The 144,179-nt window shown below is 37.3% G+C and overlaps 4 protein-coding genes, 1 long non-coding RNA gene and 1 pseudogene across 6 annotated transcripts; 3 read left to right on the top strand and 3 right to left on the bottom strand.

The window, feature by feature from the left end:
• Positions 1-5,203: 5,203 nt before the first annotated feature.
• On the bottom strand, positions 5,204-20,083 carry LOC149795429 (protein D2-like). Of its 2 annotated transcripts, none has more exons than XM_089965217.1 (4): positions 19,790-20,083; positions 12,602-12,722; positions 10,558-10,695; positions 5,204-6,221 (listed from the first exon to the last, which is right to left on the bottom strand). In XM_089965217.1, the coding sequence occupies exons 1-4, from the start codon at positions 20,003-20,005 to the stop codon at positions 5,995-5,997; spliced, it is 702 nt and encodes a 233-aa protein (XP_089821343.1). In that variant the 5' UTR covers positions 20,006-20,083; the 3' UTR covers positions 5,204-5,994. The 2 variants fall into 2 exon arrangements, with proteins under 2 accessions (XP_089821343.1, XP_089821344.1); XM_089965218.1 differs by lacking the exon at positions 19,790-20,083 and adding an exon at positions 19,459-19,757.
• A 5,068-nt stretch (positions 20,084-25,151) lies between these two features.
• On the bottom strand, positions 25,152-27,462 carry LOC149795428 (uncharacterized; annotated as a pseudogene).
• A 38,709-nt stretch (positions 27,463-66,171) lies between these two features.
• On the bottom strand, positions 66,172-86,971 carry LOC149795427 (uncharacterized). Its single transcript, XR_016422327.1, has 2 exons — positions 86,722-86,971; positions 66,172-66,455 (listed from the first exon to the last, which is right to left on the bottom strand). It is a non-coding gene; the product is annotated as an uncharacterized LOC149795427 (long non-coding RNA).
• A 100-nt stretch (positions 86,972-87,071) lies between these two features.
• Positions 87,072-134,601, top strand: LOC149795426 (uncharacterized). The gene is made up of 10 exons (XM_089963798.1): positions 87,072-87,189; positions 91,357-92,007; positions 93,923-93,982; positions 95,219-95,272; positions 101,889-101,951; positions 103,841-103,894; positions 110,479-110,541; positions 123,169-123,204; positions 124,855-124,902; positions 127,556-134,601. The coding sequence occupies exons 2-10, from the start codon at positions 91,416-91,418 to the stop codon at positions 134,599-134,601; spliced, it is 8,016 nt and encodes a 2,671-aa protein (XP_089819924.1). The 5' UTR covers positions 87,072-87,189; positions 91,357-91,415.
• Positions 134,602-134,661: 60 nt separating this feature from the next.
• On the top strand, positions 134,662-138,129 carry LOC149795425 (transient receptor potential cation channel subfamily A member 1 homolog). The gene has a single exon (XM_089963797.1). The coding sequence runs from the start codon at positions 134,662-134,664 to the stop codon at positions 137,413-137,415; it is 2,754 nt and encodes a 917-aa protein (XP_089819923.1). The 3' UTR covers positions 137,416-138,129.
• On the top strand, positions 137,476-138,138 carry LOC149795424 (transient receptor potential cation channel subfamily A member 1 homolog). The gene has a single exon (XM_089963796.1). The coding sequence runs from the start codon at positions 137,476-137,478 to the stop codon at positions 138,136-138,138; it is 663 nt and encodes a 220-aa protein (XP_089819922.1).
• Positions 138,139-144,179: the final 6,041 nt, after the last annotated feature.

Raw genomic sequence — 144,179 nt, 5'->3', positions numbered from 1 at the left:
GACATATCAATTGATTATTTATTTGATGGAATAAAAACAAATTTAAACATGGCTTATACGGACCAAATGTCAGGCTGATTTGGACCATTGGAAATATTATTAAGCCTTTCTGAGATCTAAATGTGACATTTACAGTGGTTTCAGATGTGTGTGATATTTCCATTATTCCCTGGCATGTTAAGCAGTTCAAAACTGCATTCAAGGAAACGAAAAACCCAATTTTACATGAGAAATGCTTTTTCTGTGTACAAATCAAACAAAATAATGGAAAACCATTAATCTTGCATTGCCAAATTAATACTGAAATATTTTCAAAGCAGCTCTCACCTTTTGTGCAAATTTGAAAGAGTTTACTTTACTGCAAAAATAATACAATTACTATCACTGAACACAAATTGTGGGAAAAAAAGCCCATGCAGTAAAATCTTTCATATATATATATATATATACTGATAATACTTTTGTTAGCTTTATGAAGAATTTATCAACCTTATATAATAAAAATGTCCTGTGAAATTTATGATATAATTCAATATATATCATATGCTGTATTCTACAAATCTTGTTGACCTCATATTAATTACAATAATGAAATGACAATACAACAAATGCACTGGTAGTATCTCCTCAGAAAGATGAAAAATATATTAATAATCTTTGATCAAAGCACCATGTTTTTTGTCTTCTCTCAATTCATTATGTGTCGTTTATTTTATGTAAGTTACTAACACTGAATTGTGAAAATGTTGCCCATGCAGTAAGATATATATATATATATATATATATATATATATATATATATATATATATATATATATATATATATAACTTTCATTCTGTATATTTTACTACATAATAATAGTACTAAATACTAAAATATTAAACTGGTGTTCCGTCAAATCATTAAGTTTACAAATGTCAAACGTGTATATTCTGCTTATCTTACGGAACTCAATTATAATTAAAAAAATTAAACTAACGATAATAGTGGTGTTATCTCTGTCAAAAGATAAAACATTTTACTATGATCATTTTTAACAAGAACCCTATTAATTTTGTTTCCAGAATTCCTAGTGTATCATTTAATTTTATTCTAATTACTAACACTCAATTGGTTCATGCCACTATAGCTAAACCTCAAATTAACACTGTTTAATGTTGTATTAGTATGCCCTTAGTGAATTTAATTGCAAACAATCATAGTGAGATCATCTGACCTCAATTTGCTGTTTGAATACCATTCTGGAATGCAAAATAAAGGTACCCAGCTGGCCAAGTGGTTTAAAGTCCTTGCGTTTACTTATCACTGCCATCTCACCTCTGTCCACGCGAGTTCAAGTCTTGAGCTCAGCAGATGTGGGTATGTGAGAAGGCTTGCCAGTGGTTTCCAGCAGGTAGGTGGTTCTTCCTGGGGGTTTTAAAGGAGACCAGAAACAAAAAGTTTCCTTTTATGTATGTAATTCTCTACAAATTTTAATTGGAATGTGATGTTTATAAATTAAATATCGTAGGTGGGTAGTGATTATATTGCACGGAAGATACCATGATTCTGTAAATTGCCGAGTTTTTCTGAGCTTTGATGAGACGACAGATCACGTGGTCCGGTGATGCAATACTAGCTAGTCCTCAAATACGAACATATATATGAGGAGCGAGACAGACGGGATGAGACCAGATTTGGGTTGCTCATTCAAAAGTTTAATATGCTTCCAAGTTATGCTCATAACTATATATGTTGAATTATGTGTTAACAATGTGTTTAAAACCTGACATCAGAAAAATACAACTGTAAGACGGTGCTCATATTTCATATTTTGGAATTTTAAAAAAAAGCAATGTAATTTTTAAATAAATACTTATACATCGTGTGCTGTGCAAAAATGTGATACGGATTAAATGATGGTGCCCAATGTAAAAATTAAAAATGTATCACAGTGTAATAAATTCATTTAAGAAGGATGAGGTTCAATCGTATCATATGTAAATGACATATTCATTACCTACCCCAAACACACACCACCGAAAGTATGATATCTGGAAAATATACATCCAACACTGAAACGCTGAGAGATAATCCTGAATTATGGGCGAAGAGACTAAAACAGGACCAACTTGTGTGTGAAACAATATCCATTACCTTGGAGGTGTAAAAGGCATTGAGAACGGTTTTCATCGGTCATAGCTTAAACATTAGTTTCACACACACACACAAAACCCCACAAATAAATCTGCAAACAGAAATCATCAGTAATTAATTAAAACATTAAGAAGCTTCCTTCTTATGATTCAATCACAGTGTATTTTACATGCAGGCTACAGTTTGCGTATTAACAAATCTGATAGCATATACATGTCTGGTATAAATAGTTTATGTACTGTACTGGTTGGTCAGTGCTGAAATAAATTTTGTAGGTCCAGGCCCAGGGCTGGTGACTTAAATAAACTCACTAGCCCTGACTGAAATTCCACAAGCCCGGACAGTTCATACCTGTCAACTCTCAAGCCGGGAGTTAAACCTGATTTTGGGGGTATTTCCACGCATACCTCCCGATTTCGTATTATCTCCCGAGTTTTCGCAGAGAACTCCCTATTATTACATTATGTCTGCCAATTTTCATTTCTCAGAAGAAAAAACAAAAACTCATACATAAACAGATGAAACGTATACAATCCACAGATGCCATATTATATTTTATCGCTTGTGAATATTGTAGTGACGATATAATAAAAATATTTTTCTTCAGTAAATAGAATGTTAAAATTAAACATTATTCACGTAAATTTCAGATTTTGTAAAACACTACAACAGAATTGTAGTAATAAAAATATTAAAAAAACAAAATTGTCATCAATTATCTTAAATCCCACGAATGATCACTGTCAATGTTGCCTACTTTTCTCTACAGATAAAATCAATCTCCACTTCCACCAAAGAAATTCGGCCAGTTAACACCTGACATTCCTCTACCGTATATATAAAGTTTAATTTAATTACCATGAATAAATGAAAAGAAGGAATAAAAGAAAATATGCCATGCAGTATATGTGCCCCCAAGGAACTAATTCAGAATAACTATTTTATTCAGTATACAGTGTTACATGCCTTAAGACTTAAACCTAAGGAAATAAGGTGGGATTTAATTGTGGGAAAAACAGATTTTAACTGTTAAAATGAAGTTCTAGGCATTGTAAGTTACAATAAAATAGGGCATCGTTTATTTGCCAATCAATGCTGATGTTTACATATACATATTGTAGAACATGGTTTCTTTGAAGTATGTCCAAAGGGCAGTCCTTTTCACAAGATAAATGAACTGACGAGGATTAACTGTTAATAAGTTACACTGGCCTTATGCTTGTGTACTCAAGTCTAACCTTTAGCAGCTAAGCCACAGCTGACCAGAATATGAAAAAAGGGTCTTGTCCTGTGGGATAATAAGGCTTATCACAGGGAGAAATGGCACGTCCCATGGGCACTTGCACATTGGGGCAAGGGGTGGGGTCAATAGTAGCCTCCCCCCAATTTATATTGTCAGCCAGTTAAATTGAAACTTAGATTTTATAGCTGACCTCTTTTCTTTTAGTCGCTGCTATTTAAACATCCCAAGGGATAGTTTTATATAGGTTCCAATCATTACAGATTATTGTTTGTACAAACTACATGTAACAGGCATAGACTGAAAGTTTTTTTTAAATTTTTAATTTTTGTTTAAGATTACTGAAACGTGAATTTTCTCGAAACATGACTGTGTTAGGGGTTTAGAATCTTATTTTTAGCAAAGCTTCCATTTGATTAAAATCAGATCTCAATTTCACCTAGGACAGAGGTGATTTGATTTCGATTGTGCCGTGTTATGGTATGTATGTCAACATATTGCAAATACATTTACTCATTTCATCAGCGCGATCAAAGTTTCCTCAGGCAAACAATTTTTTTCTGACAAACCCAACAGGCACCTAACTTTGAATACAGGATGGGCCCAAACTGAAATTAGAGGGGCCCTGGGTGTCGGGCTATCACATTTTAGCACTGCTGGTGTAGATAAAAGATCTGTAAATTGATTGTTGCATTTTGTGGTCTTTACTCGGCTTCTGCCTATTTTCGTAACTCACATATTTAACACTTTTCCCAGGATTTAACATATCCAACAGTATGTCTGGAACAGCGACAACTTTTAGTCTAGGCCTAGCATTTACGTATCCTAGAGCTGTCATTTTTTTCAGGATCCTTCTCGTAACATTCCTTTAGAAATGTAATGATCACAGAGTGCTGTATGGTGTTGCTTTGAAATCGACTCGCTTGTAATAATGTATCCATACTTTCTTTATGCCTTTATCTTTGGAAAAGGAAAAAAAATGTTGTCCACAGGCTTTTCTTAATGTGCTATTACACCGTAAGCAACGCAAAACGGCATTGTCTTTTACTCAGTTGGGATGCTGGAGTAGCTACTATGACGTCACACCCCATAAGTAACCAAATAGGTGCGGAAATTTTGCATACAAGGTCACGGAAATTCAGCTCCTAGTAGATGTACCAATATTTAAATATTGGCATTACTGTCGCAGGTTTTCTTCTATAGTGCTTTTATAATTATTCTGTATTTCCATTGGTTTCTGGTCTCCTTTAAGTCCACAAACAAGTCAAAATTTAATGCTGAATTTAAATAATATAGTTAACAAACAACATAAAATGCTGCGTCTTTTTAAGCAGCTCACTTTTTCTCTCATCCCCATATTCTATTGAGCCCATACAAATTTCATGTATTAAAATAGTTTTGTGTTATAAACTTAACTCCACAAAGCTAATTCTGAAAACAACCATTTGTTGAATTTGTTGTTATTGTCAAACATGTGAAATCACTCTATTTTTATTTACAAATAAATTGTTTTATTTTTATTTACAAATAAATTGTTTTCTTTTTATCTCTGTAAACACCTTAAAATCAAATGCCCATAATTCAAGTTATTAGACAAGAGAGATGTAAACAGTACACAAGTAGATGAGAAATAAATGAAAGGTTAGAATGTAGATATAGTTAGTAAAGACACACACACACACACACACACACACATATATATATGTGTGTGTGTGTACATAAATGGATAGACAGAAAATACATTTTAGAAACAGCTACATTTCTGTGTGAGAGAGTAAGATATTTGAGAAAAAGACCTCAATTTAAAAATTAAATAACTAAGAACAGAACAGTTAGCCAAATTTTATGCACATCTTAATATATGAAAAAATGTAATACAAATAATACACAGCATAACATGATAAAACACCATTTGTTTTTTCCTACATCATCAATCCATAAAAAAAAATTTAATATTATTTTTACCTTAAAATCGTTTCTACATAGTTTTCGAAAATATGCACATTTTTGTATTTAAAGGAAATAATACTTGTGAAAATTACAGGAATATCAACATACAGTATTAAGATTCAGGCATACAACATGATAATTAACACCAAACAATTTAAAACAGCTCTTTCAGGGGAATTTTTTATACAAACATTTTTGTAAATTTTCCGTTACACAAAGGTAAATGTAGATATGGTACAAATGACCCACAGAAAAGCAGACTATTCAAATTTTGTACACAAACCAAAAGGATACAATCATTACAAACTACATAATGAGACAAAAAAATTTAAAAGTGAACCACTGTCATTTTCTAGATTTCACTAACCTGATGGTTTGAAAATGGATTTCATTGTATCACTTCATTCACTGATAACTTTTTTGTCAATTTCATTTGCTGTATCTTTCATTTCCTGAATCTTTCCTATAAACATGCTGTTGCTGCAAGGCAACATAAATTGTCAAATCAGCTAATTCTGTTACTTCATGTATTGCTCTATTATCTGTGCAAACAGTAATGATATCAGTACAAGACTTACACTAATTCTAGAAATGAGACTACAGCCAAGTTAAGCACACTTTCCAGAACAAAATGTATGCATTATTTTGGAGAGTTATTTTCAGTCCTTTATTTTCCTGACAATTGCTCATACAATTTAGGCACATAGTCATCATATTCAGCCTGGTAGAAATTGCCAGCCACCAAATTTCCATCCAACCCATGCTTCTTGGCAAAGTCTTTCACTTTATGATTTGCTCTGCCATCACCACTGCGATTGCTCAGTTTAGGGAGACCAGCAAATGTCATTTTCCCCTTTGGCTGTTTGAAAAGCAGAAAGACATAGCGGTGGAGACCTGAAATAATAAAAATCAATTCACTGACTGAATTCCAGTCCTTTTTGACTGCTGTCTTGAGCACACGAAAAAGAATATGTAAAAAAGAACAAAACAACAAATCTAATTTACAAAAACATGTGTTTCTGATAAAGCAAGACAAAGTGAAAATCCATATAAATTTTACTTTCTATTATTTATCTGACATTAACTTCATGTATATGGAAATATTTTAGTTTTAATTATAAAAAAATGAAGCATATCAAGTGTTTTGCACAGCCATATATCAGTAGCATTTAATGAGGGTAACTAAATCAGTTACATAAAAGTACTAATCTACCCTGAGGCCCTCCAAGATATAACGTACTTAGACACACAGAGTGCCATCAATCACTTTCCAACTAACACATACAAGCTAGATACAATAAGATTTAGTTACAATCCGCATGATTTTAAACAACAATTCAACATAAACTCTAAAGAGCGTTTTTTACCAACAAGACGTAAGAAAAATAAATACATTAAATCAACACAGTTTGCAATACATACCAACACAGGATATTACATAATTACGATGGGACAAAAAAACTCCAGTTTGCAATACATACCAACACAGCATATTACATAATTACTATGGGACAAAAAAACTCCAGTTTGCAATACATACCAATACAGCATATTACATAAATACAATGGGACAAAAAAACTCCAGTTTGCAATACATACCAACACAGCATATTACATAAATACAATGGGACAAAATAAAATCCAGTTTGCAATACATACCAACACAGCATATTACATAAATACAATGAGACAAAAAAAAGTCCAGTTTGTAAGACATACCAACACAGGATATTACATAATTACTATGGGACAAAAAAACTCCAGTTTGCAATACATACCAACACAGCATATTACATAATTACTATGGGACAAAAAAACTCCAGTTTGCAATACATACCAATACAGCATATTACGTAAATACAATGGGACAAAAAAACTCCAGTCTGCAATACATACCAACACAGCATATTACATAAATACAATGGGACAAAAAAAAATCCAGTTTGCAATACATACCAACACAGCATATTACATAAATACAATGAGACAAAAAAAAATCCAGTTTGTAAGACATACCAACACAGGATATTACATAATTACAGTGGGACAAAAAAACTCCAGTTTAGGATCGGAAGGATACTAAAAAGAATGATAAAAAGTCTAGGTAACTGAAATTGTGAGTTACATTTTAAATTAAATGAAATTTAACACAATGTCCCCAAAATACTAGGCATTTAAATATTATTTTTGCCCAAAAAATGATGGTGTCTGAAAACTGTGTCCAAAAGTATGTAGAAATGTCTGCTATGTGCTGCTTAGCTGGAAAAAACGTGTACAAGCCCACAATAACAGAGAAAGTATTGCTAGCAATGCACATAGGCTTCTATGAGGGAGGAAGACCCTTAATATCCCATTCATTGTCAACATTATAGAGTAATCAGTGATAGGTGCACTACAAAGGGCCCTGGTCCCTACTGTAACAATTTCTTCTAGCACCTTACATACAAAGAGGAACTTGTGTTAGGAAACCAAAATTAGGAGAAGACTGACATTCAGAAGCCATGTAAATGATGACACGGAATGCTTGAAATTCAAATCCTTCAAGAAGTTGTCATTACAACTCAAGATATCAAGTTGATAGACAAAGATTGTAACCAGTACTGATGTAAGTATTCAAATAAGAATACTTTGGGGCAAATATATGAATTATAAATTGGTATTCTAATGTTTTTTTGTATCATTTGAACATGAACTTCTCCATTTTACATGTGCCTCTCAAGTTTTTAACATTTTTAATTAGTACAGTATTAACAACCATTTCTAAAAAATAAAGACTGTAATGTTTACTGAATTTTAAGAAGAGTAGATCCAGAAAATGCCTCCAAATCCTGCCCAGCTTTACAAATCATTTCAACCCCGAGTATATATTGGACTAATTTGTATCATCCATCACTTGAAAATTAGCACAGTGGTTAGCATGCTGGTTTTAATCCTGCCACTGGACCATGCCTGGATTAGCTACCATGGTGTGTCTGCTGGAACTAAATAACTGACTTGTCTTGCTGTGCCATATAGTAACAAACCAAACCATACCAAACCAAAACTATTGCAAAGAACCTAGTTCTCAAAACAATTGTCCATGAATTTACTGGCTGCAAAGTTCTATGCAGAATGAAAAAGTTGAGTGGGGATGTTCTGTAAAAGTAGGGTCTGACTTAAACAAGCTATACACTTGTCATCAATTTAGGAAAAAAGTTCTGAAAATATTCCTCAAAACAGTTCTCTCATGAAGTCTCAATTTTTATTAGTTGTCATTACTTATGGACTTACAACAAAAGTGGTTCTGATGGGACTCAATGAGTCTGTATTGAGAAAAAAAATAATCTTTTAGGTCTTGGTTTCAGATGTTATTCAGTCTGTTTTCATCATGGAGGGGTTACGCAGCTAAGTAATTCATCAACCCGTAAGTCTACATATACAAGTCAGATGGGTAACTGTTTACAGAATTTGTTCAAAATTCAGACTTCTTGACTTATATTCAACCCATGTGGATGTTTTAAGGTAAATATTTCCTGATGACATCACAAACAATACGCAAAAATGAGTTGAACAAAGGTTACAGATACTCAAAAAGTACAATTAGTTATTTGTTTCAGTGCTAGTCATCTATGCAGATTACAAGTAATAAATAGATTAAGGCAACTGACAAGGGACATAACTATGTAATAATGGCATTGTTAAGACAAAACACATGAAAGGCACAACTAGGTCTAAGGAAGTGTTGCTAACAAATTCCTTCAGAGTACACTGAATGGTTCTTGAGCTATGTTGACTGCAACTAACAATATTTCCATTTGGAAACAAAAATATGCTTGATAAGAAGCATAACTCCATCCAAAATGCAATTTAGACAATATTAAACCCAAAGGCACCTATTCATTAGTCATGCAAGTTACAAGCAAATATGAAATTAACTTCAAGGGCCATAACTCTATTTAAAATAGTTTGGAGTTTTATGGTACTGCAACACCAACTGGATATTTAGTGCTGAGGAAATAGGAGTATAGTGCCCTGACCAAGGATACACACTGGTTGTCTTCCCAGGAAGACTGGATGGTAGGATCTCGACCTGCAACCTCTTAGTTGCATGCTGGACATGCTGACCACTAGGCCATCATGGCTGCAATTATTCAAAATAGAGTTGGCAAGCTGACACCCCAAAAGGTACATCTAGGTCTATGAGACACTGTTCAAACCAGATAACTTTAGAATACATTGAATGGTTCTTAAACTGTGCTGGTAACAAGCAACATTTAAAAAAAAAAAGCAGAAATGCACAAAAGCTTGTTTTCTATAATGAACAACTTCCATTAAGTTTGAGCTTAAACTAAAAAATACTGATAAACGTCAAGTCCATGATCAATGCCCTGATGTAAATGTGTGGCCTTCACCCCAAGATCAATACAATGAATGAGCATGCCGAAGAATGAATTGACTCTGCTACATAATCATTCATCCAAAATATAAGAAAATCCTTCCATCATCGATGTGTTTAGAAATATAAGCTGATGAAAAACCCTTAACACAAATTTTTTACAACTGTCAATATGACTCCAAATTCAAAGGTTGAGTTAGATTGTTGCAAAATTTTATAGTCTTACCTTCATCATGATTAATACAAATGTAAGAAGATAATCCATCAAGGGGATTAGGAAATATAAGCAAACGAAGAAAGCTTTAGTGAAATTTTTTTAAATACTAAGTGAGTGAACAAGACTTTGAATTATCTTAGTTTAATTTAAAAACATTATCAGGGAGTGAATGAACAAGACACTGAATTATCCTAGTTTAATTAATGTTCATTCTAAATTATGTGAATCAAAGAGTTCAGGAAATATAAACAAATTACATTTTTGAAATAAAAGCTTAATGCAATTATTCTACCACTGTAACCTACCCCATTGTCCAAAAGGGTCAAGTGAGTGTGTCGTAAAATATACTGTCTGGTCTTAATTTCATAAAGATTCATGCCAGATATATAAAAACCAAAACCTTTAACCCAAGACTGTTGATGAGGACAAAGCTGACAGCTTTATAATGACTGCTTTTTCTCACTTTCAACTTCTGTGGACTTGACAAAATTAGTTTCATAATCAGCAGTCACAATTAGTTAATTTGAAAGCACTATTTTCAACAATAAAACTTGTGTTAGGTAAATTTGGCAAACATTATGTTATATAATGACAATTTTTTATATATCTTAACTGAAACAAGTCCTTAGTGTGGCTACCTGTGCCTTTTGGTGGTCCAGAGCCCACATACTGAGAGTTTTCTTCACCCTTGGAGACATCTGCACCAGGAATATTAGTTACTAGCCAATGGTGCCATTCTCCCTTCACAGGGTTCTTTCGAGATGGTGCATCAGGATCTACAAAAGAAAGGCATATGAAAATCCCATTAATTGATTTTCTGATGCAGTCGTGCTGAATGAACAGTTTCAGAAACATCTATCTTCCACCAATCACTGTAAAGACGACTTCCAAGTAAAAGTTCCCTTCACCCACACCCCCAATTTTACCTACTTCCATAATTCTGTTCGAATTACTGAAATTTCAAAATTGAAGGAGACTGAAAGAAAATTTTGCTTGCCGTGAATGAGCTCACTTTTCTTTCGTTGTTGTACAAGATCTTCCCAGTCTGCATTTTTGAAAATAATAAGTTACAACATGCCACCATACTTTTTAAAATGAAGTTTCAGTTATATCATGCTGTCATGGTACACATACTGATTTTAATGACGGTTCAGTTAAATCATACCACCATGGTACACATATAGGTCCAGTGTTGTAGCTAGAAATTTCTTACAGAGTGGAAGGAAAAAGTGACACTTTTACTAAAAGGGACATTTTTGTTGAAGGAAGGGGCATTTGATGAACAATGCACATTGTGAAAAAAGGACCTGATGCTAATGATGGTACAATTTTATCTTTTTTTAAAAAGGAACAGACAAAAGCATATATGTGCTCATCATAAATTAAGTAGAAAACAAGTGAAATAAAAAAAGTTTTAAATAAGTGTTTTGGTGATTTGCAGTGAGCTCTTGAAGGGCAGAGGGAGGGACAAGGGAATTGATGGAGAATATTAAAGGGATGTAGCTGCACCCCTCTATTTCTTTCTACGGCACCTATGAATAGTCAACTACTCTAATGAATTAATTCTGATCATTCCATCTATTCCTTCACAATATATCAGGTCTCAAACTTGGGTCAAAAAGTTAGAAAGAACTAACCCTCCAGGTACAAATGAATACAGTGAACAGCACATTATATGCCCACTTGGTGTTACCGAGTCCTCAATGTAAGCACCAATATTGTATGGTTAACTTGGAGATCACTGGATCTCAATGATCCAAGCCTTTGGTCAAGGTACCAGCATGTTGTTGTATCTCAAGTTACAGAGCAAAATGATTATTTTCTAAACAGACTCACCATTACTATGGCTGAAGAGCTTTAAACCCCAGAATCTAAAAGTTTCTTTCTTACCCTAAGTGAAAGCCATTTACAAAGTTTGGTGCTGGAATTTATTCTAGAACAAAGGTCATTATACAAAACCCATTTTACTTCCAGCCACAATGACCTGGACTTTTGATCTCATGACCCCAAACTCAATAGGCTTCTTTCATACCTTAAAAACAAGTACTCCACAAACTTTTGGCAAGGTACACGGTCTAGAACTAATTTTATTATACAAGAAAATATTGTTCTTCTTTTGGACATGGTAACCTTGACCAGTTATCCAAATGTCAGTAGGCTTCTTTCTTCCCCAATTCAGCAGTCATGTACAAAACTTGGTGAAGGTACATGGTCAAAAATTAAAATTTCTGTGCAGAATCCATTGTTTCTAGCAGTGGCCTTGATGCTGACACCAAAGTCAATGCCTTTTCCTTACCCCATGTACAAACTATTCACAAAGTTTGGTCCAGGTCTGTGATGTAAAACTAATGTTATTGCACAGTATCCATTTTTCTTCTTTTAGTCAAGTGACTGAGTTTTTGCTTTTTTACTCCAAAATCAATAGACTTTTATTATATAACAGCACATAGCAAGTCTGACTTGTTTCATGAATGTTGCAATACTGTGAATCATAATATTTTAGTATCAATGAATATTCATAAGTACAGTTAATATACTATATTGGTAACTAAAGTATATTTTGCAAATAATTGATTAACAAACCTCTATCATGTACTTCATGAAAAATGCTTCAGGAAACAGTCTCATTAAAACTGTGTTATTTACTGAAATGACTGGTATATAAATACAGAAGTGAATTACCATTCATAATCAGTGTGTAGTACGCCCCAGCTTCTGCCTCATACTCCACTTTAGGGCGATCCTTGACCTGGGTCGGGGTCAACACCATGCCAGGCTTTACCTCAATACTACCATAATGCAACTGTCATGATAATTAAATTGTAAATTTAACCATTTTGGAAAACATTTCAGTTTTAAATGCAAATATTATTAAGCTGTATAACCACTTAAATGTTTTACAAAACTTGTCAAAACCAATAATATCTCTGAAAAAATGAAGCCTTAAAGACGGGGTTTTAATCAAACCTGTTTGTTCTGTACAGGTGAGAGTTGAGGCCACTATAAAAAAGAAACAAAGCAGGTAATTGATCAAACAGGTGAATTTTCCGTGCTATTTACTGCCATATCAAGAAAGAAAATGACACATCTCAGTTAATGCTATTACACACAAGCAATCATAACCCTTCACCTCTATTCTCAAGATAAATAAATAAATAAACAAATAAAAATACATCTATTTCAGACTTGTTAGATGGTTTGCATTAGTTATGGCACAGAACCAGACACTGAATGATCATTACTTATTCCTGATTCTGTGCAGTATATTTTGAACTAGAAAAGTAAACATTAATATGCCCTGCAATGTTAGAGCTGAAATGAATACCCAAATAGTCAAATCAGCTGAAATGAATACCCAAATAGTCAAATCAGCTGAAATGAATACCCAAATAGTCAAATCAGCTGAAATGAATACCGAGATAGTCAAATCAGCTGAAATGAATACCCAAACAGTCAAGTCAGCTGAAATGAATACCCAAATAGTCAAATCAGCTGAAATGAATACCCAAATAGTCAAATCAGAATACTTGTTCACAAATATATGTTTGTTTACCTTGTGAGCAGTGACCTCAACCTTAACAGCTAGTCGGTAGTAGTCAACTGTGCTGACCTTGGACTGTTGCAGGGAATGTTTCACACCATTTTAATTTTTGCAAAAGATGTAAACAATGTAAACTGTAAACTTTTAAGCTTTATTTATTTACAACTTACAACTTCAAAACTTGTTAACTTATAATGACCTGAAATTCAAATACCCGCTCACAAGGTACATACAATATCACAATTTTGGATAGTCACAATGCTCACAATTTAATCACTCAAACAGCTGACAACAAGTAGCATGGTGATTTAATAAAGAACAAAGTACAAAACATATCAATGTAAACAAATTATCAATCAACACATCCATATTTAACTATTTTCTGCACAAGATTACTATAAATAAACTTTTTAAAAAAAACAAGCCTAAAACATTTTCAATCACCAGTTATCTCCATTGCTGTTTTAACATTTGTATAAATGGAAATTTTAAAATGAGGAATGAGTAAAGCCGACTTGGATGATGCAAACCTTTATATAGCAAATGAAACCAACAGAACATCCACACCTGAAAATTTTAAAAAGTTAATCCTGTTTTTGCAAAAACAGTAAAGTATCTAAAAGGTTGATTTTCAGCTTGTAAATTTACATACATAGTTCTTATGTGAAGATCAACTGGTCATTCCACCATTTAAATTTCTTTAATGGACAGTGTAACATTATCAAAATGTATCCTGTACAGTTAATTCAGACTACAGTATTTATATAGTGATTGTGATGTAAATCAATACCGACATTTAGTCATTTACTACTTCTAGATCAATATAATTTTTTATTTTATTTTAAAACAGGTTTGGGCATTTATTTGGTATGTTTGTGTGTGTGATTTGGATTTTTTAACATAGCTTTAACAATTTTTCAGTCATTCTGCTATGATGACTGCAATGTGGCAGTTTATAGTGATGTCTAGCACTGAGGCATCATGCCACAGACAAGAAGCATGTCCCATCCAGTCACATTATACTCACACCAGGCCAACCAGTCATAACTCTAACCACTTAATGCTGAGTGCCTAGCAAGGTAGCTGTTAGTACCATTTTTATTCATTTTTGGGATGACTCAGCCTCGGTTTGAACCTGTGACCTTCTGTATCTGAGGCAGATGCTCCAACCACTAGGCCACTGGAGCTGTCAATTTATTTGGTTTATTTTTAATTCAACAACCATTTTAAAATACAGGCACTCATTTTATCATGGCAAAACAAACGAAAAGCTATTGATGACACAAGCTCTTCTTCTCCCGTCACTGATGGGATAAACAAAACATATAGTTCCGTGTGTATATTTTACTGATGTGTACTAAGATGCTCAAGTGTATCAATATTTTTTTAAACTGTTTAAAAACGTTTTTACAATGACATAAAAAATATATATTACTCAATACATATTTGCTGTTTTCTTCCCTGTTTTATTGATGGCTTTTTGGAGAAAAACATGAGGCAATTTCTGAAAATTGAAATAAAACTGAATAACAAAAAGAAAAATATTTTAATCAAATAAAAAGATAAATAAATTCAGTTGGCAAACAAACAATTAAATATGAGTTGAACAACTCTTTTTTTCCTTTGCAAAACCAGAGTACTGTATATAAAGGATCAAGAAGAAGACCCGATTAAAACAGAAAAGCTGTGTCTGATGATAAGATAGAGATAAACATAAATCCAGCACATGGCTTTTTCAACTGTATGACATGAATATTTCTGTCAAATAAGGAATTTTAATTCAGTGACAAGTTTTTGTTTGCATGTATTATTTTGTTTACCCATACAAGAATACACAAAATTTGAACTTTACAGACTTAACATTATATCAATGTATAGAAAATTTTGAGGTACTCTTCCCAGAAAAGAATAAGTAGCCCTCAAAAGGGCTGTTTAGTATCAATGTCTTTATTTCTATGTACCAGAGTAATTTAATGCATTGGATTAATCTAGGTAAAATATATCTGAAATAAAGTTTCTTATCAACATTCTCATATTTTCATCAAATACATTACGTCCAAAAACATACACTGCATATATGATGCAAATTTGGGCACACCAAATAAACACAAATCAGGGCTGATCAAACATTTTTTCTTCACCCATTTGTCCAGAACAGATAATGGTTGCCGCTGTACATTTGGCTACTTAAGGTACAGAGGCCCCGAGCAGCTGAGTGGTCTACAGTGCTCTGTTACAGATCACTGCCAACTCAACTCTCTCTGTGTGGGTTCGAGTCTCGGATTCAGCCAATGTGGGTATGTGAGAAAGCTTACCAGTAGCTTCTCGTGGGTCGGTGGTTCTTCCTCCACCAATACTGGCCACCATGCATTGCCTATCGTGTGCTGAAAAATGACGTTAAACTATATAACAATTGAAATTTGTACTAAAACATTCCAGAAATCATTGAATTCAATCTTAAATACCCAAAAATTCAAAATTCCAGAATGATTTTAAGCCGATTACCTCCAGCCATGCAGTGATGAAAGATTTATCAATTGTGTATCTGATTTTAAGTACTGAATAAGAGTATTCACTTACATATGAACAAATGAATACCAAATATCACAATAACTAATAGTAACTTTTTTTGTCATGTATCCTGCCATGACACAGGATTTATTTTCCCCCCGGTTCACTGATTTCTTCCTTTTTTCCTTTTTATAATTTGGATTCTTATTTCTTCCTTTCTGCCTTTTTTATGTACCAGTATATGCTAAGTTTTGTTCTGGAATTCAACATTATATATACCTTTATTCTTTACTCATGTATATCATATGAATGTTATATTCATTTACTATTTTAAGCCCCATTCCACAATGTTCTAGAAAATCAAGAAGAAATTTATCCACAGTTCCATATTAAAACAATTCTGGAGGTTACAAATAGGTTCTAATTGTAAAATCAATATAAATATTAAATTTTCAAAAATTTCATTTTATTAATAAAGAGAAACATGATAAATTCTGGAATGAGTCATTTTTAGTTACCAGAAATCTGGTAACTATAAATGAAACAAATCTATAATGGTATGGAACACTTCATAATTGTTAAATGAAACTTTAAGCCAAATTTTAAAATGAGTACCACATATTAAGAAATTCAATGTTCAAGTCTACAACACAGCACAAAATGATATGTAAATAATGTAATGCAAGAAAATATTTAAATCATCTTTTTTGTTTCCAGAAAGGAAAAACAATGAACAAATGTAAAAAAAAAAAAAATTTACTTTCAACTATTTTAAAAAAAGTAGCTTCTCATGATCTAAAAATAAAGTCTTTTCTATCACGTTCAAATACACATTTTGAAAAATTCATCTTTACTCGGACTACTATATCACCTTCTGTGACAGAATATTAAAAAAACAGTCAGTACTTTTTTGTCCTTTCTTTCAAGGTATGCTTTCACTTCTGGTTCGAGTGCTGTTCCTTGGCATAATGATTACTGAAAATTTCCTATCTAGTCTTTGATATGAATTTTGAACTTTGCCATTGAGTGTTTTATTCTTCATATTTGCAGCACCAGAATGCATCATGTATTTGGCAGAAATATTCTTTGTTAAGACATTTATTCATAATTTCCAGGGTCATGTGGAGAACATATGTAATCCATTAAGTGCAATTCAATGATGCTAAATTTATTAAAACTGCAGTATATTCCAGCTTCAAGTCAACCAAAATTTTCAACATTGTTGCTGGCCCATTTTGTGTTTTCCTTGTTTTGCCAATTTGGTTCATACACTAATTTTTAACTTCTGGCTTTAGATCATTGACATAATATTGCTAGAAGCTGGTGTGATTTTCTTCTAATAATGTCTCAAGTTCTTCTGACTGGCTCTCAAACTCTGTCATATAAATGTGGTTTAATTTGAATTTCCTTACTTTTAATGTACTAGTACACTTGTATCATTATCTAACATTCAAAAGAGAGAGAATGCTGCCAAACAAACATATTTCATAAGTAATCATACACTTCTCAGACATATGAACATTAACTGTATTTCTATGTGATTTTGACTTTTTTTTTAAATAGAGAGTTATTTCTTTACAGTTCTCCTAGTTTTTGTAAGACCAAAAGATTTCTTTCCCATGGCGATTATTGACAAGGGGATAAAACTCCAGTATGACTAAATTACACAATGTACCAGTACTTTGTTTCCATTGTACCAGTGCTTTATACTGTCAGAAAATTTGGTAATGAAATCATTTCATGAGTGATCATTTCCATTTGCAGAACTGTCTCCACAAGAAACTACAACATATATTCAAACTATACTTCTTAACTTAAAAACATTATTTAATATACTTCAGAGAAGGATCATAAGATAGTTCCATTGTGCATGCAGATTTCCGTTGCGCATTAGGACTGTCACTATCATATAAAACTCATTTTTCAATTAAGTTAATAATATAAAAATAAGACTGCTCCAGTGGCCTAAGTGGTTAAAGCATCCACCTAGGATGTGGGGGTTGCTGGTTTGAACACAGGCCGAGTCATACCAAAGACTTATACAAACAGTACCAACAGATGCCTTGCTAGGTGTTCAGCATTAAGAGGTTAGTGTTAGGACTGGTTGACCTGCATTCAGGATAATAACTGGGTGGGACTTGATGCTAAATGTCTGCTGCATGATGCTCCTGTCCTAGACATCACCATAAACTACATCACTGCAGACACTGTAGTGATATGACTGGAAAATTGTTAAAGCGATGTTAAAAATCAAATCACACACATATAAAAAGAACCAATAAAATATTTATCCATATTTCAAGATAAAGACCACTAAATACAAGTTACCAAATCCTGAAATCTCCATTGTGTATAATGGTTTCCATTGCACAGGTCAGTCTTGGAGTAAATCTGCACTATTATTTTAAATGTGTATTCATTTTTAATATGTTTTCATGTAAGTTTATCAGCAGAAATCATTTTTAGTTCAAACTGTGACGAAACAGTGTTAATATACAATTTGTTGATATTCCATTGCTAGCTATAACCATGAAACTCTACCCATCTTACTCAATAATTAGACAATGCTCACATTTCATTAGCTTTGTATACAAAAACTGAAAATAATCACGTTTTTATTTTATTGCATACATGTATCCTGGTTAGCTGCAGATGTTTTGGGCCAGTCTTTTGTCTTTCAGCAAACCGATCTGAGTACAATTAGGCCTATAAGTATTATATATATATATATATATATATATATATATATATATATATATATATATATATATATTACTCCAATGCTGTATTATCAAGGGCTCTATATTATCGTGGCAAATGGAATTTTCCAATTATTTTTGAACATGTGCCATCTAACAACTGTTTACAGATGTAAAGCTGTAGCCAGTAAGGGCACAAATATCTTATAGCACTATTTCCTCTAAAAATGTCAACATTTTTGTGAAAGTTTACAATGAAACAGAATAAACAAAACTTTTTTGTAAAGTGCTACACCTGCATTTGCTTCGATTACAAAATATATTCAGTGTATCATCTGATGTTTGATGAGTATAGGTCATATACTGACGGTGACATACATGTCCTTACAAAGTTAAGCTTGGAATTTCATTCCATGGTAGCCAATATGGTCCAAAATTGACAAATTGTTGCTCATGATCATACTTCTGGTACGTAAATAAGAATACAAAAATAACAGCACAACTTTATATCGAAATCAGTACTATTTAAAAAATATTTTTTTTAAGTATATATATATATTTATATGCCAATATTGCATTTAAAATTCATATAAAATAATTATTGTTACTTTGTAATGTTAATATTTATGGATTTCTACTTTAATGATATCTGTGTTCGATTTGATCCTTTCGTTTATTGTGGAAATATTCTGCCAGTATAAGCGTGGACATTCCTTGTCATTAAACAGGTTGCAATTTATCTTAATTATAATATATGCGTGCTACCAGTAAGTAAGTTAGGCAAATACCGCGATAATATCGAGTCCTTCCCTCGTGGTACTTGAATCTGGGTCGGCCACCATATGCTGTTTTATTTACATTTACTCGCTTCGATTGACAAAGATTTTGAAAGGAATCGAAAGAGAGAGAAAGTCACTGACACTTTACAAATTAGAAATAAGCAGCAGTAGCAAAACACTTTTAAGAAATGAACATCAAGTACCGCGATTACCGTTCCGGGCTACATTTGAACATCGCAATACATAATAAATAACTATATTTAATATATTTTATCTATCCGAATGAGTGTCGTGATGTATTGAGTAGCGAAACCGATTGACAAAAGTAGCTGTCACACACTTTTAATAGTTTTGGCGGCACTTTATCAATGACATCTGGCACAACTTTATCCTTCGTGAAGGTCTCCATGTTAAATCTGGTTGAAGAAGTAAAGAAGCTTTTGCTTTCGATTGGCTGAAATTCCTGCGGTCTCTTGGGACAAAAATATCTGGGCAAAGTTACAATCTTAATATGTTGCAGTCTCGCTCGTGCTAGCGGTAAAAGTAATCTCGTCATGTATAAAATCACGGAGACTAATAACTGCAGAACCTTCTACATCAACAACTATTTATCAGATGGTCAAGGTCAGCGCCATTAAAAATCAAAGAACTGACAGTACTAAATAGTAGGACACACGGTACTAATGAACCAGTCTGGAAATGGATGTAGATAAAATGGTGTATGATTACAAGGGTTTAGCTGGCCAGGCTTGGTTGATAATGAAAGATAGACTTTAGTAACAAGAATGTTCTGAGAGCTTATACTAGTACAACCCAGAAATATAATATATATATTTTTTTAATGGAATTTCAGTCCTTTAACAGTCCTGAGTCTGGAACAGTCATTACTGAAATAAGAACCCAACTCTTTGGTAAAGAACTAAAAGCACATGAATTAGTACCATGAGTCCTATAGGACTTCAGTAATAATACAGTTCCCATAGTAAAACTATACAAAAACCATGATATTAAAATTCAATAACTTAAAAATTTCTGAGTGCTCATGATCAAACTTTTAGTTATCAGTACAGATACACCCTTAATGACAGCTTCTGTGTAGACAAAACCATATGACCTGCAGCATTTTCTGGATCTACATGTGTTTGAAATAGGTGCTTTCAGTACTGTACCAAAGAATCAGGTGCTGATTTCAGTAATGAGTCTTTCAAACTCAAGACTGTAACGAGGCTAAAATTCTATCAATAAAATAATGTCTGTTTTTTTCTCTTTCAGTTACAACTATGATAATCTCTCTCAGGATTATTTTTCTTAGAATCTTACTTTCATTATCAACCAATCCTGACCAGTCAAACCCATATATATACTCTTTTTTTCAAACCCATATATAATCTATTTTATCCTCACCCATTTCTAGACTGGTTCCCAGTTTTCCATATCATTAGTACAGTGCGACCACTCTGGTGGCCTAGTGGTTAAAGCATCTGCCTTGGATGTGGGAGGTCGTGGGTTCAATCCCTGGCCGAGTCATACCAAAGACTTACAAAAATGGTACTAATAGCTGCCTTGCTTGGTGCTCAGCATTAAAAGGTTAGTGTTAGGACTGGTTGGCCTGGTGTCAGGATAATGTGACTGGTTGGGACATCATGCTACATGTCTGCTGCATGATGTCCCAGTGCTAGACACCACTATAAACTGCCACATTACAGACATCATAGCGATATGACTGAATTTTTTTTACGTTAAAAATCCAAATCACATCATACACACATAGTACAGTGAGTCCTATATGGCACATCAGCACAAAAGTGGCTATACAGTGCCAACTAAAGGTAAAGTTTGACGGATTTAAATATGAATTGCACAAATATTTTGGATTTTAAACTCATCCAAATGAACAAAACATTAAGTATAACAAGATATAACATGCAAACATGTAAAATTAATTTTAAAAAATGACATATAACATCCTATAAATATGATTAAAAGTTGTTGTTTAAACCACATTCCACTACACAATTTCCATTTTTTCTCGAGTAGTACATACTTATGATTTTTAAAATAAGTTTACATCAAAATATTTCTGTCTCCTAAGATGGAAATTGAGACTTGACAAGAATATATTCAACTGTCAGTGATACTTGCAGGGTATGCATTCTGGTTGAAGTTCATCCTTCAGACGGTATGCATGAGTCAGGTATGTGAGTTTCATAAGCTCAATTGCAACTCACCTCTCTCTCAAGGATACTACTCTCCAGTAGTGGGTTCAATGTTTTTAAGTTTAAGTTTTCATTCCACATATTTTGCTGAATATGATGAACATGCTGATTTATTTTATGTCAGTATGGAATCTTCAAGTCTGAAGCAGATGAATGCAGGGCAGCTGATATATCTGTCCATTTATTAAACTTTAATGTTGAGATGGGTACCACAACAATTTTGCACTGCAATATACTGTGGTAATTTTGAACATACTGCATTATGTACCATGGTATACCATAATTATATTAGCAGTCAAAGATTTCATTTTCTGGGACAGGGTCTGAGATACTTTTTGTTAATATCCAGCTCTCAAACAGCTTAACAGAAGTATTACAAGATAACAGATAAATATCTTAAAAATTTGAAAAATATAGATAAAAGATAAAAACCCATAAAAATCCTTAAAATTACATATATCTGGTCAAAATTTTTATAAGAACTGAACTCCTTCAACAAGTCCATGATTTTTCTTGTCGTGCATCATCATAAAGAAATTTAACTGAGTTAATATATAAAACCAAAGACAAAAAAGACAAAACTTTTGTCACACAGGATCAAAGTCAATATACTCTAATAGAAATCTGTTCACTGTCACGGACACTAGAAGATCATGCATTCTGATTATGGTTCACCCTTCAGGAGTCATGCTTGTGTCAGGTGTGTCCTGTATGCAGTTGGCACAATACCATATCATCGGTGCTATTTGTTCTACACGATGGATTCCAATCTCCAGTGATGGGCTTGACGTAATGACACCTGTTTGTGGAGTTTTCAATCCCAATATTTTGCCAAGTAAAGAAAACGTATCAAATATGTTAGGTATATGGAATCTTCCATTTCAAAATGAGTGACAACATGGTTTGGGCTGGTTTTGTTTGCCCTTCATTACACTTAATATATGTGACTAGGTAGCCAAGGTGCTCAATTTAGTACTTTCCAGCCAATCATGCTGCTGTAAGATCTGGGATATGAACTAGTTGTCAACTTTTAACTTTTGCTAGGCTTCAAATGCAAAAGGGGAATCTGAGCAGATGGTGAAAATTTGTTTGACTTGACAAGAAACTTTAAAAATTACATGGTAGGGGACAGGAAAAGTATGTTGCATAGGTTCTAGCCTGGGTTACCTGGCCTACTTTGGCTTTGATATCCATTGCAAAGACAAAAGTCTTGAATGTTTAAAAAAAAAATAGAATGATCTAAGGTTACACTGACTCATTAGATCCCTTACTAAACTCGTTATAGTACAATGTCTTCCCCCCAAAGTCAGTATAGTATATGAAATGGAAAGTTAAGCTATATTGTTTAAGTTCATGACTTGACGAATTTACTTGAACAGGTAAAGTACATGGGAGATGTAAATAATCATCGATCAATCAAGAGAGAGTAAAATATTAGTGTGCACTACTGCCTGATAGGAAGAGAGAAAAATCAGGTATATTGGTATATACTGCAAATCATGTGTGGATAATAGAGCCAGACTCAAAGTTGTGTCAGACTCAAAGGAAGTTATGTCAAACTCAGATGAAGGCATCTCAGACTCAAGAAGTTCTGACACTCAGAAGAAAATGTGTCAGACTCACTTGAAGGTGTGTCAGACTTAGAGGAAGATGAGTTTGATTTAGAGGTCAGACTCACTTGAAGGTGTGTCAGACTAAGAGGAAGATGAGTTTGATTCAGAGGTCAGACTCAGAGGAAGGTGTGTTTGCTCTTAAATCATCTTCTGCCCATCCACCTCCAGACATTTGTTTCATTTGTCAAATACATTAAAACCATATTATCTTCCTCTAAATTACCTTCACAATTTTTAGCTTGAACAAAACCATATTTTAAGAGATCAGGAATTATTTTAAATCATTCCTTTTTCAAACAGATTCTTGTAACATAAAATATTTACAACTTAGGAACACTCATTTTGTAGTGCACTCAAGTCAAGGCAATTAGACATTTACTCCTTAACATACGATTCAAAATTTGTATATTTTATAAAACTTATCAGATTGATGTTAGTAAGATGCTTGAATTCCTTAACTTAAATTTCACTACATCTGCACGAAACTGATTAACAAGAAAATAACCATCAAAACTTCCTGTACATTCCAATTGTTTTGCTTAATCTAATATGAGATGTCTTTCATGTCAAACTGCACTGCAGTTTTGCAAAGTTCTGATGGAGAATAATTTACAATCAAAATAGGGAAAAATGCCCTGCCTACAATGGTATGAGACAATAATATAGTTGCTATGAATGAATCAGATATGATGGTTTATGAAGTATCTCAAGGGAATTGAAAGTTAAAGATCAAAGATTATGGTCACCGTGCTCAATTGTTACAAGTTTTAGAAGAAAATTCTCTAAAATTGTTTCCATATATATTTTATAAAATATTGCAAAGAAATTCCTATGGTTACATGGAGATAATGGATCAAAAGGAAAAAGACCAAGGCTGAACAGTGAACTACTTTTGGGAAAATTCCAAACAGGATTAGGAAAAAGTACCTAAAGCTTCTGTATTTGATTGGTAACAAAATTACTGTCTCGTTAGAAAAGAGCATCACAAAATGGGAGACTTGTCACCATGTTCATCTACCTGCCTCTCAGTCCATCTGCCACACAGCTTATCTTTTTGTAAAAGGAAACTATCTCTTGCTTCCACTAGTCGACAGTCGCCATGTTCCATACTAGTTTGCCAATGGAGAGACATGCTCTCCATAGATTTCAAGGTCACAAGATCAAATTTCAATGTCACTGAGGAAAATTGTTGAAAATATTCAAAATTAATCTTATGTCATGTTCCTCAGATGTTTTTTTTTTTAGATCAGAGTTTGCATACAAGAATTAAATTCCCTATGAAAGGTCAATGGGGGTAGTAGTGAAGTGGGACGATGTAGCATCGAGGGGGTTTTACTGTTTAAATGGGGTATATGCCTTATAGCCTCAATGGAAATTTAACATGGGGCAAATGTTACTTTGTACTATGGCCTCAAGGGAAATTGAACATAGTGGGACTATATAGCCTCAAGGGAAATTTAATATGGTGGGACTATATATAGCAACCCCAGTCAAAATTACAAAGTCTTCATATTTGCATTTTAATGATTGATTCTTATAGAGCTAATTCAGACCTTTTCAGAACAGTTTTAGTTCCTGAAATAGTTTGATTAGTTCAGAAGTTACAACTATTTGAATATTGGCAAAAATTGCCTTTTCAGTGAATGTTTGACTTCTTTAAATGCATGTTTCATTCATTTAAGTCGCGGACCCAACACGTTTAATAAGATAAGTATTTACATCATAACTTTTGATCTAAAAAAGAAATCTCCATGAAACTTGTCAGACTTATTGCATTTTTCCTGTAGAATTCAAATATATACAGTAAATTAAACTACGTCCACTAGATTTCAATGCAGGGAAGAAAATAAGGGGTTAAAATATTTTACTTTGACCAGACAATTCAGATACAGTACAACATATTTCTTAACAAGTCATTTAATTCAGAAGAAAACATTGGCATACATTGTAAACAGTTCATCAAATTTTCTATGATCTGAGAATGCCCACTGACGTCCAGATTTTAGACATTCTGGAATCAGTCCAGTCGCTATGACAAATTCAGGCTTAACTTCCTGAACATCGTCTCTGCTGGGCCATTTAAAAACTCCCACTTTCCTACATGGTGCCATGAATTTAACTATTAAATTTTTACTATTGTTGCACTTTTCCACAATGACTCTTTTTCTGTGGGAGTGATACTCTCATACCACTCTTTCATTCTGATACAGTTTGTCTTGAGTTACGTTGAATGGAGGAGTGGTGGTGCAAGGAGGCATTTGGTCTACGCTTCTGACTGCTATCAAAGTCTCCAAAGTGGTGTTGACAGCCAAGGTTGTCACTTGCACGAACTGTGTCCTCTTCAATGTCTTTGGATCAGCTGCTTCACTGTACTGCTCATCAGGCAAGAAATCAGAGAGTTGTTTTTCAATAGTTACTACCATTGACTTACGATGTACTAGAATATCAGCTGCTTTTTGGAATAAACCATTAAACCTATTGTTGCGATAGTTCCTAACTGTCGACTTGATTCCTGGAATAAAATATTTGTATTTTTAAATAAAACATGAACTGAAGTAAAAAAAAAAATAAAAGATTTAAAAGCAGTTGTACCAATTATTCCCAGCATGTCAATTTTTGATGTTGCATTTACCCAAAAATTGCAAAATATATAATAGTCACCATTCAAACAACTGAATTTAAAGAAAAAAAGTTAAAATGCACTGCAACTCCAAGGTTTTGGTACGTTTAAGCATAATATGGTCACAGAGGACTGTGGATTATAGCTTAAAATGAAAAATTCTCTCCAACTCCAATCTGTAAACAATATACCTTTTTCAATACAGTAGAATTCCCATCGATCATGCAGTCCAAGGTAGTCACCAGCTGGCCCAAAAGTGTCTGATGTCGTACGGACAACTTGCTCAATGATGGTACCCGCCTTGGACCAGAATTTAAAGATAAGTAGGCTGTCTCGTCCTAATGGGCCATACTGGTCTACCAAAGATTTTTCCAGTACTTTAATGTCATTACATATATATCTATGAAAACCCAACAAAACATGGGCCATACAATGAAAGTTTTTAACACTGTTTGTCAATGTCATTCTCACTTTTTAACATTTCATCCCTCCACTCGTTTAAAAGTTTGTCAGCCAGCTTCTCATTACTAGCACAATCACTCATTGTGAATGCAAGCTTAGCAAGGGAATTAACAATAAAATCCTCATTAATTTGACTTCTGAATGATTTGCTTCTTATGTTGGCTATTTCAATGAGGTGATTTTTTGTAACGTCTGTAATGATTTGGCGGTTTCTCTTGAAACGTGGGTAAATCCCAGACTGGCAATCTCACCGTTGTCTAGTGTTACCGCTGTATATAGCATCAAGGGAAATGGAACATTATTTTTATATAAAAGAAAAACATTTAGGCATGAAAAAAAAGTGAATGTCTTTTCGAGACATTGGAGTGGCCCTGAAAAGGGCCTTTGGTTTTATGTTAACATACCATATTGTTAATATAGAAGGCACCGCTTAGGGCTCCTTCTTGTCCTTAACCTCTGTCTTACTTCTGGGCTGTAGATCATCACTCTCTTTAAACAACCTTGTCTTTCTACGTATATTCTTCTTTTCCACACATAGGTATCCGTCCTCTTGACAATAGTCCACGTAGATCGTACGTACATGGGTACATGGGTAAGTCCGTTCTAAACAGCATTGAAGAGACAAGAGTAGAAAATTCCATGTTGATCCACATCTTAGTGACGAGAACAGATGAAGGAATGCAGTGAACTGTGATTATTTATAGGGAGAGGGAGGATTGAGACGGATTGAGTTGATTGACCAATCCAAACACGCGTTAAAAAATTCAGTCACCATTCATCCAATCGGAAAAGAGCAGTCCGCGACGTCACATTCCCTATATAGAGGCACTAGCATTTGTGCGCAGTCAATCCATGTGACACAGTTAGCATAAAAATGGCGCAAACTCAGAATCCATGTGACACAGTGAGCATAAACATGGCGCAAACTCAGATGGTGTTTCGGTCAGACTGAATTGAGAGGTACAGTCTGTTGTTTTATCATCTGAAAATGGCAAGGACAAAGCAAACTTGGATTACATAATAGCAAACAAGAGCAAGACCATAGAGTAAGATAATAGATATAGATTGTAGCCTGTATACTTTCTAATCTTATCTTATTCATTTCTTTTTTTCTTCACTTTTTCTTCTTTGTTTCTTTCTTTCTTCCTTCTTTCTTTTGCATCTCTTCACTTTTCATATTACATTTATTATTTGCATTTCTCGTTTATAGCGGGGAACCCGTGTTTTTTGATGACTTGCTCCTGCATATTTGTGTGACTATTCCAAGTGAACATTGAATTTATCTGTTGTATGGATAAACTCCCATGTGTATAATTGTTCGCAATTCAAAGTTTCTTTTTTCTTATTCCTTACATAAATGTGTGGGGAATTAAGATATTTATATCAACAGTGACAGTGACAATAGAAACTAAACATTTGACCACTTCAGTCTCGACTGAACATTGACTCAATACATACATACTAGTGACACAGTGGTGTGGACCTGTAATGGGAATACAATTCAGACCTAAGGCTTATGATGGCTGCAATAGGAGAAAGATTAGTACAGGAGCTGAGAGGGACCAAACTGAGTACGTATTTTAATATGTATACGCACCAAGGACAATTAGTTGCAGTACATGAAGAGGGATGCCAAATTATAGATTTTGGAAATGCAGATGCGACCCCCAGGCAGGGAGAAATCTTGGCAGTGCTGAATAATATAATTGACATTGGAAAAATAGACGCCCTCCAAAATGCAGGATCAACAGATTCTGCCTATACCCCAGGGATAGGAAAAAGAAGTTGCTAGAAATGGAAACCCTGGAAATCAGGGGAAAATAGCAACGATTGAAGATGCCCCACCTTTCACCAGGTACGTAGAACAGAAGACGACAGAAGTATATATCATGGGGCTACCATTGGAAATAGATACAGAAGAAGTAGTGAAGAAAGCCCAAAACAAATTTAAAATACAAGTTCAAGCCTGCAAAATGGCAACAGTGTGGGGCTTCGGCCCCATAAAGTCTGGGGCCAGGATTCTATTAATACAAAAAGAAGAGGCAAAACAATTCCCCATATACTTCTGTGTTATGGGATTCAGGCGAAAGTCATGGTATTGCGGCTGGGAATATGATAGAATATGTCCAATGTGCAACCAAATGGGACACGCCCCTAAAGACTGTAAAAATGAAAACAATAACAAGCAGAGGGACAGCTATGCAAGCAAGGTTGTACAACCACCAGAAGGGGAAGATAGAGAAAGACAAATAGAAGTCGAACCGGAAACCACCAGAGAGAAAGAGGGAGAGCCCCCCCAAATCTCAGATGTAGCTGCAGATGTAGCTGCCTCAGCAGAAGAGACAAATATAAACTGGAACAAGTATCTGAGCCCATATAAAACGGCACCAAATCAGACGCCTCACAAAAAGGGAAACGAAATAACACTAACAAATAGGTATGGTATTTTAAGAGAGGAAGACGAGGAAGAGAAAGAAAGAGAAGAGACAGATAGTGAAGAAGGGACAGATAGTGAGGGGGAAAGAGGGATGAGTATATCCGGAATGGTCCCCCTAGATTGCTTGACGCCATTACAAAACAAAAAGATTCAATAACGGAAAGCAATGACACCTACCACACCACCAAGTAATGAGGGCCATGATGAACTAAATGATAACACTACAATAGGAAAAATATCAAAAAAGAAAAGGGAAACTCTTAAGGAAAGAGTGGAGGGAGGAGATACAGAGGACGAAAACAATGACAAAGGAACAGAGACAAGGACAGAGGATGAAAAGACAATGGATGAGGAAACGGTAGCAACAAATACGGAGGAACGAACGGACCTAAATACGACTGATGAAATGGATACAGAAAATAGGACGGAGGACACGAATGACACAGAATACATGGCCAAATCACAGACAATGGTAGAGAATGGGGGGGGGGACCCAGTTCCCCCAACATAACCAAAATTATTTAATAAAATTTCTACTTAAACTTCAAAAAAATTTCAATGTAATTAAAATTTCGTCAAATTCTATTATAAAACTAACATATTGATAAACAATAAATTAAACAATAATAGGTAAGTATAACCAGTGACAACCTGGGGTACAGACAGAAAATGGAGGAAAAGAACTTCCAGATTTTGTCTATAAATACAAATGGAATTAATAAAGAAAAAATTAGTACACTTAGTACAATAACCAACTATGATATATTATTTATACAGGAAACACATAATGGATTTAACAAGGAACTAATAAAGCTATGTGAAGAGCAACTAGATGGAATTCTGCTTTTAAATGATTATGCAGGAAACGATGAGAGGGGTGGGGTAGCAATTGTTATAAAAAATAAAAGGGGAATTAAATGGGAGAAAAGAGAGGAAGTAAAATTTTTCAAAGGTAGACTATTGCATATATGTATTGGAGAAATAGAATTAGTAAATATATATGTCCCGGCGAATAAGTATAAAAAACAAGAATTTCTAGACAAATTAAATAAATATATTGAAAACTATAGTATGGAAAAACTAATAATGGGAGGGAATTTTAACTGGGTAGGGGATAAGATCGATAGAAAACAAACATCTTACAATGAATGATACACACTTTAAACCCAAAATAGAATTTTTTTTAAATTTTATGGAACCCATTTTAACAAAAAGATTTATAAAGAAGCAGGAATCAAAAATTTCAAAATTTCAGATCACAAACTTATATATTTGGAAGTGGAATCAATAAACTTAAAAAGATGGGGCAAAGGAAATTGGAAGCTAAACTGTAAAATTTTAGAATCGCAGGATCTCACTGAAGAAATTCAAATTGAAATAAATAATTTTAAAATGAAAGGAAACATTGATATCCTTCAATAGTGGGAAGATCTTAAAAAAAAACTTTTAAAAATATTGCTATTAAACATTCACAAATACGCGCATATAGAAATAAAAAAGAAAAAGAAGCTATTTTAGGAATTTTAAAAACTAATATAACAAAAGAAAGGGAAGAAATTTTAAAACAAAAATATAAAATAAAAGAAGAAGAGACTAGAGGGAAGGAAATTAGGGCCGGGAAATATACACAGGTCTATAAAAAAGCAGAAGGCCTATAAAAGAGAGAGGAATTAAGAAGGGGGGGGGGGGAATTATAGATACTTTTAAAATAGGAAATGAAATTATTACGGAAAAAATGAAATTTTAAACCATATACATAAATACTACAGTGATTTGTACAACTCTCAGGCAATAGAGGAAAAAATTATAGATGAGTATTTGAATGGGATTAAATGCGAAACGATCTCATCAGAACATAAGGCCTTATGTGATGATTTCGTTTCGCAAAGCGAGATTGAGGCAGTGATAAAGGACTTAGCACAAGGGAAAGCACCAGGGAGAGATGGACTCACTGCAGAATTCTATCGTAAATTCTGTAGTGTGTTGTTGCCCATGCTCGAATGGTTATACAATAATATACTTCTAAAAAATGACAAGATGACAGAAAGTATGAGGGAGGGAATGATTACGCTTATATATAAGGGAAAGGGAGACAGGAATGACATAAAAATCTGGAGGCCCATCTCCCTCCTAAATACCGATTATAAAATCTTGAGCAAAATTCTAGCTGAACGAGTAAAAAAAAGATATGGATAAAATAATTAACAAAAATCAAACATGTGGTACCAAAGGGCGTGACATTCAAAATAATATTTTAAATATTAGAACAATTATTGATTATATTAACATTTCTGGACAGAGAGGGGCCATGGTACTTCTCGACCAGGAAAAAGCTTTTGATAGATTAGAACAAAACTATATACAAAAAGTTTTAAAGAAATTCAGTTTTGGAAAAAATTTCCAAATTTGGACTAAAATCCTGTACGATGGGATAACTTTAGTTGTACAGGTCAACGGAACTAATACAGAGGCAACTGAAAGGAAGAAATAACCATGCTACAACACACAGATGATTGTACTAACTTTATAAGGGATGCTAATTCATTCAAACACTTGATGAATGAATTTAACAATTTCGGTAAAGCATCAGGCTGCCAAATAAATCATGACAAAACTGAAATTCAAAAAATAGGAAACTGGAAGGGAAACCACTCTGGTTTACCCCCAACCAAATAAAGGGAACAGTCAAAGCATTAGGAATATACTTTGGCTTAAATGAAGAAAAGGAAAACCTTAAACTCTTAAAAAATAAAATAATAGAAAGCACTGATATCTGGGCCCTAATGCCACTATGTCTTATGGAACGGATTCAGGTTGCAAAAGCATACATGTATGCAAACTTTAATTATATAATGAAATCTATCGATCTAAACAATGACATACTTAAAACATTAGATAACCCCATTATTGACTATATATGGGATTATAAAACACACTACGTAAAGAAACTATATATAAAGCTAGAGAAGGGGGGGGGGTCTTTCTATTACACATCATATTATACTGAAATACACTAATATTATAAATAGATTTAAAATTTTAAAAGTAGTTCCCGATATGGCATAGGAAGCTATATATATATATATATATTGGTTTGGCTTGCTCATGAGACACAGAAAGGATATATATACAAACAATAAATTAAGTAGACTTTTAGAAACACCGCGAAAATGTAGAGAAATTAGGGAAGTTTTAATTAAATATAGAGACAAAGTAGATTTATGGGGTATAGGAAAGGAAAAAAACATATGGGTGGATTAGGGAAAATGCAACAGAAAAAGTAATGAGCCAAGTAGAGTTGGAAAATAGATATGTAAATTGGAAATTAGCATGTGGGAACTGGATTAAGTTAGGATCTTTAAAAATACAGAGCCTCTGCTTTAAATACATGCATAATGTGTGGTTAACAGGAGAGGTTGCAGCGCGGCGGCATATGATCAGAGTATCGCCGAAATGCCCACTGTGTACAAAATATAGCTTCAGTAAGACACATGCAATACTACAGTGTGAACAAAGACAAACTAGAAGACAAAAAGTAATCGACGAGATTAGAAAGACAACTACATATAAGACACAAAATCTGCTATACTTGGACGGGAATTTTGACAAAAAGACTTTATATACAGTGACGGACTACATAGTGGACACAATGAGATCAAGTGGACAAATAATACAAATTGGGAAAGACTAACGGACGCTCCCCTGCCAGAACACTTTTTCCTTTCTATAAAAAAAAAAAAACAAAAAAAAAAAACAATTCCTATATTAATTTTAAATACTTTTCTTCTACCTTGCTTTGCTTCCTTCCACTCTTTCATCAAAAATGTCTCGGAAATTTTGGCTAATAAATAAATACAAGATAACCTGCTCGAGATGAGATATATACACCAAATAAATAAAGTATAGTCCCCAACTTGAGCACAGTTACCTGTCTCTGACATATGAGAGCGGTATTATATAACACACACCCAAACCACTAAGGTTTTAAACTTATAGAGTAACACACCGTATTCTCGACAAAATTCAAAAACAAAACAAAAATCCCATCAAGGGAGAAATAGAACAACTGGGTTATAAAGTTGATTTAGAGCTAAGTCCCAACACGTAAACAAATATAGCAAACAAAACAAATAGCACCAACATATAGCACTCATGGGACATAGGGGACCTGTAGCAAGGATAACTTAAAAAGAACTAAGGGAGGAAATCCAGAAAAGGTGACAGAAACCTTATTCGGACGTACAACCTTAATAGATACACTAGGGCCAATTTTAGAAATACCCCGATCAAAATTTCTAAATTCAAACTTTGATTTTAAATTCCTTTAAAAACAATAACAGATACAACACATCTATGGGGGAAAACACAAACACATAAACAATTTCCTCTTTGGTAGTGGGGGGGGAGCATCTGTCTGGTGCCCCCACAAAAAAAAAAAATTTAAAAAAATCAGAACAACCCTATAGACACACTAGGGAAATTTTGAAATACCCCATTCCAAATTGTTAAATCAAAGGTTCGAAAATATATTTAAAAACAACACACCTTCATGGGTAACAGATACACATAAAACCATTTAAAAGCTTTGGCTAAGTTGGGGGGGGGGGGCATCTGTCTGGTGCTCATACCCCCAAAAAAAGAAAAGATTCAGAAGACAATGAATTGGGGTGCACCAACCATGGAGACTACCCAAGGGAACCCAGACTTACTTCCAGAAGAGGTGAATTGGGATTTTGTGGATTTTCTTTTGCAAGAATTTGTTCCGGAACCAGTACCTTCGTCATTATTCTCCTTCTTTACCACACGAGGAGAATTTTAAACAGAGACAGAAAGAATAATTGGAGAAATTTATACAACAGCAAAAGGAAGCGGAACAAGCTTTTCTCATACAACAAACAGCAGGGAGGGCGAATCCTACAAAATTTATAAGGTTCCAAATGTCGAAATAAACCCTCCAAAAAAAAGGTTTCAACTGGATATAACGTCGACTACGTCTCAAGAGGAATTCTCGGAGGGAGAAACCTCCTTGGGAGGTCCTCTTGAGTTAGTCCAAATATGGTTTCTGGTTGAAAAACCCATTAATGGCGCTTCGATTTACCAAATGAACCAGTTCGTTGTCGTAGCCCTCCCTGCTGCTATGAATTAAAAAATTATGTTATTGATAATGGCAAATACTGGAGAAGCGTATACCACGAGATTAGCTCGAGAGCGATTAGAAGCAATCAAAAAATTTCTTCCTGTGAGAGATTCTGTAAGACAAAAATTACAAGCTCGGCAAGAAGCACAAGTTGAATACGCTACAGGCACGAAACAATTATTTCAACCCGTTACAACAGCTACTGAAAAAGCCGCTGCGGTCACTGAAAGAGCTTTATTGAGAGATATTAAAGATGAGGAGGAGAGAAGAAAGGGTATTCTTTCAATATTAAAACAGACCGCTGAGCAAGTTGGAAAAATAGCAGCTCAACCTCAACCCGGTGAAGAAATACTTGAAGGTATTGGACAAATTCGTACTGAAGTCGCTGGCGTAAAAGTAAAACTCTCGCCTAAATCCAAACCGATAAGAGAAAATGTTGAACTAATTGCAAAATTTAACGAAGATGAGTTTAAGCGACTTAAAACAACGACTGAAGAGAATTTACCCGCCGTAATACTAGAAAATTTAAGTCAGAAAGATGAGGTTTTAAAACCAGCATATGCCAGAGTAGGTAATGAAAAATTTATTAAATGGATGTATCGCGTGTATCACAACAAGCCACAAGTCAAAAATGATGAGTATATTGTAATAAATTGATAAATAACATGAAAGAACTTGCTGATTCTGCATCACGATCGCCACCACCTCCTTATTCATCGTCTGAGCAAACAGAACCCGAATCTCGCCCGGGGGGGCGGGGGGGATACCAGTAGAACCTAGAAGAATGTTTACTTCAGATACAATCTCTACTTTTACGAACCAGGAGGAAGTAATCAGTATTGCACATGATTATAAATCTAGAGGAGCTTATCTAAAACCTCAGTATGTTAAAGATGTAACGCCTCACAATTGGCCTCTTGCAGTATATTTGCTGCTGAAGATTCGCGTATTGATCCAAATAATCCGGATTATATACAATTTAAACAAGATGTCAAAGCACTTAAAAAGTCTCTAAAAAAAACACCCGGCGCTACTGGCAGTGGTTTAGGAAGTGTTTTATTGACTGTCCTAACAATATCATCAATGATGTGTTACGGCTGGAAGTTCTCATAGTAGGAAAGCGAGCTGGAAACAACAAAGCAGAAATAATAAATGAAGCAGCTAATATCTGTAGACGATTATTTCAAGGTGGTATCATGGATATCGATATCTCATCGTAGGTCAGTTATGGTCAGGGTGGTAAATTCACGATTGCCAGTATACAAGATGACTTACGGAGATGGATTTGATGATGTTTTTCAGGGTTTATTTGCTAGGATAGCTCCTAAAGCAATACCGATCGTAAAACAATTATCAATAAAAGCTATTGATGTTGTTCGTGATAAAGCTTCTGGTGCTGTTGGTAGCGCTGCTAGTAAAGCGCTATTGGCAATCAAGGACAGACTAGTACGATTAATACGCAGGCCAAAAGCGGTCCAGCCACTGCCGGTGAAATTACCAAGTACTGAAGTGATGCCTGCAAATGTCAGTAAAGTAATAAATCAAGCCGTAAATCAAAAACTAGCAGAGTTGATAAATCAAGGGGCTGAACAAATAAATACAAGTTTTATATCTGGAAGTGGTCTTCGTTTTAGACGATAATAAATTATAATAAAATGTTTAAACGTCAATCTGACCCAGCATTCAACATGGATGCACCAGTACTCAAGGACGAATCGGTGCATGATTTTCAGTCTTATTCTTATGACGTACAACGTCCAGATAAACGAGGACGAATTGAATTACAGGTTCAAGATACAAGTAGATATTTCTTGCCCGCTGAAGCGTTTATCGAAGTAGAAGGTGAAATTTTAAAAACAGATGATACGGAATATGGCGCGGGTTTTAAAATCGGTTTTGTCAATAATGGAATTATGGTCTTGTTTGAAAGCGCTGGGTATCTCATTGACGGAAAAAAAATTGAGTCAATTGAAAACAGTGTTGATGTGGCTACAACCATAATTGTTTTGGCAATATACTATGATGATTATGCAAAATCAGCTGGTCCATCGATGATGTTTGTTAAGGATAATTCTGATCAACCTAAACCGGATCCTATGACTACGGCTAATGTGAGAAATGCAGCTGGTACTTCGGAGACACTTGCAGTAATAGGACCAAATCTGAATTACAATTTAGGTTTTCATATGCGTAAATTAATGTTGGAAGGGAATGGTAGAAATTTTCTTGTGCCATTCCGCTGTCGCATATATTTGGATTTTGCAGAGATGTCCAAAAGGTAATTTATTGAGTAAAACACATGGTTGTGTTTTTTTTGAAAAAATGATGACAATGATGCCTTATGGCGAGAAGCTGGTGACGCTGGTAAAGTAGAAATAAAAAAACTTTTGTTGTGGATGCCAGTAATGACTCCGGCAATTACTGAAGAACCGCGACTACTTTCTTTTATGGATCAAGGTGGTAAATCGTTGTTATTATGGCTTACAGTAACCACAGATACTGTTCAAAGTACTGTTTACGGTTTATTTACATGGCATGTAGCATCACAGCAGGGGGTTTCTGCACCGTGACATATTTTCATTATTCTTCAAGATATTACACGAATGACCTCACAAGAACGTAGTCATATGATATTTGATCCACTTGGTGTTACTGATGTTTCTTTAAAAATAAACGGGCATCAAGAACCATCTGAAAATATACAATTAAATTTTACGAATAATCATGTTGCACGTGTGCATTACCGCTTGATGAAATATCTATCGTGTGATATAAATATCGATACTGGTTTGCAAATATCACAATTGGATTTTAGGAAATATTATCCCATCTACTACTTCTCACTAGAGCATCTTGATTTAACTAGACAGTCTATCGTTGATGTGTATTTCAGAGCTCAAGTGTTAAAAGGGGCTATAGCTGAGTACAGAGCAATTGCTGTTATACTCAGCAATAGGACAATGTTACTTGAAGGTGTTGGTGGCCGAATGAGAGTCGCTGATGCACCAATAGAAAACATGTAGACAATTAGATCAATCGCGTTTATTATAAAATGTCATACAGTCACGTTAATGTCACTTTGACATCTGGACAGGTAAAGAAATTACAGTTGAAAAACACAAGTGCATGTGGGGCAACGATAACACTAAAACAAGATCAAATTGTTAATGGTGGTTCAAACAAGTTATCGCTGACTAAAACCCAACTAAAACATTTCAATAAAGCAAAGGAGGCAAAAACCGGAGTTCAACATGATTTCGCTCCAAAAGCTATCAAGGATATGGTTAAAACAGGTGGTATATTTCCACTTCTCGCAGCAATACCAGCGCTGATAGCTGCTGCTGCCCCAGCTGTCACAAAAGCAGCTGCTTTAGGAGCTGTTGGAACAGCTGCTGGGATGGCATTAAAGAAAGCAACTGGAAAAGGATACCAAAAAAAAAAGGACGGGGTCTAAGACTTCCAGGAACTCCGCCTTCATGGTACCCAAAACGGTTTTAACACCGATGTCAAATTTTGATTTACTCGATGCTACTAAACAACTTAAAATAAAAAATTTCAAAGGTGTTTTTATGCGAGATCAGTTACCGCAACAACCGAATAATCCAGAAACTGGAATTATTAATCTCGATAACAGCAAACGCCTTGGAACTCACTGGGTTGCTTACGCGGTCGATCCACATGGAACTATCTATTTCGATTCGTATGGGTTAGCACCGCCAGTTGAATTCCTCCAATATGTGCATAGAGTACGAAGTACTCCAACTCCCATTCCAGTCTGGTATTCAACGCTACCAACACAAACACTAACCAATCCGCCAATATGTGGCCGTGAAGTATTAAATGTGCTTGACACGATATCAAAATCAACCAAACCACCTTACAAAATCGTCCACGAGTATACTGCAGGTCTATTTAAACAATCCTTAAGAGAATAATGGTAGATATTTATGGAAGATCTCTCATCGAAGCAAAGATAACAAAACGCGGTGATGTAGATTTATCAAAAGATGCGACCAAAGATGAAATCTACAATCTTTTATCGTTATCCGGGATAGACCCAGATGAAGTTGTTATTTTTTCAGGACCGACATGGCAAGCTAAAAACCAGCAATATCAAATTGAATGACATAGTTCTCAGGGTTCTCGGAGCTACCCCGGATAATATTTCTGTGTTTACTGACAGCGGAAAAATCAGAGACTCAAGTGTATCAGTTGCAAGTTTCAGAGACGAGATGAAAAAAGTTGTGGCAAATCGTTTAAAAAATACTGGTGACATAATGACAGATGAACTCAGCATGAACGGGAACAAAATAGTTGTTTTAAGAGATCCAACATCCGACGAAGATGCTGCAATGAAAAAGTATGTTGACATTAACTATGGCACTGTTGACGATAAATTATTCACGTTGCGGGCCGAGTATGATGTTCACGTAAACGCGTTTTCAAGAGTTCGTAGAAATTTTTAAAACATTAATGAAACCACAGAAGGATTCTTCGGCACTCCGCACACCGTCGACATAAATCTTTCTGATGTCAAAACCAACATTGACATGATCAAACAAACACAGCAAGATATCAAAACCAACATTGACACAATCAAACAAACACAGCAAAATATCATAGGTGGGATTCCTGATATTGTTAACAAAACCAATTTGATCAAAATTCCACCTGGAGTTACCCCCCGGGCATTTTACCAACATAGTGTACACGGTATCATCTGGATTTGCATCATTGTCTAAACAAAATAATACTATCAAATACACTGCAACAGTTACTGGTGTGTATAGACTGTCTGTGTTCAGTGCTGCAAAATTTTAGATTTTCACAACATATCGTAGGAGGTATTCTACTGACAGGTTTTCCGGGGTTGTGACTGTAATAATAAATAGCGGAACCAAAGAAGAGTTTATACTGGAAGCAGACGATAAGACGTTAAATGCAATATCTTACTGGTGGCGTCTGGAATTTGTAACTGAAACATCTCAATTGTTTACTGATTAAGACAATAAATGACCCTGACAGCATCAACGATAGCATTAGATGCGCAACAATATAGATTGTGGTGGCAGCCGCTAATGAGCAGGTACTGGAGAGTGTCCGTGTAAAGAGCAACTGGATTGGAGCAGATACTTTTGGTCAGAAAAACAAAGGTCCTAAGGAAAAGAGTTTCTTGTGGTGGCAGCTGGTCGAGGTACTGCTGAGTGTAAGTTTCCAGTATACACCAATTTCTATATACTCCACGCAGATTAGAAGATTAGATTCACCACAAGAATCAGCAAGGCCAACCAGGCTGAAGCCCATCTGGAGGACAACAAATCTCAGCACCCACACGAAGATCCATATCTTCAAGAGCAACGTGCTGAGCATCCTTTTATACAGGTCAGAGTGTTGGAAGACCATTGCTAACATAGAACGCAAGCTCGAAGTCTTCCAGACCAAGTGCCTGCGACGCATCATGAGGATCTTCTCGCCAAACATGATCTCGAAGGAGGAACTCCAGCACAGAGCGGGTGCAAGCACCATCGCTGAGACCATTGCAACTCGCCAATGGAGATGGCTCGGCCATGTCTGCAGAATGCCCCCTGACTCACTACCAAGGGTGGCACTGAGATGGACTCTACAGGGGAAAAGGAACCGTGGCAGACCCAAAGAGACCTGGCGCCGAACCGTGGAGCGAGAACTCAAGACCAGAGGCCTCACCCTGCAGACCGCCCCTATAACAGCAGCCGACAGACCAAAATGGTGCTCCCTTGCTGTCGCCTCAACCACCAGATGGCGCAGAGAGGACTGATTGATTCTGATTGATTAATGTACTTGTTTGTTTGATAGTTTAAATTTTTTTTATTCCATTACATGCTATTGTAAAGTAACTTTATTTACTGGATTTGACATTTTCCAGAAATTCAGTTCAGTTCTTTTTGACCTGACTGATTTTCGTAAACAAATAATAATAGGAACTTTCTGTCTAATTCTGATTTGGTTCCTGATGTTGATTCAGAACCAGTAAGAGTTCAAGTAAACAACTTTTTTAAAATTTTTTAAAATTCTTTCTCAGAGCAAGATTCATAAAGTGGAATCGAGGCCATACTTGGAGTACGTGATAAATAACATGTATCAATTAGGTTTTTCCAGTGGAATGACCCACATCCGGACATCTGTTTTGCGTTGTAGCTAGATTCATCATTGACATTTTGAGAAAAAATAGTCATTATTTGCCTTAACACTTAAGAAGTCCAGGTGTTTGATGTTGTGACCAGTTTTTATGTGCTAATTATTTTGGTTTCTTCAAATTATTTGGATTCCAAGAGATTATTTTTCCCTGGAAATACTTGTGCTCTAAATTAATTCTTGGACAAGGACAGTTATCAAAAATTAAACAGAATTCAAACACTGGAATATTATTTTCTGCGATTCAACAAATACCTGTTGATACATCAGTACGATGCTGACTACAGCGTACGTCATCGTCTTCCATTTTGGATTTCATAGGGATTCGAACTCAGTTTCATTAGGACCTTTTATTACTCGGACTTATATTTTTTAATTCTTGGAATATTTTTGGATTTGATTCGTAAAATGGTAAGTTCTTTTTCTCATGTTTATCTTGTTTTTGTATAAAATAAATCGGCAGATTGTTGGTTGTTTGACATTATCGGCCTTCCCGGTGTTTCTTTTTTTGTGTGTATTAAGGAGTAAATAAAAGCTCCCTGGTTTAGAGTAAAGAATTAGGAGGCAAGTCAATGTTATGATATCAGTGTACACTGTGTTGCTGTTGTTGTTTTTGTTATAGGGTTTAACGCCATTTTTCAGCACAAGATAGGCTATACATGGTGGCCAGTATACATGGTGGAGGCAGCTGTCCGAAAAACCACGGAAAGAACCATCAGCCCAATTGAAGCTATTGGCAAGCTTTCTCACGTACCCACACTGGCCAAGCCGGAGACTCGAACCCACGCAGACATAGGTGAGACGGCAGTGATTCGTAATGGTGAGAACTTTAGACCACTGTGCATGTCTTTTTAATGACCGACAGGCAATTTCAAGACAGTCAGGTGTTGAGTCGTTCCTAAATTTCTTACAACCTCTCGTCTGAATGTTGCTAGTTCGATTTATTGATACAGTCAGACGTATTCATGACAACAACGCACAACCATTTGTCTGTCGGCTTGTTGTTCCTCGTTTTCAGTAAATGTCTTCCTTGAGAGGTTAAATTATATTTTTATGGCTCTATGTGAATTAAGGTCACGTTGCACGGAGAACTAGAATTTGAGGTGGAATTCACCAGGGAAAACAATCGCACCATGCACGTAATTTCCGGTGCCTGAAATGACTTGAATTATTCAGCATATGTCCAAGAGTAGCAGAAGGGGGGGGGGGGGGGGGGAGCAGACTGTCCAAAAAGTGGCGACTGATATTTTCAGGGTCCCCTCATCAAGGCCCTGTTTTGCAAAATGGGGGCTAAATAAATTCTGTTTTAGCCAAGTAGTGTTGAATTATTAAACTATCCAAAGGCCAATCCGAGGCTTGTATACAGACCGGGTTACTGTCCATGAAGGGGGTCACCCCATTCAAGGCCCCATTGTGAAAATGTTGATATTACCTGCGGTAATGCCGATTTATTAATTTGATGCTAGCAAGAAGGAATGACTGCGACCAGGTTGATTGACGCTGAATATCTGCTGAGTCTTGGGTAATGGGGGGTGGGGGGGCTCTTGTTGCGAGAACACACCGCCTGGCGAATCGCGAAAAAAAATTCTGAGATTCAGAGGGCTGTCCATGTTTATTTTCAATTTTGTTAAGTTTGTAATCAAGCACACACACATACCCTAAGTGAACCTCGGGTGTTATAAAATGAGCACCCTTGTTTGGATTCGGACGGGGCCCAGGGACGTGCACCCGGGTTAAGTTTTTGAGTTCACAATTACCCATCCAAAGATATTTCGTCTTTTTTCGATGCATCACAAGCATCCCCCCTTATAAATAAGTTGTTTTTTTTTCTTTTTAAACGTCAAAAATATGTCGTTTTACTCTCGGGAACACGTGAGGTAAGTTTCCACAGCTTGATGGAACGCCTTAACCAACCCGGCCACTGTCTAAATTTAGAATATACGGCTATAATCATTTACTTGAACTACATGAGCTGGGCTGTTTTCACACTGAATCACAGGTATGTTCGCACTTATGAACCAGACAGATCAAAAAATTAGTGTACAGTGCATTTAGTAAGTGTCTGAATATTCCAGTTCTTTTATCACAACAGGTATTAAATTTTGCCTAAGGTTGGGAAACCCAGCGTGCTATTATCAGCGATTAGTTCATTAGAGGTATTTTTAGCAATTTGACACGTGATAATGGGATGTCTAAATGTGTGTCGAATTGGGAATTTCTGGCAAATTTTCTGCGGTTGAAAAAAAAAAAAAATACGTTACGTTCCCTTGATATATGTGAATTTTATTTTTTTGCTAAACAACTTTGAATAAGCTTAGTCAGTTACACAATTTTTAACAAGCTGTACTGAATTTGGATGAGTATGAAAATAGTTTTCAGCAGCTGACATTGAAATAAGAAAAATCTATTATTTCGCCCGTCTCTAAATTTATTGATTTATCTAACAGGTCACGCATTCTTTTTGTATTGGTCAGTGCCACCTAGTTTGTTATTTTTGCTCGATGTAATAGCCCTTAAATTTCCGAGATGGTTATCTTTTCTGAGTTCACGTGATAACAAGACTGTCATCTCTGACACCATTCAAATACTCATATACGAATCAGTTATAATAACAGTTTTTCTCCCTTTACTCTCTGGAATTTTGATACCAATGATGAGGTGGCCCATGTTGCTGAATTTCAAAGAGGTTTCTTTTTGTTTGTTTTTTTCGACGACAATTACACCGGCTCGGTTAGCTTCGTAGTTATCGCATATCGAATGACTCACAAGTTCATCAAGATCAATAATTTTTTACAGCTTGCTCCATATATAAATTCCAATTTTTTTTAAATATAACATTATTTTTCAGCAGAGGAATATCTCTCGAGATAATCTTTGGCGTCCTTTATTCTTATTCCGCATTCCGACCGCTCCGGTGGCCTAGTGGTTAGAGGGTCCGCCTCGGATGCGCGAGATCGTGGGTTCGATCCCCGGCCGAGTCATACCAGAGACTTAAAAAATGGTACTAACAGCTGCCTCGCTTGGCGTTCAGCATTAAGAGGTTATTGTTAGGACTGGTCGGCCCGGTGTCAGTATAATGTGACTGGTTGGGACATCATGCTACATGTCTGCGGCATGATGCCCCAGTGCTAGACATCACTATAAACTGCCACATTGCAGACATCGTAGCGATATGACTGAAAAATTGTTAAAGTTTTTTAAAAATAAAAATCACATCACATCACATTCCGCATTTCAAACATGGTTTCGGTCCAGTGCTGCCACGGTGATCACTGCCCATGTGATTGCCGCAGTACTCGCCACGACAATTGTTATACAACGTGTGACTGATCCGGTCATGAACCATCGAAACTATTTTTTTCTCCTGCATATTATATTATTTGGAGAAAGTCCAATTGGAGAAATTACTTTCCCAAATTATATAGGCATGACTTATTCTACCGTTGAAAAGCAGCTGATGGAACAGCATTTTAGTCTAACCGGGATAAAACCAGCTTTTCCAATGTCGAAAATTGTACAAAAAAGTTTACAAAAAGAAATAAATGAATTATTAACCGCAAGTGAAATAGTGAGATTATCAAATATGGAACCTACAAAAGCAGAGACAAGTTTTTTGAACGAGAACGAAAATGATTATCGGAGATTGAACCACAACACACCACCTGATGTGATTTTGACAGATTAACAAAAGACAAAAACAACATCCCCTTGAGTTGCAATTATACAATTTTATCAAAATGGCCAAAAATGAGTTTGCGCAAGATGGCGCTGTCCATGTCTGGTGCATGTTCAAGATAAACATCCATGGTATTTTCGCGGACCCTGCAATGGGCGACAAACGAGCAGCTACGATTATTAATAATCTTGCAGACGACAAACGGTATCTGTTCAGAATAAACTTTATAGTCGAACATGTCAGCGAAGTGGCCCCACTTGGATTATCCGTGTTAAGCTCGACCCTGTTAAGGAATCACGGCGACGTTACAAAGTCGCCAGAGTGAACAAAAATTCTAAACTGGGCACGTTTACCGGAATAGACAAACCATATTACAAAAATGCGTATTCAGTGTTCGCGGTACGTTATGCACTATACAGTTTAAACGATCCTGATAATAATGCTCTTGCACGTTAAATTGCACGGCCAAATGCGTCAGATGACATTTTATTAATTCGATACGTGGAAACGGACTTACAGAATCGAGAATTAAAAATGTAACACAATGCAAAGATTCTTTTGTCGACGGATCTAAAATAAATGACGTAGCAGTTCTGGAAAAAAACATTTAAATTTCTGATCATGGTAAAAACAATTACAAACGTGATTTTGTATCATTCTGGCAAATACCGTAAGTAGTAAAGTGGGGCACTAGAGCGACAATGGGAATTAGCATTAAAAACACCCCTGGGCAAATATAGCGACAATGGAAATTTAACATGGAGAAAAATCGTGGGCAAATATAGCGACACGGGAAATTAACATGGGAATAAATCGTGGGTCTGTCTAGCGACAAGGGAAATTAACATGGGGAAAATTGTTGGGTCACTCTAGCGACAAGGGGAATTTAACATGGAACTATAGTGTGGGTCTGTCTAGCGACAAGGGAAATTAACATGAGGAATAGAGTTTGGGTCTGTCTAGGGACAAGGGGAATTGAACATGGGGAATAGAGTTTGGGCTTGTCTAGGGACAATGGGAATTGAACATGGGGAATAGAGTTTGGGCTTGTCTAGGGACAAGGGGAATGGAACAGGGGACTCTAGTGTGGGTCTGTCTAGGGACAATGGGAATTTAACATGGGGAATAGATCGTGGGACTGTCTAGGGACAATGGGAAATTTAACATTACGGAAACCCCTGGGGGATGTAGCCTCAAGGGAATTTAACATATGAAAATTGAACATGGTGGATCTGTATAGCGTCAAGGGGAATTGAACATGGTGGGACTGTCTAGGGACAATGATGGTAGAGGGTCAAACACAACAGAGACAGAAACATACATACACTAGTACAAGCGTGAGATTTATATATAAAGCATTACCAAAACCTGAAATCTTGCTGGGGTGTTAAAAAATTTGCATAATTGTAATGATGCTATAAATAGCTATAATCAAGGAAATGCTCAACGACAAAATGGATGTGACTAAAAGTAACGTTAAAATGACGAAATTGTCCCAAAATTTAAAGGAAAATAAACATATCCCCGAAAATTAAGTTACAATGGTTTAGACTAAAATGGATACAATTAGTAACTACTTACAATATCAACTTGTGCGACGATCGCGGATAAACACCCATGTATCTATTTATAGCTATAATCAGCTGAAATTCCTATGAAATCCCACTATCTATTTATAGCTCCAACTTGTGGGTTATTCCTTTGGAAAATCCCACTATCTTTTTATAGCCTCAGCTTGAGTGACGTTCCTGTTTATGAACTCTAGTACATATGTATAGCTACAACCTGTGGAAATCCCCAAGTCCATATTTATAGTCTCGAAATTTCCAGCGTCAGTGACGTCACTGTACTGAACACTAGGGGATAAATGTCAACAGTGTTGCAAGTGGCTGACCTGAATAAACGCTACTGCAGGTAGGTAGAGTGTATCTGATAGGGATAAAGTGAGTTTTATAGGGACAAACAGAGACCAATACACACACACACACACACACACACACACACAACGTACCCGCGCAGACATACGCACACACATACACACACACACTCACACAGATGGAAGAGGAAAAAACAAACCCCAAATATACTATCAACACAGAATGGAGATAATACAAACCCCAAAAAAACTATCCACACAAACGTACGCGAACGCATACAAACCCCAAATATACTATCCACACAACGTCGCTAACGCATACAAACCCCAAATATACTATCCACACTCGGGAGGAAGAAGAAAAAAACAACCAAATATACGATATACATAACGTACGCGAACAGACACACACACACACACACACACACACACACGCACACCACATAGGGAAGAAGAAGAAAACCATTATACACTATCCACACGGAGTGAAGAAATAACCCTTTATATATACTATCAACAGAGAGTGAAGAAAATAACCCATTATATTCCATCAATACAGAGTGAAGAAGAAAAAGTTTTCTGAAAGCACCTAAGCCCTCACCTGCAATGACCAACTCTACCAAACACCCACACCCCACCCCACCCCACTCCCAACACTACAAAACCCATTTAACCCGTTATTTTATGGCATCAGCGTGTGTGATTTAGGAAACATCAAGACACAAAATTGATGGATGAATAGACTGACTATTGTTAACCGACTTGCATGCCTAAAGAGCGTGCGTGATGGAAAACATCCTTCCATTTCAATTCTAACTAAAACATGATCCAGAGGGATAGAGAGAAGTGAAAGAGCACAATTTCATAAAGTGTGAGTAAAAATAAAACACGCCATCCTTATTATACAATGTCAAGACTAAGAGACACTTACGTTTTCTTTCTGGTCTATTCTCTTTTAGAAGGTAGTATGAAATTTCACATCAGGGCCAACGCATCGGCTCACATTGTCAATTTTTCCATTTCCATGTCTTTACTGGCACAAGTTCTTCATCATCTTCAATTTCTTCTTCTTCTTCTTCTGAATCCCTCTTCTCTGTTTCGTCTTGTTTTTTGTTTCTTCTCTTTTCTCGTAGGGCACTCTGAATTCCAGTGTCCTTTCCCCTGACAACGATATTAGGTATCTTGACTTTTGTCTCTCTTTCTTAGACGAAGCAGGTATTTTGGAGACAAATACCCATTTATCTTTGCAGATATAGCAAACTTCATTAGCACACACTTTCGTATGACTCTCATCAAATCAACGACCAAAAGAGTAAGTTTTGTTGCCACTTTCGCCTGTGAATTATGCTTTCGTATGACTTTTAGCAAATATTTGACCAGCAGGTCGATCTGTGCTGACTCTTCCATCTTCGTGATCGTTTGAGAGCGGAATGAATACTCTGACGCTAAGACACTCTCCTTATATACAGGGACCTGCTGCGTATGAAACCTGGTCAAATGTAATTTTGCAATAAGATGAAACGATTTCATTGAGGAAGTAAAAGGCAATGATGTACCGTATCGCCTCACACAAAACCTGAAGTGTTAGCTCAGATCCGTGTCAACAATTTCGAAGACGACATAACTGAGCTTTAATCAATGCTCTCTATTTATGCCACAAAACCACGAGTCCTGATTCACGCCAAAAGAAATTTCGTTCGGTCCATAAAAAATAGTATCACATCTGAGAAACGCAAAAAACGAACTTCCAGAAAACTGAGAACGACGGCTTACACCTACAACGTAAATGTATGAGTTCAAGTAGTGCGTAAAACTTAGTCAAATTAAATTTTTATAGTCAAGACAAAACGATCTCTTTTCGAACAAGAAAGCAGACACCAAGCGACAATGGCAATCCGTGTCACGCAACACTTTTCAAAATGTATATTATCAGAGGTTTGTTCTAGCGATCTGCACGGTTAAATTAAATGTTGACGTATTTTGCAATAAGACGGACACAATTTCCATGGGATCGCCCATGGTACGATTGTTCGTGCATTAGTTTAATTTTTAAAAATATTTTTTATATAAATCGCCTATAGGATAGACCCAGTAAAGCATGGCCATTCTCGTCACTGTCTGAATAGCTACTCAGGTCAATTCGAAGCGAACGCGGTAAGAAAATAAGTATAGCCAATGAAATGGCTTACAACGGATGATGCATTGTTTTGTTCTAGGACTGTGTGGCATAATAATCCCTATGTTCTTGCGTTGTTACCATTACAGTGCAGACAGACTGAAATGTGAACTTACAAGCCCTCTTTGTGTGTTGTACGATTTCCTCTTACCACATCAAAATACTGAGCATCACAGTATTGGTTCGCGTTTTCAAGCTGACCATTTTTTTATATCTCACTTAAACATTTCAACATAAACACTCACACTCACATCGGTAGAGTCAGAACAGACGTGTTACAGTATTGAGGGGCATGTTATCTTTCTTTTTTTCAAACTAATAAATTTGGGGTTTGTATGAAGTAAAGAACCGAAAGTACAGTGAAACTCAACGATGATGACCCAATCTGTCTGTCTATTGATGCGTGTATTTACTTAAGAAGAAATATGACCTCTAAAACACAAAGAGATACGGCAAGCATGATTAGATTAAACACAACTATGTTTTCCTTCACGCCCGTGTAATTTAGAGTTTCAATCGTCTTTGAAGACAAACTTGGTTTCCTTTTGTAGGGCTTGAAATAATAAAAAAAACTGAAAAATCTTAAGCACTTTGCTATAGATAATTTCATCAACAGACTAAACAACATAAATACCGTTACAACAATAGAAAGCCTTAAATCTTCTATCAAAAAGAAATGCATGAAAAAATTAAAGATTAACGATAACTAACCAATGAAACCGAATTTAACAAAGGCAATGACATGTGAATAAATGCCTCTCACTTTGGAAAGGTAGGCGAATGTACTCTGTCATGCACCATCAACTTGAAAAAAATTATAAACAGAGAGAAACCTGAATTCAAAATTCTGTTGTTTTTTTTCTTCAAAATTATTTCGTTTCTTTTTTTTTTTTTTTTTTGGGAACAAATCTAAGCATTAATACAGAGTGGAAAAGGGAAAATGCACATACAAGCTTTGATATTTCTGAAAAAATGAGGGGATATTCCTAACGTTCATAACCACCTATATATGCTTGGACTGTCTGTGACTTATCCACAAAACAAGATGTACATATTTCTGGTCAAGCTGCAAGTGTGTGCGTGTTTTTGAAAATGGTAAAAATTGGATATACAATTTTCTCGTGACACTTATAATGTGAAGAGTCTGTGCAAGTGTCAAAAGCCAAAGTCATATAAGTTTTGTATTTTGTACGGCTTGTAAAAATTTCCACTTTAGAAAATGTGAAGTATCACAAGTTATTATCACAAACAGAAGTGGAACATAGGGGCTTGCAAGAAAGAAAATAACCCAGACAGTTGGTGTCATCAAGAGTGCTAGAGACGGTACCCGAACTTGCTTGCTTGCTTACTTGAATTAAAGTGTTTTTCGCTCTAATGGAGCATGTATCACTGGTTTAATAACGCACCGCGTGATTTTTAATTACTCTTGGGGAAGGAAAGAGAGCCTCATCCCCCAGGCTTTTATGTACTCACAGACTATTTTTAAATTTAGCCACTCAGGTGTAGGACTAACTAGTCCTTAACAACCTGACTGAAAGGCTTTAAACATGAGTGGGAATTGTCTCACCACACACTCATTTTTCTGTCCGAGCGTGGTAAAGGAGGGAAAAGGTGCTCAGCAAGACAGCCATGGATGTTAAGTACTCACCAAAACGCTAGCCCGTACTTATTTCAAATCAAGTCGTGTCACCAAAAAAGACGCCGTGTACGACATCAAAGGCATTGTCAAACGCAGAAACCGTAAAGTGGGCAAACGACGTGTCAACGAAGTCAAAGTACGTTGGAAAGGATATCCGCCCAGTTTTCATTCTTGGATCGACGCTTCGCACGTCATCGACTATAAAAAGAAGTGACCATCATTCCCTTTCACACAGATTCAGCTACTGCGATAACTCCTTCACCCAATTCTTCTCTGCAAGATTTACAAAAACAACCCTTGTGGGTGTGGTATGGAGAACGTGTGACTAAAACGCAAATCGTCTTTTTCTGCCAAACCTTCGTGGTGTATTGTGTCATCGGTGCAGCCAATACCAATTTGAGTTTGCAACAAGGTGTGAGTGTGTGTGTGTCTGTGTGTGTGTGTGTGTGTGTGTGTGTGTCTGTTCTGGACTCACGGTACTAATTCCACTCCAATGGTAAACATATGGAAACACTATCATATTCAAAATTCAATAACTTAAAATTTATGGGTGCTGATAATAACACCTATAATTTTTCGTGCACATCTAACCTTGGTGCAAGCTTATGTGTGGAGAACACCATATGACCCGCGGCAATTTGTTTACATACATGTGCATGAAACACGTGTTATTGATTCTGCACCAAATGAATCAGGTGCTACTTTCAGTATTGAGTACTCCTGAGTCAAGCCTGTAAAAATGCTAAAGTTGCATCAGTAGAAATTTGTCAATATTTTTTTTACATTACATATAGGATAAGCTCTCAAAAGATATTTTTCCTAAAATTTTAATTTTCATTATTAACCAATTATGGACCACCAAACCTGTAAATACTCTATTATTTCTTCACCCATTTCTAGACGGGTTGACAGTTCTTCCGTATAATTAGTACCGTGTGTCCTTCTCGTACGTTATGTATATCGTATATTTGGTTGTTTATATCTTCTTCCTCCCGAGTGTGGATAGTATATTTGGGGTTTGTATGCGTTAGCGACGTTGTGTGGATAGTATATTTGGGGTTTGTATGCGTTCGCGTACGTTTGTGTGGATAGTTTATTTGGGGTTTGTATTATCTCCCTTCTGTGTTGATAGTATATTTGGGGTTTGTTTTTTCCTCTTCCATCTGTGTGTGTGTGTGTATGTGTATGTGTGTGCGTATGTCTGCGCGGGTATGTTGTGTGTGTGTGTGTGTGTCTGTGTATTGGTCTCTGTTTGTCCCTATAAAACTCACTTTATCCCTATCAGATACACTCTACCTACCTGCAGTAGCGTTTATTCAGGTCAGCCACTTGCAACACTGTTGACATTTATCCCCTAGTGTTCAGTACAGTGACGTCATTGACGCTGGAAATTTCGAGACTATAAATATGGACTTGGGGATTTCCACCGGTTGTAGCTATACATATATACTAGAGTTTATAAACAGGAACGTCACTCAAGCTGAGGCTATAGAAAGATAGTGGGATTTTCCAAAGGAATAACCCACAAGTTGTAGTATAAATAGATAGTGAGATTTCATAGGAATTTCAGCTGATTATAGCTATAAATAGATACATGGGTGTTTATCCACGATCGTCACACAAGTTGATTTTGTAAGTAGTTACTAATTTTATCTATTTTATAGTGTGTGTGCGTGTGTGTGTGTGTGTGTGTGTGTGTGTGTGTGTGAGTATGTCTGCGCGCGTACGTTGTGTGTTTGTGTGTGTGTGTGTGAGTATGTCTGCGCGCGTACATTGTGTGTGTGTGTGTTTGTGTGTTTGTGTGTGTGTGTGTGTGTCTATTGGTCTCTGTTTGTCCGCATAAAACTCCCTTTATCCCTATCAAATACATTCTACCTACCTGCCTGCAGTAGCGCGTATTCAGGTCAGCCACTTGCAACACTGTTGCCATTTATCCACTAGTGTTCAGTACAGTGACGTCACTGACGCTGGAAATTTCGAGACTATAAATATGGACTTGGGGATTTCCACAGGTTGTAGCTATACATATGTACTAGAGTTCATAAACAGGAACGTCACTCAAGCTGAGGCTATAAAAAGATAGTGGGATTTTCCAAAGGAATAACCCACAAGTTGGAGCTATAAATAGATAGTGGGATTTCATAGGAATTTCAGCTGATTATAGCTATAAATAGATACATGGGTGTTTATCCGCGATCGTCGCACAAGTTGATATTGTAAGTAGTTACTAATTGTATCCATTTTAGTCTAAACCATTGTAACTTAATTTTCGGGGATATGTTTATTTTCCTTTAAATTTTGGGACAATTTCGTCATTTTAACGTTACTTTTAGTCACATCCATTTTGTCGTTGAGCATTTCCTTGATTATAGCTATTTATAGCATCATTACAATTATGCAAATGTTTTAACACCCCAGCAAGATTTCAGGTTTTGGTAATGCTTTATATATAAATCTCACGCTTGTACTAGTGTATGTATGTTTCTGTCTCTGTTGTGTTTGACCCTCTACCATCATTGTCCCTAGACAGTCCCACCATGTTCAATTCCCCTTGACGCTATACAGATCCACCATGTTCAATTTTCATATGTTAAATTCCCTTGAGGCTACATCCCCCAGGGGTTTCCGTAATGTTAAATTTCCCATTGTCCCTAGACAGTCCCACGATCTATTCCCCATGTTAAATTCCCATTGTCCCTAGACAGACCCACACTAGAGTCCCCTGTTCTATTCCCCTTGTCCCTAGACAAGCCCAAACTCTATTCCCCATGTTCAATTCCCATTGTCCCTAGACAAGCCCAAACTCTATTCCCCATGTTCAATTCCCCTTGTCCCTAGACAGACCCAAACTCTATTCCTCATGTTAATTTCCCTTGTCGCTAGACAGACCCACACTATAGTTCCATGTTAAATTCCCCTTGTCGCTAGAGTGACCCAACAATTTTCCCCATGTTAATTTCCCTTGTCGCTAGACAGACCCACGATTTATTCCCATGTTAATTTCCCGTGTCGCTATATTTGCCCACGATTTTTCTCCATGTTAAATTTCCATTGTCGCTATATTTGCCCAGGGGTGTTTTTAATGCTAATTCCCATTGTCGCTCTAGTGCCCCACTTTACTACTACCGTAGTAAGGGCACCCCAATAGCGATTATCGACCATAATTCACACGCTTGGACTGAATCGGTAGCAAAGTTTCCTCTGGAAAGAACAATACTATTTTATGACGGCGATCGTTTTTGAAGAGATTTACAATATCAATGCGTGTGATCCTGTGTCTGTCTGGCTATTTCACGGTGACGATGGAGATTTTTCTGTGGCAGAATTCGTTCTTCCATCTGATGTACTCTATCGTAAAGAATCTCTCCAACGTGCGCTGAAATAGAGTGCGGTAAAATATGACAGCGACGGTGATTAATTACTCAACAACTGTTTTACAATATCGTCTGTGGTAGCTCACATAAGTCAACACAAATATTCATGGCGCCAAACCCAAAAGAATTTCTCGACGATTTATCACGATATTTTTGTCGAGATTTGACATGGTGGTCTCTGGAACACAAAATATAATTCCTCTGATATGATCTCAGTTGACAATATTGCCACTTATACGGCGGCTTTTCTAGGATCGGCAATTATTATCAGTATTTTGAACGCTTCGATCCTCCAACGCACTAAATGACACGAGTTGCGATAAACGGTAATCTTCCTATGGACTACAATCTGACTGGATTCGCCGAGATTGAATCATTTTCAGCAAATGTTCATCCGGTTGTACCCGTCTGGTTTGGTCTTCATTTTTATAAACCAGACACAAATATCAATCTCAACGACTGTTGCACATAAAAATCAGAGTGGCTGGGCTCCAATTGTGATATTACGATATTTATTAGATAGTGGTATTTTAACGTCGCTGACTGTACCCTCTGCAATAATATCGTTGAAGCCACAAAACTCTGGCTTCCTCGGGATGATAAAGATCAATGTAGGAAAATTACCGGTAAGTTTACATTTTGTGCGTCATCTATTAATTAGCGCCATTGCACAAGCTTAATCATGGATCCGGCAGAACTAGATTTTGTGATCGCAGACATAGCTGCGCGTAGTGTATTAATGTCACGTACAAACGCAATGACATAAAACGTTGGGTCAGTGGAGAATAAAGCGCAAACAAATACATAATTATTCTGAATTGGCCGATATTAAACCAGTCGGCGCTTAATACCGAAACGTTAAATTATCAGAACCATCATCGTCACCGTCGGTGAATGGTCAAATCACAAAACATAGCACGGTCTATCTTAATGGTCCTAATGGTTCTGGTAAAACAACACGTGCAATAGAATTATTTAAAACTCCGACGCGATTGTATTAGCGCCAATTCACCGTCTTGCCAGAGAGATGATAAAGCATGGTGTCATATCGTGCACGTATCACAGCTTTTCGATGGCGTGGTGGCGTCGTAGACACATGTTGCTCCGCGACCGACGCGTGGATACTTGAGGGTATGGGACAAGAATATATACCGAGAATACTTATTTGGGACGAAATATGTACTGTGTCCAAGGATACATTGAAGACTTTTCTTGATTACCTAACGACAAAAAACACGGTGATTATCATGTGCGGAGATCAAGGACAGCCTCTGCTGTTAAAGGATAATATGCTTGCCGTGTAATTACGTTAGCCACTGGGAAGAAATATTGTATGACCATTGATCGCGCGATGAAACATTACGAATTTGAAATCTCTAATCAGATTACAGCCGGACAGGATTCTCTGTGAAATAATGAGCACTGTAATTCCAATGACGCCTATGTCTGATTTCTGGAACTCATCGTGACCTAATGGAAAATTGTAAGTTATTCACTCCAGCATAGATTATTTGAGCTTCACCGAGGAAAGTTTTCAACGCTTCCAGTTCCATTGTGCTATCGTTCAGCAGATACACGTAGACAAAATATACTCGTTGACATTCCAGGAACAGATACACAACAGTGACTGGTTCTTAATGATATAGTCTATGTTCCAGTTGACGCTGTACAGCGGGCGCTGACGGAATCATCGTGCTGGACTCTAGGTTATGCAACAAAACTTAATTCATTGCAGGGTCTAACGATCTCAGATACCAATATCTGGATTATCGAAGCTCGCATCGAATGGTCAAATTTAATATATTTGGTAGTGTCGAGAGTTACAAAATTATCTCAACTGCGCAGAATTGTTTATGATAAATCCGACACGGCGTCCGAGAGGCTTATCGGTTCAACAATAGTCACTGGCACGATAAAGAAACAATTAGCTGGTTATTCGCGAGAAGACAAAAAAAAAAAACCAGCGTCAGTTTCATCTTGATGTTAATTTATCATGACGCTGAAATAACGACAAAATAATCACTGCGTCTGCTATAAAACAGTAATGATGTGGAAATATTTTCCAAACGACGTGCGACAACATTGGACAGAATCGATAGTATTCTAGGCCACACACGCGAAAATGTCGCTCTGACATGTCTTGAATGTAGCAGACGTCGATGAGCTTTGCTCGTCCACCGCTAGCGTCATAGATGCCTAATTCAACCTGATGGTAGTAGTGTGTTTTCAGGAATTACCTGTAATTGTTCACGTACAAATCCACGTTGAGGAGCTGTTGATTGTAGTGTATAGATTGGTGGCTGCACAATGGATCTTACCACACTGAAAAGTTTATGTGTGGTTACACTCCAGAGGGGATCAGTTGGTCTTGCTCTTACTGCACCACGTTCAAGTTCACCGGGGTAATATAAATATGTGACCTACGTTACAGCCCAACAGTGGTTGTTGTATTTGATATGGTGAGTTTCGCCCTGGTATGTGTTTTTTCGCGATTGCATCGACGGGTTCCATGTTAATTCCACTCTTAACTTCCTTGTTTAACACTACCATGTTAATTCCACTCTTAACTTCCTTGTTTAACACTACCACCACGTGGTGTAGTCTCGCAACCCATTCACGAGACCTGTCTTTGCTCAGTAATTCTTGCGCTTATTGATGTCCAAACAGTCGCTGTGCAAGTGTTTGATTAAATCGCTCAATGATTTCCTGATTATGATGTAACGCGGTGTATCCCCCTTCTGATTTTAACGTTATGTTGTTGCCTCAGCGATGTTACTGCACCGAGAAATTCTTTGCTGGGACCAACCTGTAGCAACTTTGGATAACTCAGACCACTACGAGAATAATTGTTTCAAACTTGTAGTCGATAGCGGCTCCGCTTCTTTGTACCTGCTTGCAACGTTGACGACCGTCAACACGTATTTGCATGTGCATGAGCAACTCTGTCGTTTCTATGATGTGCTGACAGTGTCTTGTGATAAAGTCAATATATCTGCCTGATGAACTTCGTTGGTCCTGTTGACATCAAACCACCATGCTGAATCTTTCTGGGACATAGTAGATAAAATTTGCCATATTGCCTGCTGCATTGGCGCGTTTGCTAATCGTTGATGTACCTCTCCAGTATCATATTGAAAATAATAATTCGACTCCATTATGTAAATGTCAGCGTTTAATTCCCAGCTCGGAGAGCTTTGTCCGGCGAGCTAAGCTCGGGTAGGCTAATGCCCTCCCACCGCTAGTTTACCGCTCATCGCGGGTCTTATCAAACAGTTTGCGGGTGATTCTAGTATGTTTTTATTCCTTATCGACTTCAGCGTGTGAATCAACTTGAAGTCCGCGATATGTTGCTGTTGCAAATCTTTGTTTTTATACGTGATATCATGAGTATGGCACGCTTGATCAATCTCATTTACCGGAAATGAACCTGGTTTCGGTTGATTATTTCTTTGAATCTAATGTTAAGTCGGGTTCCAGACCACCATAATTATATCCCGGAAGATGTTTCCAACGGGTACTATAAAACTCATGATTATAAATATACTATGTTTGTACAATATGAACGTGAATGACTTTCAGCAACACGCTAGCAAGTACCGGTCAAGCATCATCATGTGTTAAAAAATTACATTCGAGCTATTATAGTTGGTCCGTCCTGTTCTGGTAAAACTCAGTTGTTGCTCAACCTGATAATGAGGTGGCTCAATTGGGACAAACTTTATTTAGTAGCGCCATCCGCAGATGACCAACGATGCCACATGTTCTTAAGGAATTTAGTGAATCAGCTGAGGGTTTGGAAAACAACGATGTTATTGAGTTTATTACTGACATTGATGATGAGCTCTCCGTCGAGGATCTTAACGGGGATATCAACAGTCTGGTGGTTTACGATGATGTCATGCTTGACAAACAAACAAAACCAACCATAATATTTTCACGAGGCAGGCATAAAAACATAGATGTCATTTACGTGAGACAGCGGTACACTCAGATCCCCAAAGTGATCAGAGATAAGTGCAATTTTGTGGTTGTCTTTAACGGTGTTGACACATACGCTGAGAAATATTTATCAGACTTGGTATCCGGTGACATGGACATTAACAAGTTCAAAAATTTCTTTGCACATCCTCATAAAGCCACGCATGGATTCATCACGGTAAGTTTACACGATTTAGCAACTCGCTTTCGAATTGGTCTTGATACAATATTATTTAAAGAAATGCATTTATTGTTATAATGAACCAGGTAAATATTAACGAGATTATCTCTGAGACTGAGCTATTACAGCAAGATGATCTCGCATTTCAAAACGATGTTGAAAAATTCAGTGATGATTTTGAGATGAAACAGCAGCGACGGGAAGAGGGTAGATATACACTAGCGGCTGAGTTTAGAGTCATCAAATTACTCCAACGTGAAATGGAATCGTCGTCGAAGGATTTGCAAGAAGAACATGAGATAGCTAAATTTATTCCACTGGCAAGCGCTCTTGAGAAAATACGATCTGAGCTATTTCGACAATTTGAAACGCGAGTAGCTGTAAATGCGCAAGCGAGACACCTAAAAGAAACTTGTGTTGTAATCCGCTAGGAATTTCGAATCTGAATTCGCAGAATGCGAAGCGTTCCGTAAGGTGGAATAGGAACATCACCGGTACGAAAAAAATTAACGATACGGTCTGTCACGCATATACAAGATAACAGTTAATTCTTCACCGCGCGTGTGCAATCAATGACCGCATTGGTCGTATTCGTGACAGCGATGGATTATGACATCGTAAATAAACAGGATTAACGGACACTGACACAACCAAATGACCCTGTGGGATCTCTGGAGAAAAGCTGTAAAGAACATATTCCTGCTGGGCCTGCCCTTGGGATGCTTGCTTAGACGAAGTATAGCTAACGTCTACTGACCAGATTTACAGAAATCGTCGACGTGATATTGACAATGCCTTAAAATGATCAAGAAATAACTTTTTGATTGTTACGCCGCTTGCGCTTCTAATATGATCACCAAATTTAATTACTATTTCTATCATGGATTTTCGAAGGAGTTCTGCTTCAGATATAGCTTGTTTCAGACATCGTACTGTCTCAGTAATTCTTCGTTTAAGATCATCATTCGGGTATTCAAGTATATGCTGCTCACGCAGCTTTCTCAGATTATCTTGTGTATTTTTATGCTCCTGGGATATTCTCCTGGTAATTATTATTTTGGAAGACTCTACAATCGTTTCACTTACCATCTGTGTTTTAGGATCAGGAAGCCAGACAGATCGCACTAATTCAACCGCTTCAAGCACACCTAATTTAATTAATCCAGGGATACTCCTTGTCAGAATATTCCATTGCCCGTTGTGTCTATATCCCGGTTTTTTCTCGAATTCTTGTTTGTCAAGTAATCAGATCGTTTTCGTTGTAGTGGTCCAACGTAAATTGACGCTTTCAGTGGCTATCCCAGCACAGCTCTGATTGATGATCTATACACGTCATCGGCGGTGTGCGGCGTCGATATTTCAATGGCGGCGCTGAGCGTTGGCTGGTGTACTTTGATATCGATCTTTTCCTGTTCTAGTTATGATTCTACGCTGAAGTTCATATTTGATTAGTTCGATTTGATATGATCCTGTTGGTACGCTGACGGCTTTCCAGTTCGAGACTGGCTGGCCCCTTCCAACTTGGTCTCATGCGCAAATACTAGTGAATTGTTAGCGTCTAATCCGCCAAATGATTTTTCTCTGCTATTTGGCCAACTATAATAAAGTGGTAATTGTGCCAGTGCAATCTCAAGTGACCAAAGAATCCATTGATGATTCTATTTATGGTTCCGCAAAAATTCGTTAACACGGTTACGTGATTATTATATTCGGCTCTGAACATGGCCAATCCTTCACTGATTTTTTTAACAAGGTTCTTATCGCGACGACGTTGTTGTCCACGTATGTCTTCGTTTTAGCGTCATCGTCCGATCCTGATCCTTTTAAATTAGCGGTATTATTTCCGCCTGTATTGAGTTCACCAGTCTATTTCGCCGGCTTTAGCAAAACGTCTGCTGATGTCGCTGTCGATAATCGCGAGTGATATGCAAGAGTCTTTGATTGTTCCGTCGCCGGTAAATACCACGATGTTATTGTTGATCACACCTGAAACTCGCAGAATAATATCGACCCATTTGATATCGCTAGTCTTTGGCAGCACATGCTGATCCTGAAAAACAACAACTTCATCCGGATAAATCTCGGAGAGACGCAAAAGAACAGGAAGTTCATCTCGTGTTTCATACGCTGACAGATCAATGTCACCATGGGGGCTTGTCGTTAGTAGATCTCTAGTAAATATCTCCCATTATAAACCATTAACGTGTTTAAAACAACGTTGGAAGGCTTTGCCATATGCTGGTTTACTCATGCAATGCTTTATGAGGCGGCGCTGATGACCTTGAGACGGCGTTAAGCAGAGCAAGTACTTCAGGACCGCTTATTGGTGGATCCGTTATTGTGTGCGTTGGTTTTGTTGAATACTAGACTGGTATATCACCGGCTAAGCCACTATACTGTAAAAAGTTTCTCGGTGGCGCCAGTCCGTACGAATCGAAATAAACAACGCTACGTTGGGCAACCACGTATGCATCCCAATGAGTACCTGGACCAGAACGGCCATTGAGATTAATGATACCAGTTTTTCAACACGGTTTGGTTTTTCCGGTAACTTATCGCTCATGAAAACACCTCTAAGTTTTTCATGTTCAATCGTTGATCAGCATCAAGTAAATCAAAATTGGACATGGGGAGCTTTAACGAAGCGTCCCCGGCAGTCTCAGACCTTGACCGTACCACGTTCCTAGTAATTTTAAGCCGTGTCCCTTTTTGAGGTCTTTATTCCGTGTCGAAACACTCCGTGTCCTGTTGCCTTTTTCAGCGTCATGTCGGCAGCTGTTTGAAAACGTCATTGATGGATCAGGATACCTTGAATAATCATCGGAATATCTTGGAAGACCGAGTATGATCGTAGCAACATAGTGACATACTTCGATTTGTCTACCATCAATCATATACACGGCACATTTAACTATCTCCGTAACACCATTATCAACGAATCCACATTTGTCATCTGTAGCGTATGGATTATTGTTATGTCTCAAAAGTCTATCCTGACCTTCAATGAATGCCTCGGAGGGCAAGTTATAACTAGATGTATCTCGGACTTGGTCCATTTAGGTTCGTTCATATCGGTTTGGTTCTCGTGCTTCTTAAAAATAATACTGATGATCACGCACGAACTCGTTTTTGAGCACTGGTACATCCATATCAGATGTGGGATCGGACACACGCTTGACAACTTTTATTATATTCGCTGCTGTGTAAAACGATGTTCTAACACCGATCAACATCATCAACGACGACGGGCCAGACCACTACCCGCTATTAGGTTTCCGGTTATATTTTTTCCATCTAGACTGCTGCTTGTTTTATTAGAGATGATCCGCTAGCTAATTCTTTCAACCTCTTGTTTGCAGCTTGATTTATTATTTTACCGACACGTGCTGACATCACTTCGGTGCTGGGCAGTTTTACTGGCTGTGGTTTTCATCGCAATAATCGCATGAGCCTGTCTCGGAACGCCGAGAATGCTTTACCAGCAACATTAACAGCAGTGCCAGTAGTCTTATCACGAACAACTTCCATGGCTTTCATATCTAATTGTTTTGCAATCGGAATAGCTTTGGGCTCTCCCAACTTAATAAACCCTGAATAACATCATCGAGTTCAACTCCATAGATCGCTGTTTAATACGGTAATCGTGAATTTATCGCTCTGACATTTTCATGTCCACGTTGGTCATTATTTATAATCATGTTATTTTGTTATCGCCTATCTAATTGACCAATGAATCGGGTAATCTTCGGTAAATAAACGATGACAAAAAAAGCTGCTGTTTCATTGACTATTTCATGGGAACTGTTGCCAGCTTCGTCTTCCACCAATAAAGATTTCCAGTCGATCAACATCAGCGAGGATGTTATCTGGACAAAGTTTTTCTCAAATTACAGGCAATTCAGCGATCACATTACCACCCTATTTCTTACGAGGTCGATAGCGAAAGGCAAGGCCACTTCCGGTTACTCTTTAAGATGGTTCGTCGTGCGGATTTCGTTGTTGTTCAGGAGAGCGCTTCTGGGGTGCCTATGACTCAGCTTTTCTATTTTCCTTCGCTGTTTTAGACTTAGATTTTTTCTTTCTTCTCTCAATTTTTTACAATTTGACGCCTCAATTCTTGTTTTCTTTCTCTTTCCAATTCTTCTCTTGCAGCATATTGACCTACTGCTTGTTTAAAGATTTAAAAATCATTGTCGCCAGTTTTGACTTGCGGAATATTAGTAGCTACGCGGTTTACAACTTTGACCCAATCGGTGTATTTTAGACTGAGAACATTTTCAGGTTTTACATATTTATCTCTACCACCATATCCATGCGCGGCAATTTCAAATACTTGATCTGGATCCCTGGCAGCGACCCCCCCCCCCGTAAAATTTATCCATTATTTTGGTTTTACCATTTGGTGGTGGTTGAACTTGGGGTGGTTGAGGGGGTTGAACTTCGGGGTGGGGTGGGTGGGGTTGAAGACGGCCAGTAATATTAGCAGGTAATGTCTCAAGACTTGTCTATGTTGCCTCAGTTGCTGTAACAAATTTTTAGTTGGTTCGACAATTGGTTTAAATAACTGCTCTGTACCTCTGGCGCTGTTGTAGTTGCTGTCTGACAGAATCACAGACAGGACTATATTTCAAAGCTGTACGAGATTCCATGGTAGGAGCAGAATCACCCATCAATATACTACTACAACAATTAAATTACAGATCAAAAGTCAGTGGACATAAAAGATTTTAGTATATCAGTAACGTATTTTTTTCCGCCATAGAAAATTTGCCGGGAATTCCCAATTCGACGCACATTTAGACATCCCATTATCACGTGTCATGCCGCTAAAAATACATGTGATCAAATTGATCGCTGATAATAGCACGCTGGGTTTCCCAGCCTCTGGCAAAAATTAATACCTGTTGCGATAATAGAACTGGAATTCTCAGACACTTTCTAATGCCCTGTACACTAATTTTCTGTCTGGTTCAGAAGTGCGAACATACCTATGATTCGGTGTGAAAACAGCCCAGCTCATATTGTTCATGTGAATGATTTTAGTCGTATATTTTAAATAAAGACAGTGGCCGGGTTGGTTAAGGCGTTCGATCAACCTGTGGAAACTTACGTCACGTGATGATTCCCAGGGCGTGACTGACATATTTTCGACGGTTTAATTTTTGTTATATTTATAAGTGGGGAGTGTCTGCGATGCATCGAAAAAAGACGAAATATCGTTGGATGGGTAACTGTAAACTCAAAAAACTTAACCGGGTGCACTTGCCTGTGGCCCCTCCGAACCAACCCAAACAATGGTGATTGGTTCACTTAGTAGGTGTGTGTGCTTGATTACAAAATTAACAAAATTGAAAATCAGCCTGAGTAGCCCTCTTAATATCAGAAATTTCGTTTCGCACTTAGCGATTCGCCAGGTGGTGTGTTCTCGCAACAAGCCCCCTCCTAACAAGTACCCAAGATTCAACATATATTCAACGTCAATCAACCTGGTCGCAGTCATTCCTTTTGGCTAGTCTCAGATTAATAAATCAGCATTACCGCAGGTAAAATCAACATTCTCACAATGGAACCTTGGGGGTGGGGGGCGCCTTCAAAGACAGTAACCCGGCTTACATAAAGGCCTCTTAGTGGCCTTTGGATAGTTTAATAATTCAACACTACTTGGCTAAAACAGCATTTATTTAGCCCCCATTTTGCAAAGCGGGGCCTTGACGAGGGTTCAATCGGTCGCAACTTATTTTTGGTCTGCCCCCCCCCCCTCCCCTTTTCGACTGTTCAGATCCAGGCAACTCAGCCAAGGAAACTGATACGACAGTGTTGACGTTGTAGCTTCCTGTGATAGATAGCCTGCACAATTGTCTATTTTTACAACTAATGGGTGGGATAACCCTCTAAAACGTGATAATTTTTAAATCTGTTGTTTTGATGGCAATTTCTTCTGAGATATTCAGTAATAAAATTGATAGTGTGATGAATGCTTCCATTTCCCTAATTTGCTGCAAAGGTTTATCAGTAACACACACACACACACACACACACACACACACACATATAAGAAAGCGTACCTTATCCTGTATAATGATGTACTAAATCAAGAACAAAGCCTATTTCTGCATGTCTTTAATTATACAGTAAGAGAAAGCTTTCTGTAGACTTAAATTGAGTATTCTGGCGAAAGTATTATTTTCAAAGCGGAATCAACAAAAAAAAATTCTTTATACAAGGGACGGTTAAATGAACAACAGTGAATGTGATAAACAACTCAGATTATTGTTGTTGGACGTGTTAGTCAATATTTGAGACCTAAAATGACTATTCCGAAACGAAATATGCCTACCATTACACGGGACCATGCATATAATAGACTTAGAATGGTTTTCATATTTACTTTAAATCGAAGGAGAGCGTCACACATATTTTCACAAGCACTGTTAAGTTCAACTATGAGTTCTCGGTGGACTAATCGGGTACCGCGTCTTACTTTTGCTCGAAATATTGCAAGTTTGAATCACACTCGCGGAAAATAAGGTTTTGTTTCTTCGCAATTTGAGGAAACGTCTATCTTAGATTGGTTGGACATGAAAATGAAAGTCAATCTGACTATGTACGGTTGCTGTGACGATTAGGGTGACGTATTGCCATCATGTTGTGTTATGTAACTGTAGCACATATTTGTATATGAATCCATCAAAATATATTAAAATTCCTATTATCAAGCTGAGATATTCATGTTTGAAACAACAAAGTTTATTTGTAATCGAAAATACATATCTTGCCATAATACTGCGTCGCCACAATGCCTGCACACAACTGTGACAGTCAAAACATCCTTATGGTGACCGAATCTTCACACATTCTTTTAGTCTGATCTAGCATCAAAGTGACAGTGTTTATGATGCTTATATTGAAATACCAAACAAAACAGGAAAATAAAATTATATTTTAAGATGATCAGAATCATAAATATATGCCTTTTAAAACTATATTATAACACGTGCACATCAATTTACAAACGTTTTCATGTTGAACTTTTTTTAAAGTGTCATAAGGAACCGTGCACATGGATGATAGAAGCTGCACTATTACTTTTAAGCCACAATAATTATTTAACTCATTCAGAAGGCGTGTAATCATAGTATATTCATTAACTATGAATAGATAAATTAATTCTTTCCCTCTCCCATTCCCATATTAAAGTGACCTAAATGTGATATTTGCTAGAAACGGGTGAATAACGGGTATATAAAAATATATAAGTGAAATATACTCATTATTCGCTCCACGCTAGCAAAATTTTCATTTTATTTTATGTTCAAACGAATTGCTTGCAATATCTATCACAGACTGAAGATTTCTTACTGTACTTCTCACGATAATGACAGATGGTGATCGCTGAAGTTCTGCCGTCTCTTTTGTCCATTCGTACAGAAAATATAAGCAGTAACATTATTCTCCTTCCCAATTCAAAGTACAACAGCACATACCAAAACATTGAACAAAACAAGATTTTAAAATATGATCGTACCCATTACAAAATTTGAACACAGTATGAGCGGTAGATACTTTTACCTCTAGATCACCAAAGCGTCTTGAAACATTTAAATTGCTTGGTCATAATGTTATCAATGTCTATTGACGGGCAGTGAACATTTATTTATCGTATTTCGTTCCACCGAATTATTAAGATAATCTTTTTTTAGGATATAGAGTACTCCACGGCCTAAGGTAAAAAGAAGAGAGGATATTTGCTTGCTCCAAGTGAATAACGGATATATTTCATTACGTGCGTGGAAGACTCAGAATTCTTAGGAGTGGCGACTCAACGGGTGAAAATACTTAAGTTTTTCCCCCGCGACATGAAATATATCCGTTATTCTCTCCGAGCAAGCACATTTACTTTTTCTTAGGCTAACATGTATTGGTTAGCAATATGTATAACATATTGAAAGCAGATTTCGTATGATAACCCGTACGATAATGTCAGCAGTGTACCATTTATATTCTGCTGTGGTTTGTGTAATTTCGCACAGATGTAAGTCGGCCACGCTACATAATTCTCCTTTCCAGTTCAAGGTAAAACAGGATGTAAACAATGAAGACAACAACTGTCCACATTGGTTGGTTTTAACCTGGATCACTTGACTGAGAGGCAGCTATGTTTACCACTTTCCTCTTTACATAATTTTAAACTTTTGAGTCATAATGCTATGAACCTATTGGTGGGCAGCGAAAAAGTATCGTTATTCACTTCCTAAAAATATTACAACTTGTATTTACGCAATATGACGGAGCTTAAACCCTTAATTGATTTAGGGACCCACTTATATGACAATATAAGATTAACGAAAGGGAAAATTATGAATGCAAGAAAAGTTAAGGTTATGCTTTTATATGATATTTAGGAAGAACAAACATTATTTCTAAACTTAAGATTCATTTCAATCATGTCCAGAAACTTGTTTATTTTCATGTGATCATGCTTACAACCAAATGGACGTTGCCAAATCTAAATCTAATAGGAGTGAACGTCACAAAGGATAAACATTAACCTCAAACAGAACAATTGTGGCAAATAATATTTAGGTGAATTTCAAGTAACAATAAAAGAACCCCTTGAGGACATAATCACAAAGAATATCCCATTAAATAACAAGACGGTGTTCAATATCTTATAATACAAATTAATTTGCCAAAGCAAATAGTTTTAGTAGCAGCAAAATACGAATGCTTCAAATAACGGAACAATCAATATGATCCAAATGTTTGATCAAATAACTTCACTGAGAACATGTTTAACCCAACAGTCAATGGACAAAAAGAACCCCACAAATTGAATACATCCAATCAACCTACTCCACTCCTATGTTCAGTTTTACCACTAGAACAGGGAAAACATACACTTTATATGCCAACCTACAGCCAGTGACCATACCATGAATCAGGTTCCATAAACAAGTAATACCCCAGCTGTTTTCGAAATAAATAGGAACCTATTGAACACCATGCTAGTTTTTCTCTATACTATAACTTGAACAACAATTATTGGAAGTAACGTAATATACCACTATCCCCCTAAAAAAACAAAATCTAAATATTCTGTGCTTTATTATTACGACTCTGTCGCCATAAACTGAGTAACAGACAAAAGCAAAACCAATAAGCTGTGTGAAACTTAAAAATAGTTTAATTATTAAAATTATACACTGACAGTTGAAGAGGAGCTTACAGTATCATTAATTCAATCCAAAATAATCCTTACAAAGTTTTATTCAAGTAAAAAGGAATAGAATGTTTGGAATAAATTTCAGATCCTCGAATGTACTGGTCCGCCAACAGTCTTGATATATCAAAACGGCGAAGTTCTATTCAAGTCCTTCCCGTGCCTCGGTGGTTCTTCCTGGGTTCTGCCTCCGTCAGTTATACTGGCCACAATGTATGGCCTAACGTGTGCTGAAAAATAGCGTTAAACCCTCGAATAAATTTAAGATCCTCAAATGTCCGGATCTCCTTTGAATAATTTCAAAATTGTCTCAGAATAATACTCTCTCTCTCTCTCTCTCTCTCTCTCTGTGTGTGTGTGTGTGTGTGTGATTTAGATTTTTAACGTGACTTTAACAATTTTTCAGTCATATCGCTACGATGTCTGCAGCGTGGCAGTTTATAGTGATGTCTAGAACTGGGACATCATGCCGCAGACATATAGCATGATGTCCCACTCAGTCACATTATCCTGACACCAGGCCGACCAGTCCTAACACTAACATCTTAATGCTGAGAGCCAAGCGAGGTAGCTGTTAGTACCATTTTTGTAAGTCTTTGGTGTATGGCTCGGCCGGGGATCGAACACAGGACCTCCCGATCTAACCATTGGGCCACCGGAACGGTCTCTTTGACCGTGTCATTGTATCGTAGTGTAATCTAACTTTGTTGTACCATACTATCTCTTAAGTAATAAGGCTTTGTTTCGTCCGAGCCTTATGATTTTAGAAAGACAAATTTTGTTGAGATACATGTCTCTTATTACCACTTGACCTGAACGCTGCGTATTACATCGAAACGAATCTTGGCGGTTCAGTTGTTTCCTGTTTTAGGCGGTGCAGTGAATCAAAATAGAGAAACTAGAGTGTATGAGGAGATGCAAAACGGATGCTGGCTATTGAGATAACGAAAAAGGATTTCGCCTTGCACCGAATTTCAAGAGAAATTCGTACATGTCAGTCATCTCATGAGTAAAACACAAGCTAAACAAAGATGTTTAATGCATAACTAACATATTATATATAAACACCCATACCGACATTTGTCTTTATGTGTGTAACGTCCAATTTTCCAAACAAGTAATCCGAATCTTTTGTTTCCTTTTATTGCTTCATTTTTAATTTTTATCTTTGAAATTTCTTTTAAACTAGCTCATCCCAAAGTTTAATTTTTTAAGTACCTTTTGGTTTTATGATGAAAATTTCTTTCATGCCTCCACTCCAAGGACGGGCAATTAAACTATTAAAGATATATAGTGAAACTTACCATGACTCATGAGTAGTGAAAGGGGTGAGATTAGCGACAATGGGAATTAGCATTAAAAACACCCCCTGGGTAAGATTAGCGACAATGGAAATTTAACATTAACCACCCTGGGTAAGATTAGCGACAATGGAAATTTAACATGGGCAAAAAACCCTGGGTAAGATTAGCGACAATGGAATTTAACATTGGAGAAAGGAAAAAAAAAGGAAATATCCATTTTAGCGACAAAGGCATTCGAACAATGGAAAAAAATATCGATTCTAGGGACAAAGGCAATTGAACATGGGGAATAGAGTTTGGGTCTGTCTAGGGACAAGGGGAATTGAACATGGGAATAGAGTTTGGGTTTGTCTAGGGACAAAGGGGAATTGAACATGTTAGAAAAAAAAAACTACTTTAGGGACAAGGGGAATTGAACATGGGATTTTTTTTTAAAAAAAAAAAATTATAAAGGGGTAGGCAATCGAAAGGCTATCTCTTTTCGAGAAATGTGGGTGGCCCTGAAAAGGGCCTTTGGGTTTATGTTAATATTAATATTAACATAGACGGCATCTGTCACATCTTCTTCTTCTTAAACTCCTTCTAACTGCAGGTCCATACACAAGTACCCTCTTGAGGCATCCTTGTCTTTCTATGTAAACTCTTCTCATCCATAGACTAGTATCTGTCCTATCAACAACAGTCCACTTGGACCGGACATACATGAGCATGTCCGTCCTAAACATCATTGAAGACACAAGGGTGGATGATTCAACTGTGGTCCACATCGTGAGGCGACGAGAACAGGTGAATCAATGCAGTGAACTGCGCTTATTCATAGGTAGAGGAAGGATTGAAACGGATTGAGTTCATTCACCAATCCGAACACGCGTTACAAAATTCAGTCAGTCCGCATCCAATCCGAAGAGAGCAGTCTGTGACGTCACGTGGTCTATATAGATTCGCTAGCGCCTGTGTTCTGTCAATCTATGCGACAGTGATTCAACATGACGGAAACTCAGAAAACGATCCATTGGGGTGCACCAGCAGTGGAGACCGCCCAAGGGAACCCGGACTTTCTTTCAGAAGAGGTACATTGGGATTTTGTGGATTTTCTTACCTCGCAAGAATTTGTTCCGGAACCTTCGTCTCATTCTTGATTACCGCAAGTGGAGAATTTTAGACAGAGACAGAAAGAAGAATTGGAGAAATTTATGCAACGACAAAAGGAAGCGGAACAAGCTTTTCTCCTACAGCAACAGCAACAGCAACAAGAAGAGGTAAGAAAAAAACAAGAAGAAGAAGAAGTAGCAGCAAAGAAACAAGAGGGTGAAAATCAAACGGCTACGGTACTGTTGGACATTTTAGCGGAGTTAAGAAGTCTGAAACAAATGTATCAGACTTCTTTATCACGACCGAAGAGAATACGACCTTCCCGAGCTAAACACGCCAACCCTGTGACTAAGCCTATCGTACCACCCTTAGTGATTTCAACCCAATCATCATCATCAGAAGTAGGCCTCGGCCGTGGCAAAGGCTTAAGGCAGTTAAAGTTGATTGCTTAAACTCACCCCTACACCAAAAAAGGCCCTTTTCAGGGCCACCCACTTCTCTCGAAAAGAGATAGCCTTTCAATTTGCCAATAACTCAAAAATCAACAAAAAAAAACCATTTTACCCTTATAGTACATGTCTGTGTATGAGTGCGTGAGTGTAGCTTCTTATTTTAAAATCAAAACTCAAAGACACTTACCTTATATAATTAATGTATTCTTTTATCCATAGTTACAATCCAATTCACAATTCACAACAGAACACTTTACAAATTACATTCACTTCTTCTGTTTCTTTTTTTACTCTCTCTTTTTTTTCAATTTCTTCACCGTCACAGTCTTTTCCTCCTCTTCTTCCTCACTTTCTTCCCTTCTTCTTTTCTTCTCCTGTTTCTTTTTCTTCACCTGGCTGCTTTCTTCCTCTGAAGAATCCCTCTTTTCTTCCGACTCCTCTTGTTTCTTTTTTGGGCAATCTGGAGACCAATGTCCTTTTTCTTGACAATAATAACAGGTATCTTGACTTTTGTCTTTTCTAGCCCCTGTTTTTGTTCTTTTTTGACGGTCTGGACACTCTGAAGACCAATGTCCTTTCTTCTGACAGATATAGCAAGTATCTTGACTTTTATCTCGAAAGGAAGGAGAGTAGTCCGTCGGCTGGTCTGAAGAGACTTTTCTAATGACCCCTCGCAAAGCTCTGATGAAACGTTCCATCTGGGTAGTCTCTTCCATCGTTGTGCTCGGTTTGAGAGTGAAATGAATAGTGAAAGGACAAGACACACACCCTTTTTATATACGCTGGTTTGCCATGACTATAAATTAGTCTATGGTGTTTACACTTGAGTCATTTGACGTTTTGCACTCAAGATGAAACGATCCTATTCATTCGAGAAGAAAGAAGAAGAAGAAAGTAAGAGGCAGAAACGTGATCTATCGCCTCGTACCAGAGCTGAAGTCTTGGCACAAATTCATACCAGTGATTTTGAAGAGGACATGAGTGAACCAGAATCCGAACCCTCTAAACAAAGTTCACCACCCTTAGTCAACCCTGAAAAGTACTATTCCATTCGAGAGACGGAAAAGCGCTCCTCTAGGAAATTTAGAACCACGGCTTACACCTACACAGTGAAGTTTAAAGATTTCAAGTCCGACGTACCATTGGAGAAAGCAGAAGGGTTTATCACCGAGATGTGGGATTCTTTGCTCACCGCACTCAAGTGACAATGTCAACCCAAAGAAGACGATCGCTTGACACTATCCATAGATCACGACAGCTTGAAAACCCTGTTTGGATCGAGTTTAGCAGACCTGCAGAACTAACCCCTTCCAAAGTCATGGACAAGATTCAACACGTACAACAATCTAATGACCAGTTTGACATCACCGATGGTAGAGCCACACTGAAAATGGCCCACGTCTCTCCTCCTCAAGGGACCGGACAACGCAATAAGGTGTTATTGGTGAACGACCTTCGCAACACCAAAAAGAGTCTCGTCCGAATTCACAATTCTCAAGACCAGATGTGTTTAGCCCGAGCCATCGTTGTGGGACGAACCTATGCCAACAAGAACGACACGGTAGAATGGAAAAGAGCCTGGAAAACTATTCAACGATCCGACCGAGCCAAACAACGAAACGAAGCAGAACTCCTGTTACAACAAGCCGGACTGTCCAAAGACACACCCTGTGGCATTCCTGAGATGCAGAAATTGCAAGATGTCCTAGCTCCACTCTACACCTTGAAAGTGCACCCTCAAGAAATGCGCGGACCTCTGTTGTTTCGAGGTCAAGACTTTAAGGACGGAAAATACATTCATGTCTATTATCACGATGACCATTTCGATACCGTTACCACTATCACTGGATTCCTGGGATACAGTTATTACTGTGAGAAATGTGACTATGGCTATAACAATCGAGAGCAACACAAACATTGCGGATGGAAATGCCCAGGATGTTTGGCCTCTCCACACTGTCTGAGCGAAGGACAAGAAAGAGTACATTGCCCTGCTTGTCTGCGCACGTTTGTCAGCCCTGCCTGTTACCAACAACATCTGAAGACGCAAGGTTCATAGCAGAAATGTGCTTGTCAACTGCTGAGATTGTGCCCTACGTGTCGACAAGGCCTACGTACCAATAATGCCAAGGCACACGTATGTTCAGGAAAGAAAAAATGTCACATTTGTCACCACATCGTGGGCTTGGAACACGAATGCTACGTGCAAAAATACCAACCCCCACCAGAGAAAGAGGACGGTCACAAGAAGAAAGGCAATTTCATCTTTTTCGATTTCTAATGCATGCAAGAGACTGGCATTCACATTCCTAATTTCTGCGTGGCTCATCGAGCGTGCGAGAAGTGCATTCAAGAACCTATCTTCAGTCATTGCCCTCACTGCAGCAAGATTCCCGGAGGGCGTGAAAAAATCTTTCGAGGACCAAACACGTTAGCCGATTTTGCCCAATGGGTCTTAGATCCCATCGACAAGACGTGGAGCCAAGAGGACATCGAACGTTACGGAGATTGTCATCGTCATGCCATAGTGATGGTTCACAATTTCTCCGGATACGATGGACAGTTTCTTCTCAGATACTATACGGAACAAGGCACCGAACGTCCTAAAGTCACTTTGAACGGAGCCAAAATCATTTTCATGCAAGTGGGACAAGTACAGTTTAAAGATTCGATGAGCTATTTGGCCATGCCTTTGAGTCGAATGCCTAAAACGTTTGGAATGACAGAAATGGCTAAAAGGTACTTTCCACACTTTTTCAATACGGAAGCCAATCAACACGCCGTTCTACCCCATTTGCCTGAGGCTCACTATTACGACCCCGACAACATGCGTACCGAACAACGAGAAGCTTTCTACGCTTGGTACCAGACTCACGTCTCGGACCCTTTCGACTTTCAGGAAGAAATGCTAAAGTATTGTCGTTCTGACGTGGACATTTTACGGCGTTGCTGTGGAAAATTTCGCGAACTGTTCATGGAACACGGAGGGGTCGATCCTTTGAAAGAAGCTTGCACCATTGCCAAAGCGTGTTCCTTAGTGTATCGACAACGATTCATACCTGAAAACACCGTGGCTGTCATAAGTCCTCAAACGACCCACTATGTCAAGCGTCAATACTCGGTCAAAGCCCTACGTTGGTTACATTACTTGTGCGACAAGGAAGACAAATGGATTCAGCAAGCCCGCAACGGAGAAGGCGAAAAGACCATCGGAACGTATTCGGTCGATGGCTGGGACTTAGAAAACCCCAAGATCGTGTACGAGTTTAACGGTTGCTTATTTCACGGATGTCCCGTCTGTTACCCTGATCGTAGCACTAAAAATCAGTTTTTACAACGAACCATGGAAGACTTGTACCAGGACACTTGTCAGCGACGCCTAAAGTTAGAACAGCAAGGATACCAAGTGGTGGAAATGTGGGAACACGAGTACGATCACCGTATGAAAACCGATCCCGAGTTTAAACTTGCCGTGGAAAGTTACAAGCTGATGGACCCCCTAAACCCGAGGGATAGTTTGTACGGAGGAAGGACCAATGCCACCTGTTTGCTGTACCAAGCCGACGAAGAGAAAGGAGAAGAAATCAAATACTTGGACGTGTGTTCGCTGTATCCTTACGTGTGCAAATATTGTCCCTTTCCTGCAGGGCACCCACAATTGTTCACGGAACACATCGACCTGAAAAACATTCGACAATACGAAGGCTTGATCAAGTGTAAAGTTTTGCCTCCCACGAACCTATACCATCCCGTCTTACTTCACCATTGTCAAGGCAAAATGATGTTTCCATTGTGCCGTACTTGTGCCGAAACGTGCAACCAAGACCAACCTTGTCAGCACACCCAGGAAGAACGGACCTTGACGGGAACCTGGGTCAGCGTAGAATTGTTCAAAGCTCTGGACATGGGATACCAACTGTTAGAAGTGTACGAAATTTGCCACTTTCCCAAGACACAACAATACCACAAGGGTGACCCCACGCAGAAAGGCATTTTCGCCGACTACGTGGATGCCTTTTTTGAAACTGAAGCAAGAAGCCAGCGGCTATCCTTCCTGGTGTCACACTTCCGAAGACGAAAAGACATTCAAAGAGAAATACTATGAACAAGAAGGTATCTCTTTAGACCACATCGAGAAAAACGAAGGCAGGCGGTCGTTTGCCAAAGTGATGTTAAATTGCTTGTGGGGTAAAATGGCACAACGACCGTGTTTACCCAAGACGGAATATTTGACAGAACCTTCCCGCTACTTTCAGATGATTCACGACAAAACCAAATACATGAAACACGTGGACGTCGTTCGCGAGGATTTGATCTTGGTCAATTACGAAGAAGATCTGGACTTTGTACAAGACGACCCTTTTGGAAATGTCATCATTGCGGCTTACGTGACAGCTCATGCTCGCTTAAAATTGTACGAAGCTTTAGAACTGTTAGGGGAACGTGTCCTGTACTTTGACACGAACAGTTGCATTTACATCCATCACCCGAGTCAACAGCACCCTGACATCGAAGGAGACCGTTTAGGAGCCTGGACAGACGAACATCCCGACGACAAGATTCTAAGTTTCGTCAGTGGTGGTCCCAAAAATTACGGCTACGAATACCGGGACCCACAAGGAGAATTGCACACGACGTGTAAAGTGAAAGGATTGACTCTGAATTATCGTACCAGTCGTGTGGTGAACTTTGGGGTATTGAAAGAAGCCTTGCAATCGGGAGAGGATGGAAACTTTAAAGTGACCACCTATCAACCGAACAAAATTGTACGTTTACCCACTCACCACATCGTCAGTCGACCCTTGGAAAAAGTCTATCAAATCGTGTACCAGAAGCGAGTGCGACTTCCCAATCATTTCACCTTACCGTATGGAGACCTCGGTATTGGTCTGTATATAAAAAGGAACCCTAGGCAAGATCGATAGTTCATTGTGACCACCAAGATCGAGCGAACAAGATGAATACTTTCAGAGAAACACAAAACAAGTTTAGACAGGCACAATTCAAGTGTGGGGCTTCTGAAGTGGAATGCGATTGTGAGCCTTGTGACTTTTCAACCTGTGTTAGTGACGGTGCCAGAAGAACCCGTCACCCAGGACGGGACTGTCGTGGACAGGCCTGAAAGACCCTTTTGGGAGGACACTTGTGTGACCTTACCCCCTACAATAGAACTGGTTAGAACATTACCCAAAACATGTTGTACAGACACTTGTGTTTATTCCACGTTAATGGTTATCATGTGCCTTTTATCCTTATACTTAAGCCTTTGGCTTTTATGTATTTTTGTCTTTCGTATTCATGTTTGAAACATTCAATAAACGTGTTCTGAAGAAAAGTATATAAACTCTTGTCTTGTTTGTTTTCGTGTCACAAGTGACATTTCTCACACTATGGCTACCTCTGCTGTCTCTGCTCCCTCTTCCTCTACTGTCAAAGTCATCGACGAACACTTAGATCGTGCCAGTTGGGAGGCTTTGTATCTTCGCCATCCCTTTAACATGCTCATTGCTGGACCTAGCAGTTCAGGCAAAACCGAATTCGTCAAACGTTTGATCGAACATAAACATCATTTGATCGATCGGCCACCTCAACGGATCGTGTGGTGTTACAAAGAGTGGCAATCGGCGTACAGCCTCTTGCGAGAAAGTCAAGGCGATTCCATCGTGTTTGTGGAAGGCATTCCTAAAGAAGACGACGACATCGTCTCTGACTCCCGTCAAACCCATTTGGTCATTTTCGACGACATGTTAGGAGAAGACGAAGAAGAAATTAAACTGTGGTTCACGCGCAAAGGGCATCACCGTAATGCCAGTGTCGTTTACATCACCCAAAATTTGTTTCAACAAAGTAAAGCCCATCGCACCATCAGTCTCAATGCACATTACGTGGTCTTGTTTAAAAGCCCTCGAGATAAATCGCAAGTGCAAGTCTTAGCCAAACAGTTAGGAACGCCTTGGTTGACTCAGGCGTACGACGATGCCACTCAAACTCCACACGCCTATTTACTCGTCGATTTGAAACCTACGACCCCCGAGGATTTGCGATTTTGTATCCACTTGTATCACCACTGGTGCCAAGACGGAGGGTCTGTTCTGTACACGTCTCCGTCCTCGACTTAATTTCACTCCACAAAAAAATCTATAAAAACCTCAGACCCTTTTCGTCTGTCTCACACAGCGTCAACATGACGTCCCTTCAGTCGCATCTTCCCGTCAAATTGATTCGTGCCTTGTATGGCATCAGTGGAGAAAAAATTCCACAAATTCGAGCTCGTGTCTTAGAAGCTAGTCTCAAAGAAGTCTTACGATGGTTCACGGTGACGGCACGTCAATTACTCCAAGAAATCATTCAGATTCCTCATCAAACCCAACGCTTTTTCGATCGAAACAAAGTCGCTTTGGTCCAACTGGCCGATCCCCGCATCGACACTCAAACCAAAAAACAAATCATTTTGAAACCTGGAGGGAGCGGTACTCTAGGAGGGGTCATCATTCGCTCTCTCTTAAGATGAGATCCTAATGCCCCCAAACTTCTCCCCAAGAAAAAAAGTCCAACGAAGCCCCAAGAAGAAGAAAAAGACCAGGTCCCCAAGAAGAACTTCTCCAGTGGCGGGACCCTCCTCTTACCAGGCACCACCCCAGAAAAAGAAAAGAAGCCCCCAGAAAAAGAAACAGAGAAAAAGTCCCCAGAAAAAGAAAAGTCCACAGAAGAAAACTAGTCGCAAGAGAGGCACTTCGGCCAGGACGCAACTTTACACTCGCAAACCACGACCTGCCACAGCGGCGACCGCATCTCCGGCAGCCTCACGTTCATCCACTTCTCCGTTGATGACACCAAGAACTGAAGAATACTTGGAGACGTTGATCACACCAAGAACTTCTCCGTTGATGACCCCAAAAATTACTTCCCCAGTGGCAGGACCCTCCAATTTAGTAGCAGTGGCTGCTGCTCACAAAGTACCTTCTCCCAAAATCAAAGTTCAAGAAAGATCGGGCATGTTACAAAGTTTAATGGATTTGTCCAAGCAAGAACTGGCTCGATTAAGTCCGTTACGTACCCCTGCACGACGTGTCATGCCTGTCCTCAAATTGATACGACGTAAAGACAATCAGTGGCGACGCGTTCCAGTACAAAAAAGGTGTGCGACCAAGTAGGGTATCAGTGTCTTTTTGGTGCTCCTGAAGACTCAAAGATGTCACCCTCCAGAAAACCCCAAGGAAAGAAAAGGAAAGGACTACCACTACGTTTAGTCAAACATGGGGACATGTTATCTGTCCTGTCCAAAGCTTCTCCACCCCTACGAAAAAAACTCATTCAATCGGCCTCCAAAGAGGTCATCGATACCGTGTGCGAATGTTGTTTGAACGTCTTGAAAGGCACGATCCCTTTGTCCAAACACCAGAAACAATGCTTAAGCAAACATCGTCACGTTCTTCGCCAAATGGTTCAAAAGAAAATTCCGATTCGTCAAAAAAAGAAGATGTTGGTCCAACGTGGAGGCATTTTACCTCTCTTGTTAGGCCCCTTACTGAAAGGAGTCTTGGGAACCATGTTGGGAGGACTGGTGGGAGCAAGATAAAAAGGCCCTCGGAAGTCCCAAGATTTCAGAATCGACCCCTGACAACCCCATGGAAGGACGAAAACTAGCTTTAGTGCCTTAAAAAAGATGGATGGAATACCATTGGTGGCAAGAACAACGCACCCCGCATTTACCTCCCAATCCTCATTTGAGCGAGATGTCCCAGTTACAACACGAATTGCAGTCCTTGATGGATCGCCAAGATTTGTCCGAAACAGAAAAATCGCAAAGTACGGTCAACTCTTCCAACGACTGCAACTCTTTCACCAGAAAGCTTTAGACGAAACAGCTCTACCCACTCTGAAAGATTTTAAGACCTTGATGAAAAGTCCAGCACCATCACCAGTACCAGTACCAGTACCACCACTACCAGTGACCAAGACAGAAAAAGGAGAAGAAGAAGAAGAAGAAGGGTTTCAAACTCCACCAGAAAAAGTATGCAAGTTAACAACACCACCTACCTCCAGAATTGGATGGATTAAAAAGATGATGGCCACCCCTTCTTCATCACAAGAGAAAAAGAAAGTGAAGACAGAAGTGAAACAAGAACCGATATCCCCCGCTCAGACATCCTCCTCTTCAACACCTATTGCCGGTCGCACACGCAAAGCATTGCAATCCAAGAAAATACCCCAAGAGAAAAAGAGTAGCATCCTCCAAGAGTGGGTATCTTATTAACACACCAACCAACACAAAAAATGGAAAAAGTCTTAGCCAGCATTTACTACGATCCCTCGCATCCTGCAGGTTACGCAGGAGTTCAAAAATTGTATCGTGCTGCCAAAAGTCGACTGAAAAGTCTCCGTTTACCTCAAGTGCAACGATGGTTACAAGAACAAGCTACCTACACTTTACACAAACCCATTCGACGCAAGTTTGCCAGAAGTCGCACCCGAGTGGAAGGCATCGATCATCAATGGCAAGCCGATTTAGCCGATGTCTCTCATTTGGCCAGCTACAATCGTGGCTACAAATATTTGTTTTGTGTCATCGACGTCTTTTCCAAATTTGCCTGGGTCGTGCCCTTGACTTCCAAATCGAGCAGCGAGTTAGTGCGAGCCCTGCAACGGGTGTTGAAACAAAGCGGTCGTCACCCTCTTCGATGGCAAACGGACAAAGGCACCGAATTTCTGAACCATGCTTTCCAAAAAGAATTAAAGAAACGTGACATTCATTTTTTTACCACCGAGAATCCCGAAACCAAAGCCAGCATCGTGGAACGTTTTCAACGCACTTTGAAAGAACGCATGTGGAAATATTTTACGCATCACCACACTCTGAAGTACATCGACATCTTACCGCACCTGGTGCAAGCGTACAACCAATCTTACCATCGAAGCATCGGACGTGCCCCGCAAGACGTGACTCCCGACAACGAAGTGATGGTGTTTGAGCGCCTGTTTGGTACGTCCCCGACGAGGGCTGTCCCCAAGAAAAGTGGAGACTTGGCCGTAGGAAATTGGGTGCGCATTGGCAAAACCAAACGCACTTTCGACAAAGGTTACTTACCCAACTGGACGACCGAATTGTTTCGTGTCACTGGACGAGTGCATGGCCGTCATCCTGCCGTTTATAAATTGGAAGACATGAACGGAGAAATGCTCAAAGGAACGTTTTATTTGCCCGAGTTACAACGTGTCACCAAAAAAGAAGACGACGTGTACGACATCGAAAGCATTCTCGAACGCAGAACCCGCAAAGTGGGTAAACGACGTGTCAAAGAAGTCAAAGTACGTTGGAAAGGATATCCACCCAGTTTTGATTCTTGGATCGACGCTTCCCAAGTCATCGACTATAAAAAGAAGTGACCATCACGCCCTTTCACACAGACGCAGCTACGTCGACCACTCCTTCACCTAGTTCTTCTGTGCAAGATTTACAAAAACAACCCTTGTGGGTGTGGTGCGGAGAACGTGTGCCTAAAATGCAAATCGTCTTTTTCTGCCAAATCTTCGTGGTGTATTGTGTCATCGGGGCAGCCATTGCCAATTTGAGTTTGCAACAAGGAGACAAACAATTGTGGACCATTTTATTGAGCAGTTGCATCGGTTACCTGCTTCCCAATCCCTCCCTGAAATTCACCTCGAACGGGAACCACGGGAACCTTGTGTCCAGTGCCAGTGTCAGTCACCAATCCAACAACAACAACCCAATTTTGGGCGGAGACACTCCTCTGACTTCCAGTAACCCCTCGGACAGCCACAGAACTCTGGAATTATGAGTCACCAAAACCAATTTTACTTAACCTTACCCAGTGACAGTTCCATGGAGGTGTTTCCCAATAACACGTTGTGCTGTTACACGGCCAAATTACCTCAGGCCATCCCCTTAGATCACGAAGCTCATTGGGAAGTGGCTTTGGTAGAAATGATTCACCCAGCACAAATCAAAAACATCACTGAAACTCAAAACACTTTTGACGTCGAAATTCTGGACCCAGCACTGCAGCAACAGATGACGATCAGTCCTCAACATAGATCACATCTTGCGAAGGACCCAATACCCCGTAACAGCAGTGACACTTCTCCTCCTTTTTATGTTTATCACTTTAAAATTAACTCAGGCCATTATTTTAGTGGTCAACATCTGGTGGAGGCCATCGCTGACAAATTCTATGCAACATTTGACAAAGTTCTGACCAAAGTAGATAAACGTGTCACCATTGAGTGTCACAAACAGTCTCACCGTCTACTCATCAAATTTCAAAGTGAGGATAGAAGTATACGTATTAAATTTTGCCCTGGATTGTATGACATTTTGGGTGGAGACCTCAATTTGGTCACGATGGATAAGCATTCCAAAACGAATCACATCGCAGAGATTGACAACAACATGCATTTTGCAAGGTATTTTCGTTTCCCGGTAGAACTGAACCAGGGACTGAATTTGATGTTCGTGTACTCCGATGTGGTGGAGTACAACGTGGTGGGACACACCTCCGTGCCGTTAATGCGTGTCATTCCTTTCAAAGTAAATTCTGCCACGGCCACTGACGAGGAAGGTGGAAACACTTACCACGTTCACCGCGAATTTGTACATCCTCACTATTTGCCTGTCAGCAAGTCGTATTTGGACACGGTCAACATTGTTATAAAAGGAGATTTGGGACAAAATATTCCATTCACCAAAGGAAAAGTCACGGTGAAACTCCATTTTCGAAAACGGTTCTCTCACGATTCGTAAATCATGTACCCAGTGTACCGAGGGGTTGCTCGACAGCGAGGACACTGTTTAGGAGATATGTTAAAATCGGCCTTTCGTTCGGTGGCCCCGGTGTTGAAACCGATGGTGACACGCGGATTGCACGCCTTGAAAGATGTGGTACTGACACAAGGTAAAGAATTTCTCCAAAATGTCATCATCGACAAACAAAACCCTAAAGAAGCCTTCATGAGGGCAGGCAAAAATGTCTTGCTGCAAACGGGCAAAGACCTTTTGGGCCGACGCGAAACACCTATAAATGCCCTGCACGCTACCGAGTCAGGCATTCAGCAAGGACAAGGCAGAAAGAGACGACGAAGAAAACACCCTTTCACCAGACTTCACACGTCTAAAGCTAGAAAGACAAAGAAAAGAAGAACCGTTCGAGACTTAGAATTTTCGATTATTGAGACACAGCAATAAAAAAATGATGCACCGAGAGTCTTGCGCTTGTTCCAAGTCGGAACTGGATCTGTTTGCCATGCCCCCCCACCATGATGACCATGCAAGAATCCCAATGGGTGGAATTTAACCCCGTCTCCTCATTGGCCGATTCCGCTCCCATCGAGTTTGACATCAAAGGACAGCCCGAAGATTACATCGATCTGAATAGCAGTTACTTGTACCTGAAAGTCAAAGTTCTAGATAAGGATGGTAATAGAGTAGAAGACAGTGAAAATATAGCTCCCGTCAACAATTTCATGCATTCCTTGTTCAGCTCAGTGGACTTGTACTTGAATAACAAACTGGTCAGCAGCAGCATGGATACTTACCCTTACCGTGCCTACCTGGAAAATCTCTTGACGTACGGAATAGATGCCAAGATTACTCATCTCAATGCTTGTGTGCTATGGGAACCTGACGAAGCGGAAAAGTTCGACAAAACAGATGGAAGCAATGACGGCTTTGTGGAAAGAGAAAAGAAAATCTTAGATGGAAAGAGTTTAGAACTGATGGATCGTTTGCATTTGGACATGTGGTTGCAAGAGAAATATTTGCTGAACGGGGTAAATGTTCGCTTGAGACTGAATCGTAGCAGTGCCGCTTTCCATTTGTTGGCTGATGGTGATGCTATTAAGAATGGCAATCCTAAAAGCAAGATCGAGGAGGCCAAGCTCTACGTACGACGCGTGGAAGTGTTACCTAAAGTGGGAAACGACATCAGTCAAACGTTCAGCAGAACGACCGCCAAGTATCCCATACGACGCGTGGAAGTGAAAACCTTCACCATTCCTAGTGGACAGCTATCCATGATCGAAGTTTATCTGTTCCAAGGACAGTTACCCAAGCGTTTAATCCTTGGTATCGTCAATTATTCAGCCTTCAACGGAGACTTCACACAAAATCCTTTCAACTTTCATCACTTCAACGTGTCCAAGATTGAAGTCAGTCGCGATGGCAAGACCTTGTGTACCCGACCTTTCGAACCTAACTTTGATTCCACAAAGATGAATTACTTGAGATCGTACTTGTCGCTGTACGAAGCCACGGGACAGTTAGGGACCAACACCAGTCACGGCATTACGTACGAGGATTATGCAGGAGGCTATGCTTTGTGGGCTTTCGATTTCACTGCAGACCAAGGCAGCGACGAGGGACATTTCCACACTATAAAATCCGGCCAGATTCGTGTGGAAATTCAGTTTGCAAAACGAGACCCTGACGTAACGTTGAACGTCATCCTGTATGCAGAATTCGATAATACGATAGAAATCAACAGTTTGAGAGAAGTCATTCTAGATTACTAGAAACCATGGAAGACTGTTATCCCTCTTTACCTAGTGGAAAAACTTTAGACATGGAATGTGAGGAGACCGTGGAAGGAGAATCCCAAGACAAAGACGAAGAAGTTGTCATGATGAAGTCGAGATGGCCAGAACAAGAAGCCCATTTAGTCTCCTGTTTTGCCAAACACTTGGTGGAAAAAATGACGGAATCGATCAAGAAAAATTGCTATAGATGTCAAAACGATCATCCCAGTCAAATTCAACACGATAAATGCCTGATGCTGAGTCAAGAAGAAAAATTGGACGAGTATCTGGACGAAGCTTGGAGTCTCATCTCGGACGAAGACGTGTGGCACCAGTGGTATAAAGACTTGCGTGAACATTCTTGTCCACCATTAACCACTCAAGAGATCCATCGTATCGAAGCTCTCCTGAATCAGAGTGAGGAGACGAAACGAAGAAACGGTTATTTGTCAGACATTTTCAAGCAAAAAGTCAGGATCGAATTGATGACTTATTATTACCTGTGAAGAAGAAAAAAACAACACACAAATGGATACCTGGGAACTTTATTACCTTTTGAACCACAGTTCGTATACGGCTTCTTGGAATCCTGTCGTCTGTGCTAAAGATGAACTTCCTCATCGCAAACCTCAAGACCATCAAGCTTACGTGATCAACACGGACGACAGTCATCTCCCAGGAACCCACTGGGTAGCCGTTTACTTTCCTCAAGAAGGATGTGTGGAATATTTCGATTCGTACTGATTGCCCCCTTTGGAAGACGATATCATTGACTTTATGAGAAGAAATGGTCAGACCACCCGATTCAATAATGTGAAATTACAAGGCACAGATTCCTTGGTGTGTGGACAGTACTGTGTGTATTTTCTGCATCATCGCAGCTTGGGCTATTCCTTAGAACATTTAGTGACTCATTTTGATCCTCGTTCTTCTTCAAGAAACGATGTGAAAGTAGATCGATGGTTTTGTGACCATTATGCTTATCTTTTGTCTCAAGCTAGGAAACGTAGTGTCCATCAATGGCCTAATGATTTCCAACAGTGGAAATCACAATTTAATTCACAACGTTGTCAGCCCTTTTTAAAGTAGACTGTAAATTGAAAAATGTTTGTCATTTTTGAAAAAAATGTTTGATGTTATAACGTTGGATTATTGTTAAAATATGTTAGAGTTGTTGTTGTTTAGTGTTAAGTGATTTTTGAATAAAAAATGTTATGTTTTAAAAAAAATGCCTTTGTGCTTTGTTTAGCTATAAGAATGTTGGATTGATGCTCTTTAATTTCTTACTATCCCTCTCATGACACTCATTGAACGTCGCGGCTCGATAACGGTGTGGGGGATGTTTTCCTTCACGTCCGTGCTTTGACTTTAAGAACCGGGGGTTGTTTCCAGTCTAACCATCCACTGTCGACTCATCCTCCTACAAAGATGTGCTCCAAACTAGTTAAGCTCAACGAAGCCTACGTGAATTTGCATAGGGTCAGACACAGTCTGATACCGAAGCCAGAAGAAATAGAGAATGTGAGAATGTTAAAAGTCACCGAAGACCTGATAGAAGAGCTCTTCAGAGAAGAAGTGAACAGGGAGAAAGAAGAATGGACAGAGAAGTACAGACTTCAGAGACAGCAGCAACAGCAGCAACAACAACAACAACAACAGCAGCAGCAGCAACCTGAAGCTGACAGAGGCTTTGTCGATTGTCGTATCGACACCAAAGAGTTCTTCTTCTCTTTCCGAAGAAGCAGACCTATCGCCAGAAAGTCTATCCTCAGAGGACATCGCATTCTTAGAAACTAAAAGATTGCCATAGCAAACAAAAAGCAAAAAAAAAACAGCCCTTTTCAGGGCTACCCCAAATACTCTAGAAAAGAAATAACCATCAATTTGCCAAAGTGTGTAGGTAGAGTAGTGTGAATATAAACACTAACTCTTTTTTTAATAGTGTGAGGGTATGTGCTTGTGTGTTTGTGTGTTTGTGTTTGTAACCGCTCACGTACGTGGGTGTGGATAGTAGATTAAGATGATTTTTTGGTGTTTGAGGTGTGGGGGAGAGTAGATTAGGGGTTGGATTGGATTGCTTTGCGTATGTGGATAGTCTATTGAAGTGATTAATGAAAAAATTTTTAGAATAGTGATGGGTAGTATAAAAAAAGTGAGTGAGTGTTTGTTTTAGGTCCGCGCGTTGTTTTGGTCATGATCTAGGTAAGATCAATTTTATGTTTTTTTAGGGGGATGTTTTCCTTCACGTCCGCGCTTTCACTATAAATTGAAACTCGATGGGCAGTCTAGCTACCCTTGTTGATTGATCAACACCAGAATGAATAGCAGAATAAGTAAACTTCTTGAACTCCAGATACGTCTGGAATATGTCAGGCGCCTGTTAAATGAACTGGCCGCGGAGGCTATAGCAGAAGAGGAAAGAATAAAGAAGGAAGAGGAGGAGAGAAGACAGAGGGAAGAGGAGGAAAAGAAAATAGGAGAGAGGATGTCGTACAATATTCCCGAGACAGAGGATTGGGGTGCTGAAGCGAATCATCCTCCATCTGCGCTCCCAAGAAGAAAGGTGAAAGGAGACTGGGGAAGAAGATGCGTGTGTGGCGCCAGGCCAGGAAGGTGCCATCATTAGATAGGTGCATCTGGAGTTCAAAACAAACAGCCCTTTTAAGGGCTACCCCAATACTCTAGAAAAGAAATAACCATCAATTTGCCAATGTGTGTATGTAGAGTAGTGTGAATATAAACACTAACTCTTTTTTTAATAGTGTGAGGGTATGTGTTTGTGTGTTTGTGTGTTTGTGTGTTTGTATTTGTAAGCGCTCAAGTACGTGGGTGTGAATAGTAGATTATGGGTTTCTTAGCGTATGTGGAGAGTATAGTTTGGGTTTTGTAACCTTTCATGTATGATTGTGTGGATAGTAGATTATGGATTTTGTTTTAATGATTTGCGTGTGTAAATAGTAGTTGTGGGTTTGTTGATTGCTGGTTCACGTATGTGGATAGTAGATTATATGACATGAGAAAGTAAGGGGGTATGTTTTCCTTCACGTCCGCGCGTTGTTTGGTCATGGTCTAGGTAAGATCAATTTTATGTCTTAGGGGGATGTTTTCAATCACGTCCGCGCTTTAAGTATAAAACTAACAGTGTTTGCCATTGGAGCCCATTCTACGGAATAAGCAAACAAGAAGATGCCAGCAGCTTCAGCTTTGTATAACAACCTTATGGGAAGTTGGTATTGGATGGTGGATGGATTGAATGTAGCAGAAAGGCTTGAACAGGAATGGAGGCATGCAGTGACAAAAGACTTCGTCTCAAGACAAGTAACCAGACTACACTTAGCCATCAATATTGTAAAAGAAATGATAGAGGATGAGGAGAAGAGAATCAGAGGTTTAATTAACCCACCGTATGTTAAAGTGGGTAAGTTGAAAGAAGCCATAGTTTATGTGACGAGTGTAAGGTGTTTTTTAGAAGACATTCTCGAATGGACAGATTGGTCTTTTGTGAAGTGTGGCTTAGACAAGCTTAAGAAAGCCGAAGAAGTAATGAGAAATGTGCTGACCGAAGAGGTCAAGAAGATCAAAGAAAAGTGGTCAAAGGAAAGAAAAGAAGAAGAAAATAGAAAGAAAAAGGAAGAACTAGAGAAACTAAACTCAAACTGGATGAAAATCCAAGAGAAGTTCCGAGCCATGGGTCACCCGGACTGGATGCCGGAAACAGAAAAGAAGAAGAAAGGAATGATGGAAAAAATAAGAGGATGGTGGAAGAAGTTAAGGAGTTAGAAGAAGAAGAAGAAAAAAACCCAAAGGCCCTTTTCAGGGCCACCCATATTTCTCGAAAAGAGAATGACTTTCAATTGCCTACCCTTTTTTCAAAAAAAAAATTTATTTTAAAAATTTAAAAAAAAAAATCCCATATTCAATTCCCCTTGTCCCTAGACAGACCCAAACTCTATTCCCCATATTCAATTCCCCTTGTCCCTAGAATCGATATTTTTTTCCATTGTTCGAATGCCTTTGTCGCTAAAATGGATATTTCCTTTTTTTCCTTTCTCCAATGTTAAATTCCATTGTCACTAATCTTACCCAGGGTTTTTTGCCCATGTTAAATTTCCATTGTCGCTAATCTTACCCAGGGGGTGTTTTTAATGCTAATTCCCATTGTCGCTAATCTCACCCCTTTCACTACTCTCATGACCAGCATTCTCTGAATAAATGTCCTTCATACTTTGTAGGTTATATTTGTAAACTGATACACATTTTGCGGAAAGAGATAACATGACCATTATATAAATAAAGAATAAAATAAAATAAGTTTATGTTATGTGCTAAAGTTTAATAAAATGTATAATGCATTAAGACTTGACCGTTAGGGTGGCCTAGTGGTTAGAGCGTCCACTTCGGATGCGATTGATCGTGAGTTCGATCCCCGGCCGAGTCATACCAAAGACTTACAAAAATGGTACTAACAGCTACTCGCTTGGCGCTCAGCATTAAGAGGTTAGTATTAGGACTGGTCGGCCTGGTGTCAGGATAATGTGACTGGGTGGGACATCATGCTACATGTCTGCGGCATGATGCCCCAGTGCTAGGCGTCAATATAAACTGTCACACTGCGGACATCGAAGCGACAGGACTAAAAAATTGTTAAAGTTACGTTAAAAATCCAAATCACACACACACACACACACATATCTATTTGAAAAAATAAGAAGCACTGTCGGAAATGATTATTCGCTGACAGTGGGAGAAAACACAACCTTACCACACGGTTCAATTTTTGCAGAACCTTATTTAATAAACACGTGCACATCATGTATTAAAATCTGTAAATACTAGTATTCGGTAATATATAATACTTGTATGAAATCCTGTATGTGAATCAGTCAGCAAGTCAATGTACACAATGATAGTAAATATTAGGGTGCCGCAAATTTTTTAATCCTGATGCTGCTGTCAACATAATGACTACCCAGTGATAATGAACTGTCGCTGCGCTATAACACACACACACACACACACACACACAGATATATATATATATATATATATATATATATATATATATATATATATATATATATATATATATATATATATATATATATATATAACATTACCAGAAAATCTACGGAAAGTTCTGGCCTCACATGTTAGAATCACTAGGATCAATTAACAAGAGATATTACAACTGGAAACGGCGCAATTACACTACAGGTCCCCAAAGTTTCAAGCCAGTCAAGCTCCTTGTCAGGGGAAGAAATTACATCAGCATTACAACAGCTAAGCATAACATACAAGAGAAAAACTGAGTGTTTCTTGTTTGACTAAAAGCAAAAGTCTATAAATAACAGTTAAAAAAAGGAAGTACGTTAACTCAGCTTTGATAAGTAATGGGACATACAACAATGAAGTGAGTACTTTAACGACTATATACCAACGCATTGTACAGTCATTGCCAGCAGGAAGAATGTCATATACAGAGCTCCAAGAGCTCATACATAGGGAGATAAATGACCCTCTGCCGATAGGGTTGGATAGAGAAGTTAAACGCTTGAAAGAGGAGTTACAGGATCTGTACCGAAACGGTGAGACCTTGAAAAATCTATTAAAAATGAGACATTTTACATTGTACATAAATCAGAAATGGTCTTCAATTTATGTTCACAAAACTGAGTCATCTCTCTTCATCAGAAGGGCAAAAGGTTGATTTTTATTGATACTCGTTAAGTTGAAAGCAGTCCAAGATATTTTCGTACTTTAAATAAATATTGTTTTAATTTTATCGTGATCGATAATTCCCAATGTGTAGCTCTTAATTTAAAACTTCCTTTAACAGCGACTACTAATCTTTATCTTTACATGGAAACAGCTTGAACTTTTTCAATGCTTATTGATATATAGAATTTCGAGGTGACAATAAGAAACCACATACACATTTAGTGCTGCACGCAGACTTTTGTTTTAAAGACTCGATACTGCATGCAGACGACCAACGACGTCGACTTGCACATTCAGCTGGAATAGATGCACTTGTTAAGCTTGAGTTCACTGAATAAATCAAAGCAATCTGAACGCAGTCTTGAACTTTGCGACATTTCAGCGTTTGCTTTTTGGTCACTGTGAAATGTATGCATGCTTGTATTTTAAGTGTAATAATGGAAATTATAGATCAATTAAAGAAAGCCAGTCCATATTTCTCTAGCTCAGGAATGCTCAACAGTTATGGATCAATGAAACACCCGATTACTTTTAAGTGTGTCCATTAAATAGACATTACAAAACTAAACAAACAATAGATTTAATTGTTTTACATCAATTATACAATGATATACAGTGTAATGCCATATTTTTCACGAGGCAAAATAAATTGACGTATTAAACCACTACAATTAATACATTGGCTTGACATTTAAACTAAACTATTCGATGCTTCTAGAGTTGCACTTTGGTAGTAAACCCATTTTCCAACACCTCCTTTGCCGGGTGTTCACGATTGTAAAACATCATACCAAATAGTATCACATTTAGTTTGTGTGGATGAAATTCAGGTTGGAGGTTTATAAAGTCATCCATTCAACCCTTCCCCACTAACTCTCCTTTCTCCCGTCAGGACTATGTCTACGATATTTGTGGGCGTCTGTTCAACGCTGTAAAAAAATTATTCAGTATATCTTCAATCTCCAGACCAGTTCTGATATAGGTCGAGTTACAAAGAAAGCATGACAAAAAACTTCCAGATACTTAAGCTGATACGCAGACAGACGTACATAAATGGCCACCTATTATCTATATGTCCGCCAAAGTGCGCATATCCGAAAATGTACTCTTGTGAAGTCATATTCAAAATGACATTTCATTTCGTTAAGTTATTCCTTAAGGAATAAACGAAAAAAAAAAAACGTGCTCCAAGTGTTTGCAAAGGATATGTCTAAGTCTATGGTACGTATCCAGAGATCAAGTGCATATATTTGGTCTGTTCTTCGTCCATCAATTAACAGACGCCCAAAACACCTTTGACAATGATTTGAATATTTGGATATCTCCGTGGAAGAAGATTTGTTTTTCTGGCTTCACTTGTATAGAAAAAAAATAATCTGTATTGACACCCAATATCCATTTTCGACAGCACTAAAAGTTTCGAGAGCTGGACCATGGAGTACAGTTTTAAATACTGAAGGTGTGGATAAGCTCTTTCACAAAATTGCCATTCTTATTAACAAAGTCTTCATGAATGCATGTCAGCCTTTTACTGGACCTAGTGGTACAGTTTTGTACAGAAATACTTTGTGCTGTTGGGTTTTTGATCACGCTAAAAGTCACATTTGTTATGGGCTACTCTGTAGCTAGGACTAACTTTGTACGGGCACCAGCTAGATAATTAAGAAAGTGAGAAATTTTGCGAAAAAAGCTCTGGTCATAGTCTACTTTTCCATTCATTTTTAACAATTTGAGGATCGTTTGTAAAGGTTTTAGTGCTGTCATTTATATGATTTTGATTTGTATTGATCTATAATGAGTTAAAAGGTAAAGTTTTACTGACTTTTACTACCATTTAGCGGTTGAAATGTCTGAGCAGAAATGAGTGAAATAACATGAGCAATGTGAGCACTGTATATAGTTTATTGACACACGTTCATTGTCTCTGACGAGGATAACATATATACATGTTGTTAATTTCATTCAGTCCTTTCATAAATGAAATTCAATCTAATTAAGTCGGTTATCGTTTTGTCAAATTGATTACAGTTTTGTTAATGTAAATATTTTTCTCAACCAGTATTCTAACCATATACCGCCCCACGTTAGGATAGAAAGTGTTTATTAATAATTCTTAGGCATTCCAAATTAGAAATTGAAGCGTGGTTGTAACTGATTTACTAACCTTACATGTCTTATCTCAGACAGGCGGCTAAATCGTGTTAGTGAAAAATGGTCTCGTCAGAAAAATTGTGGGTTAACAAAGGTATAGTCCTTTCGTATTAGAAAACTTGTAAGTTGATATGATAAATGCAGAGACCTTTCAAGCCTTAAACACGATGTTTTAATAAGACCAAGAAGTCTACGAAACGATGTTTTAATAAGATGAAGAACGTGTTCTTTGTAGCTCATGAATGAGTAAAATAATCGCCTTACCACCAAAATTGAATCTGATCGTTAAGTTCAACTTATTTTAAGTTTTTGGAAAACCCAATTTTGGGGACTGAACAATAGGACTTGTTGCACACAGTGACGTGCAGAGTTTTAAAATGAGGTTGTAAACATGCACTGTAAACAGATCATTGTAGTTTCGATTGTGTCTAAACTCCAATTACTTAATGGTTTGATGTGAACAGTTAATGTTTCATTCTGACCGTATTACTGGTGGCTTTTCATTTTATATTGTCCGGCTGACTGTCGGGGTTTCTTTTACGATTCCTTTATTATGATTCTTGTATACATTCTAAGGGATGCAACTCGGAATCTTTCAAAATCTTAATCATTGTTCTTCATTAGGAGAGGTACAAATCATGCGTGCCATTTAAAAAAATGTTGCGAGTGTAAAGCAGCTTTCATAATGAAGTTCTGCATCTACTTTTGAGTTATGATACATCATCAGATTTATCTCTATCTTCTTAATTAAATGAATGAATTCTGTAAAATATAGCATCTGTCATAAAACATTGAAATCAGCAATTACATTTCATTTCATTGGTAAAGTATGTTTCATCTAACACATTTTAGCGATACAATGATTGAAAAGAGACGAGAATATGAATGATATCATTAATTTTTTAAATTTAAATTATTAATTCTGATTTATAAAAACGACATATGTTAAACAAGCTTTTAAAAGTAACAATGTATAAAATTATATATCCCGCAAAGGCATGCGTGTTTGTGTGTTTTTGTGTATGTGTGCGTGGTCTTCTATTTTTGTACAGATGAGAGAATAGTCATATTTCTTTAGTTCTATCATTCGTTAGGTGAGTATAGAATGTGGCAACGCTTACATTACTAAAGCAGAAAATGTCAACTTGACGTCTATATTACCATATCCCAGTCAGATGAAGGTTAATGCAAAACCAGATATAAGATAGCTACCTTGCTTAGAAAGGATAAAACAGGTTATCGGCTGTAAATGAAGTTGTTGTGGCAAACGTATAGAATCCCAAAAAGACTGTTGCCAGCGAAAAGATAATTCGTGTCAGCGAACAACTTTATTTGCACATTGCATTCCAAAGATGATGGCAATACGTGTATTATACTAACGCTCACTCTGATTGTATTGGGTAGACTAGACCGAACAGAAAGCTATATGTCATAGTAGATTTTGTGAACTGCACCAGTATACACATTGTGCCTGGCTAATGAGCACATCAGTAATGTTTATTGCAAAATGAAACGGTGCGTCGTTTCTTGTGATCAGCAAGTACCCGTCAGTGGAGTACAGACGTCATACACATAGACGTAAGTTGTGACGTGCTTACTTATGTTACCCATAGATTAAAATGTAGGTTTTGATCAGAACGCAGCATGCATATTTCAAATATATAAAGAAATTAAATCATTAATTAGTAAATGAAATATCTGCGATATGTTGAAAAGAAATATCAACATCTCGGGGTAATTTGCATTTTTATGTTGACCGCAAAAATAAAATTTAAAACGTTATAAGAACAAAAATATTTCATTTTGGATTTTCATCTTTTCCTTATTATTCTTTCATATGTTAATTTAAAATGTCTATATTAAGTTTATTTTTCCGATTTCAGGGTCATTTGATGACGCTTTACCTTAATTTGATTCGTCGCAAGGGCAACCAGGCCTCAGAATGACGGAGAAGGAAAACTTTTGCAGATTTTGTGGCATTTTGCAGGATATTGGAGCTAAAGTTCTGCGAGAAGTGTTCTTGGAAAAGTGTGTTGGCACCAGTACTCTCGCGGGTTACCTTGCCCTTCATAAACAACATTTAGCTAGGCTTCTACCAAATACTCTCAGGAAGGAGCAGTTCGATTTGTTATATCCTTCGAGCGGTGGAGCTCCCGTTATCGAGGACTTAGACATAACATTGCTGTGTTTGCTTTTCAGAAATCTGGACACCCAAATAACACCGCATGATTCTGTTTGGAATGATCCCCAGAATCACCAGACCTACCAAGCAGACGTTACCAGAATCAGACTTATTAGGAACAAATTCTTTGGGCACGTTAGCTCAGCTTTGATAAGTAATGGGACATACAACAATGAAGTGAGCAATTTAACGACTATATACCAACGCCTTGTACAGTCATTGCCAGCAGGAAGAATGTCATGTACAGAGCTCCAAGAGCTCATGCACAGGGAGATAAATGACCCTCTGCCGACAGGTTTAGATAGAGAAGTTAAACGCTTGAAGGAGGAGATGCAGAAGCGGTACAAAAACGGTGAGACCTTGAAAAATCTATTAAAAATGAGACATTTTACATTGTACATAAATCAGAAATGGTTTTCAATTTATGTTCACAAAACTGAATCATCTCTCTTCATCAGAAGGGCAAAAGGTTGATTTTTATTGATACTCGTTAAGTTGAAAGCAGTCCAAGATATTTTCGTACTTTAAATAAATATTGTTTTAATTTTATCGTGATCGATAATTCCCAATGTGTAGCTCTTAATTTAAAACTTCCTTTAACAGCGACTACTAATCTTTATCTTTACATGGAAACAGCTTGAACTTTTTCAATACTTATTGATATATAGAATTTCGAGGTGACAATAAGAAACCACCTATACATTTAGCGCTGCACGCAGACGTTTCTTTTTAAAAGACTCGATACTGCATGCAGACGACCAACGACGTCGACTTGCACATTCAGCTGGAATAGATGCACTTGTTAAGCTTGAGTTCACTGAATAAATCAACAATCTGAACGCAGTCTTGAACTTTGCGACATTTTAGCGCTTGCTTTTGGTCACTGTGAAATGTATGTATGCTTGTATTTTAAGTGTATTAATGGAAATTATAGATCAATTAAAGAAAACCAGTCCATATTTCCCTAGCTCAGGAATGCTCAACGATTACAGATCAATAAAACACCCGATTACTTTTAAGCGTGTCCATTTGATAACTAGACATTACAAAGCTGAGCAAACAAACATTACATATACAATGATATGCAGTATGATACCGTATTTTTCACGAGGCAAAATAAATTGAAGTATTAAACCACTACAATCAATACATTGGCTTGACGTTTAAATAAAACAATTTGATTCTTCAGGAGTTGCACTTTTAGGTGCAAAAATAGCTAGTTAAACCCAGTTTTTAACACCTTCTTTGCCAGGTGTTCACTCTCATTCCTGTGCATAAATGAGTGAAATAATATGAGCAAATGTTAGCAATGCAGGTATTTTATTTATACACGTTTATTGTCTCTGTCGAGCATAAAAATATATACATGTTTACAATTCCATTCAGTTGTTTCATAAATGTAGTTTTGTCCAATTAAGTTCAGTTATAATTTTGTCAAATTGATTGCACAATTCTGTTAATTTAAGTATTTTTCTCCACAGTATTTTAACCATATACTTCCCCACATCAGGATAGAAAATGTTTATTAATAATTCTCATGCATTCAGAATTAGAAATTGACGCGTGATTTATATTATCACCCATGTAAAGAAGAAATATAACTGGTTTACTAACCTTACTTGTCTTATCTCGGTCCGGTTGTCTCAGTTATGGATAGTGTCCACGCGCAAGGGAAAGTTTTGCAAGGGAAACAACCATTGTTCTCTTCTGCTCTCCCTGACGGAATTGTTTTCAAAACAAAGAAAAATTATTCATCAAAAAAGGAATTCAACTAAAAATAGTCATACATTTCTAGAAACAAACAGCTTCGATATGCTTCGACATACTGTATGTGTATATTCTTTATTTCATCTAGATGTGACGCATGTCTTCGAGTAAATGTAAATAATAATCTTCTAAACCCTTTGTAAGAAATTAGGACTCTTAGGAAAATGTACATTCCAAAGTTTCATAATATTTATTGCCCATTTCTGTACATCGTGATGTCATGTGTGCAATATTTTAAAATCTAAGAAACAAGACATAGTGTCCATTAGTAATGTAAGTAACTAAAAATAACCATGCATGACCAGGTATGTACAGCTTAGGTATGTTTATACATGTGTGTGTTAATATTACTCATTTCATCAGGATGTGATTAAAAAATATTCAAATAGACGTAAACTTTAATCTTATTATAATTTCATTGTACGAAGTTGAAAGAAGTTAAAATTCTCAGTAGAAGTAAGAGCCATTGTTCTCATAATATGTTATTCATATTTCTTTAGATGAAGACTTTAAAAAGGCTGTACTGGCCAACCAGGACGAAACTCAGAAGCATGTCCAAGGCAAGAGCAACCTGGGATACTTTTAGTATTTTTCCTGCAAATTTAACATTCATCATCTGCCATTTTAGAATATATATAGAAACAGACACAAGTAATGCAATAGTTTTGTTTATAATAGCTCCATGCAATATCGAAAAGACAAAAACACACTTAAATATTTCCGTTAGGAACTCTTTTAGGTAATAATCAAGGTACATGTTTAAATGACAGAGGAAATCCACATAGAAAGATTATATAATAAATGAATCAGATGAAAAATAGTATCAAACAATGTGGAGGCTACCTGTCTATTTTGTGCTGAGATCAGAACTGGAGAGGCCTATCAGAAAAAATCCAAGGTGCGGTGAGTCAAGTAAAATAAATGCGCATCACGTTCTGGGAACAAAACTGCTTTGACTCGATTCTAAGGTAATGAAGAAGAGTGGCTATCATATGTAAATAGAAGGAAGACCATCTATGATAAAGTCTCAAAACAAAAATAATTTTCTTATATTAGTCATAAATTTTCATTATTGTTTATTGTACATATATTAGCAAATCTGATAGAACTTCGCTACACACTAGCTCACCATAACTTAGAAAATCCTAAGCGTCTCATCAAAGTTTGACAGGTTCGTTATACGCATTAATAATGTAAATAGATTTGCCTCAAGGTAAGTAATACAAGGGAGCCTTAATGACATGCAATTAGGTGTCACTTTACATGTCATTGTTCTTTCCAGATCAGGTCATTTTAACAAGCTATGCCGGTGTTTAAACTTTGATATACATTGATTTATTATGAGCACAACTTATAACATTTAAACAAAATTAGCTGTGAAACATTTAACTAAAACAGATATCGTATATCCGGAAAATTTTCATGATTTTTCAATATTGTGGAAGTGGTCTAATTGTGGTCCGATGGTGTCTATGTATATATACAAAGCGGGGCTATGGACGAAAAATCCGCAAGACCTTTAAACGTTCCATGCGATAAAGAATATCTTAGTGGAATTGTCGAATAGCTGAAGTCAATTACCCTAAGCTTGTTTTTGTTTTAGCAACACAATCTCTGAACACCTCCTTCCTTTGTACGTATGAAACAATTATGAAAAGAACTTTATATATTTAAACTCTCTAATCTTTAGAATAAAAAGAAAGCAGTTTGTTTCGAGGGTTGTGATTTAGTTGATGTATATATAAATGTTTTGATTATACAAACACATAATTTAATTTTCAATTTTCACTTCCTAGAAATGGCTTTAAGGATGGAAGACAATGACAAAGACATAAAGGACATCAAAAAACGTAAGTAATTTTGGTTCTGCATTTACATGTATCTTTAAAGCCTTTGCGTGAATTGATTGTAAAATATACTAATACAGCCTTCATAGTGAAATATGCATGGTCAGGTCATGCTCATACCTTTTCTCCATTGAATATTTGTGTTCTGCATTGATGTTTATTGTCACAGAATAGATATTCTGAACTAAAACGAATAAAAGAGTCACAAGCTCTGAGAACTATTCGTTCATAGCTTATGTTCTTATCCCAATATTCTCACATGCATTTAATTCTTCCTCACCATCAAGATCATTAAATGTGTTTGTGTTTAACACAAGATCTGTTCGCCACACAGTATTTTGTTATCGTTATATTTAGCTTCCGCCTATTCATCTTATAATATATAATAGAACAATACACATATTAGCCATTAAGCCCTAATTTTTGCCACATTGGTTGGTGTATGTATTGGTGTGATACCGGTGGCCATACCTCTTTTCAAAAGTATTGTTACCTAAGCATTTAATTAATTACAAATGTCATGTCAGTTCACCAACTCATTTCTTCGATGACTATCTAGTGATGCTATATATATATATATATATATATATATATATATATATATATATATATATATATATATATATATAGAGAGAGAGAGAGAGAGAGAGAGAGAGAGAATTGGTCAGCTTACAGCTCATACTTCACTGCATACCTTTCCATCAGAGAAAATCACAGAACAGTCTTGGACGAAATGAAAAGGTAAACTGATATGAATTGTTATTTTTTGCAATTAATTCATTGCATAGGAAATAACCATATGAAAAGAGGGATCTTTTTAGAAGGTAAACAATTATATGTTTTGGCCTCTGCAGCTCATTTGTTCATAATTCTAGAGTACGCAAATGAAATTGCAACATACAAAAGAGGTATTTACCTATTGAAGTAAATTCCTTTTGTGAACATATTATTTTGAATCTTAACATGAAAACTAAAACAATTCATTTAAGTTGACAAAACCCTGTTTACCACGTACTATTCATTGCGCGATTTCCCAGGTCACCTATCTAATGACGCTCAGTGTCAATCACCCCGCAGCTTCCGTATCATGAGCGTCAAAATCTGACAACTTCACCCCTGATAACCATTGTTGACAAGTCACCTCAAAAGATGTAAAATAAATACCTCATCATCTCTATGTGTTTTATATTGACTCAGAAAATGATTTCAGAATATATATTTTGTTTTTATATGCTTTTGTGATGATAATTAAGTTGGTGATATTTAATGTGATATTGATAAAAAGGAGAAATATACCCTTACACGGAGTTTAATATACTGTTGAAAAATTTTATAACGAAAATGTTACTTGTTCATCCATACAATGTTGAATTTGAAGGGAAATAAAACTGTGTCATTCGACAGGTGATCCAACTTTATTTCCTTCCAAAGATTCAAAAGCACATTGACTGGAAATAGTATTTACACCCTGCGACTATTATTCAAAAGGCAACTATATTGTTACAGTAAATATCGGATATGTTTTCTCAGAGAAACTAAAACTACTGGGCGTATGGATAGGCAACATAGAAATGTACTAATACATTAAAAAACATTGATGAGTCTTGAAACCACCTGCTTTGTTATCAGCTGCTTTTCCAGAAAATTTCGTTCCCCAGGAGTGTCTTTGTTAATCTTCTATTCTGTGTTTCCTTTTAACGACTTGATTATATTAAAACTTTCAAGTATAATACCCAATGCACGTTTTAAATTCTCATTTTATTTGGTTGAGTGCAGGATTTATCCAAGTATTAATGTTACACGACAAACACATATTTATAAAATTTGACGTTGGCCTAGTGGTTAGAGCGTCCGCTTCGGATGCGGGAGGTCGTGGGTTCAATCCCCGGCCGAGTCATACCAAAGACTTACAAAAACGGTACATACAGCTGCCTCGCTTGGCGCTCAGCATTAAGAGGTTAGTGTTAGGACTGGTCGGCCCGGTGTCAGGATAATGTGACTGGGTGGGACATCATGCTACATGTCTGCGGCATGATGCCCCAGTGCTAGACATCACTATAAACTGCCACATTGCAGACATCGTAGCGATATGACTGAAAAATTTTTAAAGCTATGTTAAAAATCTAAATCACACACACACACACACACACACACACACACATTTATAAATGTTCTAATTTTTATGTTTTCATTTATGTTGAATCGTAATAAAATATATACCTGGGTATGTTGTCAATATCCATAAATTGCGTCTTAGGACACCTCACTCTAAGTCCCTGTAAGCGGATGGTATGACACTGCGTCCTATCTGCATCGTGAAACGTGCATTGTCCATCTAGTGTCGTCCGTGTGTTGTCAGTAGTCCGGAGGCTTTTGCTTTCACAATGTAGCATTGAAAAAGAATTGAACTAAATAACAAGCAAATTCTATCATAAATAGGTTTCAAAACTGTACAGATGAGACAAACCCTCGAAAAATTGGCTATGAATTAGCTATGAATTGCACGAATTACAACGCACTTTCTCATACGTTTGAAATTCTCTCGTACAGTACGTTCAGTACTTTGATGTACGGAACATTTTTATTCTTCTACATGTCAGATTCTCTATCAGCTTGTCATTGAAGTAGCCTTGATTTTGCAGGATGATCTAATTATTAATGCAGAGCAAATAACAATATCTTAGACAACTGGCAATATTTTTATATTCAGGTGCTGTCATTGGTTTGCTTCTGTTTTATTTCAGATTAATTTCCTGGTGTTATGCACATGGAAACGACATTGAGTATTGCCCTTGTCATCTCTGTGTGTGCTTCCCTTACACCTTAGTTAGTTACGATTACCTCAGTTTTTCAGGCATTACAACTACCTGAGCCATGCAACATTGCAGATGTTATTTGGATAGTACCCCACATGTCAGCTAAAAGTAGATTAGTTTTCCAGAATTGTTGGTTCTAGCTTACAGACATCTTTTGAAGAGTAAATGTTGCACCAACTTTGGTTGAATTTTGCATTTAGGTGAGTTTCTCACGCAATACAAGGCCCTGAACCATGCATTTGTATGTAGATGAGTTTTAGTGAGTACTATACATATCAGCCAAAAGTAGACGACTGGGTCCTAATATAACACTCCGGATTCTTTAGTTAAGTTTGCGTTTAGGTGAACGTTTCAAGCACTTCAGAGCCACTTCACTTTGTATGTATATTAATTTGGTGAGGATCACACATATCGACGAAATTTATATCATTGTGAACTATCTTTGAATTTTCCAGCGACTTTGCTAAGTTTTACGTTTAGGTCAGTTTCTCGGGCATTATATGATAAAGACAAATGTATCTTTGCATGTAGATACAATTTTGTGAGGACCACAAGATTACATCCAAAGATGGTCACTGTAACCTAATTGCTGCAACCTATGGGCTGTTTTCAAGTTTTTGCATTTTATCAGTTTCTGGTGCATTGTAAATTCTATAGCCATACAGTTCTCAATGCAAATACCTTAAGAATTTCTGAATTTTGCATTCTTTAAATATTTTGGCCGCGCTGATAGTAAGACATGATTATGTATGTAATATACATAGTGTCAATAAGAACAATAATGATAATAATAATAATAATAATAACAGTACAATTTACAGAACTATTAATTATTACCAGCGACCTGCTGCACATAGCTTGCCTAATACTATATCGGGAATTTGAGTCCCTATTGTTATTATTGTTACTATTAGTAGCTGTTGAGAAGGGGCTGTATTACGTGTTTTGTTTCTTCTCTTTCTCTTTTTATTTTATCTAACAATATTAAATCGAAATAAGACAATATCTTACAGAAATACGAAAAAAATAAATAAATAAAAGTAATAGAAATGACTACAGGCATGGATACTTTACTTCTTACAAAATTTATTAAAAAAATTATAGTGAAAGTCGTAACAATATGATCATGCGGCATACACAGTAGATTACTCTTCTGTACCGTTTTATATTTTAACAACGATTTTATATAGTATCAGCTTTTCATATTGCATCAACGGTTTAATATAACGTCATCAGTTTTTCATAGGATTGAAAGTTGTATATATTATTAGCAGGTTTATATCATATTAATGGCTTTTTTATTGTCACAACTGTTTAATATTTTCTTAACGGCTTAATATTTTCTCAATATTTTTATTTGGAGTCAGCTTTTTATATTGCATTAAAAGTTTAATACTGTACTAGCAGTTTTACATAATGTCAGCCTGATGAAGAAATTTTTTCATATAATTTGTAAAATATTTTCTTACCTTGAAAGCAAGATATATAATCATTGCTGTTTTTGCTGCTTCCATTATCAGATATACCACAAAGCAAATTGCAAAATATTTCATAAAATTTGTATTCCTAATAGCACTTTAGAAGAAACCCAAGTCTTCATTCTCTGTATTTTTGGCATTTTAACAACAAATGGAATTGATCGTAAATTTCTCCGTTGTTACATAAATAGCATAATCTATGTGCCCTATCGACTTCTTTGTCTGCATGTAAGTATATTACTAAGAATTTCTCCGAATCCAAAGGGAATGTACAGGCATCTAATTTCATTGCTTTCACATTCTTTTATACGTTTGTAGTTTTTATAATTCTTTAACGGGATGATCCGTTGACTTTTGCATGCCATTCTTGCATTACAATCCATAAACCTTTGTCTAAATTGCAAAATAAATAAATCAGTATCTCGTGATATCCGCACAAAACCAAACCCACATTTACAAAGCCGTTGTCTGATATAAGTTTCCCAAGTTATTATCTAAATATCAGCTAATGCTTTAACATCAGGTAACATTTTCTGGGATATGTATAAAGTACTCATAGGCAACAGTTCACACAAATATTGTACACATCTGATATCATAATCGGTATTCATATTATAAGAACCACATTCATCAGGAGCTCCCATGGGTGATGGCTGTCATCCAAGATATACATTTACCGAACTGTTGATTAAGTTTCTCGAATTATTTTATGTTCTTTTATCTCTAAATTTCACACAACTGAAGGAGAATGAGCTGATACATAATTTGAACATAATCCTCGGCGATGGACATCCGGATTTTCTTATTAATTTCTTTACCCGAATTAAAATTTATAACCTAGCATAGCAAGTCTACTAGTAAATATTACTCCTAAATAATTGTAATAAGATACAATTTTGACATTCTCATTGCGGTCAGTCAACTTTTCTTACTTCTTAGGTCTAACACGGTTTCTACAAAGAACGATATTTGTCTTAACCATATTAACGGTAAGACCAGATATTACTCAAAAGATGTCCAGTGGGTCTATATTTTCCTGTAATTATAAATCAGTATCAGCAAAATATACGTCAGAAGTATAAAGTAATATATTCATATTTTCTAATTCATTGTCACCAAAGATTCCAGGTCCACCATTTTTATTCACACTTGGTAACAAATCATTTGAAAACAAGGAGTAAAGGAGAGAGCTTAATCTACAACCTTGTCTCAATCACAGTAGGTCCAAAATAGTCACTTAGATGATCTTGAGAAGTCTTTACAGTTGATTTAATATCTGGATATGTTTTAAAATAGCCATCATCCAACCGAGCACAACATTTTGTAATAATGCATGTCACAGTCTATGTCTACTCAGACAAATGTTTGAATGATATAGAAAATCTACAGAGAAAATGTGAATATTACCTGTAAATTTTGTGTTGAGATAAGAAATGGGACAAATTTTCAGAACTAATCCAAAATGCAGTGATCCGTGTAAATGCATGTTATACATACCAAGCACCAAGTTACTTGGACACGATTCCAAGATAAGGACAGTGCGGATTTTATACGTAATTAAAAACAAGTTGATCTAAGATCAAGCCACAACCCACACTTATTGTTTCTTATGCTATTCATTTGTTAGCATAACTGATAGAACTTTGTAACTTTGGGTACAGCTAGCTCACCTTAGTTGATGAAATCCTGAAAGTCCCATCAAGTATCTGTATGTGTCAACACGGTAAACAGATTGTGTTCAAGGGAAATAAGACAAAAAGTCCAAATGACATGCAATTAAGTGTCACTTTACATATCACTGAGTTCATTGTAGAGCTGGCTATTCGAACAATCTATTTAGTTTGCAAATTTTTGATATACATTCTTTTATTATCAAGACATCCTGAAACAGTTAAAAATAAGTCAGATGCGAATCTTTCCACTGAGCTTGGTACTACGTGTTCTGAATATCATCTTGAATTTCGATAACTTAGAGGGGGCTGATTGTTCTCTGAGGTCATATATTAAACACATTTTTATTAAAACCGGAGTCATGCAGGAAAAATACACAAAACCCTTCACCTTCCATGCGAGATAGAACACTTTAGTGGAACTGCTGAACAGTTACCGTCATAGCGTGCAAATTCCCTTATAATGATTTGATTTCAGCTCCCGAGTCTCTAAACACAAACCACGTAGAGCAATAACACTTTGCACTTTGTGGTGATATGTTCAGGATAAAAATAAAGAAGTCTGCTTTAAGGCAAGTTAATTTTCTTCTGTATAATATATATGAAAGATGTATGAAATAAACAACGTTATATAATTTTCAATTTTTTGTTTTAGAATTGTCTGAGCTGTCTGAGAAACAGGAAGACTTTAAAAAATCCAATAAAGACACAGAAGAACGTAAGTGATTCTGGCTCTGTATCCTAAAGAATTACATCCATCATGTGTAGAATTTTTTGATTGCATAAATATCAACTGATCTATCCTTAGTGGTATAATATACATGGCCAGTCATGCTTATTTGTTTTCTTTATTGCATAATTTGTGTATTGCCTTATGCTTATTGTCACCGAAGATATATTCTCAGCTAAAATGAATTAAAGAGACTTGGGCTGTGAGAACTGTTAGTTCTTATCTTATGTCCGTCCCTTAATTTCTTCACATTCAATAAGTTATTTCCCACCATCGCCATCAGTAAATGTGCTTTGTGGTTAGCATAACACTTGTTTTGTCATATTTTATTTCGTCATCGTTCTGTTTGATAACCTGGGAAAACCTGTCATTTTTATCCTTCTGTTTTTTCACCTGTTCATCATATAATATATAATACAACCATGCAACGACATGCCTTGAATGCATATAATTTGCCACAGTGAAATGTATACGTCTGTAATGATACAATACACGTGACATAAAACTTTTCAAATCATTGTTTCTTAAGGAACTAATTAAGTATAAAACGTATGTAATAATTCGTGCCAATTGACCTCCTCATTTCATCAGTGGCTTTCTACGGACTTTGAATGCCTTGATACAAAAAGAATGTACCGAAATAATTTATGTCAATTCACCTCCTCATTTCGTACATGATTGTCTAGTGACTTTGTATATCTTGATCGCATAGTTGGTACACACTACATATAGTGTGTGCAGTTTAATATTTTTGATAAGTCAACGTGTTAGCATATCCATTTATGTGAAAAATGGCCAAAATAACCCTTGCAATTCTTTCACAGTATTCACAATGTTTGCAGCCGTGTTAATTTTTCTTACCCTGCCTTTTGAAACTATTTTTTAACTATTCCTAACAACATTTTGGCGGCTGTTTTTCGAATCTATTGCCCAAAGGGCAATGTGAAAAAAGGTAAGTTGGATTATGGAAAATTTACCCGACAGGGTATCGCTCGATGGACAGAGGGTGGGTGGGGGAGGGATCTGTAACATGGACTCCAACTTATGACAAGCATGATTCAAATGTTAATTTATAGGAGTAAATTAACTTACCTCTCTTAAGGGAAGAATGTGGACATATGCCGTTCCTCCAACTGACAGAAAGATCTCCAATCACAGCATTTTTTCCCGTAGTAAAATAGTTCCAAGGAGTTATTGTTTCTTAATATGTGATGCAATTCAAATTCTAAATAAAATTGTCTAGGTTTGACAGGTTCGTTATGCGCATTAATAATGTAAATAGATTTGCCTCAAGGTAAGTAATACAAGGGAGCCTTAATGACATGCAATTAGGTGTCACTTTACATGTCATTGTTCTTTCCAGATCAGGTCATTTTAACAAGCTATGCCGGTGTTTAAACTTTGATATACATTGATTTATTTATGAGCACAACTTATAACATTTAAACAAAATTAGCTGTGAAACATTTAACTAAAACAGATATCGTATATCCGGAAAATTTTCATGATTTTTCAATATTGTGGAAGTGGTCTAATTGTGGTCCGATGGTGTCTATGTATATATACAAAGCGGGGCTATGGACGAAAAATCCGCAAGACCTTTAAACATTCCATGCGATAAAGAAAATCTTAGTGGAATTGTCGAATAGCTGAAGTCAATTACCCTAAGCTTGTTTTTGTTTTAGCAACACATCTCTGAACACCTCCTTCCTTTGTACGTATGAAACAATGATGAAAAGAACTTTATATATTTAAACTCTCTAATCTTTAGAATAAAAAGAAAGCAGTTTGTTTCAAGGGTTGTGATTTAGTTGATGTATATATAAATGTTTTGATTATACAAACACATAATTTAATTTTCAATTTTCACTTCCTAGAAATGGCTTTAAGGATGGAAGACAATGACAAAGACATAAAGGACATCAAGAAACGTAAGTAATTTTGGTTCTGCATTTACATGTATCTTTAAAGCCTTTGCGTGAATTGATTGTAAAATATACTAATACAGCCTTCATAGTGAAATATGCATGGTCAGGTCATGCTCATACCTTTTCTCCATTGAATATTTGTGTTCTGCATTGATGTTTATTGTCACAGAATAGATATTCTGAACTAAAACGAATAAAAGAGTCACAAGCTCTGAGAACTATTCGTTCATAGCTTATGTTCTTATCCCAATATTCTCACATGCATTTAATTCTTCCTCACCATCAAGATCATTAAATGTGTTTGTGTTTAACACAAGATCTGTTTGCCATACAGTATTTTGTTATCGTTATATTTAGCTTCCGCCTATTCATCTTATAATATATAATAGAACAATACACATATTAGCCATTAAGCCCTAATTTTTGCCACATTGGTTGGTGTATGTATTGGTGTGATACCGGTGGCCATACCTCTTTTCAAAAGTATTGTTACCTAAGCATTTAATTAATTACAAATATCATGTCAGTTCACCAACTCATTTCGTCGATGACTATCTAGTGATGCTATATATATATAGAGAGAGAGAGAGAGAGAGAGAGAATTGGTCAGCTTACAGCTCATACTTCACTGCATACCTTTCCGTCAGAGAAAATCACAGAACAGTCTTGGACGAAATGAAAAGGTAAACTGATATGAATTGTTATTTTTTGCAATTAATTCATTGCATAGGAAATAACCATATGAAAAGAGGGATCTTTTTAGAAGGTAAACAATTATCTGTTTTGGCCTCTGCAGCTCATTTGTTCATAATTCAAGAGTACACAAATGAAATTGCAACATACAAAAGAGGTATTTACCTATTGAAGTAAATTCCTTTTGTGAAGATATTATTTTGAATCTTAACATGAAAACTAAAACAATTCATTTAAGTTGACAAAACCCTGTTTAACACGTACTATTCATTGCGCGATTTCCCAGGTCACCTATCTAATGACGCTCAGTGTCAATCACCCCGCAGCTTCCGTATCATGAGCATCAAAATCTGACAACTTCACCCCTGGTAACCATTGTTGACAAGTCACCTCAAAAGATGTAAAATAAATACCTCATCATCTCTATGTGTTTTATAATGACTCAGAAAATGATTTCAGAATATATATTTTGTTTTTATATGTTTTTGTGATGATAATTAAGTTGGTGATATTTAATGTGATATTGATAAAAAGGAGAAATATACCCTTACACGGAGTTTAATATACTGTTGGAAAAATTTTATAACGAAAATGTTACTTGTTCATCCATACAATGTTGAATTTGAAGGGAAATAAAACTGTGTCATTCGACAGGTGATCCAACTTTATTTCCTTCCAAAGATTCAAAAGCACATTGTCTGGAAATAGTATTTACACCCTGCGACTATTATTCAAAAGGCAACTATATTGTTACAGTAAATATCGGATATGTTTTTTCAGAGAAACTAAAACTACTGGGCGTATGGATAGGCAACATAGAAATGTACTAATACATTAAAAAACATTGATGAGTCTTGAAACCACCTGCTTTGTTATCAGCTGCTTTTCCAGAAAATTTCGTTCCCCAGGAGTGTCTTTGTTAATCTTCTATTCTGTGTTTCCTTTTAACGACTTGATTATATTAAAACTTTCAAGTATAATACCCAATGCACGTTTTAAATTCTCATTTTATTTGGTTGAGTGCAGGATTTATCCAAGTATTAATGTTACACGACAAACACATATTTATAAAATTTGACGTTGGCCTAGTGGTTAGAGCGTCCGCCTCATTTGCGGGAGGTCGTGGGTTCAATCCCCGGCCGAGTCATACCAAAGACTTACAAAAACGGTACATACAGCTGCCTCACTTGGCGCTCAGCATTAAGAGGTTAGTGTTAGGACTGGTCGGCCCGGTGTCAGGATAATGTGACTGGGTGGGACATCATGCTACATGTCTGCGGCATGATGCCCCAGTGCTAGACATCACTATAAACTGCCACATTGCAGACATCGTAGCGATATGACTGAAAAATTTTTAAAGCTATGTTAAAAATCTAAATCACACACACACACACACACACACACACACACACACACATTTATAAATGTTCTAATTTTTATGTTTTCATTTATGTTGAATCATAATAAAATATATACCTGGGTATGTTGTCAATATCCATAAATTGCGTCTTAGGACACCTCACTCTAAGTCCCTGTAAGCGGATGGTATGACACTGCGTCCTATCTGCATCGTGAAACGTGCATTGTCCATCTAGTGTCGTCCGTGTGTTGTCAGTAGTCCGGAGGCTTTTGCTTTCACAATGTAGCATTGAAAAAGAATTGAACTAAATAACAAGCAAATTCTATCATAAATAGGTTTCAAAACTGTACAGATGAGACAAACCCTCGAAAAATTGGCTATGAATTAGCTATGAATTGCACGAATTACAACGCACTTTCTCATACGTTTGAAATTCTCTCGTACAGTACGTTCAGTACTTTGATGTACGGAACATTTTTATTCTTCTACATGTCAGATTCTCTATCAGCTTGTCATTGAAGTAGCCTTGATTTTGCAGGATGATCTAATTATTAATGCAGAGCAAATAACAATATCTTAGACAACTGGCAATATTTTTATATTCAGGTGCTGTCATTGGTTTGCTTCTGTTTTATTTCAGATTAATTTCCTGGTGTTATGCACATGGAAACGACATTGAGTATTGCCCTTGTCATCTCTGTGTGTGCTTCCCTTACACCTTAGTTAGTTACGATTACCTCAGTTTTTCAGGCATTACAACTACCTGAGCCATGCAACATTGCAGATGTTATTTGGATAGTACCCCACATGTCAGCTAAAAGTAGGTTAGTTTTCCAGAACTGTTGGTTCTAGCTTACAGACATCTTTTGAAGAGTAAATGTTGCACCAACTTTGGTTGAATTTTGCATTTAGGTGAGTTTCTCACGCAATACAAGGCCCTGAACCATGTATTTGTATGTAGATGAGTTTCAGTGAGTACTATACATATCAGCCAAAAGTAGACGACTGGGTCCTAATATAACACTCCGGATTCTTTAGTTAAGTTTGCGTTTAGGTGAACGTTTCAAGCACTTCAGAGCCACATCACTTTGTATGTATATTAATTTGGTGAGGATCACACATATCGACGAAATTTATATCACTGTGAACTATCTTTGAATTTTCCAGCGACTTTGCTAAATTTTACGTTTAGGTCAGTTTCTCGGGCATTATATGATAAAGACAAATGTATCTTTGCATGTAGATACAATTTTGTGAGGACCACAAGATTACATCCAAAGATGGTCACTGTAACCTAATTGCTGCAACCTATGGGCTGTTTTCAAGTTTTTGCATTTTATCAGTTTCTGGTGCTTTGTAAATTCTATAGCCATACAGTTCTCAATGCAAATACCTTAAGAATTTCTGAATTTTGCATTCTTTAAATATTTTGGCCGCGCTGATAGTAAGACATGATTATGTATGTAATATACATAGTGTCAATAAGAACAATAATGATAATAATAATAATAATAATAATAATAATAATAACAGTACAATTTACAGAACTATTAATTATTACCAGCGACCTGCTGCACATAGCTTGCCTAATACTATATCGGGAATTTGAGTCCCTATTGTTATTATTGTTATTATTAGTAGCTGTTGAGAAGGGGCTGTATTACGTATTTTGTTTCTTCTCTTTCTCTTTTTATTTTATCTAACAATATTAAATCGAAATAAGACAATATCTTACAGAAATACGAAAAAAATAAATAAATAAAAGTAATAGAAATGACTACAGGCATGGATACTTTACTTCTTACAAAATTTATTAAAAAAATTATAGTGAAAGTCGTAACAATATGATCATGCGGCATACACAGTAGATTACTCTTCTGTACCGTTTTATATTTTAACAACGATTTTATATAGTATCAGCTTTTCATATTGCATCAACGGTTTAATATAGCGTCATCAGTTTTTCATAGGATTGAAAGTTGTATATGTTATTAGCAGGTTTATATCATATTAATGGCTTTTTTATTGTCACAACTGTTTAATATTTTCGTAACGGTTTAATATTTTCTCAATATTTTTATTTGGAGTCAGCTTTTTATATTGCATTAAAAGTTTAATACTGTACTAGCAGTTTTACATAATGTCAGCCTGATGAAGAAATTTTTTCGTATAATTTGTAAAATATTTTCTTACCTTGAAAGCAAGATATATAATCATTGCTGTTTTTGCTGCTTCCATTATCAGATATACCACAAAGCAAATTGCAAAATATTTCATAAAATTTGTATTCCTAATAGCACTTTAGAAGAAACCCAAGTCTTCATTCTCTGTATTTTTGGCATTTTAACAACAAATGGAATTGATCGTAAATTTCTCCGTTGTTACATAAATAGCATAATCTATGTGCCCTATCGACTTCTTTGTCTGCATGTAAGTATATTACTAAGAATTTCTCCGAATCCAAAGGGAATGTACAGGCATCTAATTTCATTGCTTTCACATTCTTTTATACGTTTGTAGTTTTTATAATTCTTTAACGGGATGATCCGTTGACTTTTGCATGCCATTCTTGCATTACAATCCATAAACCTTTGTCTAAATTGCAAAATAAATAAATCAGTATCTCGTGATATCAGCACAAAACCAAACCCACATTTACAAAGCCGTTGTCTGATATAAGTTTCCCAAGTTATTATCTAAATATCAGCTAATGCTTTAACATCAGGTAACATTTTCTGGGATATGTATAAAGTACTCATATGCAACAGTTCACACAAATATTGTACACATCCAATATCATAATCGGTATTCATATTATAAGAACCACATTCATCAGGAGCTCCCATGGGTGATGGCTGTCATCCAAGATATACATTTACCGAACTGTTGATTAAGTTTCTCGACAGATTTTATGTTCTTTTATCTCTAAATTTCACACAACTGAAGGAGAATGAGCTGATACATAATTTGAACATAATCCTCGGCGATGGACATCCGGATTTTCTTATCAATTTCTTTACCCGAATTAAAATTTATAACCTAGCATAGCAAGTCTACTAGTAAATATTACTCCTAAATAATTGTAATAAGATACAATTTTGACATTCTCATTGCGGTCAGGCAACTTTTCTTACTTCTTAGGTCTAACACGGTTTCTACAAAGAACGATATTTGTCTTAACCATATTAACGGTAAGACCAGATATTACTCAAAAGATGTCCAGTGGGTCTATATTTTCCTGTAATTATAAATCAGTATCAGCAAAATATACGTCAGAAGTATAAAGTAATATATTCATATTTTCTAATTCATTGTCACCAAAGATTCCAGTTCCACCATTTTTATTCACACTTGGTAACAAATCATTTGAAAACAAGGAGTAAAGGAGAGAACTTAATCTACAACCTTGTCTCAATCACAGTAGGTCCAAAATAGTCACTTAGATGATCTTGAGAAGCCTTTACAGTTGATTTAATATCTGGATATGTTTTAAAATAGCCATCATCCAACCGAGCACAACATTTTGTAATAATGCATGTCACAGTCTATGTATGTCTACTCAGACACATGTCTGAATGATATAGAAAATCTACAGAGAAAATGTGAATATTACCTGTAAATTTTGTGTTGAGATAAGAAATGGGACAAATTTTCAGAACTAATCCAAAATGCAGTGATCCGTGTAAATGCATGTTATACATACCAAGCACCAAGTTACTTGGACACGATTCCAAGATAAGGACAGTGCGGACTTTATACGTAATTAAAAACAAGTTGATCTAAGATCAAGCCACAACCCACACTTATTTGTTTCTTATGCTATTCATTTGTTAGCATAACTGATAGAACTTTGTAACTTTGGGTACAGTTAGCTCACCTTAGTTGATGAAATCCTGAAAGTCCCATCAAGTATCTGTATGTATCAACACGGTAAACAGATTGTCTTCAAGGGAAATAAGACAAAAAGTCCAAATGACATGCAATTAAGTGTCACTTTACATATCACTGAGTTCATTGTAGAGCTGGCTATTTGAACAATCTATTTAGTTTGCAAATTTTTGATATACATTCTTTTATTATCAAGACATCCTGAAACAGTTAAAAATAAGTCAGATGCGAATCTTTCCACTGAGCTTGGTACTACGTGTTCTGAATATCATCTTGAATTTCGATAACTTAGAGGGGAGCTGATTGTTCTCTGAGGTCATATATTAAACACATTTTTATTAAAACCGGAGTCATGCAGGAAAAATACACAAAACCCTTCACCTTCCATGCGAGATAGAACACTTTAGTGGAACTGCTGAACAGTTACCGTCATAGCGTGCAAATTCCCTTATAATGATTTGATTTCAGCTCCCGAGTCTCTAAACACAAACCACGTAGAGCAATAACACTTTGCACTTTGTGGCGATATGTTTAGGATAAAAATAAAGAAGTCTGCTTTAAGGCAAGTTAATTTTCTTCTGTATAATATATATGAAAGATGTATGAAAATAAACAACGTTATATAATTTTCAATTTTTTGTTTTAGAATTGTCTGAGCTGTCTGAGAAACAGGAAGACTTTAAAAAATACATTAAAGACACAGAAGAACGTAAGTGATTCTGGCTCTGTATCCTAAAGAATTACATCCATTATGTGTAGAATTTTTTGATTGCATAAATATCAAGTGATCTATCCTTAGTGGTATAATATACATGGCCAGTCATGCTTATTTGTTTTCTTTATTGCATAATTTGTGTATTGCCTTATGCTTATTGTCACCGAAGATATATTCTCAGCTAAAATGAATTAAAGAGACTTGGGCTGTGAGAACTGTTAGTTCTTATCTTATGTCCGTCCCTAAATTTCTTCACATTTAATAAGTTATTTCCCACCATCGCCATCAGTAAATGTGCTTTGTGGTTAACATAACACTTGTTTTGTCATATTTTATTTCGTCATCGTTCTGTTTGATAACCTGGGAAAACCTGTCATTTTTATCCTTCTGTTTTTTTCACCTATTCATCATATAATATATAATACGACCATGCAACGACATGCCTTGAATGCATATAATTTGCCACAGTGAAATGTATATGTCCGTAATGATACAATACACGTGACATAAAACTTTTCAAATCATTGTTTCTTAAGGAACTAATTAAGTATAAAACGTATGTAATAATTCGTGCCAATTGACCTCCTCATTTCATCCGTGGCTTTCTACGGACTTCGAATGTCTTGATACAAAAAGAATGTACCGAAATAATTTATGTCAATTCACCTCCTCATTTCGTACATGATTGTCTAGTGACTTTGTATATCTTGATCGCATAGTTGGCACACGCTACATATAGTGTGTGCAGTTTAATATTTTTGATAAGTCAACGTGTTAGCATATCCATTTATGTGAAAAATGGCCAAAAAAGCCCTTGCAATTCTTTCACAGTATTCACAATGTTTGCAGCCGTGTTAATTTTTCTTACCCTGCATTTTGAAACTATTTTTTAACTATTCCTAACAACATTTTGGCGGCTGTTTTTCGAATCTATTGCCCAAAGGGCAATGTGAAAAAAGGTAAGTTGGATTATGGAAAATTTACCCGACAGGGTATCGCTCGATGGACAGAGGGTGGGTGGGGGAGGGATCTGTAACATGGACTCCAAAATATGACAAGCATGATTTAAATGTTAATTTATAGGAGTAAATTAACTTACCTCTCTTAAGGGAAGAATGTGGACATATGCCGTTCCTCCAACTGACAGAAAGATCTCCAATCACAGCATTTTTTCCCGTAGTAAAATAGTTCCAAGGAGTTATTGTTTCTTAATATGTGATGCAATTCAAATTCTAAATAAAATTGTCTATAACTACAGTGCTGTTCCAAATCAGATAAGGAAAATATCCAGTCACAAAGAATTAAATCTCGAATTTATGCATACAGTAATAATCCCTTCAGTGAATATCCACCAACTGGTGTGCTTCGTAGTGGAATAGACACACTTTAGCTGGAAACATTTTAAACATTCTAATCATACTGTATGACTTGTATAACATAACATGAGTATACGATGTGACATCATACTGTACAGGAGACTGCATCGGAGGTCCAGTGTTGAAAAATGATGATATGTATCAAAGGCAGGACGTAATTCAACTCTTTTCATAAATTCAGTATTAAATCATTTCTCATTTTAATTCACCTCTCTCTTTCTCTTATATATATATATATATATATATATATATATATATATATATATATATATATATATATATATATATATATATATATATATATATGATAATGAGTACTTTGTATAGCGCCTAATCTTTAGAAGCTCTAAGCGCTTTACAACATTAGACAACACCTATAAGATAAAAAACATATAATGATATGATTACAAAAACAAAGACCATGAAATTAGAAGAAAAAAAAAACATGCTGAGAATATTTAAGGTAGGAAACATTATTAGGTGTTTAAGTTTGTTCTTGCAGTCGAAAAAAGTGAGTTTTGAGAGCGCTCTTAAATGGGAACACTGTGTCTTTGTGTCTAAGTTCAGTGGGCAATTTATTCCACGTTGCCTGGCCCTGGTGTGCAAAAGAACGCTGTCCATATGACTTTGTTTTCATAGTGGGAATAATGAGTATAAGATTGTCAGAAGAGGAGAGTAAGTATCTTGCTGGTGTGTACACATGGGTGAAGTCGGATAGGTATGTTGGACTAGAGTCCGTCAGTGAGACATAGCACTGAGAACAAATTTTGTGTTTGATTCTGGATCGAATGGATAACCAGTGTAGGGTACAGAGCAGCGAGGAGGTGTGCTCCGATCGTGGTACTCTAAGTATGATACGAGCAGCTGTGTTTTTGAAGTGTCTAGAGTATATATTGAGATGAACCAGACAGAATTGAGTTATAACAGTCCAGTCTTGACAGTACTAACGAACACACGAGTGTTTTAGTAGCATCAACTGAAAGATATTTGAGAATTGAGCTGATGCGTCTCAGCTCAAGATATGCAGCCTTGCATATGTTCATGACATGTTGGTGCAATTTGAGAGTACTGTACAGAGTAACATCCAGGTTTCGTACTGATTGTTTGAATTTAATGTTGGTGTTGCTGATATTTGTTGTTTGAGGTAAAGGATGTGAATGAGAAATTCTTTGTGTTGTGATCAGAATGGCCTCAGTTTTATCATCATTCATCTGCAGCTTGACACTTGAGAGCGACTGAGTGTATAGAACGAAGAGAACAGGTCCAAGAACAGACCCCTGTGGAACACCACAACATAGATCAACTGGGCTGGAGTGTATTCCATTTGCAGATACATTTTGTGTCCTGTTGACCAAGTAGGATTTGAACAACAGTAAGGCTGTATCATGAATGCCAAATACATGCTGGAGACGGTGAAGTAATATATCATGGTCTGTTGTGTCAAATGCTGCAGACAAATCAAGGAGGGTGAGGACTGTAATCTTTCTGCTCTCCAAAGCATTCATGTCATTAACTACTTTCTGAAGAGTAGTTTCAGTAATATGGCAAGGGCGATATGCAGATTGTACATTGCTGAAAAGACTGTTTGAATTCAGATGTGGTACAAGCTGAGATAGAACAACTTTTTCTAAGATTTTTTATATGAATGGGAGATTAGAAACTGGGCGGTTGTTCTTTAAATCGTTATGGTATAGTGTTGGTTTCTTCAGCAGAGGCTTTACAATATCAGTTTGAAAAGTGATGGGAATTCCCCGGATGAAAGACAGGTATTAATAACATCAGTTAGTGACGGCAATACTGGATCTAAGCACTCAAACACTAGTGATGTTGGAATTGGATCAGTTCACATGACTTTGCTGCACTCTTCATCAGGATTGTACGTACGAAATCCATAAAGACAGGTTCAAATGCTGCTATTGTTTGCCGCACAAATTCTGTATCCCAAATGTATGGTGACGACGAGTCAATTGAAATTGTGGTGTCAAGCTTATCTCTAATGGTTTATATTTTGTCATGGAAGAAATTTGCAAACATGTCTGGAAGGTCGACTGGAGAGAAGGTAGTTGGAAGTGGTGTAGATTTGTTCCTTGACATTAGCTTGTTAGTAATCTCAAAGAGCTCTTTGCATTTTGAACTTTCCATGATCTTAGTAGTGTAGTGGGCTGATTTCGCTGTATGGACTATATTTGTGAAATTCTTCTTAGCGGCTTCATTGATTTGCTTATGAATAGTGAGTCTGGTGGAAAGCCAAAGCCTCTCAGCTTTACGGTGGTTTCTTTTAGCAGTGTGAAGCTGGTCCCTAACACTGCTATACCATGGAGAACACTTTTGAATCGATACTCTGCACTTGGTAGCTGGGGCATATTTGTCGAGCAATGAACGCAGGTAGTTATCAAGTTGTTCTGCTGTAGGAGGTAAGCAAGTTGTTAAGTTTACTTGGATGTCATGCATTAGTTTGGTTCCATATATCATACGGAGGTTTCTCTTAGTAGCAGATAAAGGTGGAGGGTTAGGGACTGATACGTCAAGATGGCATATAATGTGATCTGATGCAAGGTCATGGAATACCAGGGAGGACTGTAGAATGTTATCATCCGGTCTATGAAGAATTCAGTCTAAAATGTGACAATGTTTATGGGTGGGTTGGTTAACTGACTGTTTGAGGTTGAAAACATGAATGGAATCTATGAGTTTTTATGTGTTTGGGTTTCCGGGACAGTCAAAGTGAAAATTGAAATCTCCAAGAAGAATCAGGTTGCCACTTATCGAATTTCCATACTCCAGGAGATTCGGAAACTGCTCCAAAAAGAGAGATTCAGCCAGCTTGTTTTTTCTACTAGGAGGAGGACGGTATAGGCAGAAAAAATGGACTGACCTTTGCTCCAGTGTGAGTTTGGTTTGGACTAGTTCAAACCATGTGTGGTCGAAATTGAATGTTGTGGTGTGGTCAAGACGTTTGATCATTGAGTTCTCTGTGATGACAGCAATTCCACCTCTGCGAGAGTTACGGGGGAACGACTTGATGCAGTAACCAGTGGATGTTAGATCCGCACACTTGGACTCATCGCCTGATGTTTTAGCCATTCTGTCAGGAAAAAACGTCAATAATCTGGTCGTTGATACAATTAACTATTTCTGTGCGCTTTTCCGGTGGTCCTACTGACTGTATATATATATATATATATATATATATATATATATATATATATATATATATATATATATATATATATACAACAATAATGTCATAATTCATGTCAATTAACCTCATCATCCCCTTGATTATCTAGTGACTTTTTATGCCCATATACAAGACGATTGTAATAATGTTTGTATATTTACTCGTTTCATCTATTACTATCTATTTACATTGTATTCCTGTAAATCAGACGAATGTAATAATTTCAAGTTAAATCTCTTACACATTTCAGCGATGACATAGATACTACGACTCGATAGTCTTTAACTAAATAACAGTAAGAAAGCGATACCAGCAAGTTTCGTAAAATTCAACAGACGAATTAATTCTTTAAGTTACATAGTGACAATTTAGAAGGAATCTATAGATTTGTGAATTAATTCCCTAACTATCCTAATGTTCTATCACAAGTTCAAAAGAATAAAATGTTCCGAATGAATTCCAATAGTGCTGAATGTCCTGCCACAGTGATGTAATCCAGAAGGTCTTCAAATGAATTCACGATAATAAATAGTGTTAATCCAGTTAATAAGCACTTCAATTATTTCATTGGATGATTTAAGTAATTCCTCTAGAATTATATTTGATCAAAGAGCAAATAACTCTTCAGACTGATCTTAAGACAGGAATGAATTGTTTGTTTACCTAAACCTTATATAAAAAACTAAGACGCAATAAAATGACTTGGATGTGGATCATAAGTTCACTTCAGTACATTCACAGGTCAAAAGGCCATGCCAACATGTTTACAAATTACCATTAACTTAAAGAACAATCTACAATCGCTGACAAACTTTAAGCATAAAACACACACACACACATTATATATATATATATATATATATATATATATATATATATATATATATATATATATATATATATATATATATATATATATATATATATATATATATATATATATCGGAACCCCGATAAGCCATAAAAAGGTAATTCTCGACCGTCTTACAATTTAAACAAGTTGTTTGAAACGACTTTTTGGCCCCCACTATGTCTTGGGTTACTGTCTTAAATACTCATTTGTTAATCTCTGATAATTACTTCACTTTTAGTACAAATCACTCCCAAGCTAACTCTGCTGAATATATCGCCCCGTGTATGGTCTGTATCGATCGACGTTCATCGTCCATCAACATATTTTTTAAATATTAAATGTCGTTTTCAAAAAAGAATTGAATCAATTTAATTAGATTCTATCATAACTTTCAATTTATACACAACAAAACGCAGATCCAGTAAAAGTTTTTATTTATAATTATACTGTTTGCCAAGGAGAACTATCTGCTGCTACTTATGAAACTGTTTTGTTCATTATGTCAGTGAGTGATTCAGTGGCTACTGAATGGCACAACTTGGTTTTACAGAGGTCACAGCTGGTCTGTGAAACTCCCTGACAGAATGTTGTGGATAACCCTTGAGTAAAGTTTCTTCAGCGGAAACTGAAGAAGCCCAGCGAAGATTGGGCTGTCCAACGAAGGTTGGGATGACAACGGCAACTGTGTGGACTTCACTCAATGGTTTAGTTTGAATACACCATATAGTGCTGACATTAGATTCTTTGGTGAATAAACAGAATGGAATGAAGTGAATGCCCAAAGAAAACATATGTGCAGCAGACGTTGTCCCCCAAGAATTAATAGTGGGAAGCCTGCAATGTTCAATGAAGAAAAAAAAATGTTTATACAACATGTGCATATCAACAATAATGGAAAAGAAAGGTATACTAGCATATATCAATCTATGAATTATGATAAATGTCAAGAATGTCCTGGAGTGGTTCCTTGCCTGTCTTGGAATACGGTAAAGATGAACTATGGGAATTTGAGAATGGAAACGACTAAAGTTACCACATCTAATTCCGAGAGAAGCAAGATGATCACGTCCATGAAATGAGTAGAAGAATTCCATAGAATGCAATAACACCTCCAGGAATAAAGAAACTAAATGCATGCATGGCTATGAAAAATATGGATATGCACAAGTGCCACACAAAGAACACTGGTATCACACGCGTGCAGAACTACACACATAATGGATAGGCACAAGTGCCACACAAATGACACTGGTATCACATGCATGAAGAACCCCTAACACAATGAATACAGAAACATAATGAACCAACTATGTAAAACTGGAGCAGCAGCAATTTCTTCACATGGTACTGTAGCGAAGAACTGGATCCAGAAACACACATCCAGGATGGAAAGAAAAGAAGAAAAAAAAAACAGTGTCAATGTGAGACCTTCCATCCCTGTAGGCTGAATGCAGCATGATCATGGTCACTGTGTATTACTATCCGCATCGGTTGCCATGGCCTTCTGCGCTGCCCGAATAGTACCCGGGGGTGTGTGAATGTATCTTGTGTAACAATCCGAAGTCAACCTGCCCAGAACTTTGATTATATGGTCTTCCAGCCGGGCCACTGCTGCTGAAGTAGCTAGCTGCACCTATACGGAATGAATGGCTACTATACTGGGAAGTGTCCAGTCCCATCTTACGGTAGACAAGTCGCATATGATTAAGGAACACAACTCTTGATAATGCTTGACCTGTAGTCGTAATGAAAAGTGGGGCATATTGCTGAGGTGATGAACGTCTCCTGAATTGCATAAAAGTCTTCAGAGCAGAATATGGACATATAGCATGACCTGTGGCATGTAACTGAATGATCACACCCTTACGAAATGGGTCTGTTTTTGATGATTTTAACTTCCGGAAAGCAGTTTCTAGTTGGAAGTGCACATCGCCCACGCAGAGATGAATGGTTGGATCGAAGAAATCCTGAATAGTGAATTCCCCGCATCTCAAAGCAACTATGCAGACAGTCAACAACAACAAATATGTGTGTGTGTCAAATACACCTCCTCGCAGAATTGTGCAAATGCTTGTCAGGATGTTGTATGTAATAGGCTTGCGCAGTTTTGCAGATGAACCTTGGGTTTTTTTGATGACCTTTAGGATGGTGGCAAGACGCATCATATTATTTCTGTCGCTGGTGAATGGCGATTGCCTACCAGCCTGCATGCACTTGAACCTAATGCTACAGAGGTACAATTTTGTTGCAGAATGCTTTAAGTTGAGGGCTCTTGCGCAATGTGTCACAAAGTATATTAAGGTGTTCTCCGTAATATCTGGCAAAAGTTGCATGCTTGAGGCAAAGCCACGCATCAGCATGAAGGTCCTAAAAACGTTGAATGTAGTATTGTAGGCGATTTGTGTAGCGGGACTTAAGACCTGGTTCCATAACAAGTTTACCTCTTTGTCCAGGTCCATAAGACCTCCGAGGATGGGGATCATTTGCAGGGTTGCAGATCTGCATCCGGAGCCAGTGCATGAAATTTCTGAAATTGAAGGCGGGACAAGGCATCAGCTTTAGTATTGATAATTCCTGGAATGTGTTTGGCAGAAAAATGAAAGTTACAAGAAGCGGCACACCATGTAAGTTTACGTATTAATTTCATTATATGCGTACATTTGGATCTCCCTTTTTTAAGTATATTCACTGTGGCCATATTATCACATGTAAATATTATGCGTTTGCCTGCCCATTCTGCACCCCAAATAATGGCAGCCACAACAATAGGATACAACTCCCTGAATGCCATGGAGAAATCATCCTCCACAGAATAAAGCATTTGAAGATCATCTGACCATGCAGCTGCAAACCAGTGAGTTTTGAAATAAAAATAACCCCCATACCCATACCCATCCGTGCATAATTCAAAATCGTCTGATGTAGTGGACTGATTATCAAGAAACACGGAAACTCCATTCCAGGAAGCTAAAAATTGGTGCCACATGTATAGTTCCTCTCTGCAATTTGCATCCAAGTGTATGTAATGATCGAGTTCCCTGACCTTGGTAGATAGTCGTATGAGATATGACACGAACGCACGCCCTGCTAGGATAACACGAGTAGCAAAATTTAAGTGGCCCAGTAATTGGAGCAGTTCTCGCTTGCGGACACTTCGTTTATTTAGAAATTGTTTAATGTAGTTCCCAATACGCTCCACTTTATTCTGTGGTAAACGTTCTTGCATTTGCTCCGAGTCCAAAATTATTCCTAAATATTCTATAACTGTACATGGGCCAATGGTCTTGCTTGGAGCTGTAGGAATCTTCAATCTGTTGAAAATAAGAGTCAACAAAGCCATCGTTCTCTCACCACATGCCGAAGGAGGATCTATTGTAAGAAAATCGTCAAGGAGGTGCAAAATGATGTCAATACCATAATTATATTTTGCTATCCAACAGATCGCCTGAGATAAGGTATCAAACAATTTTGGACTTGAACGTGATCCGAAAGGGAGGCGGACACAAACATAATAATTTCCTCTCCACTTTACGCAGAATAAGTGCCATGGTGAAGGTGCAATGGGAATCTGTTTGAAAGCGTCTGAAATGTCAGTTTTGCACATAACAGATCCCTTCCCATAACTCTGAATAATTCGAATGGCATCATCAATCTTGACGTAGCTTAGGGAGCACCTATCCTTGTCAATAAGTTCGTTTATACTAGTATGCGCATGATCGCCATGGGGAGAGGACAGGTCAATGATAAGTCTCTTCTTTTTTGAATATTTTCCTTCTGCAATGCCGATATGACTGACTCTATATTCTTGATATGGTGGAGATAGGAAAGAACCAAGCATGAAACCTTTGGCACATTTCTTTGCCAATAACTGATCAACAATATATGGTTGTTTAGATGCAGAAAGCAAGTTTTTGCACTCTTTTGTAGGCAAGTGAGTTTTTTTGCACCATTGTGTCAAAACCGTGTTTCAGACTGGAAGACAAATATGTAACGAAGTTCTGATCTGTATGATTAAGGAGTTCATGCTGCAATCTGTTAATATCAATGGGGGTGGAAGCATGTGGCGAGAAAGTGGGTCAGATTTGTTGTATCTTATCTGGTTTACGATGGGTATTGATATTACGTGTACCCGTGCTGGAAAAACTTTGTAATGTATTGTTTGGGCAAGCAGCTGCCCCTTGCGTTTTGGCCCTGCACTGAATGCAGGTATGCAAGAACTGGCAATTAGTACGGTGGCAGCCGCGTATGGAATTAAAATTGTTACAAAGTTCTTTCCCCTCCATCATCTGTCTAGGCCGACCGTACTTGTCAATATCCAGTTTCTTTCTGTTGGCTATGTTCACTATGGGCGTGGCCGTGCACGTTTGTTGTGGGCAAAAATCGGTTGAGTGAGCGACGGAATTGCATGTGTTACACGACGTCGTTTCTCGGCCTCGAATTAATAACTGAAGAGTTGCCTGATCCCTTATAGCCGAGTTTACTTCAAGTTTATAGTCACGCAGGGCAATAGCGGCTTGACTCGAGTAGACGTTATGGTAGTCATAGAAAATGTCCCCATATGCATTGGAAATTTTTATAATGTCGGCCTCGTACATGTCCAATTCATGTCTCTGTTTTTGTAGACTGAACAGATGATACGTTTAAATTTGCCGAAAGCCGTTATAAACTCACTCAGACTGAGCCGCTTATGTAATCGGGGTTCATTCTTCCCAGCCTTGTCATCCTGATTTGATAGATCCGATTCAAAATATGGTATCAAAAGAGTAGCAAGATTGACGTGCTTACCCTCGAGAATCTGTTTCCGCTGGCTTCCGGATACCACGTCGATTGCTGGAAGTATTTCCGGCGACACTCCTTGAGACTGCATCAGCTGATCGAGCGACGACGCAGGCTGGGATACTGGCAATGAAGAAAGATGAGTAGAGCCGGTTACGAATAACTCCGAAGAAGACGCCCGTTGTCGTGCCATGATGGTGGTAACTGAATTATTTAGATCAGCGATTGACCGCTGAATGGAGTGGATTGAAGTCCATATGTTGGCTGGAGTCAACGTGTTTTCAGCAGTGGCGGCCATGTTGGAAGTAGCTACTACTTTCGGAATACTACATTGTATTGCCGTTTCCGGTTCATTGTATCCCTCTGTCGTATTAGCAAGAACAACTGTCGCGCTACGGCGATTTCGACGTGGAGGTAGCTGTTGCGTGAGGGATGCCGTTTCTACTTCCGACTGACGTATGCTAGGTTGCGCGCGAGGTGAGCTGTCCCTCGATTGTCTCAGTACACGATCAGCAGGCCGTGAACTCGTGGAAGGTACATTATCCATGTATAGCTGCCTCAAGGCGTGCTTCGGGAGCGCAGAAGACACTTTAATGCCTATGGACTCTAGTTTCCGCTTTAAATAGAGAGTAGTCCAGTTGAACGGATTGTCCAAGTCGTAAGGGACTGACCTCTGTCTTGTAGAGCGTGACGCCATTGTTTGCAAACAAATAAACTCCCGGAGGGTACAATGAATGGCAGTTAAAAAGTCCGATGAATCCCGAAATAGGATGATACGTATGAACTTGGAATTGTAGATCCGGTAAGAAAGGTACGTAATGTTGAAAGTTAGCAAAAGATGCAAACAAACAAATTTGTAACAGTTGTTTCGACAGAAATATGCGTGATGTCGCTATCACCTCCAAACTAGAACAGACAGTTTAAACAAAGGACGCTGCACATGATAGCTGGGACTGTTTTGATTGGCTGGCATGTGATGTATTAATACATCTCTTGCATGTTAATGCGGACTATTTTCCAGAATGGTAGTGAGTGGGCACCTATTGCTGTGTATAAACTATGCTTAAGCAAGCACTTAAGCGACAAGATATATATATATATATATATATATATATATATATATATATATATATATATATATATATATATATATATATATATTCCCGACAAGCCACATAAATGTAATTCTGAAGCCGTCTTCCTATAAAAGATGTTATTTGAAGCGAAATTTTGGCCCCCATTAGGTCCGAGGTTACTGTTTTAAATAGTCACTGATTAGTATCTAATAATTACTTCCTTTGTAGCACACCTCACTCTTATGCAAAGTGCATTGATTGTTTGACCGTGTGTATGGTCTGAGTCGGTCGGTGTGCATCGTCCATCGTGCGTTGTCTGTCGTCCATGAACATTTTATTTATTAAATATCGTTTTAAAAAAGAGCTGAATCAATTTTAAGCAAAATTTATCATAAATAATTTTCAAGGTTGTACAAATGATATAAATATGCGATCATATATAGCTGCCGTTACTCATTATGAAAAACAATTCAATAACCTCCCGAAATCCGCTCAAAAGAATGATTGTTGCTGTTTAGGTAAACTATCTCAAAATGTCTCCATCCTTTCTACACATGTAGTATGTGATTTTTTTTCTGTTAAAGCTAAAGAACTTATGTAAGCAGCAGAATGATTTGAGACAAATTAACATAGCGACGTTTCCTATTTACTTTTGTCTTGAAATTTTTGCGAAACAAGAAGACATTAAAACGACAAATGCCTATCAAAACGTAAGTGATGTTGGTTGTTTTAATTGTATGTTTGTAAAATTTCTTGATTATGTAATAAAGTATTCTAACCTTTGTAGCTTAGGTTGCATATTTCAGCATGCTTATCTCATTTCCCCATTCAATATGAATGTTATATATTAAGTCTCAGTTATACTGACCCCCATCCTGCCATTAAATATAATGTGTGTGTTTTGTCATACAGTATTTCATTGTCTTTATATTGCAATATCATTGGAAGTCATGTTTTGTACTCAACGTTTCTCTTCTTGTAGTTTATTAAATTTATAATATATAAGAGGAAAATGTACATCGAGGTCATGAAGCTGTAGCAATGTACCTCACTGAAACAGAAAAATTCTTTCATGTTGGTGATATATGCTTCCACGAATAGTATTTTTTCACGCTATATTAAAAATGAACAAGAGAGGAAATAAAGAACCCCATATTGACATTGCGGACTAGTGTCCGATAAAAACAGTTAAATAACTGTGAAAGTAGAAACGAAATGGATACGTTACTGATGCTAGCTGGAGCAGGAGTCCATATGTGTTATCCGCTAGATACAATAGCAACTGCGTGTAAAATCAGTGTTTAGTTGAACGATACTTTGTTATACTCTTACTCGCATACATATTTATTTTCATTCCAGGACAGTTGGAAAGGAGCAGGCAGTGGGACTCTTTGAGTAAGTATCATTTGTCAACGACCTAAGAGCTGTGAACTCGATTATGATCTAATAGAATTGCAAACAGATAATCGATTCTTGTGATATCATCGACAATTCTAAACACAGTAGTGTGTGACAGTTTAAGTGATAGTGAACGATTAAAATATTTCTCTTCGTCTCGATTAGTTACAATGTGTACGTGATAAACAACAATAGGCGTAAAATGGGAATAGCTATTGCTTGTCAATAACCAGTACCTGCTAATCGGTGATTTATCTAAATAATCTGCTATGACAGCGTCACTTTGCGGAATTCACTCTCTTGCGAATCATTACCAACTTGTACTACAATAAGAAGCCGATATGTATATGCAGTCCCCTACATACACTTTCCCCTCACGTGTTACGCACTCATTAAGCTTCGTGGAAAAAGTACAAATATTACTAAACACTTCTTAAAACATGTTTTCCATATTCAAGTATATCCTTTGCGCCAAAGGACCTGGCACAAACAAATACACCATTCTAGCTGCCACATTTTTCAGAAACGAATGCAATATGCACACATTTGGAAAACTGGTATTTCCATTTAAAAAAATACTAAAAAAAGACATAAAACTATCCTTACCCAATTTAAAACAATGTTTGTTCCGTTATAAGTCATAAATGATAGATCTCTAAATTTCATCCAGTTCTATAACACGTGATAAGTATTACCGTAGCTCAAGGACTGTGACTGTAAGTATACAATGACATATATGTTATTAAAGAACAGATATTAACTATGCTCCGAATCTTAACTTTAGAATGTCGACAAAATAACCTGCTATAGAACCAGGTTTAGGCTGCAGATACTGCACGTGCATTTATTAGCTGGAAAGAACATCACACAAACTGATACAAATTTTGCGATGAAATCATAAATTCGACATTGATCCCAATGAAGTGCAATATGAATGAAGTAAAATGCGAACTAGTTTTATTCTGAACCCTACATCTTTGCTAATGTGCAGTTTAGACCAGGTTAGCAAACATCACTTCCTCTGCTAAAGTACTCGTATGAACATCCAGCTCACAACTGCTTGAATTCTAACAGGTGTTATGATAAATTTTGCCTCTACAGTCCAACATGATGCTAAGTCTCTCAAACGTTTTAACACTGCATATAAAAGGAACTTTACCCTCGTCAGTCATAATAATGCAATATTATAAGTTTTTGTGTGAAGAAAACTTCAAAACTTATTGCATTCTGCCATAAATATATAAATCTTTTTATGATCGATTAGACTGACGAAAGGAGGTAAAGATTTTCCAGGATAATTATGATATCCTAATGAAATATCTGTCACCGAATTAGTGCACTGCTGTGGCTATTTAGGCAATAGAGCATATACTAACAAATAGATCCGATAAGGTTTAAAAATGTTCATTTTTATCTCCGATACTACATTGCTTTTGCATGTTTATTAAATTGCCTTGGTAAGTATAAACGTCGCAATTTTAATCCCGATATATTAGCAAAGGTAATTTCCACACAGAATAAGGAGCAATTCGAGTCGATAGGAGACATACTGAACTAAGAATTGCGATAAACCGTTCGTATATATATATATATATATATATATATATATATATATATATATATATATATATATATATATATTTCCAGGTAGCGAAAATCAACAGATAGCATTGGACGATATGAGGAGGCACATTGGTATGGATTATTACTTCTGTAATTCATTCTCTGCAACATAATGATTTCAAAAAGGAATCTTTTTTAAAAATATAAAGAAATACTTGTCTTAATTTTGGCAATTTCACACAATCCTCGAGTACGCAAGTCTGAGGATATAATATTGAAAAAAACAGGGTATTTAACTGTTGAAATTGATACATGTCTTCAAGTAATTTTTCATCTAGATTGACAAAACCCCATTTGCCCAGTACATTTCAGTTATGAAGTACATTTCAACCGTTTCACAGCTTGCAAACAAACGTATTAGATGCATACCTGCCACTTACTAACGTTTCAATGATTCTGCAGCTTTCACACAGATAATATGTATACTTGCCACATTATCCAGAGTGTTACTCTTCGTGACATACGATCTCGCCAGAACTCTCATATACACCCGTTTCTCTCGAAGTGTTTTATTGTGGTACCAAAATGGATTTATTTAAGACTATCCGTGTAGTTACAATGTGATTGCTAATAACAACAGTGGTCACGAGGAGAATGATGGAGATTGGGATGAATCTGACGTGTACTTGGCGAAAAATATTTTAAAATAGCAAAGGACAATATCGTCTCTTCATGCAGTGAATTTTAAAATTTGATAGGATATCAATTTATATCATAGGTGATGTGACCACACTTCATTTCTTTACAAAGTTTCAAAAACGCGTAGTCTAGCAAAGCTGCATACAGCAGGTCGGCTATTATTCAAATGGCAATTAGATTATTTTGCAACTAGATTATTATTCTGATACAATAAATTATCAAGTTTACAATAGTATCTATCACATTCAACTAAGGGAATGACATTAACGGATATAATGGAAACATATTTATACATTAAAGAGCCTATTTATAGACCTGGAGATCTTTTGATTTGTTGATAGCTTGTTCTACTAGAACACTCGCTTCAACCGTATTGTCTTTTCTCAAAGCTCTAGATCGTGGCTTTTAAATTTTGATTTTATTCAGACTCTTAAGGTAAAATCTTCAAAACAAGTTTTCAATGTTTTCTTTCCATGACGAGCATACATACACATTTGAATTTTACTTGGTGCAAGTATGTGAAGGCAGTGTAATATTAAAGCTGTAAACAAATATTTATCTAAAACCACATGAAAGAAGTAGATTGTATTGGACCGAAAACACACTAGCATAAAGGTATTATATGTTGGAACAGATGACACAGATACACTAATACAATCAAAAATGAAAAATACCCACCATGGAACGAATTCTTTTTTGGAATACCGCTTAGCAATGTTGGACCAGATATAACAAAAGCACAACAGCATTAAGGGGTTGTACAAATGATACTAATTTGCAATCAATGGCCACCGTTACCAAAGTTTGAAGATACTTTAATCATCATCTTCTCAGATCCTACTGAATAAAATCTTTTTGAAAAACTGTGACAGTAAAGATTTCTCTGTTAGAGAGGTTTTCAAAATATGATAAATGATACTACTCTGATATCACATAATCTCAGCCTTACCCAAACTTTCAAATGGCAACTCCTCCCCAAATCCGCTCAAAACAACTTGATAAAATATGTCAAAATGGACTTTCAGTTTAATTTTGTATTAAAAAATGCAATAAAAAATATGGCCCCCATGACTAACAATAAAATGTAGAACCTTAAACTAATTCATCTCATTAAACAATCAACATAATTTTACGAATAATGTTATGTCAAGTTAATCATTATTAAAATTTCGCAGTTTTTAATAAAGTGGAAAATGTTTGAACGATGTGGTCTGAGCAATAGATCAATACATTTTTACCAGACACAAGGTCATGAACACCAGTATGGAGAGCTTATAGAGGTTAGAAAGCAATGTTAGTGCGCCATGACCGTTACTACTAAAGTCATGAACCTTTAACTCATTGCACCCAAAGAATTGACATATGGGTGCAAGCATCCTGGCATAAAGGATTTTCAGTGTTGGTCACATGTTTCTGATGTGCTCTAAAATATAGAAACATACAACAAATTGAGACACCTTGAAACAATTCTTTTCTTAAGCAAACTGCAAAAACCATCTTCCAGACCAAGATTTATATCCGGCAACTGCTCCGGCATTTGATAATTATTCAGATGTGAACGAGATGAGGGATGTCTCACTAGGCTTTCAAATCACACATTTTTTTAATTATATATATATATATATATATATATATATATATATATATATATATATATATATATATATATATATATATATATATATATATATATATGTGTGTGTGTGTGTGTGTGTGTGTGTGTGTGTGTGTGTGTAGTCCGGCTACTATCTTTTATTAATCATTCTTTCTTGGATATCATTAATTGACCACACTTTTAAAGTCTTTCCAAAATATTCATTTCATGAATTATGTAAAGTCCTTTCATTGTATAGTGCGTTATTTTTATGCCAGGATTGCCATCGCACATTGAAGAATATGAAGGCAAACAGGTATGCATATAAGTAAGTTAACTGATTCATTGACAGATGAATGGATGGAAGGATTGAAAGATCTGTAGATAGGTAGTTCTCTGTTAATAGATCAAGAAAGATGTATTAATGGAAGGTTATATAGAATGCTGGTTGGATTATTCATAGAAAGATACGCAACTGAGGTTCTTTTTCAGATCGCAGCAAAGAAGTGCTGAAAAGACATAGAGAACATAGTGCTGAGTTCTTCGTTCAAAACCAACGATATATAAGGGGAAAGAAGATCCTTGATCGGCATAGAAAGATTCTAATCACAGGCAAAGCAGGGCAAGGTAAAACTTACTTGGCGTATCAGTTACTATTAATATGCCTTGAAGATAAGAACAATGCAAGACCCTTGATAATATCCACTGCAGACGAATGGAAGAAGTTAGCAGATTCGTCTACAGAGCTGGCTATAGTTGTTGATGACATGTGTGGAAAGTACGGCTTGCTCCAAGGAGAATTACAAAACTGGAATGCAAATGCTAGGTTTATGACGGCACTTATAGCCAACAGAATACACACTATGATTTTCACCATGAGAACTCACATTTACGAGGAAACAGGGAGAGGTTTACAACTTGAATCTGAGATTTCTGAGTCACTATTTTGTGACAACATCATTCTGAACTTGGAAAGCGATTGTATGAACCTACATGAGGAAGAAAAGGTCGAATTTGCAAATAAGTATCTAAACAAATTTGGATTACATAAAGATGAAGTTCTACAATTGTGCAGAATAAATGAAGCATCAATCGGATTTCCATTTTTGTGTAGACAAGCACAATCAATAGAAAACAAATCGATGTTGCTTGACTTTTTTACAAGACCTTTGCAAATTATGTTACGAGAACTAGAACGACTTCGCATGGAGAAGAGTGTTTTCTATGGTTGCCTAGTTTTGGCAATGCTTGCAGGCGGAACATTGAAATCAGAATCGATAAACGAAGATTCTATCACCAGCGACAGGGAAAAAGAGGTGAAGATGATTTTTAGCTCCTACGGTGGGCCTGATGTGAAACTTGCTGATATTAAGCAAGCAGCAAATGCACTCTGCAGATCATATCTTTTGTTCAGTGAAAGTGATGAATCATATTCCTTCGTTCATAGCGCAGTTGAGGAAGCTGTGTTTCTTTCTTACGGTACGCGGCGCCCAACAAAGGCACTTAAATTATGTTCTCTACAATCAGTTTGCAAACTATGTAGAATTAGCAATGAATCCCGGAGTTCAAATGATACAGTACCTGCACTGATGTTGGATCTAAAACCACTGCATCATGGCATTTTGATTGAACGATTCATTAAAGTGCTGGAGACGAAAGTTTCTAGTGATTTTGCCAATATTGCAGAAGCCAATGTGTGGTCTTCTAAACAGTTTAGAAAGTTATTCATGGATAAGTGTAAGACAATTCATGTTTTAGCTGATACGGATCAAAATTCCCTTCTGGTGCATGCAGCAAATGCAAACAACTGTGACCTTGCCAGTGAACTTCTTCAGGGTATGAAAAAACAATTTACAGAGTATCAACTACCGGCCGTTTCGTTTCTCACAAAAGCCGCAAAGGTATCATGTGTTCACAAAGATCTTCGCCTATTTCAGCAGATTATGACAACGGGTGATGTGAATGGCAATGACATACTTTCAATAATTGCTGAAAAGGGTTCTGAAGAGGCAATGGAGTTTCTATTACAAAACGGAGCAGATATCAATTATCGATCTGAAAATGGAGAAAGTCTCCTGCATACTGCATGTCTTCATGCAAGACTTGATATGGTCAACTTGTTAAAGTCTAAATACTCATTACTAGTCAATCAATGTGACAGTAGAGGTCGAAGTGTTTGCCATTGTGCGGCATCAGGAGGAAGTGTTGACATTCTGAAATTTCTTATTCAAGAAGGTGCTGATCCTATACGTACAGATAATGATGGAATGAACATCTTACATTATGCGTGTTTGGAGGGCAAGAAAGAGATGGCCTTTCATTTGATGGATAATTATTCAAACATGTTATACAATGTATCAGAGGGAGGACATACTGTTCCTTACTGTGCAGCATATGGGGGGAGTATTGATATTTTCAAAAAGATCTGTAAATTAATGAAAGCTAAATATCGAACAGATTGCAACAACCAATCAAAAGATAAAGAAACAAGCCATCATCAAGCTGATTTAAAAGATCGATCAAAACAAAGAAAAACTGTGCTACACATGGCATGCTTAAATGGCAAATTAGAAATGATAAAATACTTAGCTCACAAATATCCTGATATGATCAATGAGGTTGACAACTGTAAAAGAACGCTGGCTCATGATGCTGCTTCCGGTGGTAACGTTTCCGTCTTACAATACCTGATTGGCCAAGGCCTAGATCCATGGTGCAGAACCGATACACAAGAAACCTTGCTCCACAGGTCTTGCATTCACGGTCAATTAGAAATGAGCAAGTACTTGGTTGAGAAATATCCTGATATGATCAATGAGGTTGACAATTGTAAAGGAACACCAGCTCATTCTGCTGCTGTCGGCGGTAACGTTTCCGTCTTACAATACCTGATTGATCAAGGTCTAGATCCATGGTGTAGAACAGATACACAACAATCCTTGCTCCACAAGTCTTGCTTTAAGAGTCAGTTAGAAATGAGCAAGTACCTGGTTGAGAAATATCCTGATATGATCAATGAGGTTGACAATTGTAAACGAACACCAGCTCATTCTGCTGCTGTCGGCGGTAACGTTTCCGTCTTACAATACCTGATTGATCAAGGCCAAGATCCATGGTGTAGAACAGATACACAAGAAACCTTGCTCCACAGGTCATGCATTCACGGTCAGTTAGAAATGAGCAAGTACTTGGTTGAGAAATATCCTGATATGATCAATGAGGTTGACAATTCTAAAGGAACACCAGCTCATTATGCTGCTGTCGGCGGTAACGTTTCCGTCTTACAATACCTGATTGATCAAGGCCTAGATCCATGGTGTAGAACAGATACACAAGAAACCATGCTCCATAGGTCATGCATTCACGGTCAATTAGAAATGAGCAAATACTTGGTTGAGAAATATCCTGATATGATCAATGAGGTTGACAATTGTAAAGAAACACCAGCTCATTCTGCTGCTGTCGGCGGTAACGTTTCCGTCTTACAATACCTGATTGATCAAGGCCTAGATCCATGGTGCAGAACCGATACACAAGAAACATTGCTCCACAGGTCATGCATTCACGGTCAATTAGAAATGAGCAAGTACTTGGTTGAGAAATATCCTGATATGATCAATGAGGTTGACAATTGTAAACGAACACCAGCTCATTCTGCTGCTGTCGGCGGTAACGTTTCCGTCTTACAATACCTGATTGATCAAGGCCTAGATCCATGGTGTAGAACAGATACACAAGAAACCTTGCTCCACAGGTCATGCATTCACGGTCAATTAGAAATGAGCAAGTACTTGGTTGAGAAATATCCTGATATGATCAATGAGGTTGACAATTGTAAACGAACACCAGCTCATTCTGCTGCTGTCGGCGGTAACGTTTCCGTCTTACAATACCTGATTGATCAAGGCCTAGATCCATGGTGTAGAACAGATACACAAGAAACCTTGCTCCACAGGTCATGCATTCACGGTCAATTAGAAATGAGCAAGTACTTGGTTGAGAAATATCCTGATATGATCAATGAGGTTGACAATTGTAAAGGAACACCAGCTCATTCTGCTGCTGTCGGCGGTAACGTTTCCGTCTTACAATACCTGATTGATCAAGGCCTAGATCCATGGTGTAGAACAGATACACAACAAACCTTGCTCCACAGGTCATGCATTCACGGTCAGTTAGAAATGAGCAAGTACTTGGTTGAGAAATATCCTGATATGATCAATGAGGTTGACAATTGTAAAGAAACACCAGCTCATTCTGCTGCTGTCGGCGGTAACATTTCCATCTTACAATACCTGATTGATCAAGGCTTAGATCCATGGTGCAGAACAGATACACAAGAAACCTTGCTCCACAGGTCATGCATTCACGGTCAATTAGAAATGAGCAAGTACTTGGTTGAGAAATATCCTGATATGATCAATGAGGTTGACAATTGTAAAGAAACACCAGCTCATTCTGCTGCTGTCGGCGGTAACGTTTCCGTCTTACAATACCTGATTGATCAAGGCCTAGATCCATGGTGTAGAACAGATACACAAGAAACCTTGCTCCACAGGTCATGCATTCACGGTCAATTAGAAATGAGCAAGTACTTGGTTGAGAAATATCCTGATATGATCAATGAGGTTGACAATTGTAAAGAAACACCAGCTCATGATGCTGCTATCGGTGGTAACATTTCCGTCTTACAATACCTGATTGATCAAGGCCTAGATCCATGGTGTAGAAAAGATACACAAGAAACCTTGCTCCATAGGTCATGCATTCACGGTCAGTTAGAAATGAGCACGTACTTGGTTGAGAAATATCCTGATATGATCAATGAGGTTGACAATTGTAAAGGAACACCAGCTCATTATGCTGCTTCAGGCGGTAACATTTCCATCTTACAATACCTGATTGATCAAGGCCTAGATCCATGGTGTAGAACAGATACACAAGAAACCTTGCTCCACAGGTCTTGCTTTAAGGGTCACTTAGAAATGAGCAAGTACTTGGTTGAGAAATATCCTGATATGATCAATGAGGTTGACAATTGTAAAGGAACACCAGCTCATTCTGCTGCTGTCGGCGGTAACATTTCCATCTTACAATACCTGATTGATCAAGGCTTAGATCCATGGCGTAGAACAGATACACAACAAACCTTGCTCCACAGGTCATGCATTCACGGTCAATTAGAAATGAGCAAGTACTTGGTTGAGAAATATCCTGATATGATCAATGAGGTTGACAATTGTAAAGAAACACCAGCTCATTCTGCTGCTGTCGGCGGTAATGTTTCCGTCTTACAATACCTGATTGATCAAGGCCTAGATCCATGGTGTAGAACAGATACACAACAAACCTTGCTCCACAAGTCTTGCTTTAAGAGTCAGTTACAAATGAGCAAGTACCTGGTTGAGAAATATCCTGATATGATCAATCAGGTTGACAATTGTAAACGATCACCAGTTCATTCTGCTGCTGTCGGCGGTAACGTTTCCGTCTTACAATACCTGATTGATCAAGGCCTAGATCCATGGTGTAGAACAGATACACAAGAAACCTTGCTCCACAGGTCATGCATTCACGGTCAGTTAGAAATGAGCAAGTATTTGGTTGAGAAATATCCTGATATGATCAATGAGGTTGACAATTGTAAAGAAACACCAGCTCATTCTGCTGCTGTCGGCGGTAACGTTTCCGTCTTACAATACCTGATTGATCAAGGCCTAGATCCATGGTGCAGAACCGATACACAAGAAACCTTGCTCCACAGGTCATGCATTCACGGTCAGTTAGAAATGAGCAAGTACTTGGTTGAGAAATATCCTGATATGATCAATGAGGTTGACAATTGTAAAGGAACACCAGCTCATTCTGCTGCTGTCGGCGGTAACGTTTCCGTCTTACAATACCTGATTGATCAAGGCCTAGATCCATGGTGCAGAACCGATACACAAGAAACCTTGCTCCACAGGTCATGCATTCACGGTCAGTTAGAAATGAGCAAGTACTTGGTTGAGAAATATCCTGATATGATCAATGAGGTTGACAATTCTAAAGGAACACCAGCTCATTATGCTGCTTCAGGCGGTAACATTTCCGTCTTACAATACCTGATTGATCAAGGCCTAGATCCATGGTGTAGAACAGATACACAAGAAACCTTGCTCCATAGGTCATGCATTCACGGTCAATTAGAAATGAGCAAGTACTTGGTTGAGAAATATCCTGATATGATCAATGAGGTTGACAATTGTAAAGAAACACCAGCTCATTCTGCTGCTTCAGGCGGTAACATTTCCATCTTACAATACCTGATTGATCAAGGCCTAGATCCATGGTGTAGAACAGATACACAAGAAACCTTGCTCCACAGGTCATGCATTCACGGTCAATTAGAAATGAGCAAGTACTTGGTTGAGAAATATCCTGATATGATCAATGAGGTTGACAATTGTAAAGAAACACCAGCTCATTCTGCTGCTGTCGGCGGTAACGTTTCCGTCTTACAATACCTGATTGATCAAGGCCTAGATCCATGGTGTAGAACAGCTACACAAGAAACCTTGCTCCACAGGTCATGCATTCACGGTCAGTTAGAAATGAGCAAGTACTTGGTTGAGAAATATCCTGATATGATCAATGAGGTTGACAATTGTAAAGAAACACCAGCTCATGATGCTGCTGTCGGCGGTAACATTTCCGTCTTACAATACCTGATTGATCAAGGCCTAGATCCATGGTGTAGAAAGGATACACAAGAAACCTTGCTCCATAGGTCATGCATTTACGGTCAATTAGAAATGAGCAAGTACTTGGTTGAGAAATATCCTGATATGATCAATGAGGTTAACAATTGTAAAGGAACACCAGCTCATTCTGCTGCTGTCGGCGGTAACGTTTCCGTCTTACAATACCTGATTGATCAAGGCCTAGATCCATGGTGTAGAACAGCTACACAAGAAACCTTGCTCCACAGGTCATGCATTCACGGTCAGTTAGAAATGAGCAAGTACTTGGTTGAGAAATATCCTGATATGATCAATGAGGTTGACAGCTCTAAAGGAACACCAGCTCATTATGCTGCTTCAGGCGGTAACATTTCCATCTTACAATACCTGATTGATCAAGGCCTAGATCCATGGTGTAGAACAGATACACAAGAAACCTTGCTCCACAGGTCTTGCTTTAAGGGTCACTTAGAAATGAGCAAGTACTTGGTTGAGAAATATCCTGATATGATCAATGAGGTTGACAATTGTAAAGGAACACCAGCTCATTATGCTGCTGTCGGCGGTAACATTTCCGTCTTACAATACCTGATTGATCAAGGCCTCGATCCATGGTGTAGAACAGATACACAAGAAACCTTGCTCCACAGGTCATGCATTCACGGTCAATTAGAAATGAGCAAGTACTTGGTTGAGAAATATCCTGATATGATCAATGAGGTTGACAATTGTAAAGGAACACCAGCTCATTATGCTGCTTCAGGCGGTAACATTTCCGTCTTACAATACCTGATTGATCAAGGCCTAGATCCATGATGTAGAACAGCTACACAAGAAACCTTGCTCCACAGGTCATGCATTCACGGTCAGTTAGAAATGAGCAAGTACTTGGTTGAGAAATATCCTGATATGATCAATGAGGTTGACAATTGTAAAGGAACACCAGCTCATTATGCTGCTTCAGGCGGTAACATTTCCATCTTACCATACCTGATTGATCAAGGCCTCGATCCATGGTGTAGAACAGATACACAAGAAACCTTGCTCCACAGGTCATGCATTCATGGTCAGTTAGAAATGAACAAGTACTTGGTTGAGAAATATCCTGATATGATCAATGAGGTTGACAATTATAAAGGAACACCAGCTCATTATGCTGCTTCAGGCGGTAACATTTCCATCTTACAATACCTGATTGATCAAGGCCTAGATCCATGGTGTAGAACAGATACACAAGAAACCTTGCTCCACAGGTCTTGCTTTAAGGGTCACTTAGAAATGAGCAAGTACTTGGTTGAGAAATATCCTGATATGATCAATGAGGTTGACAATTGTAAAGGAACACCAGCTCATTCTGCTGCTGTCGGCGGTAACATTTCCATCTTACAATACCTGATTGATCAAGGCTTAGATCCATGGCGTAGAACAGATACACAACAAACCTTGCTCCACAGGTCATGCATTCACGGTCAATTAGAAATGAGCAAGTACTTGGTTGAGAAATATCCTGATATGATCAATGAGGTTGACAATTGTAAAGAAACACCAGCTCATTCTGCTGCTGTCGGCGGTAACGTTTCCGTCTTACAATACCTGATTGATCAAGGCCTAGATCCATGGTGTAGAACAGATACACAACAAACCTTGCTCCACAAGTCTTGCTTTAACAGTCAGTTACAAATGAGCAAGTACCTGGTTGAGAAATATCCTGATATGATCAATGAGGTTGACAATTGTAAACGATCACCAGTTCATTCTGCTGCTGTCGGCGGTAACGTTTCCGTCTTACAATACCTGTTTGATCAAGGCCTTGATCCATGGTGCAGAAGCGATACACAAGAAACCTTGCTCCACAGGTCATGCATTCACGGTCAATTAGAAATGAGCAAGTACTTGGTTGAGAAATATCCTGATATGATCAATGAGGTTGACAATTGTAAAGGAACACCAGCTCATTCTGCTGCTGTCGGCGGTGACGTTTCCGTCTTACAATACCTGATTGATCAAGGCCTAGATCCATGGTGCAGAAGCGATACACAAGAAACCTTGCTCCACAGGTCATGCATTCACGGTCAGTTAGAAATGAGCAAGTACTTGGTTGAGAAATATCCTGATATGATCAATGAGGTTGACAATTGTAAACGAACACCAGCTCATTATGCTGCTTCAGGCGGTAACATTTCCGTCTTACAATACCTGATTGAACAAGGCCTAGATCCATGGTGTAGAACAGATACACAAGAAACCTTCCTCCATAGGTCATGCATTCACGGTCAATTAGAAATGAGCAAGTACTTGGTTGAGAAATATCCTGATATGATCAATGAGGTTGACAATTGTAAAGAAACACCAGCTCATTCTGCTGCTTCAGGCGGTAACATTTCCATCTTACAATACCTGATTGATCAAGGCCTAGATCCATGGTGTAGAACAGATACACAAGAAACCTTGCTCCACAGGTCATGCATTCACGGTCAATTAGAAATGAGCAAGTACTTGGTTGAGAAATATCTTGATCTGATCAATGAGGTTGACAATTGTAAAGAAACACCAGCTCATTCTGCTGCTGTCGGCGGTAACGTTTCCGTCTTACAATACCTGATTGATCAAGGCCTCGATCCATGGTGTAGAACAGCTACACAAGAAACCTTGCTCCACAGGTCATGCATTCACGGTCAGTTAGAAATGAGCAAGTACTTGGTTGAGAAATATCCTGATATGATCAATGAGGTTGACAATTGTAAAGAAACACCAGCTCATGATGCTGCTATCGGCGGTAACATTTCCGTCTTACAATACCTGATTGATCAAGGCCTAGATCCATGGTGTAGAAAGGATACACAAGAAACCTTGCTCCATAGGTCATGCATTTACGGTCAATTAGAAATGAGCAAGTACTTGGTTGAGAAATATCCTGATATGATCAATGAGGTTAACAATTGTAAAGGAACACCAGCTCATTCTGCTGCTGTCGGCGGTAACGTTTCCGTCTTACAATACCTGATTGATCAAGGCCTAGATCCATGGTGTAGAACAGCTACACAAGAAACCTTGCTCCACAGGTCATGCATTCACGGTCAATTAGAAATGAGCAAGTACTTGGTTGAGAAATATCCTGATATGATCAATGAGGTTGACAGTTCTAAAGGAACACCAGCTCATTATGCTGCTTCAGGCGGTAACATTTCCATCTTACAATACCTGATTGATCAAGGCCTAGATCCATGGTGTAGAACAGATACACAAGAAACCTTGCTCCACAGGTCTTGCTTTAAGGGTGACTTAGAAATGAGCAAGTACTTGGTTGAGAAATATCCTGATATGATCAATGAGGTTGACAATTGTAAAGGAACACCAGCTCATTCTGCTGCTGTCGGCGGTAACATTTCCGTCTTACAATACCTGATTGATCAAGGCCTCGATCCATGGTGTAGAACAGATACACAAGAAACCTTGCTCCACAGGTCATGCATTCACGGTCAATTAGAAATGAGCAAGTACTTGGTTGAGAAATATCCTAATATGATCAATGAGGTTGACAATTGTAAAGGAACACCAGCTCATTATGCTGCTTCAGGCGGTAACATTTCCGTCTTGCAATACCTGATTGATCAAGGCCTAGATCCATGATGTAGAACAGCTACACAAGAAACCTTGCTCCACATGTCATGCATTCACGGTCAGTTAGAAATGAGCAAGTACTTGGTTGAGAAATATCCTGATATGATCAATGAGGTTGACAATTGTAAACGAACACCAGCTCATTATGTTGCTTCAGGCGGTAACATTTCCATCTTACAATACCTGATTGATCAAGGCCTCGATCCATGGTGTAGAACAGCTACACAAGAAACCTTGCTCCACAGGTCATGCATTCATGGTCAGTTAGAAATGAACAAGTACTTGGTTGAGAAATATCCTGATATGATCAATGAGGTTGACAATTGTAAAGGAACACCAGCTCATTCTGCTGCTGTCGGCGGTAACGTTTCCGTCTTACAATACCTGATTGATCAAGGCTTAGATCCATGGTGTAGAACAGATACACAAGAAACCTTGCTCCACAGGTCATGCATTCACGGTCAGTTAGAAATGAGCAAGTACTTGGTTGAGAAATATCCTGATATGATCAATGAGGTTGACAATTGTAAAGAAACACCAGCTCATGATGCTGCTATCGGCGGTAACGTTTCCGTCTTACAATACCTGATTGATCAAGGCCTCGATCCATGGTGTAGAACAGATACACAACAAACCTTGCTCCACAGGTCATGCATTCACGGTCAATTAGAAATGAGCAAGTACTTGGTTGAGAAATATCCTGATATGATCAATGAGGTTGACAATTGTTGACGAAGTCCAGCTCATTCTGCTGCTATCAGCGGTAACATTTCCGTCTTACAATACCTGATTGATCAAGGCCTAGATCCATGGTGTAGAACAGCTACACAAGAAACTTTGCTCCACAGGTCATGCGTTCACGGTCAATTAGAAATGAGCAAGTACTTGGTTGAGAAATATCCTGATATGATCAATGAGGTTGACAATTGTAAAGGAACACCAGCTCATTCTGCTGCTGTCGGCGGTAACGTTTCCGTCTTACAATACCTGATTGGTCAAGGCCTAGATCCATGGTGTAGAACAACTGCAAATGAACATTGCTATGCTTGTCATGTTTGAGTGGTCGAGCTGAAATGACACATGGCTTGGTAAATAAGTGTCCTGGTATTATCAAAGAGTTGGACATCTGCAAAAGATGACAAGATTATTGTGCTGATCATAGCAGTAACAAGTTCATCTTGCGGTCGCTACGTGCTCATGGCTACTTTGTCCACCCACGCGTACTTTAAGATCCGTAAATTTCAGCCATAGATTTTGTTGCTTGCGGTATGATACTTTGGGTCTGGACACATTGAATGAGTTAGGGTGAAGGCAAACTGAAGCCCGGGTCGTATGAAAATGCCCCCTCTCCGTCCAAGAAGAAATCTTTTTGTCGAAAATTCTGTACACTTTCAAATTCGTTCCAGGTCTTTATTTTATAATAGTATATCAACTCCCTTCCTGTAGATTTTGTCTAGTATAGGTTGTAAGGCATATTCACATAGAATAAGTTGAAAATCAGTACCCTTGTGGAGCCTGCCTTTCGTTTGCCGAACTTTTGCTTTGCGTAAATCATCTTAGGCTGGTCATGTCTGCCTGTCCGTCTTTTCGTCTGTCCCTTGTGGCAACCGCATGGCAGCATGGTTCCTGTTCTACTTCCATTCACCTAACTTTGCAGGTTATTTGGTCTTGAGGCAATGAAGAAACCTGTTGATTTTGATTGCGGAAAATCAGACGTCAAGGCCAGTTCATTTTTATCACTTACTTACTGAGGGCATGCTGTTTTCTCTGTCACTTGTGCTTGTACATGACATTTGATATTTGTACGAGTCTCCTGAGGTGCACTGGAGTAGTAGATTAATAACGAATAAGAAACTCGCTATCCTAAGTCACGGACATCTGGATTACTTGTCTTTTCAGCATTGGTTTTAATTTAGCCAAAGGAGATAGTTATTCTTTACCCATACCTTTACTATCAACAATTTATTTCGATAAGGGTGTGACGCACAATGATAAGGGAGGCAGAAGCCATTTCATTTCCCTGGAAAGGTCTGATTTTTTCGAGAACTACGATCAATAGTTACTATTCGCGGACACTTTAAGCCATTGCCAAAAGTCCGACGTGTTCCGCTTGCTGGTGATGTAGGATGGTGAGACTGAAAAATAAGCCAAATAGTTCATATGTAGACTAGAGAAGGCTACTGCGTCCTGATCTTATCGTATTTTCATCTTATTTTCTAGGATCAATTAGATCGTGTATAATCTGCACTAGAGCCACTTTTTAAACTACCAAAGTGATGTATGTTCGTATGAAACTAAAGTTAAAGTAAAATTGCCAGAAAGAGTGGTAGAGCTAGTTTATATGTTATAGAGTAATTACTTTTCAGTGGGTTGTATCTGCACTTACCTTGAAACCATTACAATATTCATGAGATGTATTTAAAGAATTAAACAAGTCTAATGAAAATGCAGATTAGGTGAAAATTAGAAAGTCATTGGTATACAGTAAACTCAAAACTTGTAATACTTTACTCTGATGGTGTTGTATTTAACTCATGATACCAAAGAAATCTGATAAATAAAGTGTACAGAACTCACCGAGGCCTACAATACACATTCCTTGGAAGGTTTTGGACAAGGATTTATCCATTCTGACCAGCATTTATCCATACAGAATGTAATATGAGCTCACCTCTGATTGCTAACAAGAAACTAACTTGACCGCCAAACGTAACCAAAGTTAGAGAGACGTGAAATATGAGTCATAGTGACATACTTTTAGCGTCAAGTTGTGTGTTTGCCATGAGGTTTCTACGCGCATAAAATTATATTACTCTGAAAAATAGTGTCTGAGAAACTTGTCTCAGAACAAAACGGAACCAAAGTGTGACATATGGACAGACAGGGGTAGTACTATATTCCCATTCTATATTTATAGCTGTCATATATTTATAACATTCAGCAGCCTGAAAGAGACGTACATTTAGGAACAACAGAATTCTTGAATTGGGGGTCTGTGCGACATAATGAAACGACTCACCTCTCCCCTGACCTTCCTTTGTAGGTGTCGTTTTGCGTTTTGTGTATATAACTATGATTTATATAGTCAAACGTCCCCTGGGCCCTTCATGTATGGGATCACAGTAATTGTATATAAGAGTACGCCACCAAAATCATACCTCCCCGGTCCTTCATCTGTAAGTCACCAGTTGTTATCCGTGAATGGAATCTCAAGTTAGCTGGGTTTCGGGATGTGGGAGATGGGAATCACAATACTGTTAGCGGAGAAATGATCGGGTGCCACGAAATCATGAGTCACTTATTGATTTTGCACGTAGTAGTGCAATCGCATCAAGTTTGCAATGGGTGTGATGTGGTGGCATTGTTATTTTTTCAAATTTTTATTTTAATTTCAATTTCTGTGCAATCTCAAACGCATCTCGGGAGCCCAACTTTGTTATGTTTCAGAAATTTAACACTAAGATGCCACCAACAGTAATAAGAAAGAGGAAAGTTCAAATATTATCTTTGTATCGCGCTTGAAATATTTTAGTTTAGCTTGCCATCTAAAAGGCTATTCAAAGCTTATTTCTTTATATTTATACTTGCATGTTTTTCGTCCTACCATTGCTTGCCGAGATCAGTGTATAATTAATGACTAATTGGTTCTATTATTATTCTTTCACAAGTTGTATTATTATACATTTGGGATTTATGTAAAACCAATGATCCTCAATGGTTTGTGATGAGGGAAGCATTATTTGTACATAATACGTTTACAAATTGTGTGTAAATATTAATAATGTATATTCAGATTGTAATCATTTATTGATTGACTGATTCGTTTTAATAGGTAGCTTCCTATATAAACTGGTAGTTAGTTTAATGTGTGGATAAAGCTGAATACTTTCTTTTGCTTGTATGAATAACGTATCATATTAATTTATATAAAATAATACTCCTGTAATATTGTGGAGATTGTAATGGCAGTGTGATAAAAAGATAAGAAACTTCATAATTTTAAATAAAATAACACAACAGTATGTACCAGTTATTTCAAAGGAACCACAACAAAGACAGAAAAGAACAAGCTATAGACCTTTTGTCTTTTGTTAAACTGTGCGCTTTAAACAAATTTTGTTGTTTCGTATTACTTAAGATAAATACAAGGTCTTAGAGAATATCAAAATTGTTTTTCTTTATGGTGATTGACAGAGCAAGAATGTCGGTTTCAACTTCACAAGCAAGAAAATTACATAGCAAGACAGAGACATATATCTTGTAGAAAAATGCATATAAAATTTAGATACTACCTCGATAAAACGAGATATAGTACCAGTATTTTTGGCACATGTAAACATGACATCAACTCTAATTACGTTATTTTGTCACATAGTAAAGAATTAAGTATGAATGCGATTCATTTACTGAGAATCTCATCTTCGTTAGCAAAGGTTCCGACATGTTAACCTATCTACAGGTTAATATATAGGAATCGTGGCCACGAAGATGTGAGATTCTAAGATGGACGAGGTCTTTCTAAAATCAGTTACGTAAAGACGATCAATACGATTTTTACGTTTTAGCATTACGTTTCGCTTTTCAATTTAATGTCGATGTACAGAAAGCGTTGTTTGCGCATGTCTTTATTTGTTATTGAAATTGTACAGAAAACATTTATGTGGACCCGTTTCGGCGACCGACCAAAAAGTAATATTCATTATTTCCGCATATTAATGCTAGAGAAGGTCATTTTGAAATCTGTAAGTAGACTGTATTACGTAAAACTGATTTTGCTTGCAGGAAGCATGCCTTCCGGTAACACGGATCTGAAGATGATACAAATCGCGATGTGTTAGATTTTAGAGGACATTTTTGATGCAATGCCAATGCTAGCAATGTAGTGGCCAATGCAAAGATAGAGGACAGCGGTTATTATATGGGTATATGTTTAGTGTTTTACGGCACAACAACACAATCACGCTATTTAGTGCCGATGCCATAGTTGCTGGTTTGCACTGATGCATTGGTAGGATATGAACCCACATTTTTCTGCTTGTGAGTCCGGCACACTAACCACTGAGCCATCCCGGATCATGCCTCCATCTGAAGCCTCTTACGACATGCACGCAGAAAGGGGGATGCATTGGGCCAATTCTACACCCCTATTAAACAAGTTACCATGTCGGTTCAAATTCCTTGTCATGAAAATGAAATCGAAAAATAAAAAATTAAAACCATTAGAACAGTAGCTTGAAAGGACACAGTCTCATATCTAGAGACATGTTATTGTTACAAAACCACACATCCCCTATATCAAAGCAAACAAATATGATATTTCTATTATTACAAAACCACACATCCCCTATATCAAAGCAAACAAATATGATATTTCTATTATTACAAAACCACACATCCCCTATATCAAAGCAAACAAATATGATATTTTTATTATTACAAAATCACACATCCCCTATCTCAAAGCAAACATGTTCATATAATATCTGATTACTTACCGCAAATAATAACATATGACAACGTCGGCTCCATCAATGATATACGTACAATTTTAATATTTAATTTAAATCTTACAGCTTTTGAATTAAAGAAAATATAAATGTTTTCAATAGCTTCAAACTATTGCTTACTCTGCTATTGGTCATCGAGTCCTTGTGACGTTTATAAAACCATTACAACTTTGTGACAACGGTGAAATTGAGGGTATTGGAAGACGGCCAGTATCTGCATCCAAATTCTGAGATCCATATTTTTAGATCGAAATATTATATCAGTTTTGTTTCTAGCATGTGAGAAAAGAGACCGAGGACGTTCCAATTGAACGGTGTTCACTCATCGAACATTTGTAGCGGACAAGGTTTTTCTAAATTCATTTACGCGACGATTATAGAAAATTTAAATTTTAAGTGATATATATTTCGGTTTGTATCTTAACGACTGTGTTTATGTATATGTATATACAGTTTAACAGCATTTCATCTCAGTATTGGTTATATACTGAACATTTTCCAATGACAATGTACATAATAACGTTATTTTGTCTTTATTTGTTCTAAAATATGTAATCAGTAGGTGATTGAAATCATACCAAAGCATATTTGTGTTAACATTATGTTTTTGCTGACTGATTTTCAAGTTGTTGCCAATACAATTCATCCACACCAACTGTTTCAGAACAAATTTATATTACATATATGTTTGTATATTAGTTGAATACTATTAGTTGTGATATTTGTCTTTAGTTTTGGATCTTATATCAAGTTTTCTTTATCAGAAACTTAGCTTGAGTTTGAGGATAAATTATACTGTCAAAACAAGTGATATTTGTATATATGTTATGTGTAAGTGTTGAATCAAAAAATGTTATATACGTAGTCATTTTAAATTAACAGATATATCAAGTATGTATTTTTGTTTACTATTTCATATGTATATTGTTTTCTTTTATTAAAATTTCGTTTCAGCATTTGAACTATTCTTTAGAAAACATTACTTTCGATACCAATTAATTTATTTTAAAAGTCAATTGCCTATGTAATAACAACTGTAATATATAAATATATTGTTATACTTTTCAATGTGGTCTCTTTTTCTCATTTTATTTTATTTACAATATCATGTACCGCAGGGAATAATTAAGTGGCAAAATAAATATGTACGGTTTCATCCCAATCAGCACCATACATCATATAAAATACATACACGTACTTGCACATAGAGAATCTGTCTGTGTCTGTCTCTCTCTGTCTCTCTCTAGGTCTGTCTCTCTGTGTCTC

This window comes from Sinohyriopsis cumingii, chromosome 7 (genome assembly GCF_028554795.1).
Source record: "Sinohyriopsis cumingii isolate HCF-2022 chromosome 7, ASM2855479v2, whole genome shotgun sequence".
NCBI classification, from domain to species: Eukaryota; Metazoa; Mollusca; class Bivalvia; order Unionida; family Unionidae; genus Sinohyriopsis; species Sinohyriopsis cumingii.
This window is presented reverse-complemented; position numbering and strand designations above follow the sequence as displayed.

What these genes read in the sequence shown, in the direction of transcription:
- LOC149795424 (XM_089963796.1), top strand. Translation starts at nt 137,476, where the DNA reads ATGAGCAAGTACTTGGTTGAGAAATATCCTGATATGATCAATGAGGTT.
- LOC149795429 (XM_089965217.1), bottom strand. Translation starts at nt 20,005, where the DNA reads ATGACGAGATTACTTTTACCGCTAGCACGAGCGAGACTGCAACATATT. An exon ending in TGCCGCCAAAACTATTAAAA is followed by an intron (nt 12,723 to 19,789) that starts GTGTGTGACAGC and finishes TTATCATGACAG; the next exon opens with TTGCATTATGGTAGTATTGA. An exon ending in TGGACCACCAAAAGGCACAG is followed by an intron (nt 6,222 to 10,557) that starts GTAGCCACACTA and finishes TTATTATTTCAG; the next exon opens with GTCTCCACCGCTATGTCTTT.
- LOC149795426 (XM_089963798.1), top strand. Translation starts at nt 91,416, where the DNA reads ATGACGGAGAAGGAAAACTTTTGCAGATTTTGTGGCATTTTGCAGGAT. An exon ending in GCAGAAGCGGTACAAAAACG is followed by an intron (nt 92,008 to 93,922) that starts GTGAGACCTTGA and finishes ATATTTCTTTAG; the next exon opens with ATGAAGACTTTAAAAAGGCT. An exon ending in CAATAAAGACACAGAAGAAC is followed by an intron (nt 101,952 to 103,840) that starts GTAAGTGATTCT and finishes TTCACTTCCTAG; the next exon opens with AAATGGCTTTAAGGATGGAA.
- LOC149795425 (XM_089963797.1), top strand. Translation starts at nt 134,662, where the DNA reads ATGAGCAAGTACTTGGTTGAGAAATATCCTGATATGATCAATGAGGTT.